Below are 142,865 nucleotides of genomic sequence, written 5' to 3' on the forward strand. Positions count from 1 at the left end.
TAAACACATTCAATTTAACTTCCAGTTATTAATTAGATTTTTCTAGATAATGAAGGTGTAAAGAACAGGCCCAGACAATGCAACACTTACTGAAGTCATGTTCTTTACTTTAAAAAGACATGTTTACTGAGAACACCACCAGTGTTCTGGAAGGAAGTATTTGTGCATTTTTGAACATTAGAAGACAGCCATGTCCAAAATCACTTTTTTTTTTTTTTTTGAGTGCAGATGGAAATAGGTCATCCAGGGGCAGACAACTTACTGTCTTAGAATAAATTACAATTATATCTCCAATGGTAAAGTACAACCTTTGGGTCTGGCCCGCAGGAAACAGAATTCCGTATCTGATACCAGCCCCCTACACAGCACAAGTGGGATATTACAGCTCCAGGACTTTAGATAAGATTTGAGGATGGTGAATCCTCTTTAAACAGAGAATATCTTCATGTTAACAAGTCAGGAGTTTTGCTTTTATTCCTATTATTTTATTAGCCAGATGTTTATCTTCCTGTTGTTATTGCAAACTGGTATATTTATATACTTCCAAATGTATAAATATACTCCCTTTAAACACACAGTGATTGCTTAACACCTTGGTGTTTCTTCAATAACTATTTTAGCTGCTTAAACTGAACACATTTCAGTAGCTCCTTCCTAGCAGTGCCCACAACAGACCCCAGCAGGATTTTAACACCCATCCCTCTAGAGCATTCTGCTGATATGCTCAAAATATAAGTGTAAACTAGCAAGCATCTGCTAAGCTACTAGGGAAGTATCCAGTAAGTAAATAAATGCATCTGGGTTGCAGCCACTGAGATTTATAGCACTTTTCCCCTATTTCCTTTTTCACACTACAGTAAATACAGTAATGGTGCTGGCTAATAAACAGCCATAAATCTGCCTTCCTGTGTTTATGATGTTTGCTGATTGAAAAGTAATGCTGTGAAACTGATGAAGTCAGGGACTGTGAATGCAGGAAGGCTTTGGGAGCTGGGGGGACACGTTTTTAGTACATTTGAAGCAGTCCATTTTGCAAGAGGTCTCCATTCCCACATCAGTAAGCTGGGGTTTTCTCATAACCTTCACCCCCTCTATTTTCCACATGTTGTAAACCAGATTTTTATTCCTAATAAATTCAACAGACCCAGTGCAGATGTAGAATAGAAGAGGAGGTCTGGAGCTTTGTGAACATGGCTTCTCACCAACAACCTAATTCAGTTCCCATTAAGTCCTTGGAAAAATTCCTGTAGACTTCCATGAGAGTTGAATTGGGCTTCTGTTACTTCCTTCCTTCCACACTGTTTCTTTTATCCCCCTCTTCCACCCTCGAGGGCAGTGGTATAGAACACACAGCTGTTCTTACAGCTCAGTTAATAGAGCCCTGCACCAATCTTCTCCAAGTGCAGCAAATGTTGGCTGCAGGATCTCTGCAGGCAGACAGCATCCTCCCAGGAATATCCACACTGATTCTGTCAGCATCTCAGATTCTGCTGACCCTGATGGGGCTGTCCATGAAAGTCAGAAATTTCTTTCCAAGTCATGGCACTGATGAGAAAATGACAGTGGGGGGTTTTTCTCAGATATTTGTAGGTGTTAGTTTGAGAACTAAATCAGAAGCAAACAGAAAAGGTGACTTAATTAGATGATTTTATCTTTAGAAACTCTGGAAACATTTTATCAACTAAAGGTTTGACACTTCTGTATGTTGGAAGTGCTATACACTTGTGAAAGGTACCCCAAATATTAATTAAATCAGTTTGCAGATGTCAAATCTGTGAGATATCAAGTGATAGCTACAGGGAATTAGCTGTGTTTATATTTAAAAAGACAGGAAATATCTTCCTTTCTACCAATGAGAAGACAATGAGATAGACACTCTGTAGGCATCAGGCAACAGAAGTGGTAACTTCTTTGCAATCCGTCTCCTCTTGCTCATGCATCCCCTTCCCTCCTGGCAGATGTGCTAATTTCAGCGAAGTTTAAAGTGAATTTCTTCAAAGAAAACAGTTAAGACAGACCTAGCTATGCTGACCTGTAAAAGGTCTCTCAAGAGGAAGCATAATTTCATTTTGACAACCTTTATCCCCTCAAGCAGTTACAGTTACCAACGCTGCAGACTGATATAAAATCCCCAGGGCTACAGGAACCTCAATACAAAGGAAGAGGTGAGACTTTATGACTGACTGAACAAGAAATCCCATTATTTTCCTTCCACAAGAGCCCATGCAAGAGTCTTCCTCATCCCCTCACAGTGAAACATGCATTAATGCTAAAAGGGGGGAAATCTCAAATCCAGCAGGTTGCTACACAGGAAGAATTCCCTCAGGAATTGTGATGGACACTCTCCTTCCCAGCTATTATTGACTCCTCAGAGCTGCACAACCAGGACAGATGAACTGTCAGGAACCCATCAAAGTTCACAAGATGGGGGCAACATCTATTTTTGTTCCTTTTTTTGATACACACACAGAATGTGCAGAGCAAGCAGTTTTAGGACAGATGCAGGCGGGAAAACCCTTTCTGAAGAGGAGAATATTTAAATTTCTGTAACCAAACTATATTTTGCTCAATAATATTTGAAATGGGATTTAAACTGTACACCAGGACTAGCATTGTTTTAATAGATATTTTGCAGTAGGAAAAGCTGAAATTCGAAATTTCAAGTGCAAAAGAAAAACCATCCCCATGCAGCTCTAACACTGAAAGGTCACTGCTGATTTTACTTTATCCCTGCTATGCCCAGTTTATAATTTTTCTGCCATATATGAATCTCCAGACCCAATTTTATTAGTGCTAAAATAGACTGTTCTCCCACTGTCACACCATCTGTCTTTTCCTCCTGCCTGCCAGTATACAGAACATCTAGGAGTTGTTCTGAAAGGAGAAAAATGAGAAAGAAAGAAAACTGTATTGTTTTGGTCACACACTCTGCTGGTGACAGCCTGTTTCCAGCAGAGACTGTCTCCACAGAGGGACACATTCAGCCTTCGCCAGCCCGTGACACACGAGTTAAAAAAACCCATCAAAACCACGAAACAAACCCCTCAGTGGTCTGAAATGAGGAGAAATGAGATTTGCTTTCTGCTCTCTCACTGTGTGATCCCAGACAAGGGCGACTCCTTCCAATATCAGCCCTGCCTTGTTGACATTTCAGGTTCTGTCTCAGAAATTTCTCCTGACGAATTTCAGATGCAGACTGAGCCTGAATCAGCAGCAACAAGACCTGTTCACAGCACACACCAGGAATGGGTTTTTCAGGAAGTGACAGCAAACACAATATGGGCTGTTGCTGCCTTTTTAGAATTTACTTTGACTTGAAATGTAAAAACTTTTTTGGGGAACTTTTTAACACAGGTATCAAATTCCATTTTTGCCACATAACAGCTCTCTGTATGAGTGGCAATCCAGGAGACTGCAAGCTCCACTTAAGACAAGCCAGAAATGAAAAAGAAGTGAGAGGCACAAGTGGGGCAACAGGCTGTTGGAGTGTCCTCATGGATAGTTTTATACCTGCCTGACACAGCAGTCACGTCTCATGCAATGAGCTGGATCAGTCACGTTGTGCTATGTGTTAGAAATAGCTGCAGATATTTTTTCTAAGAGGAGCACAAGGAATCAATGGTCTGTCAGCAGAAAAAGGTAGAGTGAGAATGCATCATTCAGAACAGATTACCAGGCTGACCATCACCCAAGTCCTGTGAGGTTGTACCAGGAGAGTGAGAAGGACTGAGCAGCACAAGATTCCAGTGTTCAGTGTCTGTCTACTGCATTTAATATTTAAAACTTGCACCACAATAGAACAGTCAGACTTGTTTAGTTCCTGGGTTGGGGAATGAACACTCCCCTCCCCTGTTTTGACCACAGGATATTTCAAAAGCAATAAAAGAGTTGGTCATGACAAAGAATGAGGGATAAAATAGATTCAGAAACACAAAAACCCAGAAAGTCCTGGCAGCCATGTTTTCCACTTGTTTGCATGCATGAGCACTTAGTAACAAAACTCAGTTCCACAGAAATAAATCCCAGCACTGTATGAACCTATTCCAGTATGGGACAGCACTTCAGAGCTCAGATTGAGAGGCTGGTTGGACGAAATAGAGAGGGGCAGCTTTGGAACTGGGGAGCTTCCATTTGCTTTCCATCCACTACCAGAGCAGCACAGCTTCATAGTCTAACAGTCCTTGCAACATCCTGGCTTTTTTCCTTTGGGCTAAAAAGGAATTGGCATTGAAGCCATTTGATTTTTCAAACTTTTAAGATTTTTCATGGGAAAATAGCACCATCTGTAGGAAAAAAATGGACCAAATTTGATTAAAATATGTGTCTATTTTAAAATCATTAAGCAAAAGTTAGGACTTTCTAAGAATAAATATACTCTTTTACAAAATGGGACCACATTTTGTCCTCAGAGGAAGCCAAATGGACTTTTGCTGGTCTTGTGAAGGAAGGACAATGCCATTCCCATCCTATGATAAGAAAAAAGATGCTATGACAAAAGCTTTTCTACTTTAATCTCCTCTAACACTTTTAAGAAGGACGGTCATCAACAGCCTACAAACCCCAAGTTCTTCCTCAAATACCACTATGACAGCAAAGTTATACCAGGCTATTGTTAGAACTGGGTTTTAGTTATTGATAGGGAAAAAGAATCAGCCTCTTCAGGAAAGTTCCCTGACTCTTAGCCAAATCTCTCTCTAACATATGCACCTTTTATCCTAAAGCACACATGTACTAGAGAATTTGGCTGCCTGCTGTGAATGAGTAAAACATTCAACAAGAGAAGGAGCTCCATAAAGATATAATAGACCTCTAGTTGCATGTTCTTATTTAATGAGATGAACATTACATTATTATGTCAATTGACAAGACACTAATAGTGGAAGTTACTATTCCGTGAGCCATTTGCCCTCTAGAGAGAATCAAAGAACTCCCATTGCAAAACATTCCCTAGGAAAAAAAAAAATCATTTATCTGAGACTGAGTCCTACTTCTGCCCTCACCTTGCTGGGAAACACAGTAAAATTATTTTAAAACAATTTAAAATACAAGGAAAGTGTATTGGCTTTGGAAACATTTATAGTTTATCTCACAGTGCTTGAAATGTTTATACAGACTTATTTCCTAGCATGAATGTCATTTGATTCTTTGGAAGCCTTTAAGATGTATCATGACATTTGTTGCTTTTAAAGGTAGCGTTTCAATTAGCCTGATGATGGTTTCCTAGGAGAACTGAAGATCCACTTAAAAACACTGCACAGATCAGAAAAGCAAATGTGTGCATGTAGACATGCTTATGTCTGTCTTCATCAGATGGCCAGAACTGTGTTGTTACTTGCCTGTGGACCTTTCTCTTCTTAATTTAACCTTCACATTTCACTCCAGTTTCTGCACTGACCTTTATTTCTTAGTGGCAGTTGGACTATGCCTGAATGCAGAATTTAAGAGCTATCCTCGTCCACATTGCCTACAGAAAATCCTTAGGGACCTTTCATAATAACTGCACCACAGCTGCACAAACTGATAACCCAAGAGATATTTCATTTGGCATGGAGCTGTTAGTTTCATCAGATAACATTACTAATGCCATTTTATTTGCCCAGTCTTGAGGTGAGATGTGGAAGAGCACAGTGTTAACAAAACCCCAGCAGCAGCTCATTCCAGCAGCACAGCTGTTCCACAGGATAACAGGAAAACGTGGCCCTGCTGAACCCGGCAGCCCAGCCCAGCTCAGGAAGCAGCCACACGGGAAAAGGGTTCACAGGAGCAAAGCACAGCCCTCTCCAGAACTACATCAACTCCTCCCTGGGAAGTCTGAGGGGCATTTAAAATCTGTCTCTCACCACTGCTGGTTTTGAAACTACAGAATAAGATATGAAGAGTCAAAGAGAAATCTCGAAGGTCAGCTCCTTCCAAGAGCCAACTGAGGGCTCATCACACATGAAATGCCATCCTATTCCTTTTGGGAGCATTGCTTTCTGCAGTTCATAAGAAAAGTTTATACAATCAGTTGAGGAGGGGGCACTCAAAAAGCATCAGCAGCTGCAAAATCAAGTCTTGAATGAACAGAAGAAAAGCTTGAAGACAGCACTGATGCCAGGTGGCATTAGCTTGCAGTGAGATCTGGGCATAAAAATAAGATACATGCTGTTCTCATCAATGAAGCACACCGAGCTTGTATTTAGCAAAAATTGCAAATTTGTTTGAACAGCCCAGGAGAGATTAATCAAAGACTGATTTGTTGCAATCTGCCATTCCCTCACTTGTCTTACTTTGAAGTTGGAGAGTGACTTTGAGTCTCTGAAGTTATTTTCCATTTTCTGACATAACACCACCAGCTGCTGCTGCCTTCTGGGATGAGACAGCCCAGGTAAAATTCACCCATGTGGAGAGAGCTGGCTAAAGGGAGCCTCCACTGCAGTTACACAATCATTCAAGGGCACACAGACACATTCTGCCGGGTATTCTACTCCAGGCTAAATTTCATTTAAGCTCTTTCTGAGTCTGAAAACCTTAAACAAAACTGTGAGATTTTCTTATGGTCTTCCATGTAAGCAGAAGTCATGATGCTTAGGATGCTCAGGTTTTATTAAAGTGTTTCAATAAAGCGACATCTGTTTATTTTACTCAGTATGGTTTTAGGACCTGATTTGAATTTTCTTCACTCCATCACCACAGATTTCATAAAAGTGAGAAGTTTGTTCTTACTGTTTTCCATTCTTCTCATGCTTACTATTTGCAGCACCCTGAGATTTGAACAAACTGTGCTTCATCAGAAAATTTCCACTTTACAGAGCTGCTTTTCTGCCCCCCTCAGTGAAAATTAATAATCCAACTTTTTCCTGTGCAGAAAAGTTAGATGTGAGCCTCCACACCAAAATGTGATGAGTAGGAATGGAATAAATGGGTCAGGTTTCAAGAGATGTCTAGCTTGCAGTGATATTTGAAGCTCAGGAATGTAACCTGGCAGACAAGCTGTCATGGGAAAAACACAGAAGATCTCAGCATATTAAGTAAAAGTCTTACCACAACTCTTTCTGCTGCCTTTCCTTGCCTCACCTGCAGCTAAGGAAACACGGTGAATTATAATAACCTCAGCAATTTCATGAGTGTAATTAAACCTCTAAATTACATGACAAACTCTGAGTAAAAAGACTTCACTAAATTCTGCAGAGCTTTGTGCAGGTATGTGACTTAAGCAAATTTCAAGGCCTTATGGTTTTGTGCTGAGTCTAAAATTCATGCACGCAAGCCTTTTGTGCAGAATCAGATGAAAACTTCCCTTCTCCACTTGCAATTTACTCTGAGCCTGGGTCCACTAGAAGCTACAAATAATAGCAAAATTTGGGGATGGGGGGAAATGATACAAAAGGAATGGATTTACATAAAACAGAAACCGGAGGCAACATTTGCAGGAGCCCCTGCAAAGCCCAAATCCCAACCATCACAGAGAAACAGTCAGCGTGTGCTGAGAAACACAAAATATTAATGACACTATGACAAAGCTCGTACATTACAGCTCAGGAACAGGAGTCCTACTGCTCATGTTTACATTTGGTTTTTAAAAAGTAAGGGCATGCACGAAAGCTGTTGGGATTTCTGCAGCTCTGATCTGACTTGGAAAGCCATGATACAAACTGATAAGTGAATTCCCCAAGAGTGACTGTCCCGCAGAGACTGTTTCGTCTTTCAGGACCTATTACACTTCATGGGATTCCACTGTGTAATGCAACAACCTGATGTGCCTGAATACAAATCACTGTCTTCCTGCTGAACATGTAAAGAAATATAAAACAGACTTTGCCTTCCTTTTTCTTTGGTACATATTCTGAGAGAAAATTATAAGACCGTGTCTGAAGTCAAAGGACTCACAAACAAAACTTCTCTGCCAGCATCCAAATCACCAAGGATACAAATGTTTCAGTTGTCTCCGTTCAAACAAGGGGGGCTGCTTTCATTTATTAATGCCAGCACAGACCTCTTTCCCTGCTACACTCTCACATGCATTCTCAGCTTCAAAAACTCTCTTCTGATGTTTAATATTGATGTCTCTGCAGGCAGCTCTCATTGTACCAATTAGGAAGGGAACAACAAAGCATCACTCAAATGACAGTATAAGAAGTTTCAATGTATGTTAAAGGTAGTCTTGTGTAATGAGCCAGAGTAAATGTAAACTGAGTCCCTGGAATAGCAGAAAAGAGCAGACCAAAAGGAGAGGTCATAGAACTGGAGACAATTACAGGAATTACCAGCATGGTCCCATGCCAGTGTGCCCATGGGAAGCAGAGTTGCAGGGCTGTGCAACCAACGTGCTCTCAGCACTACAACCTCTAGGACTGCCAGTTGCACAAAAAAAGAGTTCAGCCATCTCTGAAAACTGAACGTCATCTTGCCTCAGATCTGCTACTCCTGAATACTTAACTTGTGATTTATATCTTGCTCTTGATTATCATCCTCTTGACAGCAGTGGACAACTCCCTGTTCTTCTATAAAAAAAAAAAAAAAACAGAACTGAAAAACAACCATGTTTCAGCTGAATAAACTTTCTTCCAACTTCTATAGTTGCAGATGAGAGGACAAGCTTCTTTGAGTCCAGATAATCTTCCAAACTAAAAATATTAACAAAATTTCAATATATCATATTCTTCCTTCAGTCCACAATACACTTGTAAGCAATCACTTACCCCCTATAGGATTACTCCAAGCAAGTCTACATGGATATGAAGCCAAACCTCTAATCTCTGCTCTCCTTTCAAGCCTTCTTTGAAAGGTCATCAGCCTAAACTTTATTATATGGCTTCATCCCAGCCTCTTATGAGAGCTTAATTTCTTAACTGAGCTTCTTGGCTTTTCTCCCCCTACTCACAGTTTTTCCTGTTTCAAACAAGGACAAGAAAATCACACGATTCATGCCCACAAAAAGTCACCCAAGAGGCCTCATATTGTCATTATAGGTATGAGAAACCAGCATGTAGGGTTTAGATGTAACTGGACTGCAGTTCCTGACTATTTCACAGGAAAATACAACAAAGACTACATTTTCAAAAATCAGTGTACAGTCAAACTGACTTTATTTTCTCTGGCCCAGTTTCTAAAGGCCACAAGCAGCCTTTAGGAACACCAGTAATTATGCCAGTGATTTATTTTACACAGTGGGAACAGGATTAAAGGCATTCAAACAGAATTACAAAAACAACTGACACAGAGAAAGTCTTTAAATTCTGATTTTTTACACCAACCACTGCTTAAAAAAACCACCACTCTTCACCATCTGATACCATATAGAACATTAAGATTCTGTTACTATTACTGTGCTGAAGTATTTTCTTCCAAGGAAAAAGATACTGTCTTCAGATATAATTTTTGGAAAAAAACCCAAATCAGGAGGAGCAGAACATGCCACTTCCACGATTATCTATGATATTTTTCCAGTCCCATGACCTTCATTAAAAAATTTCCTACCCAGTCAAGTAATTAAATTGATGAAAGGTCCTTTAGCACTTTCTAGTCGTTAAAGGCATTCAGACACACTTTGTGCTGCAGAGAGTGTTTGTCTTCTCTCAGTGTTTACCACCACAGAGATGGCAACCAGCAGTGTCATGAGAAAGAGCATGATGGAAGATTCATTTCTCTTACATCAGTCACACTTTAGTACTAAAAGCTCCTAATGGTTGACTCTCTTCTTTTGCTACGTGATCACAGTGAAAGACAAATCTTAATCAAATTACTCAGGAAAGACTTCATGGATTGGGTCAGTCTGACACTCTTTTCTTCCACTTGGCACCTTGTCTAAGCTGCCTTCGGGCACTTCCAGTCACAGTACCTGTGTTCTGATATATTTTTTTACAAATATTGATGCAAAACTAAGTTTATTTTGCATTGGTGTTAATTGCCACAGTTATTCCCACCAATAGTTTTCTACTATAACTACCATGCTGTTTAAAAGAAAACCTCATTTCTTATCACAGAAAAATCACAAGTGTTTTCCAAATCACTTGGTTCACTCTGCCAGGTCAGACAACAAAAGTAATACTAATCCTTGAATCAGAGCAAGCTGCTGAGCTTACCGGGCTACTGGAATAGGGAACTCCCAACATCACGAGGACTGGGGAATTGAATGCCTGGTTTATTTGTTATTGATTATTACCATTCTACAGTAACACCCAAATATCCCCTCTGAAACCAGACTCCTCATGTCTTCGATTTTATAAAACAGAGATCAACCTGGAGTTCCTGTCCTGAATACCTAAGAAGGCAATACCTAACTGGTTTGTGAAAAAAAAAATCAGGTTTATAAGATCATGGAAGCTGGTAGTTACATTTGCATACTGACTAACCTTTTCTTTTTCCACACAAATTGTTCTATTCCTTGGAAAAAATTAATCAACAGATTACTGGAGGGAAAAAAAAAATCTAAATCCATGCTTGAGTACAAACAGTTTCCTAACAACAACCGCTACCGACATATGTGCACATACACTGATACAAAATTGTGAGCTCCCAAAAGTTTCTTAAAATTGGCAACACAGCCTCTCCTTATCCAGGACACACTTATAAATTCCAAGCCAGACAACTCAGGGTTAGGGGCAGCACCTGTGTTCTAAGCAGTTTTTAGTTTCATCTTTCTTAGACCAGACACTAAATTTGCATGATCTATACTCAGCTTGCATGATGTGTTTAATACTTTTACATAAGAACATCCCTCAAAAATGGAGAAATTCTTTTCTCTGAAAGATGGAATTCATCTCAGTTACACAGTAGAAAGCTACCACTGAATGAATAAAGTACCCTACCTATCAGTGTCCAAAAGAAAATCATTAGGAATTAAAAGTTAATAAAAATTCCTGAACTGCCAACAGTCTCGCAATTTGGAATTTGTTGGAGAGGCAAAATGAACATGACATTCCAAAGATTCCTAAAATAATCACCCATAATTAACAGTGCTGTGACGAGCACACAAGGAAGAAACAGTCAGTAGGATACAAACAGCACCATGTTCATTCATTACAGGGTTCAGTGTGTTGACAGAAGGTTTGGGGTTGAAATGTAGGCTCATAGTGGATGTATTCTCATATATAGCAAAGCATGTAGAAAAACTCTGGAATCATCCAGTTTCTTAACTGGCTTGAATCCTGGAGAATACAAGTCATTTCCATTGCTGCATTTCAAGGCAATTTCCCTTAACACAGACTTCACCTATAGTGTTTTATAAGATTATCTTAAAATAAAAGGCAGATTTTTTAAAAGAAAAATAACTAGCAGAAAATTTGAAAGGAAGGAAAGAACTCACACAGAGTAGGGCCTTTTCATGTTTTCAGATATTTCCATCCATTTCTCTTTGTTGGCTGATTTGAGCTGCAACATTAAACACGTTGGCAGAAGAGAACAGAGAAAACACCACCTCCCTCATTATTGCTGCCACCCTATGGACCTCACCTCACAGGCATGAAGAATCTCACCCAGATGAAGTTCTGTCACCACAGCCAATGACAAAGATGCCACATCACTCTCACAAATTAAATTTGGCTGGAAGAGAAGCAAAGAAGGACAGAGTGCCAGGCATATTTTTGTTTTGCTAAATGAAAGGACGTTCTATCATTTCAGCTAGAACCCATATGTCACTCATACCAAGGGATATCAGTAACACATTTCCTTCTGAAGAAAGAACACAATGAACCAATTAATCAAACCTTAAAACAAGGATGAAAATTATTACAGCCATTTGTTAAAATATGAAAGGGCATTAAGAAAACAAACAGCAATACCTGCTATGGTTAATGCAGTGATGTTTTCAGTATCCTAGGCTTGCAGAAAATTGACACCTTCCTTCTGGGACTGAATGCAGGAGTTTCTTAGCACTCTTCTCTGATTCACTAAAAATGAAGAGATTTTTTCTGTCTCTACCAAACGTGAATCAGGGATGAGACAATTGAAATAAATGTGTCTGATTCTGCACTGGCTCAAAGTCTTTTTCTAGAACTTTGTGAGGGCATTTTGAAACCCTCCTATTTATGTACTTAGATGACAGACAGCAAAAGTAGTGTTGAGCCCACCTAACTACAACCTGAAGCTATGAATTTATTTGAAGCAGGCAGCCTAAACTGTCATCAAATGAAAGAGGCACCTCCAAAGGGTTCTGAATCCTACGATGGTTGATAGCTCAGAGCAAGTGTCTCATTATTAGACACAAAAAAGGCAACGTAAGCCATACAAAATGCCAGGAAATGGAGAGGCAGCCTCAATTAATGTTTACCTAGTGTGTTTCAATATTTTAAGAGTCTCAAAGAGGTCCATGACATCAAGACTGAAGTTCTACAGAGATGGAGGGAGATGAAAAAAAGAAGAGAACACAGCGGTAGAACCACAAGCTCCACCTCCTTTCCAGGAAATTTTTACCAGGAAATGCAGGTGGGGCATCTGCGTGGACCTTGAACAGATTTTTCAGAAAACTCATAACCTGATAACATTGGCCAGGCAAATTTCATAGACAGAGGTACCATCCCTCATTAGAGCAGCGAGTAAATCCTAGCGTGTCACGTGTGGAATCAAAGACAGATACAGAGATAAATGAAGCACATCACTGCAGTCATTTCTGATGTACAGCTCTATCACTAGACCTTTTCCTACAGCAAAAAATAAAACCAAAACTCTGAAACATTTGCAATAGTTTTTCTGTCCTTTTCACTGTCATTTTAAATTTTTTCAATGTCAGACAGAAAAGCTGTTCTAATTTCATTAACAATGAAATATGTTCCTCCTGAAATCTTTTTTCTCAGAGTAGTAAAGTAAACCTGAAGTGAACCACAAAGCACGGTGCTGCTCAAGCAAGTCCTGGACAGTTCACAGGCCAGAGCAGATAATTTCGTTTTATCACAACACTTTTGTTGACAAACAGAATGAGGGATCCTTCCACAAGCAAAAACACTTATCCCTAGTGCTAGTGCCAGCAGCTGGGCAGCTCACATGAGTACTGGCCTGGCCCTTGGACAATATTTTCCTCAGAAGCGGGACTTTCTTACAGAGACACCTGCAGAAGTACAAAGAACCTGGAATTCAGCTCACTCCTGTGAACCGCTGAGGCTTTTCAGACTCCCAGAATGGGTCAGGCTGGAAAGGACCACACTGGTCATCTGCTCCTGCTTCTGCACTGTCATCCCAGAGCCCAGTGCAAATAAACAAGACACTTCAGGATTTTAGCACCGAAAGGTTTCAGGAGAAAATCCAGTTGAGTACTAAGAATTTCAGTCCAAAAGAAATTCAAATTAAACCCCTCACTCCAGACAGTTAAGCATCTGCATTGCCTGCTTGAATGAACAGTAAAAGTGACTAAATGAGATTGCTAAATATAAAGTTATTCATGAGCAGAACTTTTGCAATAACTAACCCCCAAAAAACTAAAATTATCAAATTGGAACAGCAACACTCAATTTCAATTACAAAGGACAAAGCATTGGTGGCTATTGGTCTCCTTATTTAAATGGTGTTTATTTAAAACCATTAATTAACAGAACCCTGAGATCACACATATTGTTGCCTGGGTAGAATTTCTGTTTCCACACCACATACACATGAAATTCAAAGTGAAAGGCTTAAAAGCTTAATGCAGCGAAGACAGAAAATATTAAACTTTCCAAATCCTCATTTCTCTGGCCTTTTGCTCACCCCAGTCTCCTATCACTTTTTTTTTTTTTTTTTTCTTAAAAGACATTATGTGTTAGGAGAGCAAAGCAGCCCGGGGAGGTGATATTTTACCATTGTCTGTGCCATTAATGCAGTTAAAAAATCTTCAGACTGGAAAAATCAGACAGATGCATCTTCCAGGTTCACATGTGCCAACTCCATCTGTTAAATCATTAAAACACAGGCTTGGCAGATTCTGGAGAAAAACACATTTGTTTTCACTATAAAGAGGAAGAGTAAACTTTCTTTCTGTTCTTACAACTTCCCCCTCCCCCATAATTACTTTAATGTGAAAGTCTGCATGAGTGGGTACTATTTAGGATGCTACTGAAAGAGGTTTTGATTGAATTGGGATGTGTATGTGACAAATTACATGTCATAATCCAGGTTAGTCAAAGCACTATTAAACCAAGGTCTATAGATACATTAAGGTGCTTAATCCTTTACCTTTTTATTGCATATATCATGTTACATCTATTTAAACACTGATTTTCCTTACAGCAATGAACCTGTTCAGGTTAATTTTAAAGACACAGTTTACATAAGGAGCAGCAAATCTGATCAAAGAAAAGCTACCAAACCTTGAATGAAGAAATTAATAATAAACTTTTTTTCCCAAATCTGTAATAAAAAAAATATTTTCTACCATCAGGATAAAGAAAAGGAACAAGATCCTAACCTAAATTTAATACTAACACCCTATATTTTCCCAATATCAATACTTCTGATATTGAGAAAATAGATTTATGCTTTTTCCTACTACAGCACTGTACAACCATTTTCACTATGGCAACATTACCTATAGTGCATACATCTAAAAACTGAGCATTTTGAGTGCAACTAAGTATAAAATAGGATGAACCTAGACACGAGTATGACAGTGTGAATAATTTAAATCCCAAGACCTCCCATAGCTGCTATTAAAACAACAGATTGTTGCTGAATGCATTTCTCTCTCTTTGTATTCTACAACAGAATGGAATTTCATTCTCCAGGCTTGTTACTTCAAGTAAAATGTATCCTATTTAAAGCAAATGTTTGGAAATTTTGTCCTTTTTGTGTTTGCTTACAGTTTTGCAGCTATTTTCTATCATCATCTAAACAGATTTTCTCTGTACTGTTCCTAATGGCGGAGTAGAGAAATTAAAAGCTACTGGAGATCAAGATATCTACCTTTGCAAAATAAATACATTTTCATAAAAGACGTTCCATTGCAGTATCCTGAAGTTTCACCAAGTCATCATCCCTGCCATTCTGTGCATCAGGGCTCATAAAATAGACTTGAAAGCGAGATCCCACTTTGTGTGTTACACAACTGCAACTTTCCTTCTGGAGGAAATACCCACTAAGTGGCTGCAGGAGCTGCTTCTTTCCCAAGAAGAGGTTGAAACATTTCTTTGACTGGAACTGGCAATTCTCCTGCTTTTGGTCATGGGTGAACTGCACCCTCATGTTTCACCCTCCTCCTCTTCCAAACAACTTCTGAAAAACCTGATGGGACTTATTCCCACCAGCTCTCTCGGCACAGAACTGAGGGTGCACTCTGTACTCCACTCCCAACTAGGATTCTTTTACTTATGCAGTCCTAGAAGTGTTCTTAGAACCTGGGAAAACTGCAGAACCATTGCTTTGAGTCATCCAACACTTCCCCAAATGTCCTCTTTCACATTACCTACGCACCACTCCCATATGGCTGAGGTCTATCCAGGGAACTGGCTCCAGCTTCTCCACTGGAGATCGACCTCAGTTAAGATTAAGTGGAACAAAAATTTTTCCCTCCAATATTGAGCAACGTAATATTTATAATCTTTTCATTTTTATAGCACCAACATAATTTCAGAGCTGTTCTCAGGCAAGACCAAGCAATCAGAGTACAATATGAGTGCACCAAAGAGAAAAAAGAAAACACAGGCATATCACAGAACACAAAACAGAAAGGGCACTTAAAGCATTTCCCAGCAAAAACTGTTATTCCAAGTATGTACTTTCTCTCTAACATGTATTTTAATTTATATGCTCAGGGAATGCAGAGGAAAATGTCTCCAAAAGAGACAGTAACTTCATCATGTGATGGCTACAAATAGAGAAATTTGAACTTATATCAAATACTCTCTTAAACTAGAATACAATTAGATGCTGATATCCCATCACTGCCTACAATCACCCTCAAGGGAAGCAAAATTGCATGAGACTAACAGAACATTCACTTGATTTAAAATTTACGGGAGGCTCAAGAAAGTTTCACATGCATTTTACCTCAGAAACAATGTGCTACTTATTCTTCCTAGCAATGATTTTTTTACATAGCATTCTGGGAGCAAAATGTAATTTTCAACAATAACATATTTTCTGACATTCTCTAAGGAAAAATTACTGGTTTCTTCCCTCTAAAAGGATTTCTACGGAATAACATCTGTGTTGAGATTATTGTGAATATGTTAAACTGACAGCAAGTCTCTAAGGGGCACTGCTCATTAATGTTCTGTGCATAAAATTAAAACTTGAAATATATTTTTCAACCCTTTTTGAATCATTTAAGCAATTCTCATGCAAAGAAACTATTGTGCAGCAATAATATATTTGCAGAGCAGGCTATGAAAGCTATTAAAATGTCCCAGACCCCCTGCCTTTCAGGCAAAAGGAAAAAAAAGGAGACGCTGTCTGATTTGAAACATGAGCTGTATTGAAACAAAAAAAAAATACTTTCAAAGACCATGAAGAGTTTGATTTCAGTTTATACAATGCAACAAAATTTAAAATTGTGTCTTTCTCCTTCATCTTTAATTCATGTGGTGCCTAGGTAGTTCTCATACCAGCAGGAGAGTTCTGTTAATTGTTGCACATTGGCATTTACAAGAAATTTTTCCAGTGGCTACAAGTGGTGGCCGTATTCTTTGAAACCGCATCAGGGCAGCATTCTGCAAGCTCTCTGCAGCCAGAACTGGGGAGCTCTGCTCTGAGACAATGCCTGGGACTCAGGGGTTTTATTGCAAACACCTTTTCCAGTTTGAAAATGACAAAGGTCTCCATGTCCATAGAACAAATAATTTTGTTTGGAGAGCATGTATATTTCTTCCACCAAGTATAACAGAAATAGAAGTGTATCCATCAGGTTTACTGTAAAGCAGTCTCATGTAAATCTTTAGTTTGAATAAAAAGGAATGAATCTGCTCAAAATCAAATAAAATCTCAGGAATTATTGAATTTTTCAAGCACAGAAATCTGCATAAAGCTGTAGCTGTAAGTGCCATTTTATGGACAAAAAAGGAACATATTATCATTGGGAAAACAAACATGCCCTCACTGTTTCAAAAGCCACTGGATAATTACAGCCACAATAAGATGAGAGTTCTAAATTTTGCCACAACATATAATGATTCTAACCAGGCTGTTGGATTACATTCATAAATGGAAATTCAGGAACTCCAATTAACATGTTCTTGATGTGATAGACTTTAGCAGGGTTTTTTTAAATGAAACCAGTCTGTGTCAATGGGACTTCATTACTAAAATCACACTAATCACAACAAGGCAGTCTCAGACTGTCTACATCTGAAATATTATGTAAAAACATTACAAAAAGACACCGACGTTATGCTCAAATACTCCTCTTTTAGACTTCCACACCTCACATGGCAAACTGTGGAGCAGCAAACACAAAACTGCCAGTACTAACTAATAGTTTTTGGCAAATATTTTTAATGCAAAAGCCTAAGCAGAGATACACAAATGGGTATATGAACACCTCAGCAGAGAGCTTCACTTTCAGAGGTTCTGACATTGCTGATGTGGAGGGGAAGGCACGAGATTAGTGCAGCTGAAAGAAAAAAATGAAGCTGCTCTTCAACATTTTAGGTGTGAAGATGGCACTTTTGAGTGTGAGGTGCAGGCCTCGAGAAACAGAGAACACAGACTGGTGCACCGCACTGCAAGTTTCCTTAGGGACATCTTCATTCCCCCTCCCTCACTGCTGTTATCTGCCATCAGAGGAGGGCATTTGTTCCTCTTTTCCAGCCAGACAGCCCAGTCAGAGCACTGCCAGTTGCCTCTACAGAGCTGCCAGACATCCAGCAAAAGCCATAGCACCACAGGAATGTTTGGGATTTACTGGTCACATACTGGTTTGGCAACAGAGCTCTGGGGTAACTGCCCAAATTGAGAGCATGTGCTGCTCACAGCACACGTGTGACACTGCCCTGAATTTCCACTCAGAAAGCAGCAGGTACAAACATCTCTCCAGCAGGACCCTGTGCTACAGAAGCTGCACAGCCCCCTATGCTGGAGCTGCTCCCACAAAGAAAGGATTCCTCTGTGTAACCACCATCTCCACAAGAAAACCAGTTTCTGTTATACCAGACTGTTGCTAGTTTGCTTCACAAGCGTTCAGAAAACAGCTACACAATACAAAGGTTGATTTAGCTACAATCTTCAGCACTTGAATCCGAGCATCACGTAGATGCAAATCTCAGCACATTCCATGGGAGTGGAGATGCTCATAATCAACAATCACAAATCCTTACGGAGAACTCAAAAGAGAACAGGTTTGTTTCCTTAGTAATTTCAAACTATGACACAGAAAGCTTTTGTGTACTCATCTAGATACTTTTCTCCATAAACAAGCAATATACAAAGCCTTAACATTCTTGTATCAGGGTAGACGTGAGATCTCCAGAAAACCAAAATTTAAGTCAGATTTTCAAGAATGCAAACACTAACAAAGCCAAAATTGCATTATACAGCGTCTTCTGCAGCAGTAGAGGTTTAAGATATCCACCTACCCTGGGTTGCTCATTTCAGCTCACATCACCTTTTCCTGTCTCCATTCTGTCTGCTGCCTCCATGCAGAACCACAACTGTTTGTGGAACTGTTCTGTGAAAGCAATTAAAACAGTGAGCTGACTCTCTGCAAAGCTATTTGGTTCCCTGAATTATTTCACAGAGCCATACCACTTGTGTTTGTGCCAACACAACATCCTAAAACAATGGAAAAACTTGGAAAAACCACCAAGCCCTCGTGCATTGCCCCCATCATGTGCTGGTGGAAGCATTTGTACACCTACACAGAAAACTGTATTTGGGTTAAAGCACCTCCTTTTCCCCTTGGTTAGTTTTAATCTCTACCAGTCAGCGCTCAGACTGCATCAGAACACAGCACCTCAAGCACTTCTTTTGACTGAGAAAAGGGAATATAGGGGCTGTGAAAAACCCAAACTGCTTCCCCAGAGGTGGAGCAATGCCTGTTACAGGTGAAAGGTTTCTCAGACTCCAGGTACTAATGTGCAACTCTCAAGTTATGGACAAGTTGTAAATTCTTGAAGAACACTTGTGAGTTCCTGTTCAGCACTACTGAACAGCTGAATACTTGGATATTCCTAATCAGAAGACGACCGGAAGAACTGGAATTTCAGCATTTATGGCCACATCCAGAGAGAATTTACCCATCTTAAAAGCACCAAGTATTGAGACTTGATTCTATTTAAAGGTGATGCTTTGAGTGATGTAGGATCTACTTCAGCATTTGTCACATGATGACAACTGTTAGATGCAGCTACAAGATCCAGACTTTCCGCAGAAGACTCTGGAATCTCAACAGACCTGTGTTCCTGTCATTCTGTATCATTATTAGCTCATTAAAATCCTATTTCACTTTTTTTGTCTCATAGTGCAATTCTAATATTGCCCTGTGCTCATAAGAGCCTAATAAGACCTATGACTGACTACTCATTTACTACATTCCCTCATCTGAGAAATAAGTACAAAAGACTTGAACGTGATAAAGTTCTATTTCCACAGTGTTGGTATAAGAAGTTCCATCTCTCTTGACAAATGCTGGTGCAGTTTAAGTCCTGACACAGTAAACTAAAGATTTGATTGTTTCATTAACAAATTATCTTCTTCACAGAAAGCATCAAAGCAATAAGAAGACTCCTGAGATAAATGTGACAAAGCAGCAGGAGTTAATTAAGTAGGACAATGAGTAAACATTTATGGGTGTGATAGGAGACCCAACTGATTTAATTGCGAGCCTAATTATCAATTAGAGAATCAAGAAATGGCATGGAAGTGAAATATTCCATTTGTTGATACTTTAATGATTTTCAGAGACCCTGAAGAGCAGTATTAATTGCTATTTTAGAACTACAGAAGGCTTTTTTTATTCTCCTCTTACTCAGAGGTTCTTAGTACCTCTAAAATTACTAATAAATGTATATAGTCTTCTCATACTCAAATATTTAAGGGCTTTAGGTCCTTTGGATTTTTTTTTAAAAGTCTAATAATTAAACATTCAAACACACTGCCTATAAACCACTCAGCTGAAGTCAAAACCTTCCTTCATTTATTTTCTAATAAGGATAATAAGTGTCCAGTGGCGTGAGAGTCCCATTAACTATTTCCAGGGTGTTTACACAAGACAATTTCCAGACAACACGGAAGAGGTCGGGGAACCATTTAAACCCACGAGGGCAAAGAGCCAGCTGGCTCTGCTCGTTGTTGAAAAGCTTTATCCAGCAACTGCAAGGAAATAAAATTGCCAAAAAAATTCACGTAGAGCCAAAAATATTAACACAGTGGAACACAATGAACTCTTTACAGGCTGTAAATATATTCTGGGTTCTCACATAGAAGCCATAAATTATGTTGAAGTCTTTCTCAGAACTTCTGTCATAGGCATGTAGCATGTAAGGGACACTCATCAGAAGAGATCAAACCGACACTGTATCACAGGACTGGTGTGGTTTCCCAATGAAATTATCAATAAACAATTTTGGTGTGTAGCAAGAGGGACCAGGACTAGGGCGGCAGGCTAAAAAGCAGCTTCCCACCACCTTAACCCAAACGTGTTTTCCTTCATTTGAAGACACACCAAAAAAAAAAAAAAAAATCCCCTGGACACCTGAGGGGCCTCAATAAAGCAGGGAGTGGGGAATTTTTTTGCTATTTTTTTTCCCTGAGACATGGCAGCAGTGCCACCAGAGAGCTTCCAAAGGACAAGAAGAGAAGATCCTTCCCTCAGAGTGTGTGGGCATTTGCCAACATTTTATTACGAGTTATTACACATTCCTCCCATTACCTGGGGCCCGCCCTTCCCGCCATCTTGTGCATCCCCTGCCTGAGGAGCCACAAGAAAGCAGGGAGTGGGAATTTTTTTAAACTTTTTTTCCTTGAGACACGGCTGCGGTGCTGCCGGAGAACTTCCGAGAAGGACGAGAGGACGCCATCCTTCCCCTCAGAGACCGTGCGGGCACTTGCCAACGTTTTATTAAAACACCTTCCCGCCCCTCGCTCCATCTTGGGCCCGCCCACAAAACGAGTTCGCGCCCCTCCCGCCGCCGTTGCCCCGCAACGCCCGAGCGGCCGCCGCGATCCCGGGGCCGGCGGGGCTGAGGAGAATCCCCGGGGCCGGCGGGGCTGAGGAGAATCCCCGGGGCCGGCGGGGCTGAGGAGAATCCCCGGGGCCGGAGGGGCTGAGGAGAATCCCCGGGGCCGACGGGGCTGAGGAGAATCCCCGGGGCCGGAGGGGCTGAGGAGAATCCCCGGGGCCGACGGGGCTGAGGAGAATCCCCGGGGCCGGAGGGGCTGAGGAGAATCCCCGGGGCCGGAGGGGCTGAGGCGACTCCCCGATCGGGGCTGAGGCGAATCCCCAGTCGGGGCTGAGGCGAATTCCCGGTGCCGGCGGGGCTGAGGAGAATCCCCAGTCGGGGCTGAGGCGACTCCCCGATCGGGGCTGAGGAGAATCCCCGGGGCCGGAGGGGCTGAGGAGAATCCCCGATCGGGGCTGAGGCGAATCCCCAGTCGGGGCTGAGGCGAATCCCCGATCGGGGCTGAGGAGAATCCCCAGTCGGGGCTGAGGCGAATCCCCGATCGGGGCTGAGGCGAATCCCCGATCGGGGCTGAGGAGAATCCCCAGTCGGGGCTGAGGAGAATCCCCGGTGCCGGCGGGGCTGAGGAGAATCCCCGGCCCCATGGAGCCCACCAACTACATAGCGCAGGACAACTACTGGTAACAGCCCCGCCCGGCCCCGGCAAACAGCGCTGCTGCTCCCGTCCACCTTCCCCTCCCGCCCCTTAGCTCCGCGCTGAAAGAGTTCTCACGTGTGTTTTAAAAGCGTTTGCGCTGGGTAAAGCGTGCCGTGGTAAAAAAGTCAGGGCTTTTAGAGCTAGATGCAGTGCACCCCTCATTCCCCGCCGGGTGCGGGGTGGGGGCACCTCGTCAGTCAACGCAGTAAACGAAAGTATATTTACTTACTTTTCAACCTCCTCCGCTTCTTAACAAAACATAATTTAAAGGCAGTGTGCGTTTACACGCAGTGTTTCAAACCTCTGGAAATTATTTTCCCATCAGCTCTGAGTCAGACAATGATAATTTGTACATTAACTTGCTGTTTTGAGATGGAAGCTTCAAGATTCCTGCTAAAGCGCTGCGCTTTGTGACATCAGTAGTTGGGTTGGCTTGGTTGGTTTTTGGTTTGTTTTTTTTTAATGGAAGTTTTGAAAGTAATCTTAAATATTTGTCTGTTGGTTTCAGGAAAGATCAAGTTGAAAAGGAAGCAGATGCTGCAAAAAGATGGGCTGAAAAATGGGGATTTTTGAAAACACCTCTTGAGGAGGTAAAATTGAATGGCATATAATATGGCTTATAATATAAGCAACACATGAAATACTTGTGCACAAATTTATCTGGACACAAAATCATGAAAGCACAGAAGAGTAGAAATGTATCGAGTATGCTTTACTACACTGGCATCCAAGGTAGCAACTGCACTACTTTTGAAATGGTTCAAATATTCCGTTTTCTTCTGAGTAAAATACATCAAGTGGTAATTTATATGCCGTGCATATTCTGATATATTTCTCTTGAGAAGCATGACTCCTAATAGTGCTAACAAGTACTAGATGCACACTGACAGGAAAATATTTCCCCTTTGTCTCTCTATATGGTATTTTAAAAATCTAGGGGAAAAGGTTCCAGCTAATTAAATTGTCAGTGGGGGAATCTACAACAAATGAAAATATTTAGAGTGATGTCTCTTCTCAGTGATGTTTAGATATTAGAATACAGTAGTACATGATGTTACATTTGGAATCAGAGTATTTCATTACTAAAGAGCAGGATTGATGCAACCCCTGCATAGATATAAATGTCGTTTGCATGTCTTCTGAAACAAAAATCCCAGTAATTTCCAAAGCACTGAAATAAGTAATCCTGCTTGAGGTGGAAAGAACAGGAAGTCCATATACAACAAGGGGAATGGTGTAGATATCATTTATTATAGTATATTTCAAAAGATAAATAGTCGAGTTTTTAAATATGTTTTGGTTTTAGTTGATTGGAGATGAAAAGAAAAAAGATGCAAAGCCCAAGCTACAGCTTCCAGATCACCTGCAGATTCGACCTGTGACACCTGTGGAAAAATACATTAAGGTTAGAAAATTAGATTTCAAAATTGCAATACAGCAACATCTGTCTTAAGAAACCACACAACCTCTGAAGACCAGTTGTCTTATAGAGGGGGGTCTTCAAATAAAGGTCAAAGTTAAGTGCATTTGCAAGCCAAACTATGCTTTAGAAGCATTTGTTTAAGACAAGGAATTGCCCTTTGGATATGGCTGTAATTTTTCTACCTTTATTTAAGAGTCTGCTTTTTGCAGAGTCAATACCACTGTCCTCTTCAGCACCACAAATTGATAAGAAGCCAGTTCTAAGAAGCCAAGTCATAATTATTTTGTTTTATGTGATTTGCATGTACATTCAGAGTCTTAAAGCTGTCAAACAGCTGGAGAGTAGAATGTGACTGATGGTTTAATTTATAAATACAGTGTGTCAGGATCACCAGTGAATAGGGTGACTCCACAGTGATATTGGGAGAGGAACGTACTCACAAAAGGGGAAGCAGAATATGCTAATGAAAAGGAAGGTTAGTCCACTTAGAGAAAATTAGGGAAGTAAAGGAGATTGGAAATTCTTACTTGCTGAACTAGCTTTCTTTCAAAGGATTCCAAGGTTGGGGAGATAAGGTAAGGAGGTAGTAAAAGCTTTTACTGAGATTAAATTAAAATAAAAATTAAGAGCTAGGGCTGAGTGTGGTAAAGAAATGAAATGGCACAATTTCTGCCATTACTGCTACTTGTTCTTCACTTTTGTCCCAGACCTCCAATGTCAGTCTAGTTGCAGTTTCAGTCGAGTCTCAGCCCCATGAGGGTGTTGGTGCATTAACAAATCCTGCAGTTATCAGCTGCTCCACGAGCGTGCAGAGCCTGGTGCTCATTGGAACAGAGTTTCCATTTCACCTCGGAACTGGGAGGAAGAGATGGGTTAGCTGTGATTTAGGTCACCCTTTACATATTCAGAGTGAAGTTTCATACATCCTTTCCAGAACTGTCTTTCTGCACATTTACCTTGTGGTAACAGTCAAATCTGTTCTCTCTAGGTTAGACTAATAAAAGCTTCTGCAGAGTCCCCTCCCCCAGGCCGAAAGTGGGACATGATTTCCTTCATTATCCTGCTCAGTGGGTGGCACTTTTGGCCATAAAAATTATCTTTTCTGAGGAGCTGCTCCACCTAAATATCATAAACATTTTCCAATCTTGGCCAAAGAACAAAGTGAAGCAACTCTGGCAAGAGAACTGAAACATTGTTCTCTTGCTGTGTATTTCTCTGCTAAGTCCCCAGATGCTGAAATGATAGAACGTGCCCAATTGAGATGATTCAGCCAAAGTAAGCACAGCAGTCACTGAACAGAGTCTGTTGGCTTTTGTTTTGTTTCCTTTTTAGCTAGATTAGTTGCAGATTAACTTGCTGCTCACCCATCTTTTAAAGTAGAAAGAAGGTAGAATGAATAAGGAGTTCTTGATGTAAAAGCCAGCTTGGTCAGTAATATCTTTGGCATTTGGATTTAAAATTATTATTCCATAGCTGCACTGCTACCAAATGTATTAAAGCAAGGAGAAAACACTATTTCTCCTGTTTACAGAAGTGAATTAGTTTTAAAGATGACGATGATGATCTTCAGCTTGAGCTTTTTCCATATATAATAATAATAATAAAATTAATTCTAATAATGTTAAGCAATTAAAGCCTTTAGTATTGAGCCAAACTTTGGAAAAAAGAATTCCAACATACACTACTAAACAATGACTTGATTGTTTGTTTTAGAACACTACAGCACAAGAGACAGTGTTGCATGACAGAAACTTTAGCCAAAAACCTTTTCACCATTCAGTTTTACATGTTACTTTGACTTTAGGTGCTTCCATCTCCTCCAGTACCTAAAACTACCCAGGGATTTATTGGCTGGAGATCCAGTATTCCAGCACTGGCACTTGAACAGGATTATCAAATCCAAAGCTGCAAAGGAGCCGTTGGTAATATGAAGTGACCATGTGAGCCCTCTGAGAGACATTATGAAATAAAGAGGCACAAAGATCCAGCTGCACTCCTAAGCAAATATCCTGTAGTGGACTGTTGATCATTTCTGCTCTTTATGTGAAAATCCACAATCATTTTGGTAAAGTGTGGACATTTTCATTTTACTTAATTGAATCAATGGCATCCAAGCTGTTAACTCTGCTTTAGAGCTTCCGCTTGTAACTTAGAAAAAATAAACTCAGGTAAAAATCACAGAGCGTGTACTATTTTTATTAGCATTAATAAGCCTATAATTTTAAAATATTCATTGGAAGTTGGAGTGACAGTGCAAACTTTTATAATTGTTTCTCCATGAGAACCTCTACCTATAAAATACTCATAAAATACACTGGGTTTTGTGTTGGGTGTGCTTTGCAGGTATTTTATGCAGTTACACACATAAGTGAGTAGTTCCCAGTAAAGAAATAAAGTACACAAAGGCCGCAGTGACACAAAATCACTTTGAAAAATCAGTTTTAGTATCAGAACAGGGTTTTCCCATTAATTGATCAGTATGCAAATGGGTTACAAAGGATTTCTGTCGCTTCAGTTTTGTGTATGCCAATATTTGCACCAGCCAGGGAGAGGTGCTCAGAGCCAGCAGGTGATTGCACTGGGAGTTCCTGGGGTAGCTCCCTCAGTGCCCTAGAGTTCAGTCTTGCACTTCATTATGCACCTGAAGATTTGCCAGGATTTCTGGAAACTCAGGAGACTCACTGAGCTGCAGCAACTGTTTGCACGATGTAATTCTAACTGGCCAAGGTGTTCAAACCAGAGGGTTGTTTAAACACAAAAGAGCCTCCAAGAAATCAACACAGGCAGCTCCCTGTAACTCCTTATCACTTAAAGGGGAAAGGTTTTCCTCTTTAACCCTGCTGTAAGATCTCCTTTGTGTTCTGCAGCCATCAATATCTACTGCTTGAGTCAGCACTGCATCCTTGGCTTTCACAGCAGTAAGGCAGCAGCCAGTGTTTGTTCTTCCCTTCTTCCCAAGAAATGACTCACCATGATCAACATCCCACCTTTTTTTTTTTACCATCCATTTCCAAATGCCCACAAAATAATAATATTTTACTTTTTTCCATATTCTTTACAAATAATGGAGAAGTGAGTCATATCCTTTGGAAAGATTACCCCAGAAGGAGAACACATAGCAGAAGTAACTTCAGACACTTTACTTAAAAACCAGAACAAAGAATGACTTGGAATCAGACTCTGGAAATTGAAGTTAAATTGTAATTTAGCTACTAACCATGACCTGTGTACACTGTTCTTTGGACAACCAAGATAACTGTAAGAACAATATTTAATTTCAGTGTGCTTTTTGTCATTGCCAGGCTTGTATCTCTTGCTTATTTTAATCATGTGGTATGTGGTTCTTCAGTTTATTTTAAGTTCATAAGATCTTATTCTTGTCTGATTTATGTAAACAGGTATAATAATGATTAATATGCCATTTAGTAGCAATCAAATTACATTAATTTAGGCCAAATAAAAGGGGAACTCCACTTGCTTTTAGAGACTTATATTAAAGAATCAAAGTTGGCACCAAATACCCAGTGGATGTTTGTATGAAGTGAAATCCAAATCCAGATGAGCCATGGTTTGATTTTGGAAACAAAAATAAATTCTTTGTCCAGCATCTGCAGTTGGACATTCCTGACTCTTATTCCAGTGTCCAAATATTAACTCTGTCCTGACAGCAAGGGTTTTGTATAGTTCATCCTGTCATTTAAGGTGCCTTTTCTTCAGGGGATACCTTGATAGAGACTTATTTGGGATGTGCAAGGAATATAATCTAAAAATTTAAGTCATTTTCATCATAAATCTGTCAGTTGTTATTTGTCCCCTGTATTTGGGGTTTTGGTATTATATGAAACTATAAACCTGACTATTTTTTTCCCAACACTTCTAACATTTTACATGAAAAAAATTGTGTAGAAGTTGTGGATTTGCAGCTGACAAAGGACTGCCCAGTCACATGCCCCAGTTGTGAATCTTAAAGGTCCTCACAGAATTATTGTATCACCTTGTTATGTTTGAAACCTGGCCTTTAATTTGTGGAAATTAACCTATTTATTGGAGCCAGGTTGGGTACATAAATGCCACTGCACACTGTAAAATGTCACACGTCTCCAAGGTCAGGACAGTGTTGGTAAACTCTGCACACGCCAGAAGATGCTTCAAAACAAAATTAAATCGCTTCAAAAGTGCAACAAAAGTCTAAACAATTTTAATTCTGTATAAAAGTGTCAGACCCGTGTTTCTGTGCAAGTCAGAGCAGAATCAAAATATGAGAACAAGATGTAAGTGTATTTAGATGTCTTTGATGCTCCAACCAAAATTTCATTTGGTCTTTTGCGACGCTTCTGGTGAGCACAGGGAGCTGCAGAGCAACTCCTTGGTTGACAAATTTTCAGAAAGCTGAAACCATCTGGCCTTTAGTGTTGTTTTCAGGTAAACTTTGCTAACAGACTCATTTTAGAGAAGAGCTGCGGATGGTCTTTCAGAGCTGCACACAGAGAAATGTTACTGGATCTGATACCCAGTCACCGGAGCCAGAGGTGGAAACAGGTCAGCCCCACATCTGCCACCAAGGATGTGTCCCTGCAGGTGCTCTCCTGGGTGTGTGATGAAAAAACAGAAAAGGCTTAAATGGCAGCTGCATTTGAGTGGAAGAACAATGAAATCAAAATTCTCTTTTTCACAAGCACTCACTTAACAAACAACAAAATTGGGGGACAAAAACCTGGTGTTTTGCTTCACAATGTGTTCTTTTCTGTGCTGTTAGAACTGGCACAGAACTGGAAATTGCTATTCATAATTTCATTAATATAAGTTACTTTACCAGGAGCTCAGAGTCAAAAGATTGCTATTTATTTAAAATGCATTTTACAGAGAATAAAGATTTTTGATTAGATCATAGTTACTGGTGATTCTGAGTAAGTAGCACTACTGAGGTTGCAATCACCATGTAAGAGTTACATTTGGAAAAAACCAAAAAGCAGCCACAGCCTGTGCATAGACAAGTGATGCAGTCCCTAAAAGGGTGCTTGGAGAATAAACCTCAGTGCTCTGCGTGAGACACCTCTGCAGTGACGTGCTGTGACATCCCAATGACCCTCACTGCAGTCCTAAGCCTGAGCAACAAACTCCTGTTCCCAGTTCATCCTCTTGGCTGCTCTGTCAGCCTGAGGTGACTTTAGCTCTGAGATTGTTTCCTTACAAAAGAGAGGATATCCATTTTATTATTATCGTTTTCAGAGCCGTAAGGTTCCCCATTCGCACACATCATTTCCTCCTTTAGTGAAGGATTCTTTTTGGTTCCTTCCACACTGTACCAAGTAGCAAAGTGACAAACATTGATCTAACAGAGTCACTGGCAACCAGACCAGGAAGCTCTGCTCCCCTGTGGAGCCCAGCCCAGGCTCTCCTCGCTTTAGGTTCCTCAATGTGTTGTGTTTTGTTCCCCTTGCAGCCGTGCCCTTGTAGCAAAACCGATAAGGCCTGCTCACAGACTATTACCTTCTTCCTGACTCCTGTGGTTTTCACATCCCGTCAAATTGTCATTTAGCTGAAAGCATGTCAGACCATTTCACAGGACCATACTGGAATAAATTTAACTGTACTGGAAATTGATATTGCTATGCTGCGAAACTGATTGGGTTGGAAGTGAACAAAACATGGTTCCTCAGTCATACACAGAAAAGACTAATGGCACTGAGAAATAATTTTAAAACATAACAATTTGGTTAACCTCATGTGTCCTGTTTTAGATGAGCTGCACTCTGCAGTAACATATGAGATCTGGCTGAAATTCGGAAGTGATGGGTCAATACAATGTGCTTTTATTAATGGAAATTACATCTTTACACCTTGTGGTCCCAGTTTGTGTGTGTGGCCCAAGTGACCCTGAATTTAGCCCCTACCCTCATATTTTTTCCCCTCACTGCTTTATCTGCTTCACTAAAGAAGTGAAATAAACTAAAAAAACCACTAAATATTGAAATAACCCTGCAGACTTCAAAGCACAAAAACAGATACAACCATGAAGAAATAAACAGAACAAAGAATCTTCACTCAGCACCACGCTTCCAGTTTGGTGGCTCCACCGACAGCAGCTTCCCTGGGCACAAGATCAGATTTGCAGGTACCAGACTGCGATTAAATGTGGACACAACTCTTGTTAATCAAAGTTTTTAACAGCTCTGATAACCCCATAATTAAGAGTTCCAATACAGGGCTGTAGAAGTGGCCATTTTCTCCGCTTCCTTGATAAAGGGCTCTTTACTCAGCCCACTTTCCTGACTGCTTTCCCGAAATATCAAAAATGCGGAGAGCAGCCGTGCACCCAAACGAGCCATGGCAGCCCTCGGCCCCCACCCCCTGCACGCACATTTCTGTCTCCGGCTTTCCCAGCGATGCCTGCAGGCTGCCGAGTGACACCCGGCTAATCCGTGATGCTCCAGCCTGACCCGAACCTGACAATGCCTTCTCACTTCCCGCAGCCCCTCCTTCTCCTCCCGAAGTGAGAGACGGGCAATGCTTTTATTCCTCACCGGGGAGCAAGACGAGCTCAGCTCTGCTCGTGAATCTCCTCTGTTCGCTGACACGCGTCAGACACAACATTCTCATCCTTAAAAGCTGGAGCAAAACAAAAACAAAGCAAGAGCCCAAAAAACCCCAGTGAGCTCCCAGTCCCTGTCTGGAAAAAAATAAACAGCCATTATGCTCCTATTTCCAGAGCCCAGCGATGTCCTTTGTTTCAGTGGAAGCGGTGCGATTTCTGTGCTCCCATCACCGGCACTACAGTTTCCATCTTGGCACTGCGCTGGTAAATGAACAAACCCCACATATTTGCAGTCTCTCGGGAGGAGCCGAGATCCAACTGGCCGGCGCGTGGGGAAGCGTGGAGGGACAAGGTTTGTGGCTCCACTTGGACATGGAGATCGCCTCCCCCACCTCATTTCCTCCCTGGCTGCAGTCACAGGCAAAGTTGGAGTTCTCTGTGGCAACAAAACAGCCTTTGCTGCTGAAGGCCCAAGGCCTGAGAAGTGAGGCTGGCTGTGCTGCCTCTGCACAGGGCAACAGCGTGCAGGGGCAGGGGTGCTGCCGGGTCAGAGAGCTCTGCTCCAGGAGATGGGCCCTGAATGTCTGAAGTAGGAAAATTCACTTTAACCTACTATTTTTGGGAGTCTTGAGCCGGGTGCCAGGTAAAGGGAACACAGTGCAGTGCAAACTGGGCAATAACCTGGTTCCAAAGGAGCACTGCTGATGCTTTTGTTCTCCCAGGCGCTGTGTCCACAACAGCTCCAGTTACTAATGTGCAAATGAGAAAAGCTCTTGCCATAGATTTGAGCAAACCAGGCTTTTCACCATGTTTGTTTGTCCTTCTGTTTGTTTGAAGTAGGAGCGCTGAGCAAATCAGTAATTTACTGGGATACCACAAGCAATGGACAGCTGGAGCCCTACCCCTTCACCTTGGGCCAGAGCTGCTTTACTGGAGAGGGAACCACCTTCTTCATACTCAACAAATCTCAGTTAAAATGTCCTGCGTGCATAGATGCAGAATTCTACATATAAAGGACTCACAAAGGAGAAAGAATTGCCTAAATCTGCTTTTCATTTTCTTTTCATTTGCACTGTTGGGGTCACTGCTAATCCATCCTTACCTGTCAGCAGTGACAGGCAGGACCCAGCTGGTTCTGGGCAGCCGGACCCTGGTACTCCCTGTGCCCCTCTCAGCTCATTGCTCCTGCTGGGGTTAACCAGCTGTTGAGGGTTTTTGGAACACAGAAGACACTAAATTACAAAGATACTGCAATTATCTGGAATATATTTTACATTCATTTCATGTGTGCTTTTGGAAGTGTTGCTGGAACTGTTTTGAAGCTGAATAAAGCACATCCCAGAGTGGTCATGGATGTGTAAAAGCATCCAGATATGAGAATGGCTCTTCAAACCTTGTGAGCCAAATCTTTCTCTTTTTAAGAAGGGCTCTATAATGCTGATTTATACATTTTTACTGTGAAAAAGTAGATAAATACCCAGCATTGTTTTGTAAGCCTCCTGAACCCTCCCCATAAGGGCAGATTGCAGAGTTTATCCCATGCCTCAGGTTCCAAAATGTTGGTTTGTTCACCTGGTCTTGCCCAAACCCTGTGGGATAATACAATGAGACATAAAAACACAAAGTCTTACAAGTCCCAGCTCACGTCTCTCACAAAACTAACAAAACAAGCAAGCTTCACTTTCTTTCCTGATGACTACAGCCTTCCTTGAAAAATTACAGCTTTATTATGCATAATTCAATTTCATCAACTGCTTTTCTTTATTGTCCCTTCTAATTATGCACACATATACTTGTTATTTATTACAATACATAAATTATGCCCCAAGCATGGCACAGAAGTACACACACACTTCTTACGTAAGAAGAATGGAAAAATCAGTCAGGCCAATCAGGGATTTATTTACTCCCCTGTCCCATTCTGGATTTGTAGGTGTTTGTACAGATTCAGAAACCACATCTGAATTCTGTCTGAATTCTCCCTTTGGTCATTACAAAGGCATTAATTTACCTGCATTCTGTAATGCATCACACCAATTTAAACACTTTTTATTTCTGAAAAACAAGGCCAGATGCACAGAAGTTTTTATGCTTCTGACAGCCTAAGGATGACAACACAGTAACTCAATTTGTAGCCTGATTTTGGCTGAGAGAGGCTCAGGTCAGCAGTGTTTGATGTGCCACACGCATTACTTTTAAACTCTGGTCATGATTCAGGACTGCAGTTCCAAATTCAGACTTTAAATGATACACCACAGGATCCTTGTTCCCCACAAAGCTACAGAGGGAGCTTGGGCAGTGAGATCTTATCTTTAGACTTCAAAGGTATTGTCTGAAATGAGTCCCTGTGGATAAACCCCTTCAGGGCAGGACACCAGGGCCTTCCTGAGCCCACTCTGACTGTGCTGACCACTCACCCTTCCCTGCAAGAACATCTGCATACAACAAAACTGAGCCAAAAATGTCAGGTTTTTTCCAGCACATATGGAACCACCCATGGAATATAATTAATCTCAAGTGTACGTTCCCTCTGCAAGGTGTCAGGATAGCCCAGAGTCCAGAGGCATTTGTGTCCAGTGAGGATGTAATGCCTGCAGGTCTCCCTTCTCCCCAGAGGAGAGAGAATTGAGAGATCCCTGTCATGGATGTTTCTTTGTCTGTGTGGTATCAATTTATTAATTTGTTACACACTAATCATTAATCAGCATCTGGTGCTCAGACAGTACAAGGGGCCACACAATCAGCCATGCAGCATCACCCATTGCCCTGCCAGGCCTCTCCAGAACCCACAGCTGCTAAAACACCAAACAGGCAGTGGAAGGGCTAATTTCATAAAGTGAATGCCAACACTGCTTTGCAGCCCCTGGATGGGCCCAGCCGTGGAAGCTCTCCTGACCAGAGCAGGGAGTGCTCCCCTCGTGTTCCTGAGGTCACAGTTTGGCTAAACATATGCAGAACATGCTTGGCTCATCACACATGTGCATATCAAATCCCCATTCAGCAGCAAGGGAACAGAAGACAATATATGGTACAATACTGGAACTGCACTTCAAAGATCAGGATGCAATTCCACGGACTCCCAGGGTGACTTTGGCCACAACAGTCACCTCCCCTGCTTCAGCTCCCATCTGTAAAAAGCAAAATAACCATCCCTCGTTTTTACTTCATCCATCTTTGCAACTTGAACTCGGAGTTCTTTGTAGTGGTGTCTCTTTCTCAGAATACATCCAGCTCCCAGTACACAATCTCCTCCTCAGAACAGCCTTATGGAAATGCATCCAAAAAATAAAATAAAAAGAACCATATAAAACATCCACTGATGAGATAAGACCACCAGCACAACAATGCAGTGAGCAGCTGTAATCTGTGGGAGGATTATTTCTCTTTGCCATAAATGCCATCTATTTTTCCAGACAAGCTCTTCCCTTTCAAAGAACAGGGAACTCGATATCTGCAGACAACTTCCCTTCCCACCAGTAGGGTTTTTAAAGGCTCACAGTAGTTTGTGACATTCGTTAGAAGATGTCACATCTTAATGACAAATATTAGTACTAGTGTGCTCGATTAACATAATTTATTACTTCACTGGACATTTTATTCCAGATGAGCTGCTTTTCATCCATCCACATTTGCTGGGGGAAGAAATGCATCCTGACATGCAATGTTAATGTGCCCTCTGTGCTGACCTCTTCTCTCTCAACTTTTCATTCTCACCCCCCCACACTGTGCCCGAAATGAGCTTTAGCAGCAGCTCTTGGTCAAGACTCTCATACATTGGAGCCCTGCCAAGGCTTTTGGGGTGTTGAGCACTGACTAAAGGTCTGTTCCTATGACACACACACATTTAAATTTAGCACTAAACTGGTGGGGGGAAAAAAAGAGAAAAATATGTAAAATGCCACTTTCTGACAAGCAGAAAATTAGAATTCGTTCCCCTGAGAATTAAATGGACTTTTCTGCTTCCAGTCACTAACTATGACAAGGTTAACATTTTTCAGTCTAATGACTAAGGACATTAAGTGTGCATGTGAATAAGAAATAAAATTACTGGAGGGTATTAGTGAAGTGTGTGACAACAGCCCAAGCTGACAACAGAACTCTGAGGCTGCAGATTGCAGCCAACACCGATCCTTTGCCGTGGAGAACCAATGGATACCAGAACATGGAGGGCATCCTTCTGTCCTTATTACTGTGACAACGTCAAAATCACAGCAAGATCCAGTCTGGGTGGGGGGAGAGCTCATCTCAAGGGCATCCAGCACCTTCCCAGTATCCCAGGCAGGGACACCACGTCAATCTGAGGCCACAAACCCCTGAAAATACTCCAAAAAGAAAAAATCCCAAGTGCATCTCTTACTTCCCCAAGGATTCTCTCACCACACCTGATTTAATTCTGATATGACACAAGGATTAGGGGAGGAGATTAAGTTATTATTTGTGACTTGCCTTAGCTTCTGTCTTTCCCAGTTCAGCTTTCCCTGTAGCTCCTCACTGTCTTAATCAGCTGTGGCAAACTGAAGCTGTGGCTTCCAAAAATAAAGGATTTCATGGGATGCAGCACAGAGGGCTCAAAGGGAAAGAGAAGTCTCTGCGTTATTGATATGCCCCTAATGAGAGGCATTAAGATACCAGAAATTTTTAATTATTTGGGGCTCTTTCAGGATATATGTAAAACTGGGGCACTAAAAGGTAAGACAGGAAAACTTCATTTTCCGATATCTAATCTCTTTGGTGAAAAATAAATGTAAAAATGACACTTAGAGATATAGGTCAAGTTAGAGAAAGCCCTTTTAAACAGGGAGAATTAATATGGATTCTATCAGAACAATAAAAGCTGCAAGGACATCGACAGAATTCAACACAGAGCTTTCCTTTTATTGTTTCTGCCTTTGATTTGGTTTCAAAAGCTGCTTGGCCACAACTGAGAAAAACCCAAAGCTTACAATTTAGGGGATAAATGAAACATTTAAAAAAATTAAAATAGACATTAGGACCAAAAAGAAGGAAAGAAAACCAGAAGAAAACAAGTGCTTTCAAAACCACAGAATCTACCTCTAGATTAGCCAACTGGAAGGATTCACTAATTTCTCTTTGCTTTCCTGTGGCTGTCAGGGCACTCAACAGTCCAAAACAATGCAATTTTTAATTTTTCCAGTCTGAAATCAGGGTGATGAACTATCGAGCAGCTCAGTAACGGATCATGTTTGCTGTTAACACCAAAAGCTGGATTCTCCTCTCTTCGTGTACAAACCACCAGACACATCTCAGCCTCTGAAAGGTGTGTGCTTTGCCAAAGCCGAGCGAGAGGATTCCTGCATGTTTGACACCAATGACAAGTGCTGCGCCTGCCCTCCCACAAGCTCTGATCCACATTCCACACCGCTCTCACCCTGACTGCACTCTGATTACTTTTGGTCCCTGGCCTCATTACCTCACACTTCCCTGCAATAAACTGCATAAGCCACTTACCTGCCTGTAATCCTGATAAATCCAAATCATTTTGAATGAGTTTGTTTTGTTCCTCTGCCCCTCCAACTTCCTCAGCCTTATTTTATGCCATCAGCATATTTCAGGCACTTTTGAAATTACATTCTGCTCGAGGTCACTGCACTCATTTTAATTCCAACCCCCCCCCACCCCCCAGCACATCAGTGCTTTAGCTCCCTTCTGATTTATTTATACTGTTTATTATCAGAGCCCAATTCAATCAATAAAAGCTAGAATTCAAACACATGCACACATTTGAATTATGCATACAAACACTCATCAGGGGACGGAAGACAACGGCTATGGTCTAGATCATTCCTCCAACACACAGCAGCTCATAGGTAAGGGGGCTCATAGCCATGAATTTTTATACTTTGACTTCTGCTTGACCCCAGAGGTTGCTTGGCTACTGGAAACCCAACGAATTGAAATAGCATCAGAAATTCCATGGAAGAGGCTTGGCCAAGGGACCTCTGCATTTCTTATCCCAAGCCACTAGAACCTTATTTATGGGCTTTCTGAGCTGACAGTTCCTTTATTAGCTCCTGTACACACAGGAACGCCAGAAAAACACCAGCAACCCACACTAGACAGTCATGTCAAGCAAATGCTGCAAACAGAACAGCATACAGGGAACTGGAACTCAAAGGGAAACCAGAGCACAAACCTCAATTGCAGCCTGGCTCAGGCATCAAACCAACCTAAACAGGCTACTGGAAGCAGAGTAGGAAATTAATAACTTTTGGCTCCCCTCTGCAAACCACCACCCTCCCTAAACCTTACTGGTCAGCAGATCCTCAGGCACAGCTCACTGCTGGCTTCTGCTCGCCTTTGAACACAGTTGGTGGTTACAACCCAACAACACTGCAAATTCAGAAAATGAAGGCAGAGAAAGTGTGTGGACGAGGGTTCTGCTACAGACAGATTAGCTTTGGAATTGTGTGCCCCAGCTCATCTGCAGCTCCATTTCTCTCAGCCCTTTGCCACCTCCTCACTGCTCTTCCCTCTCCCTCCTCTCCCTACCACGGGTCCTTAGCAGCCATCTCTCAGAAGCAATCACCCTCCCTGCTAATCACTCTTCTGAAAAAGCTGTTTCTATTTCTCCTTACTGCTCCAAGCTCTTGTGCCACAGCAGAGCTGTGCAGGTTTGCAGCACTTGGAGGCATGGCCCGAGTGCTGGGGACTAAATCACAGCCCCTCTGCCTCTCCTCATGGATTTGACAGCAATTAAATTCCCTCCTGAATCTTCTCTGGCCAAGAGTTATGTGAATTCCAGGAGTCTCTTTGAAATCTTGTTTTAATATTTCACAATTTATGCATAGAGAGTATTTTGGCTTTTCTATCAATACATTTCTGCTTGGTAACTCCCAGTTTGAATGCTGATTGTGTTTTGCATAAATTAACTAAATTGCAGCCCTTCTGTTTCATCGGTACTTTTTGTCTGCTTCCATCAGGAACAATGTCAGGGAGATTGCAAGCTGACTACAATTCTCTTTCCTAAGCAAGAGGAAAACATGTAAGAGCCCAATCAGCACCAGTTTCCTGATGTCTGCTGGGCTTTATAAGCTGTATTGTACTCTGGCATTTAACAATTTCTGTTCATTTGGTTCACTTTAAGAAGGGAACGTAACAATTGCCACAGTGTTCTGAGCCTCTGGTGTCTATTGATAAATATGGAACAGGTGTAACAACAGCTTCTCTCTTTTTCTCCTTAAAAATTCCCTGAGCTAAAAAGTTGTTTGTGCAATGCCAAAGCAAGGACAGGGCTCTGCTCCCGAGTTCCAACACTCAGCTTCCACAGGGAGATGTGCAGCACACTGGATTTCACAGGTAAGACAAAACTAATCGTGGTGTGAAGCTGCCAAGAACACAAAACTCTGCTCAGGTGCTGCCTGAGCCTGGAAGGAGACTTCCCTTTAAGTTCCATGTCCCCACAGGCAGGGGAAGGTCCAGCAATTGATGGCACATTTTAAAGATTCTTTTACTACACAGCATGAAGAATTCCACATCCAGCCCTGGTCTGACAGCCAACAGTGTTTACACCTGGGACAGGTTTCATTAACCAAGAAACGCGCTCACATCTCACCCAGGACAAAAATCAGTTAACACAAGTTGGTTTATAAAACAGTCACAGGATTTATTGAGATAAATACAAATAGAAAGTTACATAGATTCTTTATTCTGACAAAGGAATGACACTTCCAGAGTGTCCTCACTTAACTGGGCTCTAAACACCACCGTGAACTGGCACAGCTGCCACGTGCTCACCCCACCAGGGCCACCAGCGAGGCTCAAACCTAAGCAACATGACCAACATGCTTTGGATTACAAGTGCTGGATCATTCCCTGCAGCATCCCAGCGATATTGCACCAACTACTGCCATTGTCATGTTCCTTAGCTAGAAATGCTGAGAAGTGATATTCCTGCTGCTGCTGTGAAAGTGGATGGGCTACCTAACTCTGCTCCACCTGGCTTTTTAAATACGTGTTTTTGCATAATTTAAACAACCCAGAGAACTGCACGTGAACACACTCATTGCATACATTTGTCTAGGACAAGACGTAAAGTGCGGCCTTTAGTCATGCTGAAATCATTTCTAGTTTAAAACTAAACCAAAAAGACAAACTTGCAGAGGGTAAATCTGGGTAACAGACCTGCACATTGTCTACAAAAAACTCACCCCAGAGCTCTGCTGGCCCCCATTAGGACATGCAACTGTGGAGCTGTAACAGGAAGTTTTCAACGCTCGACTGAAATCGCCTCGTTCAAAACCGACCTGGATTTGGGAGCCAGAGAGGTACCAAAATATTGTTTAAAAACAAAGAACTTTGTTCAGCCTTTTAGTGAACATTTATAGCTGGTGGTTTACCCTTTACACATATCCTAGTTAAAAACTCCTACGGAACACTAACCAAACATGCTAAAACCTATGGAAGCTTGTGTTCTCCAGTGGATTATTGCAAGTCAAGGTAACTATTCAAGGTGATCTGACAAACAGCAACCTGGGCTGGGTTAATGTTCAAGGTATTTAATTTATATACACTATATTTCAAACATACTTACATATACACACACTTAAAAAAAAAATCTGTTCAGTGCTGAGAAATTTAATGAACTGATAATAAAAAACAGAAGTGAAACCTTGTCAGAAAGGCCTTAGAAAATCTGAACTGTTAGAAAATATCAGTATAATGCCAGCATTAGAAAAAGATACTAGAACTAGAAAAAATTAACTTGAGGGGTTTTTTTGTTAAGAAATTGCAATCATAAAAAGTCTGTACTGAAGAAGCATTTGTTTTAAATTATAAAAAAAACTGTAAAAAATTAAATGTAGAATGTTGCAGAGTTTACACTGCTGCAATAGCAGTGGTGCATTTCTGCCTGCAGCTCCCAAAGAGCATTTTGTGATCCTGCAAGAAAACAATTTATTACAAATACTGTACATATTATAATACATGACTGGTTAACTCATACAAAAGTGAGCCCTCCCTAAACATGGAACCCAGCTGAGGAACCTACTCACTGTATTGCAGACAAGCCACATTCAAACAAAACCAGAGCTGGTATTTCTGTGAAAACCTTCCCCCTTGTGAACTACTCACTGTGCAACATGAAATAAGGGCAGGTATTTACTGCTGAGGAGAAAGGACTCTGCTCCCAGAAAGAAACTGTTATCGCACGAAACCATTTCTTTAGTGTTTAAGCATTAGTGTTTGAGCAGGACAAAGATTCAATCCACAATAAAAAAAGGGGTGTTTTTTCCCCCAGGACCCACATTATTGCAGATTTGGGATCCAAGAGAAGACAGGGTCCGGCAGAAGTATAAGCTTTTTATTTTTTCTGAGGCTACTCAATTTGACTAACACAATTCTGCTCTTTCTTCCAAGCCCCTGTTCCAACAGACAGGAGACGTCCCACTTCACCTTCCACGTCTCACTTGGTGTCTGCCCCAGACCTTGCCCTACAACCCACACAGGCTGCAGAGCAAACTGTGGCACCACCTTTCCCCAGAACCTTCCTGCACTGGGGTTTTGCAGAATTGAGAGCTCCTTTGTTTCTCAGGAAAAGCTGCTTGTGGTTTAACCACTGGCCAGGTTAAAAGGTGTTTGTTAAATGAGGTGTGCATGTAAAACAAAGACTCAAGCCTGTAACTCGCTGTAATACCCTTGTGCAGCTCCTGTCACAGAACTGAATCTCTCAACTCAAGTGACCTTTGCTGGGGCAGAAGGAGGAATTTTCCACTTAGGAAATCTCCAGTCAACCTGCTCCTGGGAGAGGCAGCAGCAACAAAAACTGACCTGTGAACACCTGTAAGGGCAGTCAGAAAGGTTGCTATTATCACCTGTTAACACTGTAAGGGTGTAGCTCAGAAGGAACAAATTAATAGAAACCTCACAATATACAAAGGATCTTGAGCTCTCTGTGCTTTGAAAAATATCATACATAAAAATGACCCATGCTTAATTCTAGTAGTGTAACTACTTTAAAAAATGAAATGATTTTTGAGTTTTTTCCCACTGATATGGAATTAAGTTCTTCATAATTTTTTGTTACAGTTCAAAACTATTAACATATATACACTTCTTTTTCAAATAAATGCAATAGGTGAAACAGTACAAAGATTATAATAAAAGTGAAGAAAGAATAGCTTCAGAAAGGTTTGCTATAATCAGGCTTTAAGATTTAGAAACCTTTTTAAGCTTATAGCAAGCTTGTATTAACGGAAATATTCTGTTAAGAAAATGAAATGTAAATTCCAATTATGCTGAAACACTGAGTGTAGTGTAAGACTTTACAGACAACACTGAAGTGCAGGTGAGGTCAGAGTTATCACCTCCATTTACAAAGGGAAAACCAAAAGGAAGGAATTACTCACAGGAATCAAACACACCGCTGTAGATGAAACAAGGTCATGAAATGAAGACTGTAACATTTCTCAACAGCCCCTTTCCTGCTCAAATAGGTGACAAAACCCACCTTATCTGTCCTCATTACTCACACTAACAGAAATGAGGTGAAAAACCATCCTGCTGTTCAGCCTTCACTGCACAACAACCCCTTAGTTTTGTTTTTCAATGGTGATATTGTCCATGTTATCCTGTTTCAGTTTTATGGTGGCAAAGAAAGACACGTCTTGATCTCTGTCAGACTGCAGGGCTAGAATGGTCTCCTCTGCAGCTTCCAGATGAGGATTGCCAACACTTTTAAAATAAGCTGGAATGAGAGGAGAAAAAAGACAATTTCAATCAAATGCAATGGAGTAAACCCTGGAGTATAAGTAGTGCAGAAATACAGAGAATGCCAAAACCATCTGGGGCAGCTCATCCAGTTTAGTCTCCTTACAGAAACTACAGGAAACCAAGGAAGCTGACAGAGAAAGACAAATATGCTGCTTCTGATTCATCTTATTTGGTACTTAAATACTTCAAGATAAACTCTTTTTGCTAAGCCCTAAATAGAAATGTATCAATGAGCAGTAGGAAGCTGCTACCATCCAATGCATTCCCAAACCTTCTCCGTACTTTATTCTGAAAAAACGTCAGGCGATTTCTGTGTTTCCTGCTCTGAATAATCCGAGGGCAGCAGACAAATTACGTCTGAGCCCCGGCAGAATAACACAGCTCGCTGTTTCAGGGGAAGGCGGATGCCGAACCAGAGCGGCCTCGGGCGCGGTCCGCGGGGCCGCACTGCCCCCGTGTGGCGCCGCTCCGCACCTGCAGCACCGCCCCGGGCAGCTCCAGCCCTTGGGGGACGAGCACCGCGCCCCTTCCAAGGCTGCAAAGCCACTCGAGTACTACCGAATCTGAATTTAAATCCTAGATTACAGAGCGTGGTTTTGTTTCACAGCCTTGCACCGACTGAGCTGCAAGAGCTGCGCTGGCAGAGGAGGGTCAGCTTCCCGAGGAGTTGGATCTTTCCAAGGAAATAAGGACCACACCTTTCTCCAGCAAGGTCTGCCTGAGAGCCTTGGCCAGCAGGACCCTGACGTTTGGCACAGGATCCGATGCAAGGCTTAGCAGGCTGGGGAGCAAGTGTTCAACAAACTGGTCCACAGGCATGCACTCCTCTTCTACTACAGCCTGTGAGACAAACACACAACAGAAAAAGCAAGATTTATGTTAAAAATACACTCTTTGCCATTCCTTTCATTTCTTTCCATCTTGTCCTTAATTTGGCCTGTAAAAAAAAAGCTCTCAACGAGAACACTCTACCCTGTGTCTCACCATTTTGAATTTCAGCCAAAGATGGGCCAGGAAGAGCAGATGAATTTCTTTCAAGAATGTTTCAGGAAATGCTGCTCTCTTGCCTGTCATTTTCCTTTCAAGGTTCAACCCTTGCTCCTCACTGCGACGCAAGTAAGCATATTTGGTTTGGAGGGGGTGAGTGGTGACGATAAAGAGGGAAATAGTTCCTGGCATCCAGCACCTGTTGGTAGTGTGAAGTGCTCTTGTGATCCTTTAGCCTAGCATGGCCAAGGGTTAAACAAATGTATCTCTATTTGGGATTTAATTTTTGGCTTTGCCACTGGGATACCGGTCCAAGGATCAGCTGTGGCAGCTGGAAGCACAGACCCAGACAGGGATACGGCCTGGGGTGGGACTGCCAGATGCCAGCATTGACACCACACTGACTCTGACCAAACCAAAAACGACCAAAAAAATTGTGAGTCCAGATTTCAATTTTGCCCACGTTGCTGCAAAGCCCCAAATTTCATGTACACGTAGAAACAGAGAGAACATTCCAACCTGACAAATGAAGGCAAAGGCTTGTCTCCCAACCCACTTGGAGCAGTGGCGAAACCGCACTACGAGCTCATTGATGAAATTTAATCCCAGGGTGTTGGCACTGTTTGCATAGAACTTCTGTAGTATTGCTACAACCTGTGAGACAAAGGAATGGAAAAAGGAGGGGAACAAAAAGAAGAAATGAAACTTCAGGTGCAGCCCTTAGACTTAAAAAGGCATAATTTCATTTGAATTCTTTAAGGGACACTGTAGTCAATGTAGTCAGCTGTGCCTGCAGGCTTCCTAACAAATCAACTCTGAGGGAAGATCAGTAGTTGGTTGTTCTGTGTTTTGTTGTGGGGTTTTTCCCCCAGAACTAAGGGAAGGTTTTCCAAATCACATATACTGTCTTTCAGTCACTTCGAAGGATTTTTCATTCATGTAGAACCACACAGAAAAATGTCAGTATCTGTGGCAGTCTGACAACTCAAAATGTTTTATAAACTTTCAATTTCACTTTTTTTCCATATTGATTCCTGTGTTTATCAAAACATCCCTATTCACCCTATTTGTCTGAAAAACCAGTGATTTCAGGTCCCCTCTCCAGGACCATTTTCCTGCTCTCCTGCCAGGAAGTGAACTAAATCCCCTACCAGTTTGAAGGAGATCCACCGAACTTCTGACACTTTATCGGAGCACAGAGTAAGTGCAATGTGCCTTAAGTAGTCATAGACATCATTGGGATTGTAGAGCTCCAGGATCAGGATCAGCTGCCTGGAACACAAAGGAAATCATTAACTGTACCAAGGGCAGCACTCGCCTGCTGACATTCACCAGCTCTTACAGGTGGGAAAGGAACACCAAAGCACCAGGGTTACTACAGAGCCCTTGAGCAGTTTGTTCTTCACTTGTCAGAGGCTTTAATCCATCAGGTGGGCCAAGAGGAACCGTGATCCAAACTACATGTATCAGTGTATCAACATTATCCAAAAGAATAACAAAAGCTATCAACAGAAGCATGAGAAGCTTTTTTCAGCTTCAAAGCAATACCCTGTACATTCTTGCAAAGCAAAAGCAAAGCAAAGCAAAACCTGAATATTTAACTCAGTGTAAAAAATCTACATTTCAGAAAATAATTCCTATGTCAGAACCACACAGAACTCACTCCAGCCACAGAACCAGCAGACACACAGAACCAAGGCAGTGGCAGCTCCCCACCAGGGCCCAGGGACCTGCTGTGTAACTTCTGTACCACTGTGAGTGTGTTGTGCCAAACTACAAAAGGGAGAGTGAGGCCTCAAGAGCCCAAAGACAGCAACACGATGAACACAAAGGTCAGACTTTATCTTCAGACTGTGGCTACAAAGGTGCTTCAGATATCAACAGGGCTTGTAGAAAAAGAACTGTGGGATGTTCATCTACCTTCTTTATATACCCGGCCTTACAGAAGTATCAAAAGAATAAACTTATGTTTAAGAACTGGTCTTTCTTTCCTACTCATTAAAAAAAATTACTTTTTACATGCATTTCATTAATTTTTGCAAGGGAGTCTTGAACTAATAAACTCTCACTGAATAGTACCTATCAGATTGTCATGTTTCATCAGCTGCAAGTGAATCAGATCTCCATTTCAGTAAAATCACGTACATTTAACTTTCAGTCACACATTACAACACAACTTGTGAAAAATAAAAAACCCAAAAACCCCAAATGTCTTCGACTCCCCCCAAACAACCCTCAACAGCCAGTGGCTTTTTCCTTCCTAAAGAACAGTTGTAAACTTTTAGCTCCTAATTGAGATGTGCTAACTTCTGAATGTCCTTATTTCCAAGTTAGTAATACAGGTTAAAAATCAGAAGTTAACAAAATTACATACTCTGCCAGCTCGTAACGAAACCTCCAGTTCCTGCTGTTATCAGTCACCACAAATTCTTGCAGCTGGTAAAGATACTCTCGCCTTTTGTCTGCATGAAGTAGCTAAAGGAAAAACATTACTGGCATAAAACTGATAAAACTTCAAACTTGCAGTTCTCTGGTGTGTCACTATTCACAGCTATGTGCCTTTTCCTACTTGAAAGCATGTGATCAATGACAAGGTGCTCCCTAAAAACTGTGCACAGTCAGCCGAGTGCTGGACACACAAGTGACATCCAAAGTACCAGAAGTCATCCCTTTAGCAACACCCAAAGCCCCACCTCTGGGCAGAAGAGTGAGAAAAAAAAAAAAGCTGAGGATCTGTGTGTATTCCACAGCAGCCCATCGGGATCTGCTCTCTTCTCTCCCAGCCCCAAACACAAATTGCTACTGGGCCAATGTTCCTAGTTTACAACAGCCAGCAGCATTTGCAAGCACATTTACAAAGGGTTTTCAGCTTGGTACGTTGTTGGGATGTGAGAGAAAAGAGAGGTGAGGCACATTAAAAGAAGGAATAGAGGCACGTACACAAAACGGCAGCATTGCAGAAAACGAAACATTAATTGGATATTGAGACATGCACAGCTCGTTCAGAAACTCTTCATCTAACAGAGTCAGAAAAAAAAATTATGTTGAGAAATGTATTCCATTTTCCTACCTTCAGAAAGTCATAGAGATGTTTGAGGACACCAATACGCACTTCATCCAGGTCTTTCAAGAACCCATTGAAAATTGGCACCAGATCAGCAGCTGTTAACTGATCCCCCAGGATCACAGCCAGCTCGTGGATGGAGAAGGCCAGAGTGCGCCGCACCTTCCACTGCAAACAGCCCAGCAAGGGAACTACATCAGGCACCAGGACTAAAATAAACAGGTTTTTGAACTACCCCTGTGTGAGGATTGAGACAGCAGGACAAACAGGGCTGGTAGAAAGTGTCAATCATATTTATGAAGTCTGATTTAAATCTGGAATTTTGTATTTTTAGTACACATTTATTCCTCTATATGAATTTATCTAGTGATTTTATAACAACGGTACAAACTGAAGAAAAAACTTCTCCTCAAAATTCTGATTTTTTGTAACAAACCTTTCTTTTCTTACCTGTACATCTGAAGCCAGTGTCTCATAGGTGTCCTTGAGGCAGTGCCAGTTCTGCCTGCCCAGAGTCAGGGCCACCCCGGGCAGGCTGTAGGCACAGTGCTTGGCAATCTCAGTGTCAACAGTCTGGGCCCGAGCAGGGTCAGTCATGGACAGGTACTGGTCCAGTAAAGGCTGAGGGATGATGTCCTACAGACAGACACACTTCAATTTAAGAGCAGAAAGAAAATACAGCTGCTGTGCTACAGCTCTACCAACCAACCAGCACCAAAACACAAGAGACAAGACACCCCTTGTGTGTGCTACCCTCACCAAGGGTACATGGCTCCAAGGGTTATTTGTCCTCATTAGGACAGAGCAGTCAGCAAGGAACAGTCATTATGGCTTTATCAACACCTTGCATCAAACAAGCTGAAAATTCCTTCTTTGCTGATGCCAAACAGTAAATCAGAGACAGAACAGGACAGTCAGTGCCTGCCTTGGTTGCTCAGGTTGCCTCTAAGGCACCAAAAAGGCAACAGAGTAGAATGTTTCTACTTTTCTCATTTAAAACAGGGTTCTCCTTGAATTCTGGAGCACTCCCTTCACATTCTGCAACTGATCCATTGCAGAAGGTATCACTGCATTAAGGGTAAGATGAACTATATCCAGTACTCCACTCAATCCATTAGATGCCATTTTAATCACCTGTAATTTTGACTTGTCATCTTCAAATGGTGGATTATTTTCTTGCTCTTTCCTCAAAAATACACTGCTTTCTCTGTGGTGCTCCTCTGAGTCCTGTAAAAGGAGGTACCAGCTAGTGAAATGAAGGACACTTAGTGCTGTTTGGGCTATTTCAAAGCATCACAGGGCAGAACAATGGAGCTCAGATTCAAAACAGCCCTGCACAGGCAGAGCCTTGTTCACTGTGTTTCTACAAGTACAAAAAGACAACAGTTGCACACTGAAGCAAACAGACTGTAGCAGCAACAAGGGCAGCAATAATTAAGATTTACTTCTAAAGAAGGCAATCTAACATCACAAACCCAACATTCATACACATTTTGCATGGTTACTTTTAAATAGTTTTTATTCTTGAAACTAACTTAATCAGAAAAAAAAAATGTACCCTTAATGGTTCTTCTTTTTTTTTTTTTTTATTAGAGTAAGTAGAATAGGATAGCTGTGGTCTAGTAATGTCCAAAGGCTTTGGATCAAAAGTGGGTCAGTGATGCCAGGGATGCACAACCCCACACAGCTCAGACATGGAGCACAAAGTGTACTTACTGTGCTTTTCAGCACACTGGTGCTTGACTGGTCACTGATGTCATCCTGGGAGGCAGGGGATGAAAGAGTGTCCCCCTGCACCCGGCTGCAGGCAGCTTCTGAAACAGCTGTTTCATCCAAAATCATTTTGTTCTGAGGATTGTCACTACTTTCTTCCAGTTTTTTGGTCTCACAGTCGCCAGCTGAATCAAACTGAGCAGCTCTGAGAGCAGCAGACAACACTTGGACCTGAGCTGCATAAAGCAAAAGATGGTTATTTAGTTTCTTTTCTGCATTTAAAGGCATTAAACTTGTCATTAACTCATCTGAAAAGATAAAAGGTAGCCCAGTATGAGCAGCACAGAAATGCTGTATTAGCAAACATTTGCCCTTGGAAAGAAAAGGTCTTTTACTGCAGAGCACTCAAGAGACTTGGTGAAAACAAGAAACTGAGCTGACTATGGATGACAAGAGGGATTTGGTCCATAAAACACAGATCCCACTATCAGGCCAAGATCCTTCCAATGCTTTCAACAAAGGGCCTGGTTCAGGTGGTCAAGGAGAGAGAACCTGAAATTAGGGCCACTCTCAGTCAGCCAACATTAGATGAATTCAGCTTGTGAGAGGTAGCACTGTCACTAAATCCACAGTACCTACAATACTCAAAACCTGTTAAAACTGTCTTGAACAAGCTGTTTTCCCTTTTGTGTTTAGACCAATTTATTCTTCATGCAAACAGAAGCCAGGAACATTTTCCCAGCTGCTCTAGAAATAACTCAGATCTTATTAAAAAAGCTATTGCATAACCTTCTACTATAATTTACTACTCAAGGTAGGTTCCTCACCCTGTGAACACCAAGCTAATTAAAATGCAGTCAAGTAAAGGCCAGAAAACCTGCTCAGAGAAAACACAATTTTACTGTCACAGAGTCTCACCCTGAACATCTGGATCATCTATGTGCTCCTGTAAGCTTTCCAGAACCTTTTTTATTTCACTGCTAGCAACACAGTTATTACACGGCACAGAGCAGGCATCGCTGTGCTTCTCAGCCTTGAACTGCAGCAGCTCCAGGTCCTGACTGATGTCGGGCAGAGGAGGGCGCCAGTACAGGAACGTGTTAAACACGTCCTCGGCAGGCGGCAGCCCCGAGCTCAGCCCCGGAAAACTGCTCTCCTTCCTGCCTTCAGCGGCACCAGCAGCAGCTTTGGCACCCTGACACAAGCGAGACACTATTTCTCCAGGGCTGGCACAACAATCTGAGCTTTCTTCCCGTGGATTTTTATTTAAGTCCTCAGAGAGCTTTGTGTGAATTTCTGCTGGAGTCTCCTCAGCCGATGATTCTGGTTTGATTTCCATTGGTTGTTCTGAGCTGGAAACAAAGTTATAGAAAGTAAACTTCGGGTACCCTGTAACAAGAGGTTTTCAGTGAAATGCTTCATAAAAAAACAGCAGCAACAACAGAAGCTTTTTTCTAAAGACAGAATTTGTGTTACCACTATGCTTTACTTCACCATTTCTCCCTTTGCCCTCCTGTGAAGCCAAAGTGAATTTTTCAATAATGTGGTAACACTGAAATGTGTGACCTCACTCTTCAGACCTTTTCTGGAGCTGTATTCTCAAATGGAGATTTTCAGCCTTGACAAGCAACAAAAACAATTACCTTCCTTTTAACCCTTTCCACTACAGCACACCTTAGCCAGGATTTACCTGGACAATGCAGCATTTGCACTGGAAGACAGCACAGTGATATTGTTGCTTGGCTGGCAGGAATTGGCATTCACATCTTGTGCTGATGGTCGGATACTCAGTGTCCCATCTTCTCGAATGTACAGACCAGCACTCGAAGGGTTTGCAAAGGTAGAAATAAATGGGCCAAGAGACTGAAAAGCAGCCTGACGAACCTGTGGTGGAGTAAGAGCAACAGTCAGGCTTCATGCAACTCTCATAGAGTTGAAAAATCTAAATTTGGTGCAATTTTCAGAAAGAACCAATTGGTTCTTAATATAACAGCTTCATTTAATGCCAAATACAACCAATTACCAAATAAGTGACACTTAAGCAAAGGGTGATTCACCTAAGCATGAATCTACTTGTATCACTGTACAGAAATCTTTTGGAAGTTATAAATTTGAAGGACATCTGTTTACTTCAACTCATCCATTTAACACAAGCAACCTTTTCTAAGGAGAGTATTTACACTTATCAACTGTTGAGAGAGAGGAAAAATAAGACACTATCTCATTAGAGGAGATTAGTTTTTAGCACATTAAGCTCTAATCTCAGCAAATGCACTTCAGAGCACCACTAAACTCACCCAATATTTGTTTAGGATCTGCCTGGGAGGGTGCATCAGTTCCAGAGGGATTTACTCACCCATCTGCAGGTGTCACTGATCAGGCTGATGAACACTGGGGACAGTTTGCTCCTGCGAACTTCTGGGGATGTGGTGTAAGACACTGCCATAAAGCATTCAGCACAAGCCTTCCTCATTCCCCACACACTGTCAGAACACAGCTCAAAGAACTTGGGAATCTGCCAAAAACAAGCCAATCCAAAAGACTAAAGACTAAACAAAGCAATATCAAAGTATTTGTTTGAAAACTGGAGACAACGACAACTCGAGAGATTAAAATAAGGAACAGAAGAAACAGGGACAGATTAAATGTATACACTAATTAAAGGAATTGGGAAAAAAATTCCATCTGTCTCTCACTTACTCCATTAGGAATGTGTGAATGTGTGTACAACTATCTGCAATAAGAAAGAATAGGAAGAATTATTAATGGCCTACAAAACCATAACTGAATTGATGATCATTGAATGATCATCTAGTTCAGGGAAAAATAAAAGTGACAATTCTAAAGTGTGTGTACATGTATAAAAATATATATCTGTATATATATATCTGCTATCACTTACATTTTTTAAAATGTTTTGCAAAATAAGAACTTTGTCCTTCTCTTAACTCCCAGTTTTGCTGTGTAATTTGCAATCAAGGCCTTAGCCAAGTCAATTAAAAAATGCATGCACACTGATTAATTTATAGAGAAGACAATAAAGAAACTCATTATTAAACTTTCTGAACTGAGAAATACAGGTCTTGCAAATTGATTTGGTTTTTACATACCAGCAGTCTTTCTGTGGCTTCTTGCCCAACTGCATTGCAAATGTCACCAAAATTAGCTGCACAAATCTAAGAAATAAAAAGTCATTAATACCACTGTGTCTCTTTCAAGGGCATTAGTTTGATTATCAACTCCACCATGCATTATTTATCCCATCAAACAACTGCACATGTTTTGACTCTTCCAATTTCAGCCCTGTAACTGCATCGTGTAATATTAACTCATCCAAACAAAGGCTCACTGGAGCAAGTGTCCATACACCACATGCCTCTGGGATCGATAGCAATGGAGGTTTCTGCATGAGGAGCATCATCTGCTCCAGTAACCCCCAGAAGGGACAATAAGCCCACATGAAAGTTTAAATCACTTTCAGCAGCAGCTGTCAAGCCCAAAGCAGCCCAGAACATGATACCAGGGTCAGGACTTAGGTGTACTGACAGCACCACCCTGGCTCAAGGTGGCTTAAGTGCTTTGCTGAAGCAAAGTTTAATCAAGGGCTCAAGTTCGTGCCATTTACAGGCCATTACAGAAGCTCTAATTAAGGCAAAAGGGACATCCCCTCATGCTGGAAAAATATAAAATTGTTTAAGGTAGAGCTATGTTTATGCATGTTTTAGTCACTCTCTGTGCTTATTTAGAAGGCAATAAAAGCAGCTCCAATTCCAGAAAGTGCAACTTATCTTGCAGACTAAGCTGAACCTTGGCAAGATCCTTAAGTTTACTCAAATATTTTAATACTTCTTATGCTACAAGTTTCCTTTTGTACTCAAACATGAATTAAAGTAAGTCTTACATTTTGGGGATTTCTCCTTTCAAAAGTAAGATTTTTTTTTTTTTTAAAGAAAGGATGTCTCAAATGTCTATTGCTCTTGAATTTTGAAATAAGATGCTAGAAATTATAAAAGTTGTTTCCAGCCTATAACCAGGCACAGCAGCTTAAAAAAGAGGTGGTGCAAAACTATTAAATGAGCAAAACCAGTTTAACTACTGGACCCAACCTGGCCAAAGTCTATTATCTGCTTCTTTGCCGAACCACAGAAACGACAACCATGTCAATAAATCAAAACTTCTCTTCCAGATGCTTTGAAAGTTCATCAGCTAAAGCTGTGACTGAATTATGCAGGAAGGCATTTGAACAGCAAGGGACAAATTCATTTTTAGGAGGTTTAGGGCTGGACACACACCAACCTTTCGGACTTGGAACAATTTCCCATCACTGCACAGTTCACAGAAACGAGGGAGCAGCATGTGCTCAACTGTTGTTCTGCTCAGCATAGAAGCCATTTTACAGATTATCTGAAAATCAGGAAAGGAATATGTGTAAGGAGAGGAAAATGATAAAGCTTGTAAGCACAGCCAAATATTCCTCCTAAAAATTACCTCAAAGAACAAGCCAGTGATTACAATCAAATAGATGAAACTGCTACACATGATTTGTATTTCCATACACTTGTTTTATATAAAGCACAAACACAGCTTTGCTTGAAATCATTCTATGCCAGAACATAACATTTCTGCATTTAATTCCTTGACTTTTATTAAGAGATTTGTTTTCAAGGTGTTTACAAACACCTTGTGTTGTAAACACCTTGTGCCACCTTTGTGGCAAACACTGGTATTTTGTATGGAGAGGACAAAAGTTCCATTGCACTCTAGACCTTATAAAAACCACACCCTTTGAGCATATTAGAAATATCCCAAATTTCAGCATGGAAGTAAGACATTGGGCTTTAACAGTTCAAATACTTAAAGATATGCACAGTCCCCCTGAGCTCTGATACCACAATAAAATAGAAGTTTGCCATACAACGGGAAATAATAAAAGGGAGTGCAAGAAAAAAGAGTTATTTGAGCCAGTGCACACTTGACAGGAATGATGCCCAGGAATTTTAGGAGTTAACAGCAAATAATTAAAGGAAGTTAGTAATGTGCTCATTAATTCAGCTTTCTCTGAAGGACCATCAATTTCTACTACCAACACAAACCATGTTTCTGCTGTGAAAATCATGTGCTTTGGGTTGTGTGTTTCCTTTCAGCTCCCACTTTCTGGGAGAAGTTGCTGTAATTCTTGTATTTGCAAGAGGAGAAAGCAAGAGGCTCTCATGCACCAGGGGTTTAACGCTTACACAAACATCATCAGATTACAGTCCTCATCTTTCTGGTTTTGTTTTTCAAAAACTATTGCAGCTTTCTACCTTCACAAAAAATAATATTCCTTTCTAGGAATAAATGCTTGCCTTTGTAATAGAATGCTAAATGAGAACTAAGGAAGAGACCATTCAAGGACTTTCCTACAAATTTTCAAACTCCTCAAAGGCATCTGGTGCTCAGATGTCATCCTGGAAAATTGCCTAAGCAATTCCCAACTCCCAAACAAGGAAGAGGAAAATCTAGCTGGTAAAATATTTTACAGGTCAAGTGTCAGATATCCATGCTGAAATGTAATTACACACCAGCACTTTTCTGTGGAGTCAACTGATTTCTTGAAAGTCACCAGGCAATGTTTTTTTCAAAACACTTCAGAACTGAGATCAGGTCATATTTCTACAACGTTACTGTGAAACCTGGTAAAGCAAATGTAAAGAACACTCTGGGGAATGCAACAATCCTAACAAGAATTTTTAAAAAGGCTGCCAAGGACCAATTGTATTTTAAAGCTATTCAGCTAATATTTTGATATCATATAGCATCCTGAAGTATAAAGATGGTCTCTTTTTCAATCTGATATTTTCAAAAATTCAGAATAAAAAATTAAAGACTTGTTTTGTTAAACTGAAAATCCAAATATCTTAATGAATAAACACAAAAAAGTTTGATTGCTGACTTTATTTAATGTCAGCACTATTCCTGGATCTCATCTTAATCACCACTACAAATTAATGTCATCAACTTACATTGACAGCTTCCACCTTGTACTCATCATCGCTGTCAGGAGCGGAGAGGTCCAGCAGAATTGGACACACCTTATTTTCAATGTCACTCTGAGCCACAAGGTCTTGTTCCAGCAGGATCAGCAGTGCCTCCTGGCCTGCCTTTCTCACCTGTAAACAAACACACAAAACCAGTTTGTCACTATAAAAACAACACTTACAGACACAAGAACCACAAAACCCTCTATCCTTTGAATGGACACACAGGTACAAGCTAAAAAAAAAACAAACTCAGAAAAAAAAGTCTTAGTTTTATTATGATAAGAATTAGTAATAAATACTAAAGTTTAATATAATCATTAGATGACATTTCATCACATTCTGAAAATAAGACAAAAGATGAAGCAGAAGGCAGGATTTGCAAGTCATGACTCCTGTGTCAGATTCTGTCCATGTGCTGTCAGGCAAATCCTGAAGTGTCCCATTATCTGCTAAGAGAAGTATTAAAAACCAAAACTTAAAAAAAACCCCAAAAAACAGACCTCTCTAGAGGAATGTACTGAAACCAATAAACATGGAGCACTACAAAAAAAACAGATATCAGGGAATTTCCTCTTATCTCTTCTTCATGCCTTAAATTCACTGAACCACACAGAATTTTCCAAGGATTCAACTCTTGTTGTCTGTTTTTCCTACCTGATTGTTAACATCTGTGAGGTACCTCACTACTATGGGCATAAGGTATTCAAAAAATGCTGTTGGGAATTTTGGTCGACTTTCTTGTAGAAAAATGGCAATGGGAGGTATCTGTTCCATCAGCTCTGTGCGAACAGTTGGCTCTGGAAAAAAAATCAAATTACACTGGTAAATAGGAAATGAAGATCAGTTACCTTAAGAAAAAAAAAAAGTGGCATTTTTCTTTATGTTTTCACAACAGAGGAAAATTTAAATAACCAAAGCACAGAAATAGCATCACTGAGATTGCATGTTCTTAAAGGAAAGCTGAATAAAACAGAGTAGCCTGACATACATCATCACAGTTCAGAGACTTGGGATCAGTTCCCAAATCAATCCTATAAAATGAGATCACAAGCTGGAAAATCCAGTCACCATGAATGAATGCACAAGAACTATTAAAACACACAACTGCTCTGTGCCACTTACACCAGATATAACAAATCAAATTTAACAACTTTCTTGAAAAATGTTGCTTCAGGCCCTGTACTAAGAATAGACCTTTCATTTAATATTTATCATACAAAATATTTCAAAAACTGAGATAAAACAAATCTGTTTTCACTGATAGATCTTCCTGCTAGATGATTCAACTTCCTTAGTTCATTCATTTCCTTCTCAGAATGGGAAGTCAGTACTTCCTATGCTGCAATTTACGTAAAATAACTCACCCAAATTAAAAAACAAACAAAAGCAAACTTTCAAACCTGCATCTTCAGAGAGCCTGACCACTATTTCCATTACAGTCAGAAAGTCTTCTTCATTGTGACTGAAATCTCGGAAGACGTCCAGAAGACCCCTGGCAATAATTTGCCTGTGGAGTGAACACAATAACTGCCTTAATATCCAGCCAGTGACACTTAGATGGGATGCAAAGGGAACTTATCAAATGTAAATGGCTCCACAAAACAGATCAAGCTCTTCCCTGAACATTCTACGTACCAACAAAACAAAGATGGAATCGAGACATCTTATTTAGACTACTGACTTGTTTAGACAATTATCCATGAAAATCTCTTTTCATGGAAGTGTTTTATAAGTTATTCAAACAGAAATAACATCAGGCATGTATTTGGGAGAATAATGAGAGGCACAGTGACATCTTGCCACCCACACAGGTACCACCAAGTGTGCCTGCTGTGCCCTTACCTGTTAAATACATTATCACTGAAGGCGTATTTCTCTAGACGAGCCAGTGGAGTCAAGTTGTCCTGTCCAGGAATATCCAGGAATGCTGTTATCCTCATGCTATCACAGTCTGGTCCATAATCTTCAAAGCCAACTTGAAAGACGTGAAAAGTAGCCAGAAAAAAAAAAAAAAAAAAAATCCAAGAGTCAGCAAGAGATGTTACAACGTAAAATACAAGAAACCAGTAACTATTTCTTTAAAAGAAAAGTAATTGCACAAAACTGGAAACAGCTTATAAAATCATCTTAAATTGTATCTAATCAAGTTGAGTACAACACTGGCATACAGAGTTGTAAATTCAAGCTTTAAAGTTTAACTTGACTGTCTAAATCCCTGGCTTTAAACACTCTACTCTGCCCTTTCAGTGGAGGATCCACATGCCCTGAGTTAAGAGAACTCAGCTGACAGAACTGCACATCACAAACCAACCCGCACATTCAAAAGGAAAGTAAATCCCATTAGAAGAAACTGGAATTTTAACAATAGTGGCAAATTGCAAACTGTGTTGCTTTACAACAGCAAATTCTTATGTCTGTTTCAAAGTTCCTGAGGTACCTTTTTCTCCCTGTGGTTACTGGGTCCCACGGACCTAAATCAAACAGGTAACTTTGGGAAAAGCTTCCCAAAACTTCAGGGTACTTGTGAACATGCTGGGAGCTCCCTACTGCCCCTGGCAGCTGTGGCTTTCTCAGTGTGAACCCACTCTTCTCTGAATCTTTATTGTACTCCCAGCTTCAGATCTTTACCCAAACATTACCACATCAGATGTTACAATTTGTTAGATTTATCAAGTCTAACAGTCACATTACAGACCACAGGCAGGAGGTATGACTGTCAGAAGGAAAGGGAAGGGAATGGGAGAACTTTGTTGCCAAAGTTATTTTAATCCTTCACCCCTACAACCAGGTGAAATAATGTGCCTGCAACACAAATCTTTCACATAACTGCTCTTATTTTAGCACTGGATATAGGAATTCCACAGAAAGAGTTGCAGTGGAGTAGCTAATATTGCTGCTCTGGGTTTAACACTGTCCCAAGCACTCCTAGAGCCAGGCACACTCCTTTCACACAAATAGAGCAACTGGGGTCACACTTATGTAAATGCAAATTCTACCAACACAGCTTCTCATAAGCATGAATATCTCACAAACCAGCACATTGCTGACAGTGGCAACCACTGAAGACAACAAGCCACTTCTTTGATCTAAACTCCATTAATACCCACTATAAATCAATTTATATGTTAAAAAACCCTTTTTTAAAACAAGCCTCAGGTTTTTTCCAACACTTCTTAGGTAAAACTCTGCTTTCTAATTATTCAGCACAAGTCAAAACACTCAGAAATACAGCTCAGTAAAAGGGGAACTCATCTGAACATACTTGGAGAAAAATGCTATACCTGGATCTTCAGGGGAAAAAAGCAGATTGGTTTAAGGTCTCCGAGGAACCCAGGTGAGTTAAAATACTACAGAAGTTCCAAATTCTGCTGTTCTTGCATACAATGCCCTCAACAAGTTCAACAGATTTCAAACAAAATAGAACTGTGGGATTAGATTAAATGTTGACGTTTCCAATGTGCACACAGATACTACAAGTGAACCCACAGCTACACAATAGGAAACAGATGCTAATTATTCCCAGCTTGTTAGAATGATGACAAAATGCACTGCCACCCTTACTTCCCCTCACTGGCCATTATTATTTCTCATGGCTGCTCCTTACAGAATGGTCTGTCAGGTTCAAAGCATTTATCAGCACAAGTGTAAACAATTCACAGAGCCCAGGTCTGTCTGGGATCAATCTGCTCCAGGATTTCCCCCAGTCAAAGCATCTGAAGAGGGAATATCCAGATTTGCTGCTTCAGAAGAAGCTTGCTGTAATCCTGACAGCTCAGGGGAAGTTATACAGCGTCTGTAGGATTGCACATTTCCCTTCTGAGGTTGCAACAAACTCTGGCCATCCTTATGTCTATGCAATTATTGTATATATATATATATATATGAAATTCCACACAGCCCAGACACTCAGTAGCTGATTTTTGAGGTTAGTCACCTGTTACACAAAGAAAGACTGATTAGAATCAATATATTTGTCATTAGCTTTACCAAGTTCCCACCTGTCCCTAATTAGAAACACTTTAACAATTAAAGCTGTTAGTTTACTTCATATAGTTCAGAATTCCTACCAATTCAAATAACAATGAAATAAATCCAGTTCTAACTTTGACTACAATGCCACACCTGGGACTAATTTTGTAAACATGATGTACATGTTTAATTTTACTGCTTGGAGTAGCTCCATTATTCATTTAAAGTACTTAGGCACACACCAAGAGCAGAGGGAAAACAGAGCACCACTACTTATGCTCAGGATTGAGAGTTAAATACCAGAAATTTTTTCCACACACTCTCACTACACATAAGTAAGGAATAATCGTGGCAGAATCCATTTTATCTCCTCTCAAGAATCTCAGGGTTTGGGGTTTTCTTCCATAAAATAGGACACCACAAGTTTCAGAATATACCAAGTAGTATAAAGGAAATCCCAAATACTGAACTAGTAATACTTAGCTAATGTTCTTTCACAGGTACATCTAGTATTCAGTGGTTTTCCCTTTAACTAGATCAAACAAGCGAGCTTAAAATCTGTTCACCTGTAAACAGAAATCAATGTGACAGTATTCAGAGCTGAACCTGAGTTCACTGTGCTGAAAAGCTGCTCAGAGATGTGAGAAACTCAGGGTCTCAGGGCCCAGTGGAGCAATTCAATGTCATCACCCAGTGTCATCATTCACATTTCACAGCACAGACCAGTAAACACCAGCACAACGATTTAATCAGCTCAAGAAGGTCATTTTCCCTCCTGGTGTTTGGAAGGAAAAACAAATTCTTTAAATACTTTCTTATTAATTGCAGAAAGGGCATAAACAAGGAAATTATTTCTTCCAGATGACCCATTATCTTATGAGAAACAAGTTTTAAACTGCACTTGAATTTAGCTAGATTTTAATGCAGCTTTTTCCCACATTCAAAATAAGCCCCAGACTCTGTTTCAACACATTTGATCTTCAGTGTGCACGACACTATTTCACCAATTTACTAAAGCAAATAAGAATCCACTTCCAGTAATTTATTTCACTGATTTTATTTCCTAAAACACATCCTGAACTCTTTGCTAGCCCAGTCTCTGGATTAGCACAACAGTATCTCAGTCATGGGGCACCCGAACTCTGCTACAACAGAGAGCTTTTAATTCCATAATTCTAAAGGTATTGCCAAATTAATTAACATAATCAAAGAATATTTTTAAATCGCAAAATTAGATTTTAATAACGCTCTAAAAGGTATATTTATACATGCTCATCCTGAAACCGGTAACTTCTTTTATGAATTACCACTTATGGCAAAACTGTCTTTATCTGGACATTTTTATTTACTCGAGTTTTGCCTTACAAGCATCAAGCTTCTTAATCAGCTTAGCAGACAAATCTGTTACAGTCTAACAGAACAGGAAAGGAGTGAACACTCATGGAAAACAAACCCTTCCAGGGATGGTCCAAGGCCAAAACCCATAAGAAAACTACTGTGAAGTTTGCATTTATTTCTGTTTACGCGCTTTTATCTCCTAGGGAAAAGCAGAAACCTCAAGGACTGAGAACAACTAACAGAATTCCACAGAACCAGCTCCTCCCACAGAGGCAACGTCCCTGCACATCTTCCAAACAAAAGACTTTAGGTTGTATTCCAACATTTCCCCTGGTGCTCCTGAAGACCACCTTTCTCCCAAATCAGCTTTCTCATGCTCGGCTGGGATGCGTCCACCTGTTTCACAGTTCCAAGCAGTATCAAACAATAAAGGTCTTGTGAGAAACAAAAGTTTCTCACAAGCAACGAATACGTGTATCATTTTCCTTTTTTTTGACTGAAAAATCAATCCAGCATCCAACGCGTCAGTGAAGCCACCCCACAGAGAGAGCTGCTCTCTAAGGCAACACAAGTTCGCATCACCGTCAAAGCTTTATCTCCTGAAGTCACAGCGCTTACCAGGCTGGTTCAGGTCTGACAGGGGTGCAGCTCTTCTGGAACACAGCCCTGGACTACACGGGCGTGTGATGGAGCTGCTCCCTGCCCCGGGACCGGGGCACGGCACTCAGCCCGAGCCCACCGCAGCACACACGGCGATCTCCCCTGCATCCCGAGGAGCACCGGCAGCACATCCCCGGGATGCGGGAGCAGCGCGTCCTCACAGCCTCTCCAGCTTGGGGAAGTCTCACTGCAGCTGAGCAATCCCTGGGCTAATTATCCTTAATTCCCACCGACAACAGGAGCGGGGCTGATGCCCCAGTCCCCCCGGGCGCCTTTCCCAGGCTCGGGCGCTGCTGGAGCTGCTGTTTACACCGAGCCCAGCGGCCGCTGGAACAAGCGGGGATGGTCCCAACGCCCTGGGACCTTCACCTGCCAGAACCGCCTCCAAATCCTCCCCTCGCCCTCACCGGGGTGAAAATGCGGAGAGGGAAAGAGGGCGACAGGAGGACCCCAGGGGTGGGAGCGCGGGCCTGAACAGGGAGCGGAAAAATAAAAAACAGTTACTCACAATCATCTAAGTCATCCTGCAAATCCACAAAATACAAAGGGATCCCTACAAACGAAAAACAGAAGAGAGATACCAGGGGGTTGGTTTCGGAGGGACGGCGGCAGCCCCGGCTGAGCCGCCCGCCCGCCGGCCCCACTTACCGGCCATCTTGGAATGGACATGGGCGAGGAGGAGGAGCGGGAGGGCACAGGGAGGAGCCGCGGGCGCTTCCTGCCGCCGGGTCAGCCCCGAAACGCCACCGGGTGAAGGAGCAGCGGCTGCCGCGGGTCGAGCGGCCCCTCAGCGCCCCGAGGGGGACGAGAGCGAGCGGGGGGCACGGGCGGGGACTCCGGCGGCCGCCCAAGATGGCGGCGCGGCCGCGCAGCCTGAGGAGGAGCGCGGTGTGCGGGTAACCGGGGCGGGCGGGGGGCGGCCGCCGCGGGGACGGCGATGATCCTGCTGGGCCGCGTCTCAGGCGCTCGCTGAAGGCGCTGCCCGCCCGGCCATGGCTCTGAGGGAGCTGAAAGTTTGCCTTCTGGGGGTGAGTGCTGGGCGGCGGGAGGGGAGGGTGGGAGCGGGATAGAGGGGCTGCCTAGAGAGGCTCTGTGGTGGCGCGGAGCCTCTTGTCAAGAGCTCCGGGAAAACCTCTGGTGATGGCGGAGAGCTTCTGTCAGAGGCTGGAGAGGCTCTGTGGCGATGGCGGAAAGCTTTTCTCGGTGCCTGGAGAGCCTGTGTCGGAGCCCGGAGAGGCGCCGAGCGTGGGGAGCTCCCCCGGGTGCGGTGGCCCTCGCTCCATCCCTCTGAGGGGACCGCGGGGGGAGGCGTCTGCCCGGGGTCAAATCGCTCCTTTTCTGCCCTGTTCTCCTTTTAAAAAATTTGAGAGAGGAAGCACGGATGTCCAATGCGTGCTTCCCTCTTTCTCCTAGGCTGTTTCGGGCTTGGAGTTCACAAAATAAATAGAAGCACCTGAAATCAAACTGGTGGGAGAGAGGGAGTGGCCTGAGCTTATATTCTAAGAACATATGTAGGCTTGAAAGCCTTGTGGGTGATGGAAGGAGGAGACGTGGAGCGAAGTGAAGCAGAAGTTTGAGAATGGAAGGGTATGAAGCTGCCTGTTGGCTTGGTTTGGTGTGAGAGCCCCGCGCCGAGCAGGTGGAGGTGTCACCACCCGCATCGAAAGCCTCTGTCGTTCACGATTGTTTTCTGCTTCTAAATGGCCACATTGCCCTTCAGAGGGGAAGATTACGTGTTTGAGTGCCCTTGGTGTTATGAAGGTATTTGGGGTAACTACTGTTTGTGTTCACCTGGCCTGAGAAACATTTTGTCACGCAGGAAAAGGAGGAAAAGCACCCAGGAAAATTTGTCCTTGAACTCCCTGAGCCAGGAACCACATCTGTGTTTCTCTTTTTAAGATTTGCTCTGATTAATGAGACTGCAAGCAGTATGAAATACAGAGCTATGATAACGTGCTTTTTCTCAAGAGGAAAACAGCTTGGCAGGACGTCCACGATCATACAGAGTGTACCCAAATGACTGCAATATTCAGGAGTTTGGGAAAAAAAAGCATGAATGACGTAAAACTTCAGTTTCGGTGTAGCAATTCCTGAGGGGTTTATACCTTAAAGTTTTAATGACTTAGGAAAGGTAAAGCAAAAAGTTTGTCTTCCCACATCTTAATTAAGATACAATTTCAGACGTCTAGCTTCTACTGAGAAGTGTTTTACCACTAAGAGTTTATTTCACTTCTAAATATGACTTCTATATATCTTTTGCTTTTTAACCATGGAGCTGGTGATGCAAAAATATACACAATCCAGTGTTTTCATGGTTTGTTTCCTCTTTCACCATTTTTAGCACTGTAGAGTTGCATTAGTAATGTGTTTCAGGTGTGTCACAGAAGAAATTTCAAGTCTTTCATTAAGCAGGGTGGGACAGCATTAGTCAGAGGTTGAATGCATGTGTCACACTTGTGTAATTTCATGTGCTCCCCTGGTCCTCCATCCTGGCAATCCATACTTAATTGCTGTATATTTTACCAAAAGTGGTCTTTTCCCACTGCTCTTCCATTGCAAGGTGTGCCTAGCTTTGTAAAAAAACCCCAAAGTTTGAGTAATAGTAAGTGTGAATGCAGATTTTTGTGGTCCTTTAAAAAAAACCTTAACAATTTTGTTCAGAAAACCGTAACTTATCACTGTCCTTTCATTTTCTACTAAATAATTATAATACCTGAAGTATTTCACAACTTCTCTGAGATTCTCTGCAGGAATGTGTTATTCACTGCAGTGTACTGCAGGATTTGAGGACAAAAAGAATCATCAGTTTATCGTCATTAATACCACTTCCAACTGTTTCTGTTCTTTTTTTTAGGACACTGGTGTGGGCAAATCAAGTATTGTGTGGAGATTTGTGGAAGACAGCTTTGATCCCAACATCAACCCGACAATAGGGTAAGAAAGTAAATGAAGTAAATGTGATTTATGCAAGAATAAAATGAAATTAGCTGAGTAGATCACTTGGGAGTTCTTCGTGTGTGGCAGCCGAATGTGGCAAGAAACATGCCTGCAGTCTTAATTAAGCCTGTGAGCTACCTCAGGACACGTAGGAGTGTTCTCAGCCCTCCTGCAGCTTCCATTTTCATGGGTAAGGTCTGGACCCATTTTTGTGTTGTTAATCTAAGCTAACAGTGAATAAAATACACTACAGATGCTTCTGCTGAAGGGACAGCATGCTTTTCTCATGCACAGCCCTTAAGTTTCAACGTCTAATTATTATGCAACTCCATGGTTTCTAATACAAATTTTTAGGACTCAAGTACTATAAGTCTCCTAGGTTCCTGAGGGTGGTTAACATACTAATTCAGGTAGGTCTTACCATTAATTAGTTAAAATGCTACACATCTGTATGCAATGCACACACAAAGCTACCTGATGAAACTGTTTTTGCAGTTGGTCTCATAGGTAAGGGGGATATTTGGAATTTGAGCCTCAGAGTATCAACATTATCGATCTCAAATTTTGAATGGATAGAAGGAAGGGCAAGCATCAGGAATTCTTGGAGTTTAATTGGATCTTTTTATTTCTTTTGCTGTCTTTTTTTTTTTTTTTTTTGCTTAGCAAGTGTCTTTTGGGCTGCTTTGATCAGAAGCAATTTTTGGCTTATGGGAGGACAGCCTTTGCTTGATGCCAAGAGGTGTGTGGGGGTGTCAGTACAGCTTCCTGTCTCAGGTGTCACACAGGCTCTGCTACAGCTTGGACCAAAAAAGATCCTGCTGATAAGGATCAGCTGTGTCTCATCCTGTCCTGCTGAAAAACTGGGGTCCCTGTGATTTCTCTCTTTTCTGTTACATCCCCCTCTTTTTCTGAATATAAATATCTGCAAGATGTTCTGTAGAAATGTGCTTTTGTTTCAATTTCCCTGTTAACAGAGGTTTATTGACAGTACTGAAATCATTATAGTTGCTTGAAGTGTCAGACTGAAAATCTATCTCTTACCAGCCTTAACAAAATCATTCATTGGTCTGAGGACTGGTTATTTTGGTAATTAGCTATGTAAATGAATCAAAACTTGCCCAAATGCAGGGATTGTGTAAAGCTCCAGCAAAACACACAGTGAATACTTAAAGTAAATTAATTTTTACTTTTTTAATATACCTGGCTTTTAGTTCCTGATTGAGACTATTAGGTGGAAAGGACAAAGTAAGGATTAGAAGAGCTTTGAGCATCTTGCAAAACTAATGCTGAGAATGTTTCAACTTTATTCCTGGGTCTTTGAGTTCATGAGATATGATCTTGTTTCCTGTCCTGTTTTCATTCCTCTTAGAATCAGCTGAGCAATCACACTTTGTTGTTGTCAGTGTTCGTTGCTCAATTTCTGATCTGGGCAGCTGCAGAAGCCCTGGAAGAATCCTGCAGCTTTTTCCCCTCAGGATGCTGAGGGCACATTTAACCAGCATATACTTCTAGGTACTGCAGAATATCTTGTCTTTCCTTATAGCATCAAAAAGGAATATCAAACAAGTTACAGTGCCTGCTTGGCTGGGAGAAGCAGCTGGGAAATTTAGTAACAAAACAGACATTATTCCTACTAAAAGTCATCAAGGATAACTCCAGTTTGGAGGGTTTTGGTGACCCAACTGTCAAAGGATTTTGAGAAGCATTTAAGCTCTTGTCAGGGGATGGTTTACTTGTGGTGTGAATTACAGAAACACAACTTTTCAGTTCAAGTTGACTTTACAGGGATGTTTTGATTTATAGAACCAAGTAAGATAAATTCAGTGAGAATCTATGATTTAGGAAACTGTTTCCATATTGAGCAGAGAATTCAGATTTGATGCATAATTTGCAGCAGTCTTAAAGGAAGTGAAAGTCTCTGCTGTGCCTTACAACAGATACTCCTATCACTTTTTCTTTACTCATTGCACAAATACATCAGCTAGTTCATGGTGTTGAAATGCAGTGCAATTAGGATCTTCCTTTTTTGGGGAGTTGCAACTTTTTATTTGGCTTCTTAAAAGACAAATCAACTTTGGAGATTGACACGCTGCTTGACAAATGTTCTGGGCTTGAGGAATGGGGAGAAGTGTACCTCCTAACAGCTGAAACATTGTGTAACTGCTTCCTTTTCTTTAATGTAGCTAGTTAATTGTCCTCTTATAGCCCTGAAACAAGTCCAAAGCTTGCAGTCACATTCGCTACAAAAGTGTCAAGGACATCATTAAGTGGTTCTTAAGCCCCGAGATAAACTGGAGTTCAGAGTCCTGGGCTCAGGTGTTCAATGCTGATCCTGCTGACAGACTCCTGCTCTCTCAGTCTGACTGTACAGCAAGTTTGGGGTACTGTAAGAAGCCCCAGTGTCTTCACAATCCTGTCAAAACTGACAGAAGAACAAGAAGTTTGGAAGTTTGCAATATTTTCAAGTGGCAGGAATTCATCACGCAAGAAGTATTCATGTTCACAGTGTAGGAGCTCATGTGCTTAAAGCAGTTGTGTCACCTGTAGTTCCAGCTGTGCAGGGATTTGAATTCAGTGTGTGGTTTTCCCAGTGAGAAATGAGCCTAGAGGTGAGAGAGACAGCAAAAGACTCCCTCTTGTAAAAGAGTAAGGTCACTCAATTTGTGTTCTTGTGGGAAATGCACTCATTCAACTAAATCAGATCAAATAATCCACAGAAATACTTTGCAATATTTAACTGTAAAACATCTAGCATTTGGGCCAGGGGAGAAGCACCTGGAGCATAGGAGAGTTTTTTTTTTTCTTCTGGAAGTCCAAGAGCCTCTGCAAACTAAAATATGTAATGCTAGACAGGATTTGGGAGCTGTAGAGGGTGCAGACAACAAGCAATTTACTCTATTGATTTCTTTGTCCTGTTAACACCTACCAATACTGATACCCATCTCCTATTTTATTCCCAAGTATGGATTTACTAGCAGTTATCTGAATGTTAGTGCAGAGACAGAAAAAGCTGATGCAAAGGAAAGAATTTGACCTCTTTCCTCCTAGGAGTTTCCAGTGTGCTGGAAACTGGCATCACTGAGGTGATTGCTGTGATGCTCTGAGGAAGGATGTGGTTAAAAGGCTGATCTTTCTGGGGGTTTTGTCATACATCCTATTTTTTAATATATATTTTATATATTATTTTTTTATCCAAAGCTTATGAACAATTAAAACCTATAATTTGCATTCATGTTGTGTTTTGGTAGTTGAATGTCAGTCTCTGAAAGGAAATTTCATCCTCTTAATTTCAGCCTTTTTATCTGAAATGCTTCATCAATTTGTGTGTTTATGTGTGGGGAAAGCCCTTTTATTGGAATGTGAACCTTTTTGGAAGCTCATGGCAGTAATGAATGTTCCAAGGATATATTTATATCCTCAAAAAGCATGAACTCTGTATTTTTTTTTCAGAGCCTCCTTTATGACCAAGACTGTACAGTATCAGAATGAGCTGCATAAATTCCTGATTTGGGATACAGCTGGACAGGAGCGGGTGAGTCAAGTCAATATCTGTGGAGAAAGTTTGGGCCAGAGCTTAGGTTGCTTTTCATCTCTGCCCCTGAAAGTCACAAAGTGATCTGCTTTTACAAACATGTATTAGAACACTTTTGTGCAGGTTCCTATTAGATGTGGGTGCTGCAGATATGTTTTTATTTTTCATTGTTGTCATGATTAAAGTGTAAAGGTAAGGAAGATTACCAGGAGTTAATGAAACAATAGTCTGGGTTTAGATTCACTGAAAGGGAATGGTTTTTCCACAGAAAACAAGGCTGGTGTGGGGGAAGCCAGCAGCAATCTCTAGTACCATTTCTAGTTGAATTTTAAACATTCAACTGCAATATTTACAGCCAGTAGAGCAACACAAGAATCAAAGTGAAATGAATTACCATGTTTCATAGTAAAAGGCTTTGATTCTGGAAAAATATACAAGTGCGAACACATTTTGTTAGCTTCATGTGAGTAGGATGTAAATTTAGGCTTTCCAAAGCAGAGTTTCAAGCAATGTTACAGGTGATAACTGCTCTTTTATTCTTTTGTAAAGTTTTACTAATGAAATCTGATGTTAGAAGCTATGTCAAGAAATCTCTTTTGAAATCTAAATTTTAATTTGGTAGTTTGGGGTTTTGATCTCTGCAGCATGCAGAGTTCTGAGGGGAGGCAACAAAAGCTTTGAAGAAAATGACTAATCAGATGAAATCCCAGCTAATTATTTTGCATGATTTTCACTTGGAATTTAAAAGGAAGATTTTGCTAGGGAACTTGCTTGCTTATGGATTACTAGTAAGAGTGGTAGAAATTACAGCAGCTGCATTAACAGTCAAGAAACAGCAAGAATAAGCACTGTTCACTGAACTACTGGCAGCTGCCACGTCCTCACAGTGAGTTTATTTAGAATGTGAGGTAACTGTGATAAAGGTTGGGTTATTCCTTCAGGGTAACAACAGGCAAATACAGCTGTACTGCTTTTCAGGATTGGCTTGAGAAACAGCCCAAACAAAAAAACAAACAAACCAACAGAACAACTCCCCCAATAACAACAAACACCTTGTAAAGCCTCAGTCCCTATCCACAGGCACTTTAGGATTCCTGGTGGAGCTGAGTTGCCAGCTCTTTGGCTTGAGAACAGCCTTGATGGCTAGGAAGTGACTCAAGTGTGTTTGTATTGTGATTTAGTGCTGTCGATTCTGAATGACAATTTATTTCCTTCTAACAGCACCACATAAAGGAAACTTAATTTGTCAGGGATGTTTCCCAGGAATATGTCCAATAGTATCTGTGTTATCAAAAATATCCTGAGTCCTTCCATTCCCAGCAGTCAGTCAGCATTTGCTGTAAATAGTTTGTCTTAAGTGAACATCATAGCCCATTCTGGGATGTTACTGCTGCAAAGTGATATTCTGAGAGGTAGAGGTATGAATTTTTAGAGGTTGGTACTCTTAAATGGAAATCTTTATAAACGTGCCTGCCGCTATTTGGCAGGAAACATCCATTACATTTTAGCATTCCATCCTGTTTGCTTCAACTGTGCAAGCAATGGGAGGACCCTGTGATTTGGATTCAGCACATCTAATCTGAGGAAGCATCTCTGTACATGACCAGCATGTTCCTGGTCTATTTTTGGACTCTCAGTGATACCTCTTTAATTTTCTTCCATACAAGTTGCTTGATATCTTTATTGAAATCAAAAAAGGAAAGGTGTTTTACCAGGACTCTGAGCCAGGAGCTGTGATACCTGTGGAGTTTATGTTCCATATCTGAGAGAAGTCACTTGAGACCCCAGTATAACCCGAGGAAATCAGTGAAATGTGAGCAAGGACGTTTACTTTGAAATGATTCAGTATCTTCACTGAGGTTTCCTTCTCCAGAATAGGACAGCACTATCACTGCTGTCACAAATGGGCTGCATACCTGCCTGGCCCTGAAATCTGTAGCAGTTTTCTGGTCATGCAGCATATCTGACAATCCATTATGGAAGGGATTCCCTCTGTGGAATAGATCTGGAATACTAAAAATGTCCACACCATTCTTGGAACTGAAACATCTCTGCTGAGCTGTGATGTGGAATGCATGGAATTCACCGTCCTGCCTTCTTGACGAGTGCTTGCTGTTTCCCATTTCAAAAGCCCAGCTGCAAATAGTGCTGCAGTGCCCTGGGCACCCCCTTGCTCTCAGTGGCTTTGGGGTGGCTGGATAGCTTTGTTCCAGAGATGGAAATGTGCACCAAGTCATTCAAACACACCTCATTTACACACACACACACCTTATTTCTTCTCTCCTTTCTTCTACACTGAATTCAATTGATAGGAGGTCACTTACAGTAATTAGGATTTTTGCCTTCTCACCTAACAGTTTTGAGTTTCCCTGCATAATTACGTTATGCATAATTACATTAATAATTCTGTCAAAACACAAATTGGAGGCTGGGGGGCAAGCTGAAGTCTTTGGAAAAATTGCAAAAGGAAAATCCAGTGTTTCTGGTAACATCTGTTTAGTTAATATATTTTATCTGCCGACTGCTCTTAGGTGGAAAAAAGTATCTAAGTGTTAGCAGACAGGAAATGAGAGTAATACAAAATCAGCAAGGGAAAGTTGGTTTATTCCCAATGTAAATAGTGAGATAATCAAAAAGCCAGGTTGCAAGCAGTCCAAGTGGTGGTTTACCCTTTATATTTTAGTACTTAGAAGGAAGAGAGGGATTATGTCCCAATGTGAACTGAATGCCTGCCCATGTTTCCCTTTCCCACTATTAAATATTTTTATATTCTGAACTTTGCATTCAAAATCCTATTTTCAAAACAGAATTGGAGAGCCAAATGTAAATGGTCTGGAATTCTGCTTTATAGCAAGATTTTTATGATTTATTATATTGCTCTCAGTTGAACTGTACTAAGCAAAAGGAAATTGGTATTTTATTAGAAATGAATAAGCCTTTATGAAAAACTGTATCCAATTCATTATTTTTACCCGGAGTAATAAGATGCACAAAAGCTCTAAATCACACATGCTTACATGGAACCAATACATGCAGTTCACTCTGCACTTTGATGGAGAATTCTGGTTGCTGGATAAGTTGTCTTGGCTTTTTTAAAGTTGGCAGAATATCCCACTGTTCTTCAGAATGCTTCGCTGATATTTTTGATGCAGCTTGATTGTGTACTTAATCACTTTTTTTTTAGCAGTGGATTCATAAGGTTCTGTGCACACAAAGGTAAACAGGCCCTACAAAGCAAACAGACCTGCTGTAATTTAATTCTGAAAATCACTAAAAAATTACTGCAGCCTTTTATCTAGCATGTTCCTTAAAGCTCTGCTTGCAACAGGGCACAAAATTGTGGGTTTTCACAGTTTTTTGGTTTAAACATGCTTCTAAATTTGAGGGGAAAAACTGAAGCAAAATCCCTAAAGCCGTAAGTTAGACTGTGAAGAAATCAAAGTTTCTAGCATTTTAGACTGAAGACTGATCCACAGGGCTAGAAGCGGACAGCAGCTTCTGAACATTTCAGATCAAAATTAATATCTGCTGGTTTTCTTAACATTTTCATCTTAGCCAAAGTTGACCTTGCTTCTCCCTGCGTTCTTGCCCTTGTTTGGTGTTTAAAGTCAAGCACGTGCATGTTTGTGTGGACAGTCTGTTAAGGGAGAGGTTCTAATCTAGGCAAAAGAAGATCAAGTTTGCCTTCCTGCTGTTTGCAGTGGGTGCTGCTGAGCCCAACAGGATTTATTGCCTGGCCTTAGGAGAACAATGCCTTCCTGGGAGGTTATGTGCTCTGCTGCACAGACTAGTTGTGACTGTAAAGGAAAGTTTTTCCCTGCTGTGATCTTGGTTTTCACTTCTTTTCAATAGTAATAGTGATGATAGTGAGGTTCTGGTGCCAGTGGCAGATCAGGTTTATGTTGTCTGCTGTCTGTCTTCCAGTTCCGTGCTTTAGCCCCGATGTATTACCGAGGGTCAGCAGCAGCCATTATCGTGTATGACATCACAAAAGAGGTAAGAAACTTGCTCTTCACCCAGCATTACTCTTTCTGGGGTTTTTTATTTGTGTCATGGGCCAGTTCTGACTCTTAATTTCTTAATTCCTTCCATCTTCTTTCTTTTTTTTTTTTTTCCCACATTAGGAAACTTTCTCAACGTTAAAGAACTGGGTTAAAGAGCTTCGCCAGCATGGACCTCCCAACATTGTTGTAGCTATTGCAGGAAATAAGTGTGATCTTAATGATGTCAGGTAAATAACTCCTGTCAGTTTGGAGGGTTTTCCTTAAGCCCTAGCATTAAATATTTTAAGATTTTAGAGCAGCTGAAAGGCATAGAAGAATTTAAGCCCTTCTGCTCTAGAGTTGTGGTTTCACAAGGGGTTTGAGCCGTTTCTGCTGTCAGAGGACATGGGGTTTGAGCTGTTTCTGCTGTCAGAAGATGTGGTTAGTCTGCCCTTGGATGGTCTCACCCACTTCCTCCCCTGATGCTGATGTGAGTTCACGTGTGACTGGGCAGTGAATAGGTCTGTAAAATACATCCAGATTAAAACTAACCCTTTAAAAAAAAAAAAAGAAAACTGGTCCAAGTATATTTATCTTTCTCACACCATGAACACTTGCTGGCATAACAGTGTGAGGATGGCAGGGTTAGGAACGAGCAGTTTACAGGGAGACAGGATTACCTTTTCTGGTGGCAGTGCCAAGTTACACAAACCTAAACTGCCTGTGAAACTATAGTGTAATAGAAGCTGTTTACCTCACTTTACAAGAAGTGCCCCTGTCAGTCTGTAGCACCTCATTTTGTTAGGAAAAACACCAAGCCTGTTGGAAAGCATTGTGTAGGTTTTTCTGTCTTGCTTGTTCAGGTGCCTTCCTTCCCTGCTTAAATATTGGGGTGGAATTGGCTGTGGCCAAAATAGTTGCAGGGAGCGGGAAAAGCTCTTGAGAAACTTTATGAAGAGCCAAACTTTCAGGAAGGCATGTACTAAAAACAAAAGAAGGCCTTTTTTATTGATGTCCTGGTTAAATAAGCCAAAATTCAGAAAGGAGGTGTGTGTAAACTTCTTGGGTTTAGGTTTCACTGGAAAAGGCACCACAGCTGGTGTCTTAAAGGAGACAGCTGGTAATATGTTTAAAGAACCTCTGCAAAGGTGGCTCTGAGTATGGTTTTACAAATTGTTAATACCTGGAAGTTACCTAGTGAGCTCTAATAACTTTCATTAGAAGTAGCATATCTTTTGAAGGAAATACAGTGTAAAAGTATTTAGGACAGAATTCAGAACTCACATGCTCAGCTGGCATCAGAAGTGTAAACATTGCCACTCAAGCTAATGAGGAAGATTCCTTGTACTTCAGTCAGAGGCAATATTTGAGTCACTGCTCAAAGTCCATGCTCTTGATATCCTAAAGTCCCTCATTACTAAAAGTAGCCACTGTGTTGTAGTAATTGTTTGTGAAGTGATACGACATAAAGTCCAGACCTCCCTACAGCTATTGGGGTTGTATTTTTAATTTTTTTAAAGGAACGATATAAAATCATCAACTTGCCTACTTTGGGGTGCAGAATAACCTGTACACTTCTGCGTGCTCAGTATAAAAATATTCCTTTTATATAGCTGCATCTTCATGTAAAGTAGATGTTGTGCTGATGATGTGTGCAGTGTTGGGGGATACTTTGGTTTTGTAAACAGTCACAAGAAATGCACAGGATCATTGGAAATAATGCTTTAGGATCTTCTGAGGACATATAAAGCTGGTCGGGTAAATAACACACCTCAGAAGGATTGATTGCAGACCCAAGCTTAGAGCACTTCAGACAAAACCTCTGCACTGTTGTCAGATGGATTAAGGCCTTGGGTAGTTCATGACTGTGCTCATCCCTCAAGGCAGGGAGACAGCACAGAGTAAAGAATGAGCATCAGCTTCAGCATGAGGGAGCACTGGGATGCCAAACAGGTAAAATATTCATTATAGGAGACACTTAAAAACTTAATCTGTCCCTTAAGGCTTTGAGTAATGGGGTTCTTTTGCATTTATGAATTTTTCTTTGCTCTTTTTTTTCCCAGAGAAGTCATGGAAAAAGATGCTAAAGACTATGCAGATTCCATTCATGCAATATTTGTAGAGACAAGTGCGAAAAATGCAATAAACATTAATGAACTCTTTATAGAAATTAGTAAGTATTTAAATAGTTCATGTGCTTTCTTCTGCAAAAAACTTGAGTAGAAATTTGATTTCTCTATTGCTTTTTGTGCTATTTGGGTGAAAATTTACAGACTTTATACTAAATTCATGACAAGCTGACATGACTACAAACTGCAAAATGAGCTGCATGAATTTCCTGTCACCTAATGACCTCTAAATATTCCTTCTTGAGGTTTTCAGCCTACTGTGATGCTGCTAGATTAATAGCAGGCAGGGTACTCATGTCAGAAATCAGTGTCATCTTACCCATGTTTGTTATTGAATGTTCCAATTAGTACTTCCAAGGTTATGAAAGAGGAAGGAAATGGCATGAGGAAGATCCAGACTTTATATATCTGAGAAAAGGAATTAAGTTCTCACTCTTAGTGTTTGTACTTAGGCTAAAAAAAGTGTAGTTTAAAAAATACAAGAATTCATAAATGCCAGATTACTGCATGGGGAATAGCAACTACTGCATGTAGATTTTCCTCAAGTATGTTTGTAGTACCTTGGGGGTTTTTTATATTAAATTGCAAATCTTTTCTGTCCCATTTGTGGTGAGGACAACAATGATACTTTTTATATGTGTGAATAAAAAGCAGTATTCCAAAGTGAATTCTAGGCAATATTATTTGGAGAATGTGTGTCAAGTAGCAGCACCAATGTGCAGGTGTGTCAGCTTGTTTGTGAAAAGAGAAACATCAGACTTAAGAAAAAAAAATAGGGTCTGTAGAAGCATATATTGAATATATTGAAGCTGATGGAAAAAGTATGTGCTGTAGATTAGCTTCCTGATTTATTGACTTAATAGTTGCTCTCTAAAATTGATCTTGAATAAATTATGGGAGGGGAAAAGAAATCATAAATCCTCCTCAGAAGAGAATGCCCAACCAGGAGCAGTCCATTCTAAAGACTGATGAGAGGAGTAAAGCAGCTCTCTCTACAAGCACTCCTTTGTTAAGCCGGATGCAGGTGATCTGTGGAAATACAGGTCAAGATGGTTGTTCTCAAGCTCTTCCAGATGGTATTGCATCCTGCAAAGTATTCTCCAAGTGCTTTTACAGCTCAGCTGTCCAGGTCTAGATGAGCCTGAGGTGTAACTGCTGCTAAATTGACTTCATACTTCCTCTGCTGTCCATTTGTGCAGCCGTCCCTCTTACAGACATAACACAGACTGTTGCTGCCATCCTGCTGGGCAGCAATGTCATCCCTAGTGACCTACAAAATAATGGAAGGCACATTTTTGTGTACAGAGCGTACACTGGATGCTTAGAACTGTTTTCAAGTACAACACTTCCTATAAATTTCTTTTTCCTGCCTCCTTGTAGGTCGCAGGATTCCATCCACTGACACCAACCCCGCATCCAGTGGGAAGGGCTTCAAACTTCGACGACAGCCATCGGTGACAAAGCGCAGCTGCTGTTGACTGACCCCTTACAAAACCAAACTTGTTTATACAGTAGGTGGTCTTGGAAGTTCATAGTTCACGTTGGGTTTGTATTCTCAGTCTTAGATCTTTATCTGCTGGGTGTTCATACACCCGAGGTCCCCACAAAAAGGGACCGGCTCTTGTGACACGCGTACGCGCGCAGAAAAGACTGCAGTGGTCAGGGCAGCCTGCTGGCTTCCACAGCGTGCAGTGTCTCTTGCATTCAAAGGGAATCCATCATCACTCTTTTGGCCTTGCTTGATTGGAAGGTGACTACGTGGATGGTAGAACTGAAATGTTTTCATAGTTTTGTAACCAAGGTTTTGGGAGGTTTTTTTGTAAAAAAGGGAAATGAGCACTTTTGGGGGTGATTGGATTAGGAGGAGTCTGGAAGTTAGATGTCATTTCTTCCTTTTCTTCAGTGAGCCTTATTTTAAAGTTTGGTGTAGCTAACCCAAAGTGTGATGGGACAGCTGATGTGAGATGGCTACAGAGTAAGCAACTGAAGACAAATAGTAGGCAAATCAGTCCATCCAGTCCCCAGATCCCATTTGCACTTTTTATTTAAGGATGATCTGCGCTGGGGGTGGGGACACAAGCAACAGATCTTAAACCACAGACAATCTTCTTTTTCATGCTGACTGTAATCACTTTAAGGCAAGCTGGTATGCTTATAGGCATCTTTTGGTTGTTGCAGGGTTTTTTTAATATTAAGATGTTGGTTGAAGAAAATTACTCGTAGATCTGACTAAATTAAGTGGTTGCTGACTAAAAAGAGATACTGTAAACAGATGCTGCCAGTAGTTCTGATAAGACCTACAAGCTTTTGGGGAAAGTTTTTAATTCCTTGGCATGTGTAAAGTGTTCATATTATATTTATGAGACCAGTGTTTAAAGTGTTATAAATTATGTAAAAACGGTAAAAAATAATAGTCTTCTACACTCCTTCCATTCCACACCTAGGGATAAGCTCTTGGGGAGTCTCCATCAGGAGTTTTTTCCTGTATTTTAGGTATTGTCACTGTGAGTTCATCCAGAGGCAGATGAAATTCTTTCTCTTTCAATGACATTTGAAAGGGCCAATAGAAAATCCTGTTGGGGCAGCACGAGGCCTGTCTGTTGAACAAGCTTTCATCTGGGGAGCACCCAGTCTTTCCTATTTTGGGCACAAAAATACACATAGGAAGTAACCTTAAGACATGTGGTAATGTAGAGCATTACCTCTCTGATCCTGGGGTTTTTCATCTGTGAGGATTTTTAGCAAATCAGTGTTTAGCTTATTCTGTATGGGTTTTAGTAGGCTTTCATTTAAACTATAGGTTGACCATACCTGTTTGTGCTATTTTATTTATTTTTACTTTTTGTTTCTTACCAGCACTAGTGAAAAACTTTAATACCTTTGAAAAAAAGAGCTTAATAGACTTGAGTATATACTAAAATATGCTGGTTAGCTTTAGTATCAAACTGAGATCGTGATGATGTTTATTCTTATTTTAAATCTGGTTTTCTATCATCTCAAGTATTTCTCTGAAGGAAACGGAGGAAAATTTGTAAGAAATGAAAGGACTTGTACTTCAGATTCGTTTGTGTTAGTGAAAATTCTTGCAGAGCTGGAGCAAAACAGGCAAACTGGTACAGTGAGGTTTTTGGATGGGTCAATGAGTTTAATGATATCTGGTGACCGCATTTTTGTCATGCCTTTTCTTTACCCTGCCTGCATTGCCAATTCTGCCTTCTTTGCCATAGTCCTGCAGGCTCCATGCTTCTGGAGAGCCCAAGAAATCCAACTTCATGGCTATACAGCCTACTCTTTTGGCAGTTCTGATCTTGAATTACTGCAGGTAGTGTGTAATAGCCAGTGGTCCAGACTGTCCAAACTACCAACTCTGGAGCGAGGCTGCTTCTTAATACTCACTTATTTAAAAAGACAGATAGTTGATGTAAGTTCTTCTGAGTCCACATAAGTGTTTATTGATCACTGGCCCTGCTGAAAGCTGGAATGCAATCTTCCCTGCATGAGATGCACATGCTCATTGTTTCATTTTTGGTGGAGAAAAATGGTTTCTTTTGTATTAATAATTTGTTAGCTCAGCTGCTTTGATCTTGCACTAGGCTTGCTGGAATTGATTATATTTTGTCCTAACATAGCTTCTCTATTTGGAGATACATTGGTATTGGAGTGTTTGGAGTGCTGATTATCAACCATTCCAGCTAAATTTTTAATAACTTTTTTCCTGGTAAGAAGTTGTTAAAAAAGCTCAGGATTAAAGTTTTATTCCACCTCGTCTTTCTGAGCTCATCAGAGAGACTCGATTTTCAGATCCTGTCTAAGGGAATGACACAATCTCAGAATGGTTCAGGTTGGAAGGGACCACAGTGGATCATCTGGTTCAACCTCCCTGCTCAAGCAGGGTCATCCCAGAGCACATTGCACAGATTAATTTCTGCAGAACAAGTTTGAAAGGGCAAAGCATCATGTACGTAAAAATGTACCAAGGTATATGTTATATCATTGATCCAGAGCATTTTCAGCTGAAAAAATATGGCCATTGCAACTTCTAAACATGACCAGTTCTTTCTCATGAAATTTAAAAAATTGAACAAAAATATAATTTGATAAATATTTCATTCTTAAGCTTTGGAGCAACTTGAATGTGCTCTCCAGGTTTTGGAAGGTGTCTTCATCTGACCCTCTGTTAAAGCAGTCACTTAGTTGACTTGCCAGGCTCTCAATCTGTGTTGTAGGTAGTTTTGTAGGATATTTTGCATACGTGCTGAAAACTGGCATATCAAGTACCCAAGCAGGTGAAATTTGGAAGCTGACATTTAGTAGCATCTAATAATCATACTGCTGAAAATTGTTGTAGGTGCTTTGAAAAGTTCTAAGACAATTCTAACAACTTCTGCTGTTGCTGTGAACAAATCCCTGCACTCCAGATCCCTGCTGGCATCAGTGAGACCCTTCCTTTAAGTGCTGCAGGATCAGACAGTTAATGGTTTAGAGGGATGTTTTATGCAGACTGGAGTCTTTGATGTGTTGCTTTACATTTAATGCTACCAGCCTGCTCAAGAGGGATTATTTACTTGCTTGGGAAGAGGGTGAGAGGAGAAGAGACAGGACCTACTTACTGATTTGGAAGTCTAATCCTTCAACCTGGTTGAGGGAGAACTACATTCTTGGTTAAAGCTTCATTTTAATTATCAAAAAATAATTCACAGTGAGAGTCTTGAATGGTTTACAAGTTGGCCTCAGCAAGATTTTTTTGTTACACTGTTAAGTTTAAATTATTCCTTCACATTAGTGTTTAGTTCCAGTATAACACATGATTAGTTGGAAAAGGAAGCTTTAGCAGTGATGTTTGAATTACTTGCTTGTGAAACGGTCTTTAGTGTGTGTTAAGGATGGTGTAGGCTATTTGTGGTGTGCTGTGTCAGCAATCTGCACAGGAATGGATGATTTACAGGACTGAAGCTGTCAGAACAGTGGAGCTGCTCACCCTGGAGTGAACCTCACTCAGCAGCAATAGCTACAGACAAGCAGGGCAAAATCATCTCCAACGTGAGGAGAACCTGCAGAATTCACTGGCTTCAACTTCTACACTGCCTGCTCATTTTGTGAAAAGGCTTTGTGAATCTCTCCTGAATACCTGCAGCCTCTAAAAATGGCTTTTTGGTTCACAGTTGAGAGAAAAGGACACACTTTCTTAACTTTTCTAGCAGGAAGTCATTGTACAGCCCCCTGAGATGGTTTGTAAATCACAAGTCAGTTACGCAAAGCAGGAGAATTGTGTACTTGGAATTAAGTCTCTAAAAATCTGCAAAAAATTCCCCACAGAAAACTGTTGATGTTTCATGTTCAGATCCCATCTCTGGTAGTAGATCACAGCCTAGTGATGGTAAGGTGACAGAAGATTTACAGAAATATGATGTTGGTGTGAATTACCGATGTAAGATGGAAATACAGGTTCTACTATTAAAATAGTCATGTTAGCTTTCCTTTGAGTCACATGGCTCCAGCTTGTCAAAAGGAATATGCTTGAAAATACATATTTGTATGTCGTGCAAAAATTCAGGTGCCAAAATGTCATTCCTTAAAATTATTTAGGCCTTCTGACACTAATGTTTGTTTCTGAAAAATCCCTTCTGATGTTCTGGAGGTCTCAAAAGTCTGAATGCAAACCACTTCTTGCTCAGCCACAGTCAAAAATGCAGGACTTGGAAAAAACTGAACAAGCATTGCCAGACTTCATCCCTGAAGTGTCACAGATAACAAATCTGTCAAGGGATATAAGACCATCCTGAAACCCAAGAATACTGATGAGCTTAGCCTCTGACATGTCAAAATGTTCCTGGGTTCAGCTTTTTCCTCTTTCCACCCCTTCATTTCCTCCCACCCAACCCTGAATTTTTAACGTAGTGTTGTCAGAGTGTACATGCTATAAAGAGCTGTTCAGAAGTACTTAGAAAGGTTCTAATGACTGAGAGTTCTTTGGTGCTCCCTATTTTACATGAAGAATCGAGGCAGTAGGATGACTTTTCTCAGTCTAGAATAAAGATGACTTCAAAAAACAATTTTGCTCTTCCCATTAACATCAACCTGAAAATTGATGTTCCTAAATTTCTGCTTAAACACTAACTAGAAATTTTATTTAAGGAGCTAATTACCTTTGTAAAATTTTTCTTTTGGGGTTCACTTTGCTTGGTTTCTGTTGATGTTTCCACATACGTACTATTGAACAAACCAACTTTTTCAAATGTTGAAGGACATAGACCAATCTTCTGTCATGCTCTTCATCACTGTGGGTGTGATACTCCATCCAGTTGTTGCACTTGAATATTCTGTAACTCTGACACCTTGATAAATTCACTGCTACTGTCTTGCCTCACTTTTACTGCTGTTACAGTATGTATTTCCTATTAAATCCATTATGTTTTCTTGGCCATTTGTTCTTTGTTTCCTTATGGGATTTAGACAACAAAGGCGGTGAGTGTCTTTTTTGTCACAGCAGCAAATATTTGTAAGCAAAAGGATAATTCATTAGCATAGCCTTATGAAACTGTTAGAGCAGCTGAGACCTGTGCCATGACTGTATTTTACTACATAAAGAAGGCTAAAAGCACATTCACCTGGAGGAGCAAGCTGTTGTAAGCCTCTAGTCCACTCTTCTGTGTTTGAACTTTCTTCCTCTTTCTGAAATTGTGCATCCAACACTGACACTGTGATGGTGAATTAATTGATTGAAGGCACAGAAATGGATTGCATTTCTGTAGCTAAGATGCTTAAGACTTCCTGGCAATCTCCCCACTTGTACCCCCCACACTGAGGACAGTGAAGAAAAAAAAAAAAAAAAAAGGTTTTTTCTGAACGAGAAACTGCATTTGTGTGTTCAGGACACAAAAATAACCTGATATGCATAGAGCTCTTGCAGTGTAGTAAATGTTTGCCTGTAAAATGTGTGAAGGTTAACCTTTGTGTCAGCAATTCTTGTCACTCATAACAACATTCTGCCTTTTCATTCTAGGATGGGGTTAACCTGTTACAAGGGTTGAAAGGTCTGTGCCTTCTTACTATATTATCTCTTACAGAAACAAACTTCAGCCGCTCAAAGTTACAGAGCATTTGCAGCACTGTAAACTGCACAAATTCCCAACCATTGCTTCACTGCATGAAGTGTAGTCAGATTGCTAGTGATGAAATATTGTAGTGATGAATTCCCAAGCTTATGAATGTTTTGAGACTTTTTTTTTTTTAAGTCTTCTCTTGGGCTGGTCCTGAGAGCGTGTACAGGTTTGTCTGTATTGTTGGTTTGTAGATGCTAATGAGGAAAACCAGGCTTTTGTTCTCTCCTTTTTGTTTGACTTGTTACACTCCCATATAGTGCATAGAATGCAAATAAAGACATGTTGATTTGACATAATGTAAACAGCCTTTTCAGCCTAAGCATTCATAATAAACTTTTATAGTGTAATAACATGCTAAATCACTACCGGTCTGATGTATTGTGCAACAAAAACAAAAAGGTGTAAACATTTTATTAATAAAAAGCTTTGTTTATAAATATGCTGGCTTGTTTATAAATGCTTCCAAAATTCTCCACATCTTAAAAAACAGTCTCTATAGCAATGTAATTATAGGAGAGGAATGTAAGCAATAGCTTATGTGTACAAATGATTGGAATAGCTGTTTTCCAGAAGTCCTGACTACTGGCGTTCAGAAACTGGAGATTTTCCCTGGTTTATGTACACACAGACAAAGGCAGAAGATCTTGTGCAAAGAGGAGATGGGGGGCAACAGCAGAGAGAATGCAGCTTTTGTGTAACACTTCCTTTCTTTGCAGCACCATGTCTGAGAAACTGCAGGCCACACACAGTCTTGTCGAGCAGGGCAAGGCCTTACAAATTCTGTCAGGGCCCAGTTATTTAATACATTGCTTTTACCTCAGACTGCATGAAATGCACAGTTCTCATCTGCTTTGGCCATGTTTCTGTCAATCAAAATCACAGAGTGCTTTTAATATCTGCATAGTGTCGTGGGGCCTGTTGTGCTGGGAAGGGATCTTCTCTTGTTTGTTAATACAGCCAGCTGGTTGGTAGCTTGCTTTTTTTTAAACCAATGCTCTGTTGTTTATGTAGTCCCCGAAAATATGGATTTGGCTGCAGTTAACTCACTTGTCTTACGTGATGCTTAAAAGATGTGGTTTGGTTGCTTCAATCTGGGATGCACATCTAACATGTTGAGTTAATTGCAGCCTTCAAAAGCTAAATAAACAAAAAAGTCCTGCTTCTGAACTGCTGTTTCACATGAAAAGGTTGGATCCAAGTTTTTATTAAGCAAGTGGCTGGCTGCAGTTCCTGTGCGGGAAACCCATACTGTGTCATCTTTTGTTTAACAGAGACCTGGAATAATTTAAATTCCTTGTTACCTGCAATTTTGAAGTTGTGCTCTTAGATGTGAGCAAACTGCTTTTGAACAGTGTCAGATGTGTTTGTCTAAGATGGCATGAACGTGCATCAGGGAGGGCATAAGAAGGGTAGACACAAGGAATATGCTGGAATAGAGAGAAAAAGACATTTGCATATGTTTGCATAGGGAATCTGCAAACTAAATGCAAACCACCTGGTTTGCATACACACAATGAGAATGTTTCACTTGGATCAAGTCTTTCATGGCTTCCAAGGTAGAAGGCTTGTGACAGGTGAACTTGTTCCTTGAAACTGTTTCAGTGCAAAGCTTTCAGGTGCTGTCCAGCATTTCCCTGTAGTGTTCATCCTAATTTTCTCCTGTTAATCAGAAATCCACGTGGGCAACAAGTTGCCTTTTAGTCTTGTGGCTGAATTGTTCCCAGTGAGGGCTGTCTGTGGAACGGGTATTGCAGGTGGCCTCCGTTTCAGCGAATCTGACCTGCACAACATTAAATCTACACACATTGTTTACGTGCAACAAAAACCTGACAACCTGCATTCATGAGACTTCATAAATTTTCAGTTTGAACAATGCTGTGCTTTATAAAACCTTCAGCCTGGCTGAAAACGTGGGCGAGTCCTTCAAACACAAACAGGTAAGTTCAGAGCTGCCAATTAGGGCAAGGCAATACATCTTGGCAAATCCTCTAAGAGGTGGATCATCAAACGCTTCAGGGGTTTCTTTGTACTTCTTTCAGGAAAAGTAGAACTCAGAAAGGCCTGGGCAGCAACACTTAATGGTTGTTTACTTTAGAGTTTTTATTACGTATGACTATATGCTGTGTAAAGCTTTCTCTCTTACCCCTGGCCGTTAGGTTGCAATTAACTTACCAATACATATAAAACTTGTCTTTTCTACTAATTACTGGCCCAAGAATGCCTGGCTTACAGAGAGAATCTGTTTATAAAATAAAACTTAAGAGATTAGGTAAAAGATGGCAACCTTCCCACAGTACTAGGCATGAAAGCTACAAAGTATGAGTGAGCTCAATTCTCTCCTGACTTGAGATCTAAAATGTTATGATATAACCTGTAGTTTAGGCTAAAAATTACACCCTGCATCCCCAGGAGCAGAAATAGTAAGACCATCCAAATCTAGTTTCCGGGAAAAGAAAATGCACTCCCTTTATGATGTTATGTGACCATTCTTTCCCCAAAAGAAATTAAAGGAACAAGAGCAGTATTTGAATGTATTGCCCTGCAATGCTGAAGTTTTTAAAAAAGTATAAAGCCCAGTGAATACTTTTTAGTGTACATAAATTACCAGTTTTTAAGACTAGCATGTTTCTGCTGGTAACGGGCATCCCAAACTCCTGCCTCTGACAGGTTACAGCAATGCTTTATAAATTCTTAGGAACTTTTCAGATGTTTAAAACAACCTGAGGAGAGAGGGGAGTGGGGAGCAGAAAACCGTAGTGTTGCTGTAATTACGCTGGCCTAGGGCTATCAACAAAGCAGCTATTTATATTAAACCATGCTGTAAAATTAAAAAAAAAAAAATAAACCATTGGAGTAAAAGCCGACCAACCAAAACTAAACACAAACAATCCACAAAACACAACCACCACAAACCACCCCAAAACAAACACAAAAACCCCAACGCGCAACCCAAAACTTTGGTTACTGCTAAGAAAGGGAAGGGGGAGGATGCCTGAAAATCTGAGGCGACCTGAAGTTCTGGTTTTATTCATTAAAAAGCGAGTATTTCCTGCAGCTCGATGCCGGCTCCCAGGGTTGCCCTGGCGCTGTAACGCTGCGCCCCGAGCACTCCTCCTTTTCCCGGGAGCGCTTCCCTGCCCTTCCCCGAGCACTCCTCCTTTTCCCGGGAGCGCTTCCCTGCCCTTCCCCGAGCACTCCTCCTTTTCCCGGGAGCGCTTCCCTGCCCTTCCCCGAGCCTGGCCGGGGATCCCGGCGGCGCTGGGAGCCGGGCAGGGGCGGCGAGGGGCCCGAGGGCTTCCCCTGCAACCCCGAGGCCACGCGGAGCAGAGGCCTAAAATAACACTCCGCTTCCGGATAGCAAGGCGTTTATTACAAACCACGCTTTCCAGTGACGATTAAACGTTATTTATTAGCCCTTTTTTCCCCCCGTAACGCGGCGGGGAGGCACCTCCGGCCGCCCCCCTCCGCGGCCCCTGCCGGCGGGGCCGGGCTCACGTCAGGCGCCGCCGCAGCCTCTCCGCGGGCCCCGCCGTGCTGCATCATCCCGCCTCCCGCCCGCCCTGCCCGGCAGCGTGCGCTCCGCCAGCCGCCGCCCGACCGCCGGCCGTGCCTGTCCCCGCTCCGGGGCCGCCGGACGGCGTGAACGACCACCCGGGCGAGGGTGAAACGGCACCCGAGCGACGAGCGAAGGAGCGGCCCGGCGAGCGCTGAACCCGCTACCGGGCGCGCCCCCCGCCCGCCTTCCCTCCTCCCTCCCTTCCTCCCTCCCTCCCCTCTTCCTTCCCCTCCCTCCCCGTCCCTTCCTCTCTCCGCCTGGTGCCGCCACCGCCGAGGAGGAGGAACATGGCGAAAGCGGAGCAGGTCCTCAGCCTCGAACCGCAGCACGAGCTCAAATTCAAAGGTACGAGGCGGCCGCCGCCATCCCCGGCCGCCGCTCCCCGCGCCGGGCGGGCGGCGCGGCCGCGCTCGGGCCCCTCTCCCCGGCAGCCATTTTCCGGGGGCCGGGCACCGCCGGCAGATAAAATGTCCTTCAGCGCCGCGCCCGCCGCACCGCCGGGTTCCCCCCGCCCTCCGCGGAGCCGGCCCCGGCCCGCCGGGGTCCCCCCGGGCCGCCCTCGGCGCTGCCGCAGCCGCGGCGCCGGGCGGGGGCGGCCCGCGGGGGAGGGGGGGGGGTCCCGGCCGCCGCCTTCCTTCCCCGGCCGGCAGCGGGAACACCGGGACCGCTGTGCCCGCCTGACCTTCCCGGGGGCGGCGGCCGGGACCCCGCGGGGCAGCGGCCGGAGCGTTCCCCGGGCGCCGCCGGGGGCGTGTGCGCGGCCCCGGCCCCAAGAGCCGGTGCTGTAATGTAGGACGGCGGCGTCCGTGAGGGGCGACCGGCAGCCCGGCTGTCACAGACCCTAGGAACGGGTGAGGGGGCTAAATCAAGAGACAAAAACCAGGGAATTGCGAGCTGTGGAGCTGTTGAAGTGCTCTGCGTGGCTCTTCGGTATGAAATCTAGACGGGGGAAGGATGTTGGGAATAAGATAACGAATAAGGGTTTCTTCTCTAATGTGTCCCAGGCGCTGTGGGGTTGCAATCATGTCACTGGCAAAAAAAAACCACGAGGCCTCTGGCCAGGTGCTGGGCAGCACTTCCTGGCTTTTCCTGCTTATTATTATAATTTAGCAAGCTGTTTGGCTAAATAAGTCACGAGTAGTCTGCCTGTGCAAAAATTCCGTCCTTTAAATAAAAGTCTTGAATGGGTCTGGGCTTCCCCTGGCACTGAAATTCCTGTCTTGCAGCCTGACAGCACAGCTGTAATACAATATTCTGGGATTACAAATAAGCAATCAGCAAGTTTATTTATGCGACCAGAGTCAGAGGTGTTTTATGGCTTTGCTTGATTATCTGGCAAATAAGCTTTTCTTAAAAAAAAAAATAGGGATTCATTTATTGCCCTCTGGCTAAAATAATACTCTTTTTTAAAAAGGTTTTGTGTACGTTTTTAAATATAGAGATGGTCTTTACCAGTTTTTATTAGTAAATATATTTGAACTCATAATATGAAGTGGGTTTTGTGGAACAGCCTGTTAATAAACACTGGGGGGAATGAATATATCTTTGTTGTAAGCTGAAGTTGTTATGGCAGCAGTATCAAACGTGCTTAAGAAGGAAACTATTGTTGTTTTCACGTTCCTTGTGTTAAATATGATTAGATGAAAATCATCTCTTGTTCTGGATGAAATTGCTTTCAGCAAACAAACAAATCCAAGCTCAGGTGGGCAAAAAGTGGCTCCTTAATTGGTGCTGACTTGCTAATGAGACATAATTGTGGTTCAGGGTTTGTTTTTCTTTCTTTTCTTCATCACAGGTAGATATAAGCCTCGCCAGGCTCTGTTTTTTTTTCCCGAAGTGATGATAATTTGTCAGACCGTCTTTCTTTCAGATGAGCTCCTGGGCTAAATAACCAGTGGCCATTGAAGTTAAATCGACTAACCATAGCACTTTTGGTTGCCAGATCTTTAGCCAGCAACGCGTACCCCTGATAACGTGAAATGCTACTTGACTAACTGCAGCTATGAAATGGCTTAGTTTCAAAGTACACTTAAATATTAATGTTCAAACAGACTTAATGCTGCGGGCAGCATTCATATGCTTTGGCAGGACCTCTGCCTTACAGTCCTTTCTAGCAAGCAGTGCTGACCGATGTCCTTCATTCAGGAAACACCAGGTTGAAGTATTCACAAAGTAAATTCTGCTCTAAGCATTTCTTGCCCTGCTGATCTGGCGATGGCACGCTACCTGGTGATAGGGCTGAAATGATATTGTCACCTTTGGAAAGAGTTTCATTAATTTCCAGAGCGTTCCTTGGCCCCGTGCAAGTAGATCCAGGCTGACAGAGGTCATGGAGCTGCTGACTGGCACAGGCGTCCCCATGGTGTGTGCTGGAAGGCATGGTGCTTGATGTAGGAGGCTGAGATTGGACTGTAAACCAAGCACTGGAAGTGGTGAAGGGCTTAATCCAAATGCAGACAGGTAGAAAAAGCAGAAAATAGTTCGCTCTGTGTACCTCTTCAGTATAAAATTTAGAGGCGGGTAGGATGTTGGGAATAACACAGTGAAGGAGGATGTCTTCTATGATGCATCCCAGTCACTTTGGGGTTGCAGCCATGGCCTGCACTTTCGCTTCTTCAGGGTTGAAGACTATTTTAAAGAAGCTTTTGTAGCCCCTTGGTTTTGCAGTGAATCTCATAAATTCATTTGGTGCTCTGTTTCAAAATACCGTGCTTGTGTCTCGTTTGAAAAAAAAAAAAAAAAATCAAAGGAGTTTTTCATGCTGGAATTTTTTTTTTTCGCAGCATGTGAACATGAGCAGGGGTTGTCTTTCCTCCCGCCTCGCATCTCCTACAGCAGAGCACACATGCTCCAAAATAGCAGCAGCGTGTGCTGTGCTGAAATGCAGCTGTGAGTCGTGGGAGGCTGGACACCATTAGGTGGCTGAAGGTGCCTGTTTCCTTGCCCTGATCTTTGATACCAGGTGAAATAGGAGCTTCAGTGTCTTGCTGGTGACTTCCTCCACTTCTTGGTCGTTGTAGGCTTGCAAAAAAAAACCCAAAAAACAATTATCCAGCTGAAGGTTTATAGCTCAGTGTTTACTGGTAACAAATGGTGAAAGAGAACGTTGTTGTTGGTATACGTGACATTTACATTTATGTTTCCCTTTCTTCTTTTTTTCAATCTTAAGAGATGACATCAATCTGCCAAGAATTTATTACAGCATTCAAGGCTCTGACTTTGAGAATTGCTAGGTTTAAACCTGAGCAAGGATGTGGAATTGTGCTGCAGGATGCCTCCTGCACCTCCCAGGATCACTGCCCACCGAGGCCGGTCTGTCTTTTCACCATATGTGCCCACCAGGAGTAGAGATCAGCTGTTTAATGTCAGCAAGTAAAATTCTGTTAAAATACAGCATATTTTAGACCTCCCCTGGGTTTGAGATGCTGCTGCACGTTTGCGGACGTGGGGTGCTGGGGCAGTGTTGCTCGGGAGGGGTGGCACAGATGGGAGGTGGCGGAGCCTGAGGGACATTTTGGTGGCGTTTCTGGAGGTTTGCTCCAGGTTAGGCTGGACTTATGACTCAGCACTCTGTCCGTGCTCCCCAAGTGGCTCCCGGCAGTACTGCCAAGCAGGGATTAGTGCCTTGCTAAACTCTGCAAGTCGTGCCAGTTGGAAATGCAGGTTCCTGTCCCCAGCATGTCGTTCTGTACCTGTGCAATATGTCACTGTGTGGCTTGGCTTTCTGCTCGGGGCACAACGATGAGCCAGAACTCCCCGTTGCTAACAGAGCAGATTCATCCCTGACCTGGGGCTGTCACCTGTCCCTGGCTCAGGTGCAAGCCCTGGGTACCTCAGAGCTGCAGCCCAAAGGTGTGGCCTGGGCCTTTATCAGTCCAACAGTGCATCTGCAGCATTGAAATGTTCAGTATTTAGTATTTAACCCCTATTGCTGTGCAGTTTGTGTGACCTGCCTTTCCATGGCTGGGTGGCTGCCACTCCCTGCTGAGACACTTTGAGCTCCTCCAGGTCAGCCTGAGTGAACTGCAGCCAGATCTGTTCATTGCAGTGGGGGTGTGCAAAGCCTCCTGTGTCTGACAGGAATATCCCGTTCCTACCAGATAGCAGGCTGAAGCTCTTCAGTCCAACAGGCCTGAACATTTGGGATGGGAGATTAGTGTTAGCTGGAGCTGCAGTTGCCAAGTCTCAGAAGAGAGGTTAAGGGCATGTGGTCTGTTCACTTATGTCTCTGTCCCTGTCCTCATCCGTCGGGAATGGTTGAATCACTCCTGCGCTGAAGGTATTGGGAGGAATTTTCTCTTCTATACTGGATAAATAGGGATTTCTGGACACAAGCCATGTTTAAGAATGTAAAATAGTGACAGTATTGTGAGGAGTTGCCTGTTTAGGATAATTAATATGCATCTTTTAAGCTGAACCTTTATACGCTCTTTCCTTTAAACTCTTAGAGCCCTCCTGGTATTCACAGCAGAATGGCAGCCAGTACTAGGATTTCTTTAGTCTTTGAAGGCTGCTGTGCCAATGGCTGTCTGCTTTCCTGCTGAAAGATGTACCAGCCCTTGCTTCCCTTTGTCTGGCCTGATTCCAAGTCAAGTCATTGTTACCGCATTAAATACAAGTAAACCTTTACATCTCTCTACATATTTGAATTTAATTATCAAATTATAATCTTTAAAAGAGGACATAGTATTTAAATAACAGGCAGGCTTCCTAAATCTACACAAATTTATCCTAAAATGTATCCCAGTTATCAAACAAAATCAATGTTTTTCTGGTGCAGTTCTTGTTACATTCACTTTCCTTGCAGCTTAGCTAAAATCAATAACTTATTCTATCAAACATTGTTTAGTTGTACAGACCTGCTGCATCTCACTGAGTTATTCTGATTTCACGTGCTCCATTGGTTTTATAATTAATTCATCACTTTGCATAGTCTCTTCACTTTCAAAGAGAGATGTTAGGAGGGGATAAACTGGAGGTAAGAGAGGGTAGTGATGCATCGTGAATTTCTAACAACACATTTCGTTTTTGAAAGGTGGAATAAGTTGAAGATTGTGCTTCTCTTGAGCTTCCTTAATCTGCTGGTGTCCTGAGCACTAGAGACACAACACTCACAGCTCCACTGGGAAAGGAGAGAGCAATTGTACATGTGGGACTAACAGAAATTTGAAACTCTGAATAGGATGGTTGGAGCAGCAAAGAACAGTTGAGATGTGTGAAGCAGTCAAGGAGGTTTAACTGCATCTTCTGGTAAATTTAATTAATGTATTTAGGTCTCCCAAGACTATTTCCAAAAATACCACAATCTCCTTGAAGGCTTTGGTCAATGTGATTTATGGGTTAAGGACTTTTGAATAATTTTGTACTGTACACATGTTAAGAATTCCAGTTGAAGTTATGAGCATTAATAGGATCAAAGTATTACTGTTTCAGGGAAAGACCTAATGCAGTGATAAAATTTGTTACTTGGCCATTGCTTCTCCTAGTTTTGTGGGATTTTGTGTTTTAAATGTGAGGAACTCCTTGCCTTTACTGCACAGAATGGGCCACATACATTCACAGCTTCCTGTTCCTTGGGAATCCCATGTTTGTCCATGGATTTTCAGCTCACTTTGAGCTATGGAGCTATTGCAATGATATGTGAAAAAGTTTTTCAAGTTTGTTATTTAAAGCTCATGAGGATGGCAGCCTGCCAGTCTGATTTGGTTGCTGCGATGTGACCTCTATTCATCACTTCAGAAGATGTATCTGATAACAGATTATATTGAAAATACAGATGGAAGGGGTGGCTCTCTCAAGTCCTGGGAGCGTGGCTATCATGGCAAAATGAAGACACAGTTAATGTGTCAGAGTGGATGCAGGTTCACACTGGTACTTAGCAGTAAATTGTATTTACCAGCTGCTGCCCTGCGTGCCTTGTGCAGTGTCCTGTCACCCGTGAAAGGAATATGGAGTAGAAATTTATTTATACAGCAGTTCCTAATAGTGCCTTCTCACTGGAAAATAAATTATCGCCTGTTTTTCCTCACTGCACAAGTTTTATAAATGAAAAACTTACCAGTAATCGTGTAATGCTTTATTTCTTTTAAAATAGGTTAGCTGCCATTAAATACAAGAGTGAATGCTGTTAATTGCTCTCTGATTCAGAATTAGGATTGTAAAAATTCAAGTACAAACCTTTAAATAGATTGTCAGCTCTGTTTTGAAACTCAACTGGAAAAAAGGCATCATCACCATAGCAAATGATCCAACTTCATGAGCTCAGGTCAGCTTACATCTATGAACAAATACCCAGTTTTAAAAGCGGCTTAATTTGTTCTCTGCAGCCAGCTCTGGAAGGTATTGGTTGCATCAAATGAGTTTGGGATCAAATGAGCAACTTCTACATATGTTATAATGCAATTTTTGCAGGAGACTGGGCGAGGGAGGGTTTGTCTTGTTTCTGAGTGCCTCTGAGCACAGCTTTCTGCCCAGCTGAGGCCGTGCAGGAATCAAATGACCCTTGCTAATTCTGCCCACATCTTGCAGTCACACTCATTTTCTACTATCTTGTTACCATATTGGTCTTATGTTTGCAGCCTGCTGGGAACAGCTAATAACTACTGAATGCATTTCATAGTTGGTACAATAACAGCCTCTTTACTTTCCCTGTCAGTGTGGCTGCTTGGCTTTGAAAGCCTTATTGATGGTGTTTGCAACAGTTCTGTTTGTGATGACAGCTGTTGTTTCAGATTTAAATTTCATCTTTGTGTTTGTAAGAAACGTGATCTTGAACATCATCTTCTTGCTGCTGCAATTGTTTTGTTGGGGTTTTTTTTCTGCAAGTAAATCCTCACTGATTAGGTCAGGAACTCTTCCCTGTCCCCTGTGGATGAGGGACTGGCGCTGGTGTGACAGTTCCTACCACAACACTGAAGGGCCTTTGTCTTCCTGTGTGATGACCAGAGGCAGAAAGGAAGCTTATTTTACATACATATATGAATATTTAGCTCCCACTTTGTCCAGGCTAGGGGTTAGGTTCGTGCTAAGTCTCTTCCTCTGGCGTTTGACCCAGTATTTTTTCATTATATAAACCCTTTCAGTGCTTTGCAGACCAAGATGTCTGTGGAGCCATATAGGATATTTCCTGAGATGCCTGGGATGTTGTTGAGTTTAAAATTTGGCCTGCTAGGCAACCTTTTGTAAAGAGGGATTTGTGCCGTGGGTCTGGAGCAGCTGTCACCGTGTTGTTGTCACTGGAAATGTATGCAGAGCAAATGACCATTGCCCTGTTTAATTCAGGGCAGGGCAGAGGTGCACACAGATAAAAATGGTTGTGTGTTCCCACCAGCAGCACACCCCAGTCTGGGGCCTGTGTCTGTTCTTTCTCTGTTCTGAAAATTGCTCAATTCCACTCTAATTCTGCTGGCCTCAAACACATTTGTACAGATTGGGTACTGCTGCTGCCTGCAGTACTTACCCCACGTTATTATAAATACTTCATGAAAATAATCTCTTCACTAAACTACTTTAGTGTCTAGTTCTCTGAGCTGTAAACGAAGTCCCTCATACCATGGTGCATGGATTAAAGATTTTATCATTCTAAATTTAATCCTGTTTTCTTGGTTGGTTTCCATGAGGGGTGGAAAAATAGAGAAGGGGGAGGTTTGCCTGGTGATCCAGTTATTTAGGATGCAGATTATAAAATCATGTAGGTGTGGGGATCAGTGTGGAGCCAAATCTTGTGTTTTTACAAGCAATTTAAAAGACAAATTAGTTGTGCTTGTAGAAGGCATGTCAAATGACTTTGTAATTCTTTTAAGAGAAAAAAAAAAGCACTTTCTTGTTTTTCCCAAGACTGCTACTTTTTTCATCACACCAGTTACTTCATCCTTGCTGGTGGTTCTGATGTTTCTCCCAGCAGTTCACCCTCTCCCTTGTGCAGTTTCATGTTTGTTGTCTGTTGATATTTGCAATTAGAACTTCTTGTGATATGTGAATTAACAATATGTTTTTTGTTTTCTCAAAACATTTGCATTTCCTCTGGATTGTGATTTCTCTTCTTCTGGCCCTTCTATATTTTTACCAGACTAGGAGCAAAGATCTAAGGGCAGTAACTTTTTTTCTTCCCTTAATTTTTATATAGCTGATTTTACACTGTGCTTCGTGATGTCATACAGTGATGCAGATGGTCACAGAATCATGGAATTGTTTAGGTTGAAAAAGACAAGTTGAGGCTTAAAGAACCCAACTTGACATTTGTTTCTTGTTCTGTGCCATACATATGAATGGTCAGGCTTAGGGGGGGGGTTTTGAGTTTTTTTTTTCTGATTAAGTTTTCTTACTGCTGCTGGCTAAATTTCTGATTTTGTTTTGGTTTTTCTTTTTTTTTCCTCTTTGGTCCTAAAAGTAGTTAATAGGCTGGTTTTCAAGTGGTTCCCCTGAAATATTTCTTTATAAACTCAGGATTCCTTCCTTATTTGTAGCCATAAATAGTATTCCACTGCCTATTTTGTGTGGCTTGGGGTTTCTTTTTTAAACTTATTAGAAAAGCAGCTATTCTTTGTGCATTCCCAGAATGTCTAGTTTTGTTTGTTTCTTCTGGTATTTTCGACTTATGCTCAGTTTTGCACTTAAAATATTTGCTCATTTGCTATTTAAGTTGCACATCAAATTCCTCTATTTGAGGAGTATATGTGAGCGTAAAATTAGAGTAGTTAAGTTTCTCCTTCCCTAACATTTTAATGTGCATTTGAAATGGAAATTAGTGATGAAATTAGACCAGGAAAAAATCACTTTAGAAGAAAAAGTGTAGCTTGGATTGGTGATTAAAATCAGGATGGTTCTTCCAGGGAAACATTTTACACTGACTTCGGTCTTTAGCAGTGTTTTTGTCGGGGAGGTTTTCACATCAAGGCTTCATTGCTCTGTTGCTGCATCCCCACTCCTCCTGGGATCCTGGGCTTTATGTCCTTTCCATACCCCATGGGCGGAGCTCCAGGCTGCGTCCAAAAAGATGTCTTACTCTTAGTGGATCTGGATACATCATGGTTATTGAAAGAGATGCAGCTGCTGTCCCACTGTTTCCTGAGCTGTTTTCATACCTGGACAGAATTGGTTCATGTGATATTTGTGTGCAGAATGAGCCAAGTAATACAATCTGTTTGGCACTTGTTTCTGAAAGGATCTGAAAGCACAGCTGAAACAGAGATGCACCTCTGGAAGATCACCAGGGCTGCTCTCAGTCTCTTGCTTATGCAAGTGTGTGCAGAAATCCGGTTTAACTTTATGAGGCAGAGAAAATATTTCCTGTTGTGTGATTTTGTCGCTGAAGTTTGCTGTAGGTAATGTTTGGGTGTAAAAAAAAAACAATGAAGTGATCAGTTGGGAAAAAACAAGTGGCACTGGTACCAAAATTATACGAAGGACATAGTCTTCTATTTCTCTTGGCAAGTTTATGTGTGGGCTCTCAGTTCTTACAACTGTGAAGTCAGACTTCTAATGATCCACTGAGGGATAAAAGGTGACAAATATTACATACTAACAGATCCCCTGAAAATAGTCTTCTGTCTCATGTTTGTTTGAGGTTTGGGTTTTTTTCCCAATTAAGCATGAAGCATGCTCTGAGAAAAATAGTTGATGCTAGAATAGGCCAGGGAAGGACACTGATTAATCCATCTAAATGGAATAACTTACTGCCAGCCTTGCTCCAACTTTGGCACCTGGATCACATAATTTTGTTGGGTTTCTTCACCTTCTCTTTTTTTTCTCTTAGATCACTTTATTGATTACATACTTCTCTAAAAAATTGCTCCACTGCATCAGCTATTGCATAGGGAGTGATGTGGATATTGCTTCTATTTTTGTGATATTTTTTCATCCAGGCATCCCCTGTTTGACACAGCAGAAGTGGAAGGGACCAGTCCCCTCCTGTCACTTTGCTTCAAGGGCTCTTTTGGGTGAGGAGGTGGGTGCTGGGAGTAAAAATATTGATTCCACGGGGCTGGGGGTTTGTAGCTAATTCCTTTTCAAGTCTGAGCTGAGGTCAAAAGGTTGGCATGTGGTTTACACAGGGATTTTTCTTTAAAATAATTACCAAATCTGGGGGGTTTGGGTTCTCTCACCAAGTTACTTGTGAAATCAGATATTTATGCAACACAGGCGCTTCTTGCTTCTGATTTTTTAACTTCTTTGATTTCAAAAGTTGCGGATGCTCACTTAATTATGAATGTCTCCAGAGCCAGATGATGATGATGATTAAACCTTGGCACACGGTACTTTTTAAAACACTAATCTTCACAAGATTCTGTGTAATTAGGTAAGTATTCTCCTCACTTGACAGAGAGGGAAACTATAAGGGTCCAAACCTGCTTCTGTTTTGGAGTTGCTGTCAACTCTTAAGGCTCTTAATAGGAGAAGATCAAGCCCTTAAGTGATTTGTCTAAAGACAAGTAAGGTGGTGGGAGAGTTTGATTGGATCTTGGGTATTCTTGATTCTCAGGCACCTGGCTGATAGCTCAAGATGTCTTGCTTGACATTTCAGCTCTTTTCATTTCAGTGTTTATCTTCAAAGGTCATCAGCTTTATATATGACTTTAAAAGAACCGTGCAGTAAGTCAAGTTCTTACCTGTTATTGAGCCCTCTTGCACATCACTGCTGGTTTTATTTTGCCTGTCTCTCTAATGCTGATAGACATCCACAAAAATAAAATGGGAGAGCCCGTGGAAATAAAATGAAATCGCTTGGTGCTGTCAGAGGCAGTAAAGAAACTGAGAAACCACTGGGATGTGAAGATGAGAAAAGTTACAGGTGGAAAGGCTGAACAGAGCAGATGGAGGGATGGGTATGGTGGCTGGCTGATGGTGCTGACACTTCTCTAGAGCAGGGCAAGGAGCATCCCCAGTTTGAGGGGCTGGCAGAGCTGGGGGAGACACTTAATGCCATGGGAGAGGGACCAGTGTAGGCTGTGGGGTGGGGAAGGGATGAGTATCACATTCAGCCCCCATCCTTTCCCCTCACACAGTCAGTGTGGCTCTTTCACTGGATTGATGACTGCGCCATGTGGACTTTACCGGTCACATGCAGGATTTGGGCTCTGGAGAATAGTCACAAAACAATTTAGGTTTCCCCTCTACTGCTTTCCACCATCTCCCTTATTAAAGATTCCTCAGTTACCTTTCTATGGCTGATTAATGTGTCAGGTGATTAATGACTTTCATCTGACACATCAGTGGGATTAAACCACGGTGAAATACATCCTTCCCCTCCTATTATTGCATTCCACTGCTTTCCACAAAGGAAGTACAAGGGAGGTTATCTCACGAGAAGCTCTGCCTGCATTTCTGGCTCTTTCCAATTACCTTGCCGTTGGATACATGTCTGTGGTGAGCTGGAGTTGTAAAAGTTGTTTAGGGGAAGATGCTGAAAGTGCATCTAAAACACTCTGGGAATAACACGGGCAACTTGATAAGAATTTATTCTTAGTCTAGTGGATCAGTGGTTGCCAGTTGTATCCAGTATTCCTGCAGTGCTTTTCTTTGGAAAGTTCACTGCATTTTTTAGGGATGCCTAGCTTTTAGCAGATGAGAATTTGCATTAAATCTAAGTACAGAAAAAATGATGCATGTGCCTTAATTACTTTCATCAGCTATGCCAACACTACCAGTGTGACTGCAGCACGTATGCCCAGATGTGCTTGCAAGCTTTAACCTGCCACTGTGAGACCTTAAACTGGCAGAATGCTGTGCAGGAAGATGCAGCTTCTCTGGTGCCAGGTCTGAGTACCGCTCGTTCTGGCTGAAAACTGAATCTCCTTTTGCTCTTCCCCACTGCCCCCTCCCTCTCTCCCTGCCTAGTAAGTGGATTAATTTCCAGCCCCAGCAGCTCCCTGGCTCTGCTCTTGGCCCATGCAGAGGAACAGAGGGCAGTTTGCACAGGCAGCTGGTGGAGATGAGAGCCCAGACCGCCTCCCCTTTCAGCAGCGAGATGGACTCATGCAGGAATTGAGCAACCCTGCGGCCCACCTGATGTGTGTAGTTAATTAGAAAGATGCAGTGATAATTGCAGGTACAGATCTGCAGAGGACTGTCCCTGCTGGGTTTGAACATTCCTGCCCAAGCCATCAAAGCTTTCCCTCTGCTGGTACTTATGCAAAATTCCTCCATGTGCCAAACAGCATGAGGACTGATTATTTGCCATGCCAGAGCTTGGAATTTTGGTTAAGGTGAAGATGGTTGTATTAAGGTGTAGTACAAATGGTGTGGCTGTGTAACGTAGTTTCTTGGAGGAGTGAGTGGCAAGAAACTCACAGTGAGTACTGTGCTCATCAAAAAGTTATCAGCCTGGATTTGCTGAAACAATTATGGGCAATTTCTATTGCAGTGAGAGTTATTTAAAATTTAAATAGAGTTGACATCATGTTCTTTTGACCTAATTCCCAGACTTTTTCATCATTACTAAAATGGTGTGGGATATTATAATGCCATACTGTAATATGGCATTGTAATATCCCACACCATTTTAGCAATGATAGAAGAAAGCTGGGAATGGCTCTCTGAGGAAAGATTGATACAGCACTGGTGTTTAAATAGGAAATGGACTGTGGAAAATTCTGAGATAACATTGTGATCTTCAAATGTGAAGGGTTGGATATGCGGGTGAAAAGCCACAGTTCAGAAATAACCCTGCTGAAAAGTAGTCCTGTGAAAAGCCAGGATACCTCTTACTATTTGTTGTTTTATGAGTATAGAAGGTGATCTTTCCTTTCCTTTCCTAGTAATGCTGCTAGCTTGTGTATCACTAGATGCCCACTTTGCATTAACATGAGTTGACTTTGTTTTGGCAGGAGAAAGTCACCAAGCCCTTGTGGAGTATTTGAGACTTTCAGCACCAAATTCAATTTACTGCATTCTTCTTTCTAGACAGCTTGCTCCCATGACAACCCCATGTCAGATGATGCATGTACAGACCCTGTTTCCCGTAACTTTGTCCTTGGGATGACACCAGCGGCATTTTTCTCATGATCTTAAAAAAAAAAAAGCGTGAGGAAAAACAGCTGGGATAATTTTAAAGAGCAAATTGTCATTTGGAAAGCACCGTGCCTTAGTATGAGCTCCACTTATCTAGAAATATTATGAGCCATTGAAAAAACATTCAAAACAAAATAATGTGATTAAGTAAGGGTTGTGGGTTTTAAGAGTCAGTCTTCACTTGTTGCTTTGACCCAAGGACCATCCAGATCCACCAATCTGGCTTAACTGTGCTCTCAGCACACCTTGGGAGTACAAGCATTGTCCAGGTGTTGCATAAACTTGTATAAATAGTCCATCCACTGGTAATGAGGACAAAGTTATCAGAAAGAAGTGTAGAGTGTTTTCTCTTGTTGTGTTTGGGTACGATTCCCAAAGTCCCAATGCCTTGCATTGGAAAATGAAGCTGCAGAGTTTCAGTGCATCTCTTATGACTGTTAATACCCACACCAGCTTTATCCGCAGTGCTCAAATCCAGATGTTGGAAAGCAAAGGTTTATCTACCCTGCAGAATTAGCTTGTGTCTATCCTAAGTTCTCCCACACACCCCAACCTCCCCAAAAAACCTGTACCTTGGCTGTAGTAATCCAACAACATGCCACCAAGGTTGCATTTCAGCCCAAGTTGGCAGTCCATGGGCCTGGCCCTTAAAAGGCAGGCCAGCCAAGTGATAATATTTCACTGCCATGCCCCAATTACCCCGAGTAATACCCTGTGGTGTGGGGTTTTTTTACACACTTCAGGACGCCTTAATGGCACGTTAATCCTGCATTTGTCTGCGATGTGCTTTGCTGCAGAGTTTGAACAGCAGTGCCGTAAGGACAGTGCCTGCTCACGGGTTTGCTGGAAGCAGATGTCAACCTTCTAGTACAGCTGTGGTGGCTGTAAAACCTGTAATTTGGGGGAAATGTTGCTAAAGAAACTGTTCAGGGTTTAGTGGACAAAACAGAAGAGGAAACACCAAGCAGACAAGAAATGAGTTCCGTCTGCCGAAAGGTTTTGCTGCCAAATCTTCTGGTATGATCTATGTTAGCAATAAGTAACTCCATTTGGAGATTGTTTTCCACACAGAATTGTTGTCGTATTACTGTTTGAAGCAGCAGCTCTGCGCTGGGGCGCACAAATCCCGCACACATTCATGGGTCAGCCAAGTCAAAACATGGTATTTCCCCCAGGAAATCTATCCCAGCGTGCAGACCAGTCAAGCACTACTGAGGATGCGGCTGCAGATGAAGGGCTTTGTGCAGCCAACCCTCCCTCTGTGCTGGAACAGCTCAAGCTGTAATTTTTTAGTAAAGACACATCCTTACTGCATAGGCATCCTATAATTTCTTCTGAAAGGTTAGATTTCTCCCAGTTAGGGCTGTTTTGAAGATCTGCTGCTGTCCTTAAACACCTGAATGTTTGCTGGACTCTTCCGATGGTTTGGCTTCTTTAACTTCTTTAACAACTTGTGGCTGCTTCTAGCCAGTTTTTTTCCATTAGCTTTAAGTCTCTCCCTGCATGCAGAACACTGAGAAGACTTTACAGCTGTGTTTCATTCCCTTTCACATCTCAGTGTTTGACCAGGTCTAGTGAAACCTTTGCCGTGGGATCTGAAATTCTTATTGCTTCAGTTGTTTTTTAGCTCCTGTGTTGCATTGCAAAGCTGATTTGCTCAGGGTGCAGTCAGAAGTGGTGCTGCCTTCTTGTCTGCTTGGGGTTATTATGTGTGTGATTGTTTTGAGGCTTTTCCCCTTCTAATTACTTTAAACAAATTGGATCGAGGATAGAGGTTGCAGGACTGCGGTATTGTTACAGCTGGATTAAATATTGTCGTAGGAGACAAATTTGCATAGAATAAGAAGCAAACTTAAATTACATCAAGGCATCCGTGCTGGGAGAAGAGGGTGGTGGAATGCTGCCTGCCAGTATTTTTATTATCAACATCATTCACCCTTTTTCAATTCTAGGGCTGCCATTTCTGCAAGGAAAAGTTTGATGCTTTTTCTGACCAATTTGCTTTTACTCCTGAGGACAGATGAAGGTGTTTTATTCAGGCATCAAATTAATCACTTCTATGGAGAAGACAGTTGATCAAAGTGTGGTTATATTTCTTTTAATTTTACTTCTTTACCATCTGTAAAGCACTGTAGTTGTGTGCTACCTGTCTGATTTATCAGTGTCTTGTAGGAAGTCAGCCTTTCTTCTGCCTGAGGGATTTGGGAATTTCAATTAGGTAGTGAGCCTGAGAGAAATGGATTTGCTTGCACTTGGTTTTGCAGAACTTGACAGTGGTTTGATTTTGGCTTGGCTAATACGGAAATCTTTGCCAGTGCCCTCGGTGTCTAAAAATTTTCCTATTTCCACATGGTTATTTCCTGTCCTGGGCGAGGTAGACTACTTTGTTTCTTCTGGTTTATAATTTCTAGTTGCCGAGACAGTTTATAAAAAAAAACAACAACAATTAAAAACCTTGGCAGGCAAAAGGGGATGTACCCTGCATGCTTGTCTTGATGGCTTTGGCATGGCATTCCTGAGTACCTGGTGGAATCCTGGTTCTGTGGAGGTCCAGCTTCATGGATCTGTGGCAGTCCTTGTTTCCCACTCCTTGCCTGGTTAACAAACTGGGCTGTACTCACTATTATCATCTACAGCAGGGGTATATGTGCTATCTCTGCTAGCCTGGGTTTCGGTGACTAGAATGGAGCAACTGTGACACAGCAGGGAATTTGGCATCCTCTGAATGCCATTTTGTGGTGTTGGCACAACGTGTGGATGATTTCCCCCTTTTGTTTTGCTGTTAATGATGAGCTCTTGGGCTGGGGCCTGGCTGCAGCCTCAGCTTTGCGTGCGCCGTTATCTGTACGTGCTGCAGATGGAAATTGAACATCTAATTACTTTATAAGATTTGTGAACAGAGATTTAGCTCCTGCTTAGCCTCTGCTTGAAAAGTGCTTTCTGTGTGATTTCAAGTCTTGCTTTTGTCTCTCCTCCTCAGGTCCTTTCACAGATGTGGTCACTACAAACCTGAAGCTCGGCAACCCCACGGACAGAAATGTGTGCTTCAAAGTTAAGACCACAGCACCACGTAGATACTGTGTAAGGCCCAACAGTGGAATTATCGATGCAGGGACATCAATTAATGTTTCTGGTAAGCCATTCAAGCAGTTCTTTGGGGTTTGAAAATAGCTTCTGATAATCAGCTATTTCTTGGAATGCCTTGCAGCCTACAAAGTATTTTGGTGAATCCAAGAGGTTGTGTTTTCATGGAGAAGCAGCCATTTTCTGTGTCCTTACTTCCCTTACTCCTGGTCTGGCAGTCATGGGTTTGGTCTTACATCCTGTTTTGGAGAGGAAAAAGGCGGAAATGCAGAAATGATGGATGTGGTTCATTAGCAGCCTCAGCCAGCGGATCCAGACCAGCCCTGCTGCAGCCCTGCCCTCCCTGTGGGATTATTTTTGTACAGTTAGTTTTTTGCCAGCTTAACTTCCTGAACCAGCTCACCACGGGGTCAAACAAGTGCTTGGATGAGCACATGGAGGGAAGAATAAAACTGGGTGGACTGTAGCCACTGGTTTAGCCTGGTGTGGGCTGATGCCAAACTGCCTTTGATTTAAGCAACAATGAAAACATTTACTTTCAAACCATGCTTGGTTTGTGTGCCTTGAACAGTGTGTTTTGGTGTTAAAAATGTCAAATGACTAAATCTTTGCTGTTGCATAGGAAGAGTTAATGATTTTCTTTAATGAGTCAGTAGCTCTTGACTTGCCTAAGTTTGGTAATGGAAAAGCAAAGGAGTGGCTTACTTTGAGAGCATAAAGAGCTGAGTATTCTCACAAACAGAATATCTGTATATTATTAACTTGCTGATAATATATTCTCTCAATGACTCCTCTGATCCATGTTCTTAATAAAGAATTCTATCAAAGCATGTAGTTGTGGCAGATTGAATGAATGAAGTCAGACTTCTGTTCAGAAAATTATTTCTCTAAACATGCAGATATGCTTTGCTATTCCTAAAAAAATTAATATTGGCATGATAAGAAATATTATTGATAGAGTATACAGTTTGCTCCTACCAACCTTTTTTAGCCCTGGATAAAAAATTTGGGAAGCTAAAACCACTGCTTTTCACTTAAAAAAAAAATCAACATGTAAAAATCAAGAGTTCAGTTTCTTACTTAATAAAATGTAAAATATTTAAACACCTCACCCTTGGAGAGAGCTTGCTTCAACAAAATAAAAATTGATCCCAAAACCACTTTGCACTGTAAAATTAAGCAACTCTAATCCTGTAAGTCTTCTTATACATGCCCATATTTGCACACTGATTGATCTGTTGTCTTTGGGATTTCTGTGGTGTCAAACTGAGTGTGCAAAGGGCTGCAGGATTGTGCCTCCCTTGCAGTTAATCCCAGGGGAATGTCGCAGTGAGGAGGAAACCAGGGAGGTGTGGGAGCTCCAGGTGGGGCAAGCAAAGCACTTCTGCTTTAGGAGAGGGCCAGCACGTATCCAGTGAGCTCTGAAATGACTAATATGTAAATGAAAAAGCTCTCTGGAGAGAGATGGAGATTTTTAAAAGTCGGGACAATTCCCAAGTAAAGCTGTCTGTCATCTATACTAGCTGCAGGCAAGCATATCAAATGCATTGAAATCAATGAAATGATAATGAAAATTAGCATGGTTTCTAGCTACAAATTATCTTCTTGCCATAAAGATGTGGATGCTTTTCATCTTGCAGATGAACTTTGAAAATTAAAAGCCTGCTTCCTTTGCAGGCTCTTACCAGGCTTTTTGAAACGTTGTCTTGATCTCAGTGTTGAGTGTCTTCTTAAAGCTCTGCTCACAAGTGCCCCTTAGCTCCACCTTGAGCAAATACAGCGCAGGCAAGTGTTGGAGGGAGCAGCTCTTGTTCTGCTGCCAGCAGCTTGCTTTTCCAGCCTGGCCCTTCCCAGTGGCACCCCAGGTAGAGTGTGGATCTACTCCAGGGCTGAGGTATCCCCTTATGAGACTGCTGTGCTTTGCTGTTGCTTGCACAGCTTTCAGAATTTCCCTTTTCTGATAACCTTATTGGTAGTGATTTATGATTTGGTTAGTGTGGAAAATGTTATTTAATTACTACTGTTATTATCAGCATGGAAATATTAGAACACACACGTGAGCTTGTGATTAAATATACCACAGCCAATCTTAAATTGCTGGTCCTTACATTAACGTTATATTTGAAAATGCAAATAGCACTCTTGCATTGTTCCTTAGGTAATATATTAAGTTCCTGCAAACCATGGATGGGACCTAATTCTGGACTTGAGGATGGCAGTGTCTTGGGTTTTGATCAGCAGATGGGATCCTTTGGATGGGGGGGATCAAAGAGGGGACTGCCATTAACTTGCAAAACAGAAGTGTTTTCACATTCCCTGAAAGGAGGGATGTGTTTAACCTTTGGTTTGAAGTAATATTGCTTGAGAACCAGACTGATTTTGGAGCTAATGAAGTAAAAAGTAAATAGAATTTGTTTCTTTGCCTCTAATTCAGCTACCTTTTCAGTCATTTAATTCAAGTCTTGCACAGGGCATAAAAACAGGACTTGAATTCCTCCAAACCTAGTGAAAATACTGAGGAGAAATTATTAAAATACAGTTAATACAGTAACTTCTGGACACTTAAGCTCGTTGGGTTGTGTTTACTATTTGCAATCCAGCCCCTTCACAATTGCTGAGGCTTTATGACAGCCACTGCTAGCACTGCATGGGTGCTGCACCTTGTCTCCAAAAAATCAGCGCCCGTGCATTTGTTAGTCTCAGAGAATATTATTGCCTGAAGCTGAATTTGGGACAGCCTCTTCCTTCTTGCTCTGTAGTAACCAGATGCCTTTGTTACACTCCTGTGAAACGGTGCCTGTACTATTTTGCTGTAAGTATAAGAGAAGATATTTTGCTCCAAGAGGCAGCAGTTCCACTTTATTTCACACTAATACGATGGCTCATTTAAGAACGTGCAAAACGCCAGGAAAATAAAGCTCACTTTAATCTTAGTGGAGTCTCAAATGCTGCCTTCTTATGCCATATCACAGCTTTTGCTAAATACCAGCAATTGAGGCCCTGTCAGCATGTGCTGCCTGCTGGGATGTCAGGTTTGGAGCCCGTGTTTTCACCTGTTATATAATGGCATGTAATTTTAACAGCTGAGTTTATGTAACTGTCGGGAAGCGTGTGTGTGCACTGTCATCTGATTCCATTGCATTGGGGCTGCAATACTTGGGAAAAGGAGTATTTGCACACACGCCGCTGCTGCTGAGCACGTCTGATTTCAGCAGAGAGAGCTGCTTTTGTGGCTTTGAAACCCTAAATAAATGCCGTGGATGGTTTACAAAGGGAAAGTGAAGGAATACCAGCAGATGCTGGTGAGTCTGCAGTAGATGTATAAGGAGGAGAGAGGAATTGCAGATGGTGCCATCTGTGCACAGTGGCCCACTGAAGAGAGCAGTCGGAACATGCTTCCTGAAAGCGAGGAGGAGCTGACGTTTGCCTTGGGTTGCTGTCGAATATCCAGGGGGGGATTTTTATTCCTTTCTGAGCTTGCCTGACTTTGAAAAGGCAGGAATGGAGCTGCAGCCCTGTGCTCTGCAGTCACAGCGGGTCTGCCCCGTTCCCTCAGGCGCTGGTTGTGTCCCATCCACTGCTGCACTCCCAAACTTCCCTTGGCAGTGTCACTCCTGTTCCCACAGGCCTCCCAGGACTCTGCAGAAACTCCCAAGTTTTGGGTTGTTCTTGCCTGCCTGCTTTAAAATTCTATCTTGATCTTCACAAATTCAACACTCACTAGTATTATTTAAATATTTGCAGGAATTTGATGTTTATTTATGTAAACATGAAACAAAGGTGGGATGGTGCAATGGATTCTGCTCTGTTTCTGTAGACATGAGTGTCCTTTGCTCGCCTCTGCCAGAGCTGATGGAATTCCAAAAGGATCTTGAGGCTTGCCCCTGTTTCTGGTTGGGGTATTTTATGTGACAAAGGTTTGGTAGATTTGATCCATCCAGACCATGAGGAATTCCATGCAGTGCCATTTGGGAGTATGACTGATAAAGCCAGAAAAGAAAAAATGGATTGACTGTCTGTTGAATGAGCTGCTTAAGAATGAGCAGTGACGTGGATGGAAATGTGATAGCAGGGAACTACTAGTCGTGTTTCTTGAGAGCGATTCTTGGTCCTAATCTTGTCCAATGCTTTTACAAGCAATTCTGGAACAAAGAGTACAATAAAAACTCTGATGATTTTGTAAAATTGGGAGATTAGAGATACGCAGCAGAATTAGGTGTCCTTGAATGCTACAGTAGGAGAAATGGGATGTGTTTCGTTAGAAAAACTGCAAAATTACATAATTGGAGGATAAAATACTCTGGCTACAATTGCAGGCTTGTTAAATGAGGGGGCCTGATTGGGGTGAGCAAGATGCTGACATACTGTAGCTGTGAGTAAGGCAGGTGTAGCATCCTACATCTGGGTAAGGGAAGAGGTCAGAGGGCATGAATGCTGTGGGTCAAGGCACTAGTAAAGTTTCCTGCCTGTGTAATTAGAGGAGCTCAAACCAAAACAGGTGCAGAGGATGAATGGGGAGCCAGGCCTAGAGAGAACCCACCAAGTCTGGCTTAAGTTTACCAGGAGGCCAAGAGTTGCTGTGATTTATGTCTTGGAGGGCACCAAAAGTAAATGACTCTTCCCCCTGTCTGGTATTTCAGCATAAGGGCAGTGTTGATCCAGGACCAAGTAAACAGGCCGTTAATAAATTTAGATGGAAACTAGAGGAAGGTTGCTGACTATCTGACCTGGGAGACTTTTCTGTTCCTTCAGCTCTTGGAAAGGACAGCTAGATCCTAGCAGGTGTTAAAGGTGTTCCCTGCTTCAGATTTCCTCAGTTCCTTGAGAAAGCTGGTTTATTCTAGGAAAAACCAGAGGAGTTTAATGCTTCTGTCATTGTAACTAACTCTGCCAGTAAACTGTTCCCTGGAAAAGAAGGAGCATGTTGGGTGGTCAGTGCCTCTCCTCAGCTCTCTACTGAGCGTAAAGTGCTGGGGGTTTTGCAGGAATGTGTGAGAAAAGCGATGTCCATCGATCTCTCAGTGACTCTGCAGTTTTTGCTTGCCATAAAACAGTGCTGGTTGCTTGAGCTGTGGGGTGAGCAGCTTGGGAAGTGGTTGAGATACATCTCTGCCTGATGGTTGCTGCTGACTGTAAGCTTGAAGATCATATTAATAATTTTGTTTCTTAAAACTCTGATTACTGATGAAAGCTGAAACTTCTGACCAGATGGGACAACTGATGTGATAAGGCATTTTGTAGGAACATGCTTCTCACATAATTTTTGCATATGGTTTGTGATTTCCATTCAGAACAAAGGAGTCACACTCCCAGTAGCAATTTCTCCAGCAATTAGGGCAGCTTTAGGGAACTAATCTTCCACAGAAACCCCACTAGTATGTGGATAAATATTAAAAGGTTTGGTTTCCTCTTGAAAAAAGTACATATTTTTGAGCTTCCCATCTGGCTTACAAGACATTTGCTGAATAATTTGTGTCAATGTGGCTTTCATGTATTGATCTAAAAATACAAGTGCTAACAACGTCTGTGCTGTCAAGCCCTCTCTGGCTCTTGTGGTTCAGTGAATGGAGCTCAGAGCAGTGATCATTTGGCATTCCAGGATGGATTCAGCACTGTCCCTTGGGAAATGAGGATTTTCAAATGAGCTGATAGTTGCACTCAGCAAAGCGAGCTGAAAAAACCACAATCTGTAGAAGTTCCATAAATGCTGAATAAATTCTGACTATCCAGTTGGATCATTGAAATTATTTAAGTGTCTACTCCAGAGGAGGAAAAAACGATGCTGCTGCTGTTCAGTGATGTGTCAGGCAGTGTTCAGATAGTTGTGCTTTTCACAGTGCAGTCACTCCTGTTTGGAAAATAGTTTTAAAGATAGCCAGTTAACTTTGCAAACATTCGTTTTGAAATAATATCCAAGTACTGCAAGGTAAGTTAAAAATGTATAATAATTCTTAAAGCGCCCCTCATCTGAGAGAATTTATTGCCTGCCTTCCCTTTGGGCCTTAAAAGACATCTGGTTGTCGATTGCCAGATTGTGTGCACAGTAAAGAGGGCACAGCCATAACCTGCCCTGCTCATTAAGGGAGGCAAATTGGTTTGACTTGCCTTCATTTGCAACAAATGGGATCTTTGGATATTGCTTGTATTTGACAAACCCCTGCAATTAGTGCATACAAATTTGGGCACATAATGTTGATAGCACCAGTACTTGAAAATGGTCCTAATTCTTGAATTGCTTCTCTTCTTTGTGATGGAATTGACAGGAAGACAGGTCGTAAAACGTGAATTTTTAAAACCTTACACCATTTTTTTTTCTGTTAGCAGTAATGGCAGTATTTTGCAAGCTTCATTTTCAGTTTGAGGGGGTGTTGGCTTTTTGCAGGGTCTGATAACATGTTCGTGTGACCTGCGTTGCTTATTTCCGCGTGTTCTGTCCCATGGTGAAGCCAAGCTCGTGTTTGATAATGTCCCTGTAACTGAATATCCAGGTGTCACTTGAAAATGTGAGGGTTCCAAGTGATTAAAGAATATTTCATGTAAATGGAATCCCCAACTGTCCCTCTTCAGGTTGCTTTAACCCAAAAGCAGAGGCATGGAAATTCCCCATGTTGCTTAAAAAATTAAATTAAAACACACACCCCCTAAACCTGCTGTTCTTTTTCTCTGCCCCCTAAACAGTCATTTTCTGCACAAGTAAATTTTGGAATGCTTCTGATTTTTTGAATGGAGAGAAATACATTCCTTGCATACCTTTCATGGGCAAAGTTTGCATCACGTTTAACTGTAAACATCCAGCTATAAATTGGTAACAAACTTTCACTTATTTGTGGAAGCAAAATACTTGTACTTGATAAATCAAATACCATGAGACTCTTAAACTTTGTAGAGGAAATTTCCATCCCAGGGTTTAACCTCAAGGTTTACAACGTTTGACTTTGCCTCTCTAGCTTTTCTCGGGCACCATCAGCAATATTGTGTGTACAGCTCATCAAAATGCTTCTTACTTCTGCCCCAAGGATGGAGCAAGACAAAAAGCTGCTGTCTTGGAAAATTTTTCCCTCTGTCCCAGAAGATATGTAAATTTTTCCTATTCCCTATAAATTACTATTGTTATCTTGCCATGGCTGTGTGGAGAATATTGTAGAGTGATCAGCATTTCCAGAATTCTCAGACCAAAGTCTAGACAGACTGAGAAAATCTGTTTCTCTTGCCTCCTTTCAAAATTCTGGTTTCAAGCGAGGTTCCTGATCTCAGCTGCTGCTTTGGTCATACCAACAGACAATTTGAAACCATTTTAATGTTTGTTTTTCTGAAATCTGGTGACTGTGTCATCAGTGCATGACTCTGCACCAGAGCAATGTTAATGCAATGTGTTCTGGGTTTCTTTTTTTTTCTTCCAGTGATGCTACAGCCTTTTGACTATGACCCTAATGAGAAAAGTAAACACAAGTTTATGGTTCAGTCTATGTTTGCTCCAAATGATACTTCAGATATGGAAGCAGTAGTAAGTATTGAAATTAATTAAAATGGATTCCTTTCTGATGGTAGAATTTTGTAAGTCCTTTGACTGCTCTGTTTTAAGGGTGATTGTCAAACCAATCTGGAATGGTCCTTGAAAGCTTTTCCAGATTTCCATCTCGTCATGGTGAGGAGTTTTCTGTTATTTTGAGTCCCAGGAATCTCGCACTGAAAGTTGTTGTCTGTGGTTGCTTCTTTAGGAAGCTGCTGTCAGTAATGAGATGCCAAGCCATGAAACAAGTAGTTGTAGGGTTTTTTTTGCAATATATCCTTTTTTAGAAAGGCCAACTTGAGCCATATATTCTAAGGATATACAGACTATATTCTAAATCTGTGGCATCTTTTATATTTTATGCATCTACTCTCAGTCTTGAGCCTTCTCTTGAGCAGCTCCTTTTGCAAGATGCAAGAGGATTATTTACAAGTATTGTATTTTTCTTTATGCCTACCTGTGTCTGCTGTGGCTTTGTAAATGAAAGGCCCTCATAGATTCTGTCCTGTAATTACAACTGAGAGCAGTAGAAATATGTAGGTGCCAGAGCAGAGAAGGACAAAAGACATAAAAACAGGATGTCAGCCACAGTAAGGCAACCTGCAAAGGAGTAAACCATTATGTCAACTGCTGGCTTTCCTTTAACAGCAAGATTTGCCCCCAGAAGAGAGCACAGGGAAAAGCTCTCTGTAGCCTGGTTTTTGTTAGCTTGAGAGAACACTCAGTTGCTATTGAGGACACAGTGTAAAAAGGAAAAAGACCATTGCTCTAAAAGTGTGTGGCTCGTGTGTGCTACTTAAAAACAAAAAAGCCAACCCAAAAATACTCCACAGTAGTCTTTACAATGTGTGTCTTCTTCTGAATAGCTTCTTAAAGCTGGGGCACTCTGCAGGTTAATAATTTCCCTTGTCAAACTGATTTATGGAACTATATTTGTTTAATGGGCTCAAAATAAGATCCAGTGGGAGAAACAGCAATAATAATAAAATGTCTGCATCACTAGGAAGATAAGCCAGTCTGCCTTTCTTTCGAGCTCTTTAATTTTTATGAGTTACTTTATACCATGACAAATGTTATTCTGCTGGCAAAGAATGTTTTTTAGTACCTAGATGGGCCTTTCAGTTTTCCAGAGCTCTCCAGCCCAATACCATTCCTTTTCCTGTAACACTTTGATCAGTTCTCAGTTTTGTTACCACTCTCCAGATCTCTTCCTAGGCTGGATGAACAGGTGAGACCAGTTATGGGAGTACTATAAAGCTTTCAACACTTCCCAGGCAGCCAAGGAGCTCGAAATAGAACTGACTTCAGCCCCAGAAGAGCTGAACTACGATTCAGCTATTTAGGATGAGTTAAATACTACTCCAGGTTGCACGGGCTTAGCCATAATTTGTCACCTACTTGAGATATGCTGAGGAATACCAAGCTACCAGGAGGATGGTCAGAGTGAAGAGCAGCACGTGAGAACTCCAGGATATGAGTGTGGACACTTCTTTGCTGTTTATTATCACTGAGAAGAAATATTTTCACCCCAGGGTTACAGCTGATACAGAGCAAAGATTTATTGCTGCTGATCCCTATTAAAGAGGTTGCAAGGAATCTTGTTTATGGCAGAGTCCCCAGCTGAAGGGGAGAGGAGGTGTGAGGGGAAGTTGTCCCTCTGTATGTAGCACATCTGGTGCTGTTCAGATGTTGATGCTGAAAAATAAGGATGTGCAAAACAAGGAAGGGGAAGAACAGTCCTGTAGTTCATTCCAGTCAGGAGGAAGAGCTCATGTGAAGTTTGAAAATTTGAGTAGGAACTCCACTGGGCAGAGAGTTGAGAAATCACTCTGTGATTTATTTGGGGGCTTGTTATCTTTCCCTTCCCTTGAATTCACCCCTCCTTTTACTTTTTGTTTCTTCTTTTTTTTAAGCAGGCTCATAACTTCCCCTGTCTCTGCTAATTACTCTGACACAGCTCCCAGTTCTCTCCTAAATTACCTGTGGAAGTTTCAGACTATTTAGAATGATTTGCTTCATAGTATCTGCCTTTATGATACCACTCAGTCATGTTTTCGATCTCATTTTTCATCCTGTATGTGGTTAATGGTGGTGTGATAAACACCTGTGGGTTCTTTCTGAGTGAAATGATGTGATTTGTTTACATAATGCACTGCATTTCCAGTCTGCCTGATGGTACTAATGTGTTTAATATGAAATTAATATTAACTTATTCCAGTGGAAAGAAGCAAAACCGGAAGAACTCATGGATTCGAAACTTAGGTGTGTGTTTGAGCTACCAGCAGAAAATGATAAGCCTGTGAGTATTTTCAGATGCATATTGAGTGGTTTAACTTAATACCACAGTAAATCCTGTGAAATGGCATGTTTGTACAGACATTGCTATGTAAGCACAAGACAGAAGCCTCTGTTTCACTGCCTGGATGGCATCACCCTTTAAAAACACAATGTAAACTATTTAAGGTCTTGGTAATCCTTGGTGGAACTAGCAGCCAGTTTGAACTTGATACGTGCAACAGTAGCACAAAGCAGTTTCTGAGTTGATGTGTTTTCATTTAGTGAAAGGTCGCAGGATAAAGAATACTTAAAAAAAATAAAAGATGCTGATTCTGAAGCTCAGAGTTTATACTGAAGCAGTTATGATCATTAGCAATATCAATCTGCCTTTCCAACACTTCCTTAGTACAACTCTGATTTTGTCGGGCAAATTGATGGAGAACTGGTGAGGAAGACACAAATGCAGTTAGGAATTCTATTAAAATTATCAGCTATAATATTGTAGGATTCTTTCTTGTTAGGGTAATGGACATATTAATTTGTAATGCAAATATGTTTTGTCCAGTACAAAGAATGCTCCCTGGTGTGCAGGTGCTAAAGGCTCAGCTGTTCTACCTTGCACTGAACAGTCTGTAATTAGGATTGTGTAATTGTTTGGCTGGGGAGAGGTTTGTTTCCGTGAGAGACCCTTTCTGAAGTGCAGAGCATGGAGAAGATCCAAGGGCAGGAGAGGGAACAGGGTTGGGAGGTCTGAACCTTGTTTCCTAACTTGGATTGCGAACTCTCCGTGCCCACAGAAACTCAGAAATAGGGAGAGGGGACGGCCAGGTGTGGGCAGTGAAGGGGGAGGAGCTGCAGCCCTGTGCTGGCTCCTGCTCATGCTGTGCCTGGGGAGGGGAGGGTGAGGAGACCCGTGGTTGTGGGACCCGGTTTAGGGACATTTCTGTATAGGCAGGGTCTGAAAAGTCGAGGTCATTCTCTCTTATTGCTGCTGATCTGGTGTTTTCTGGGAGAGCAGGAAGGTTGCAGAAAGCAAAACGTTGTTCATTTCTTTTGATACAGGCACGTGTCAGGTGTGCACAGCCCATTTTACCTGATTCTCCTCCTGTTTATCAGGTGTGTGGTGTGGTGTTAATAACTAACCAAAAATCACTTTGTCCTTTTTTAACAGCATGACATAGAAATAAATAAAATTGTATCCACATCTGCAACAAAGACAGATTCCTCTGTAATGTCTAAATCAATAAGTTCTTCTTTGGATGACACTGAAGTTAAGAAAGTAATGGAAGACTATAAGAGGCTTCAAGTAGAAGTTCAGAGGTTACGGGAGGAGAATAAACAGTTTAAGGTAAAGATTGCTGTTGTTTTCTTTCCAGATTTACCCCTTTCCTGAAAAAGAAGCTTCCATCGTAAAGGTTTGGTTACCTGACCTTAGCACAATATTTTAATACTGTCTGTAAAGTAAAAGATAATTCAGGTTTCTCTGTAAACTCTGCGAAGGTGCTGAAATCAATGGTTCCTTTGAAAGGAGGCACAAGTCCTGCAGTCACAGGAGGGGATTGGGTAGCAACCCAGAGGAGTGAATTCTCCCTCTTTTTTTTTTTTTCCCACCTAATTTCTCAGTCTGAATTAAGCATTCAGTGTTGGAGTTGGCCCGGTTCTCCCAAACCATGGGAGCTTGAGGGCAGTGTTGTGCAAATACTGAGTGTTTCAGTAATTGCACCTGTAATGTGCTGCTGAAATGGCCAAATTGAGACAGATGAATGGGAAATGTGCTTCCTGTCGTATCCAGCACACGGCTGGGAAATCCAGTCATTGAGAAGCCTTTATCACTGCTGAAAAATTCTTCTTACAGCAGTTTGATTTGCTGTGAGTGTCTGCTTCCATAGATATCAGCACCAAGGAAAGTGTGGATGTTGTGACTCTTGCAGCCCAGTGAAAGGAGCTCTGTTCTCTCAGCTCTGATGCTGCTTGGCTGCCTGATGCATGAAGGAATTCTTGAAAACAGTTTTGTTTTGCACAGAAATAATACATGTGAACGTAACAGACATGACCCTAACTTCTCCTTGTGTTCTTGTTTTGCCAGCGAGTACTCTTAAGTTCAAAACTATTTTATTTAATTTTTTTTGCAAATCAGTCTTGAATAAACACTCTACAGGAGCTATCTAGAATTGAGCTGATGTCTTACAGTAACGTCCTCGATGGGTGAGCTCTTTGTTCCCTTTGTGGAGTGTTAAGAACATCTGTAAAACATCAGAAACCAATGCTAAATCACTGCCTGCTACCAGGTGCTGTCAGTGGCAGGCCGGGGTCACTGTCAGAAGGAAATTGAAATATTTAAAATGAAAATTTGTTGTTTCTGTACAAAGCACGTTGTGTGTAAACAACATTTTGTTGTTTACAAAAGTCAGTTGTCCCCGTTCAGAATTAGAGCAGCAGTTGAAGTATTGGGTAGCCTGTAGCTTTCAATGAGTAAGTTAATTAATTAATTAATTTTTAAAAAAGGTTGACCTTCATATCATGTAGGTGCCCCTTTAAATTCAAAAGTGAGAAACGCTGACAAACCCTGAGCCCTTTGAACTTCACTCATCTGACAATTTTTAAGGCTGCAGTAACTTCCATTACAATTCTGTTTCTTGAGGATTTTTTTAAGTATAGACTGGAGACTTTTCCTTTGGTATTTTATACTTTTACACTATAGCACTGTGTCACATTAAAAAATCTAACACTGTTGCTTCAGCTGGACACAAATTAAGTCACAAAAGACTCATTTGCCCCTCTCCTGAAGCGCTCTGAGTGTGTGTGTGTGTGACTGGAGTGTGCTAACACACAGCTGTGCTGCTCAACAGCTCAGGGAGAGCTGAGGGGAGCATCATCCCCACTTGAAATGAGAATATCTGCTGCTGTTACATTGTTTTATCTGTTGTCTCATCTTTAAATCAGGTGAGCTGCCAAAGCCCTATCAAGAAAATACCCTAATTCTTGCCATTAGGTTCATGTCAAAATGTCAGCATTAATATGATGGGGGAAACAGATTTCCCTTCAAGGGCTGGGAAGATTTGCTTGTGACATCTGACGTGGGGAGTGAGGAGAGTAATTGCCTTGGCTTGTGAAAAACTTCATCTTAGTTAATTTGAGAAACATTTTCCCCAACTGCACCTCCCTTGCTTACAGAGCAAGAAAAGGACCTTCGTGGCTTTTCCTCCATCATTTTTCTGAGGTTCTGGAGCTGTCTCTAGGCTTTGGACAGGAGTTCTTGCAGGGTTCCTCAGTGATCCCCCATCCCTTAGCAGGACAAACCTCCGAGAGCATGTGGCTTTCCCCTCCTGCCTCACCACCCTTCCTTCTCAGGATTATTCAGGAAACAAAGCTCTAACTTAGCTGTACATTGGCTTTCACCCATTCTATAACACCCACCTAAATAAATATGAGAAGGGTGAATATTTAAAGCTTTTTTTTTGTAGAAATAATGGATATCTCTTCCTTTAGGAAGAAGATGGACTGCGGATGAGGAAGGTACCCCAGACAAACAGCCCAATATCTCCTTCTGCAGCTGCTGTCAAGGACGAAGGGCTCAGCTCCAGACTACTTGCTTTGGTGGTTTTGTTCTTTGTCTTTGGTGTAATTATAGGAAAAATAGCCTTGTAGAGGCAGCATGCTGGAAATTGTAAATTGGTTTGATGGTTCTGCCATATCATTGGATTAAATTTATTCATAACAATGTTTAAAAAAAAAAAATTAATGTATGACATCTCACAGGTCTTGCCTTTAAATTACCCCTGCACAAATACTATGTAACATAATCTAGAAAGTTCAAAATGTACAGTGAGGGAATGAATGAAAGAGAATATGCTTCAGTGATGAAGGGGGGAGAAAATCCTGATTTAACACTACAATGGAATATTGTATATGTCATTTTAAACATTCTTAGACCCTGGTACATGTTGCTGGATTACCTCTTTTTAAAAAAAAAAAAGAAAAAAAAAAGGAAAACTAGAAAAAAACCTCTTCCTCCACTGCTGGAGCTGGCCCAAGGGATGTTTGGAGCTGGGTTAGGCAGGAGGTGTTGATAACTTCTGTAAAATACGTTAATCCACCATTCTGCTCATGAATTTAACAGTTTCTGTCAGTGTCTTCAACTCTGTGCAAGTTACCAATTTCTTGGCACTTAAACGAGTAGTGAGAAGCTGCAAAGACTTGTCTGTGGCAACACTGAGGGAGCTGGGCAGCACCGAGGGGCTCGTTCAGAATAAAGGTCGATGCCTTGTTCTCACCAAGGGACCAAGCTACATTGCTGTTGGTTCATTTAGTTGAATTAAAATGTTATGATTCAGAGATGTTTAATGCATATTTGACTTATTTAATGTATTTCATCTCATGTTTCCTTATTGTCACGAAAATTGACTTAACACTTTGTGGTATGAAAAGGCACCCGTTCAAAGCCAGTGACGAGAACTAAAAATTTGCTGCTGTAGTGGTGCAAGATTCTTCTGCCTCCTGATGGTTTTGGGCACTACACAATTGTTGGGAGTTTTGATCATCTTGAGCATTGGGGAAACAGTGGGCAGGAAACTGTTTTTGTATGTAAATAAGTCTATCTAGGGGAGAAACAAAAACATTAGTAGTAAATTAGTCCTATGCCGTAAAAAGACCAACCTTGTTTGACTATGTAGCATCTTAAAAGAAAAAAAAAAAAAAGGAAAAAAGAAAAATTAAATAAAGCCCCCAAATTAATGTTTCCTTTGTTACTTTTGTCCTGTTCTCACAGTTTTAGAGGTGGGGAGGAAACAATGTCAGCTTTGTTCACGGCATAAGGAAACTTATTTCAGGGTGAATTTCTTTTTTCCTGGACTACTTTTAAAATCAAACCAAACCACCCCATCGTGAGCCTGCCACACAAAAGCTGTTCAGAGTAACCATGCTGAGGCGCAAGGTAACATCCCACTTCCCAGGTTAGTTGGGTTCAGGAGTTCAGACACTTGACAGCACCTTTAGGATAAGGTGCTTTTGTTTCTAAGCTTCCTTTTCCCACAAGGTGCATTAACAAACTCAGTGCGTTTTAACGTGATGAATTCAGTAGATGAAACAGTTTTTGAGCAGGTAAATTCACATCTGTCCTTAAATGGTAAACCCAAAAACGTTCAGGGACAGAATTTTTTCGAAGCATATTACAAGATGAAGCTGAGTCTTCTAAACATGTCTTCTGTCATTCCTTCCCTGTTCCTGGGATTCTGTGAGGAAGCTGTTGGGGCTGCAGCCTGTCTGCTGCACTCCTGGACCTTTGTGTTTGTCCCACTTGTGTCTCAAGGGCTTCCTTCTCTGCAGGTGCAAGTAAGTGAAATTTTATGTGAGGCTTAATAAGAAAATAGGTGGAAAACCCCCCCTTTAACTGGTGTGTTCAGCTTATAGACACGAGTCTGGAAGTATTTCTAGGAGATTCAAGAGAAAGGAGAAATGTATTTTTAGCATTTTAAAGTGCTGGTGCCTTGTCTGCTCAGAGGGAAGGGACAGAGCCACTGCAGCCTGGCTGCAAAGGGCAGGGCAGGTGGGAGATGAGCTGGAAAGGACAAAGCAGGGAGTTTGTGGGATAAACTGGGCAGAATTGATCTAGGAGAAGATACTGCCCAGGCAGTAGAAGCTGAAGAAAACTTTCTAATGAAGCATTCTTTTCAGAAAGACAAGGTTGGGAGCGATACTGCAAAATTAATTTTCATGGCTTTGAAGACTGTATTTGAGAAAACCTTTGCTGAAGGGAGACTGAGATATGAAGTAGGGTTTTTTTAAGTGGCTGTAAATATCTTGTTCTCTTATCAGGATTTCTGATTCACTTTGAAAAAAAAACAGGTTTTTTTAAGAGTCCTTTGTTCTGCTTAAAAACAGCCTAAAAGAGGTTGGTTAAAAAAAAAAAAAACCTGTCTTTGCAGGATAAAGGGGGAGGATTGAAGGTTTAAGCTGGTCTCCTGTGAGGATATCTGGAGTAATGTTCCGGGCAGGTTTTACACCCAGTGTAAGCTACCACAGCTGCCTTTGCTGGCCCAGGGCAAAGCCAGCAGCAGCTCTGTCCTCCCCCAGTGCACAGCAGTCACTCCTTGGTGATCTGTGCCAGCCTGGAGCTGTAGATCGTTCATGAGCAAAATCGTTCCTGGTGTTTGCACTCCAGGATCATAAAGAGGTCCCAGGAAACCCTCTGATGCTTTTCCAGATTCCCTTCAAGCACTGATCAAGGAGACCAGGAGAGGATTGCAGTGTTGGTAACATCTGTAGCCTGCAGCTGGGCTGACGCACACCATCAGTCCTTAACAAGACTCTTAAATTAACTGCTCCTGTTTGGGAATTGAACAAAATCCTGAGGTTGTCCCTCACCATTTTTGACAAGAGCCTGAACACAGTAGCCCTGAATTGTCTGGGTAATGCTTTGCCTTGCTGAGCTTAAAGTGAAGTGACTGATCAGGGGAATTCTCACTCCCTGTTTGACCAAACCCTTCTTTCATAGGCAGTAGAGAGAAATCTTAAGGGATTTTTTTTTCTTCTACGGTTTCTAAAAGGCCAGTTTGTAGATAGAGTGCCAATATAGATTGGATGGATATTCTTAAGCCGCCTGGCTCTTTTTGTAAGTTGTTCCTTTCGTGGCAACACAAGAGCGAATGTTCTCATGAAGTATTCACAGAAAGTGAATTGTTCTGAAGGACATTGTACATCTTAGGAAGTTGTGCACAAAATGTAGAGTTTCTAAATAAGATTATTGTCTGGGGTCCTCACGCAACATCAGATATTAGAAACCTGTGATTGATTCATGGTAGTAGAAATGAAGTTATTACTAATCTAATTATTGTCCTTGCTGTTACTTTAAGATGACCACTTGCACATTTATTGTTGATTTTTGTAACACCCAGTAGAGGATGCTTGGTGCACTCTTCGGGCGAATTTGGGATAACCAGAGACCTGAAATGTCTTGAAGCCTAGTGCTGGGAAACGAATGGAAAATGGTTTCTTCTATTTTTATGTAGTTCTCCACATCTTAAAGCAAATACTCCGTGCATGAATGATCATAACTATTGCTGGGCATCGGCAGTTGTCAGCTGGGAATGCACAGCTGGAACAGCTGCACGTGCAAGCCAGGACCAGCTCAGGTTCCTGGGGAGTAGCCTGGGGGCTGAACAGCAAGATCATGTCATGTTGTTACGTTGAGGGGGATTGATGTACCATAATGTCATTTTCTAAAAATACAGGATTGTAAAGCTCGATTGGTGGTGTTACTTTTTCCTCCTGAAATGCTGTTAGTGGGATAAAGTTGGAACTTCACTTTGCAATTCACTGAAATTTCTTTTCATCAATAAACTATGAAGGGTTTGTATCTGCTGCACATGTGAACTTGCAATTCTTGTCAGCAATCTGACATCGTGGTGTGCACAAGGAGTGGATCTTTGATGTCTTGACATACTTGATGTTGCATTGCCCAGTGGAAGAAAATTCATCCCTTTTCTTCAGAAAATGGCGCTTCTGTCTCTTGTGTGGAATGTCCTTAATTTTCAGGCACACTAGTGGCTTCACTGTACTGCTCTTAAGTTTGAAACTTTATTTCTCTTGCCCTGTGTGATGTCCTGAAATTCCACATCCTGAGTTCTGTTTCCTATATAAAAGTAAATGAGGGGAAAAAAGCACCGCCAGAAATCCCTGTGTTTGAAATTAAAGCTCCTGTTTGTTGTGGTTGGGTCACAGCTGCACTGGTGCTGCACTGGTGCTGCACTGGTGCTGCACAGGGCCTGGAGAGCCGCTGTGTCGTGGTTTGGGAATGGGGGAGCATCCCTGGCCCAAGGCCTCGGGTGAGCAAGTTGAGAAGTGACAGGTGGTGAGTGAAATCCAGTTTTATGTTTTCGGGATTTTGAGCAGATCCGCTTCACAGAACAAAGTAATTGTGTTTCCACTGCTCAAATCTGCTTAGCTATAAAAGTTGATTGATTAATGGGTTGGGGTTTTTTTACTGGAGAAATGAAGATTATTTTTCAAATAACACAAATGAGAGCCAGCCGGGAATCTTGCACGTGATACTCCAGTGAGCACCCACGTACACACTTGCTGAGTGACCGTGTTCCTGTCATTCACTCTGCCATTTCCTGTGGCTTCAGTTCCCCTTCAAGGACTAATTTCACATTTGTGCTTGAAGAGCGAAACTTTGAAACCTTTACTAAACTTCCACGTAGATCTCTTTGCCTCCCAGTCCAGGCCTGAGTTTGTCCTGATGCCTCGGTAAGAATGAAAAGTACAAAAGGGATCTGTGAGCACAGAAATGAGGCTGCTTTTCCCTGGAGTCAACTTGAACTTTGGATCTTTCCTCCTGTGATCTGTCATTAGAAAATGGCCTTTCCCAGAGAGCAAAACAAAAGAAGTTAAGAAAACAAATGAATTAAGAAGAATTAATTGAAGCTGTGTATTACAAGTTGACATTATACATCTGGCATTTCTGTTTATGTTTCTGCATTGGTACATTTCATTCTGATTTAATAAGTTCCTAATTTTGTGGGGGGGTTTTTTCAAGAGTCTGAAGTGCCTGTGAAGAACAGCCTGTAGTAAAGTATTGTTCCCAGTTTAGCTGTACTTCATTCTTTTAATCAAATCTTTTTCTTTAGTGGATAAACTCACAAGATTAGAAAAGCCTCTTGAACTCCCTCATGTTTAGTTTGGCAAACGTCCCACACACAATTACCCACAGAGAGCTACTTTTAAAAGACCTTTATTGAGGCTGTACAAAGTCAAGCACTCAGGAAATGGCAGAACCAGGTTTGTGCGCTGTGAGTTTGGGGAGTACATTGCAGTGTCTGATCATTTCAGTGATCAAAAAGGGAGCTGACACTGCTCAGAAATCGCCCAAAACTGCCCAGCTTTGTGTGCCTGGACTTGGAGAACCCTAATTTCTCTTCAGTTACGTATAAATAGGTTTTTAAAAGTTGAACTTGCAGTGTGGCACTGTGGTGTCGGGTGTAACCCTTGTGTGTGTCAGGGGGGAATTCTTTGTGTCCCAATTCTCGACCTGAGCTCGTGGCGTGGTGGGGAGGAACTCGGAGCTGAAGCAGCAATTTCTGTTTCCACATTTCACCGGGAGGCCACACACGAGTGTGACTGGAGCCAGGAGTCTCTGCCTCAGCGCTGAGCCCAAAGGAGCATTTCTGTGGGGGCCGGAGCCTCTGCTGCCCAGTCTCCCTCCTGCTCTGTTCTGCCTGAGCTGTCAAATCTCACTCCATTCCTCCCTCGTGGTCCAGGCCAAGTCATCCCTGTTCCTCCACTGCTCCTTGGCAAAGAAACCCCTGTTCAGCTGAGCATCTTTAAATGCCTTTTCTTCCCTGCTGCCTGTTTTCCATCTGGGTCTCTTTCTTCCCATCACCCTTCCAGGCTTGCTCTTCCCTGCCTGCCTGTCCCATTCGCTGTCCCTTGGCACGGAGCTCTGACTGCTCCTGGCTGCCTTTTCCCCATCCCACACAGACACTCACCTCCTGCTTCCTCTTTGTTTTTCCTTCCTCTTCACTCTTTGTGGTGTTTGGAGCAACAAGTCTTGTCACCCATCTCCTCTCTGCCTCCAGCTTCCTCCTGCTGTTCCAGTGCAGCGGATTGATTTATTTATAGTGTGGGACAGGCTTTTACATTTATTCCATGTTTCTCAAACAAAGCAGTGGCACAATGCTGCTAATGTATCCGAGAGTGCTTCAGAATTTGTTTCATTTTATCTGGGAAATCTGGAATGCATAAATGCGTTCTAAGGTATTTTAAACAGGGAGGCATGAAGGTGGTTAATTGGAAAAATAAGTTACTGTTAATTGAGCTGTGTGTCGGAGCCAGGACTGTTTGTCTGGCAGACTTGGCTCACGCTTTAAACTTCTGCACCTGCTAAAGGAGCAGAAAATTGGAAAGGCAGCTTGTCTGAGGAGATCGTGGTATTAAAGAAGGTACTGAAGGCTCAGTCTCAGTGCAGGAAGCCAGAAAATTGTCGGAGACTTTGGAAAGTAATTTATTTTTTGGTTTTCTGGAGTGGTTCAAAAAAGATTGATCTTTTTTAAAAGTATTCTAAGAGAAGTGAATGTGGAAGAGTTTACAAAGACCCATGTGCCTGTTACCATCAACTTCCAGCACACACTGGCTTGGGTTTTCTTCACAGGGACAGTAAAAAGATATTTATTTGTTTTGTAGTAGAAAGCAACCCTGTAGTCAGGATTAAACTCCTGGTCTGTGTCCTAGACCTGTTTTTCTGATGCAGTGTTAGACATGAAAGATGAAATTATTTGGGTTTGTCTTGTTTATGCCAGATAAAGATAAATGAATGTCAGAACTGAGGTTGGGATCCTGATTGCAGTGGAGCTCAGCAAACAGCCATGTGAGCTGCTAATAAATGTAATTGGTGCTTCAAGAGGGCATAGCTGAGCAAATTTCATATCAGATCTGGGAGTAGGGAGGAAATGAGATGAAAAACTGAAGTAGAATTGACAGTTTTCTAAATGAAAGGTATTAAATGGCCAAAAAAACAATAATTTTGCAATCGAGAAGAGGGACAATTTTGGCTAACTGCCCGTCCTACTTCAGTGATGAAATGAGGGGAAAAATTAGATGGAAAGTAACATAAAACAAATAAGAAAATGGGAAGCAGACAGCAATCCATTCAAAATGGGAGCTAGGAAATGTAGAAAATAAGGAAAGCACAGCCCAAAGGAGAAGAAAAATGTGGGTTGGAGTGCTTGGAGAGGGGGATGAGGAGCTGTAGTTCAGAGGAAATTTGCAATAGGATCAGAACTGTTAATAAATATATGTAGGAGATAAAACCTGGGGATGATGTAAAACAACTGGAAAGGTGATTTCATTCCTTAGCTATGCTCAGGATTAAAAATTAACAGTTTTTAATTCAGTAGGCCCAGAAACCTTGATCAGTGTTTGCAAGGGAGGAGCCTGGGGCAGTGCCTGAGCTGCTGCTGGGGGTGCTCAGAGGGTCAGGACAGTGGGACACCCTGGAAAGGGATGGAAAAGGAGATGGATGTTCCTGCTGGAGCATGGTGTAAGTCCTTTCAGTCTGTCTTTGGGGTTTCAGTTCTTCGGGGTGAGAGGGAGCTGAGTCTGTTGTGTTCCCTGACAATCACACACTGCTGCAGCTCAGAGAGAGCCACAGTGAAATGGGGATGCCCAGGGAAGGGTTCTGCAGGGACCTGGCAGATTCAGTGGTTCCAGATCACTGAGGAACACAGATCCAAAATCTCTACTGATAAAAACATAACAAAATCCATAGCCAGGACCAGAATGAATAACAGCTCCATGTACAATCCCAGTGCCGTCCCAGGGTAAAAGCCTAATGAATACGAATGTGTTCTTGTTTTTAATTACTGTTAGCTGTAAGTGATTATCCTTCTGTATGTCTCAGCTGGGAGAGTTGGGAATTTTGGATGCAATTTGAATATTTACATTCTACAAGAGGAGCTGAGTAATTGGAATGGATGCAAAAAAAAAAAAAAAAAAAAAGATTCAGAAATTACTGGTGGAGTGTGAAAATGCCTTAGAGAGGGTGAGAGAAAACTCAAGTTGGCTGAGTTCTTCTACCAGAACTGAGGCTGTCTTGATTACAGTGCACTAGTACCTTCACAGGCAGAAAATACTGCACACTGCAGCTCTCTGATCTTAAAAAGCAGCACAAGAATCACCGACTGGCAGTCGAAGCCAGGCAAACTCAAATTGGGAAAAGGCACAAATTCTTAAGAGAGAATAACTGTGTAATTTAGCAATGCGTCTTCAAAAACTGTGAACAGAACAATAAAAGTTACGATATTTATGCAAATAGCTCTTCATGGGTTTTTTTCCTCTCAGAGGCGTACTTAGAGGGGGGAAGAGGACAAGGAGTCTCCTGATGAGGTTTCACAGGGAAGTTCAGCCAGCCGAGCAGTGGGGAGCTGGTGCTGCTGGAGCCAGTGGTGCCTGAGCTGCTGCAGGGCAGAGCCTTCCCAAGGGCTTGTTGCAAACAGTGCATCAGTGTGTGATGGTGTTTCACATCGCGTTAATCCCATCCCCACCTGGAAAGGATCTGTGGCCTTGTAAGAGCTTTTACACCATGCAGGACCCGGACACTTGTTAAATTTAATCCATATCCGTGCCGTGTAAATGAAAACAAAGGATCTGCACACAAAGCTGATTCATGGGGGTAAATGTAGGGCAGGAATTGCCTTGTCTCTCCTCCACCCACGCTCCAAAGGCAGCACAAGGCTGTTCCCTATTCCTGCCATGGGCATCTGTGTCCTGCAGAGCAGGTACCTGGAGTGGTGGGAGCCGTAGGAGCCTTTCCCTGGGCTGTGGTGAGCTCAGTGATGGGAAACTCCTGAAGGAAAACTTCTGCCAGTGCATGGCTTACAGGAGGTGCAGCTGAGCTGCCCAGGACTTGGCCCAATTCACAGCATCCTAATGGGAACATCCCCAAGGAGACGTCACCTTCTCTGAGATCACTTCCAAGTTGCCCATGGATCTCCATGTAGCAGCAGGGAACAAAGCACAACCAGCAAGACTGGAAATAAGATTTGCCTGCTGAAGTCTCCAGGGATTCGGGAGGGAACCCAAGGCAAGGCAGCCAGGCCTGGCCCTTTTGTGATCACCTTCGAGCAGAACTGTTTATGTGCATGACTAATATTGGGTCATGCCTGGAACATGTGAACATGCTGACAACATTTATGTCACAAGTGTAATGCATTTAATAAGCATCTCATTTGAATTATTAATGTACAGATCCCCCCAAAGTATTTTTGTGTTATAAACCCCATAATTTATCTAAGTACAAGCTGCAAGTTCGTAAATACAGCATTAAGAAGGTGGCTATTGCATAGCTGCTTTAACAAAAATATTTTTTGTGGGTAAGATATATAGGCTTATTTGGAGAGGATTTAGCTGCTGGAGAAGGGCTTCTCGAGGAAGTTATATGATGCTTAGCTGCAGCAGACAGGGAATATAATTTCATAGTTTGTCCTGCTTGTCAGTAGGAATCAGTTTGACCTGACTGTGCTGTCTGATCTGAGCAATCTCTTCAGCTCATTGTTCACCAGAGGCAGATTTATAAAACATCTGTACAGGAACGAGGCTGGAAGTGACACTTTGAGAGGAGAGCTGGATTAACAACTGCTGTGCCAGTAACTAATGAGGAGGCAGTGAAAATACATGGCCTGAGAAGGCTGCTGAGGGATCTTCCCCTTCCCACAGCTCGTGGTGATGGTGCCTGTGCCGGGCACGGCAGCAGTGGCACGGGGACACTGCTGGTGTCTCACAGCCAGGCCAGCACTGCACTGGAGAGCTGGGGTAACACAGCAGGGACAACAGCGCTGCTGCAGCCGGGGAATGCTGAGGCGTGGAGCTGTTGTGCACAGAAGTGTTCTCCATCTACTGTAATCTATGCCCAGGGTCAGGTGGAAAAGCCAAGCCCTCTGTGAGGGCTGTTCTGGGCACCTCCAAGTGCAAAGACTGACTGTGGGGCCCTGCGTGTGACACACACAGGCAAAGTGCAGAAAATATCTGTGAACTGCAAGAGGCATGTGAACCGTGCCCTTCTCAAGAACACTTGCTGACTGTTTATTGCTGACTGACTCTGCGGATTAAATTTGCATGAACAGCAAAAAGGAGTGTGATGGGAGGGAACTTAACCTCAAAGAAACTCAGCAGCAAACACTTCGGATGTTTGAATTACATCTGAATCAAGCTCTTGATTAAATCTTAGCAATGTCAAAAGCTCAAAGCAGCAATTTTAATTGATGTCACTCTTTCCCCCCCTCGTGTTGCTAAATTATCTGTTGCAATGTGCAGTGCATCCGTGTCACTACATTAAATTTGCACGCAAAGAGGGGAGATTAGGCAATAAAGCCACAGGACAAACAGTGTGGAGTCAGGCATATCTCCTTGGCTTCGTTCACTATTGGGTGTTTTTAAAAAGTGTTTCCAAATCTGAGTAAAACTGATTCCAGATGTGCTCATTTGAAGGAAATAAAAATCACGCTAGCACCAAGATTTATCTGAATTCTGCGCTGCACCTGAAGAGATAACTAGTCCCATCTTAAAAACAGAAGTGCTATAAACAATAAAAAGGCCACAGGCAAAGGTTTTAGTGCTTCGATCCCATTGGCATCCTTTCTTCCCACGTATTTCAGACTAATGTAGCTGGAGAACTCCTCCGAGGCTGCAGCACACTGGATCAGAGGGGCCTGGTAGGACGTGGGCCGCTTGTCGGGGCTGTCGGGGCTGGAGCCGTCCGTGGGCCGCTCCCCGATGTAGAGGAGGCTGCGCTCCTGCGTGTCCCGCTCCGTTTTGAACAGTTCGTACTCGGTGTGGGGCAGCTTGATACCCAGAGCCAAACATCCGTTCGTGGGTGTTATATCCTGCTCCACCCCGACGCTCCAGGAGCCCGTCAAGCCACAGCTTCCCGCTTCCGAGGAGTTGAGCATCACCACCGTCACCTGGTCCATGGGCGTCACCCGAGCCTGGGTGACTTTAAAAGCCAGCTCGGTGCCGCCGCGCACCTTGGAGGAGGGGATGCCCTGGCTGTAGTGCCCGGAGGCGTAGATGGTGAACGTGGGCTGCCTGCAGAGCGGGTCGGAGTAGTGATAGTAATGCCCTTCCCAGGTGTGGTTGTTGCCGTGGAATGTGAAGTACCTGGTGAGGAAGAGCACGGCCGGGCGGACCTCGCAGTGGGTGCTGACCCAGCTGCCGCTGAGCTGCATGGGCAGCGCGGCTCGGGCGGGCAGGATCGGCGGGTGGTGCTCATCGGCCCTGGAGATAATCGCACACGCCGGGCAAGGGTGCGCGTGGTGCTGCAGGGGGACAGAAAAATAACAGTTCTGCAACTGGGAAGCGAAAAAAAAAAACCCAAAGAAACAAACCAAAACAACCCTTCCGGAATATTTCAAAAGCTGCGACTCCCCTCGTCCGCAGCAGGGTGCGGAACTGCGGGGAGCTTGGCACAGGCTGCCGAGCAGATTAAGGGAGATAAAGCGCTGCCCTGCTCTTTGCTATTCTGGTAGCTGAAGGACACCGGGCTGTGCTGGGGCTGCTGAGGACAGCCCGAGAGCGAGCCCAGGGCAAGAGCAGAGCCGCTCCAGGACGGGGAACGTTCCCTCGGGACATCCAGGGTGTTCCCCGTCAGTTTTCCACGGCGAGCTGTGAGTGAGGATGAGGGCGGTGCCAGAACAGAACGACGCCGCAGCTTTTGGGAACGAAAGGAGCTGTGACACCCGGCCGCGGGGAGCTGCTGGAGCTGCAGCTTTTCCAGGACAGCCCGAGGGGTCCTGCCTGCCCCGCGCCCCGTTCCTGCCCGTGCTCCCACATCCAGGGATGCGGGGGAGGACCGGGATGAGCCGGGAGGGGGACGTGGGGTTTTCCCAGCAGCCAGAACGGGAGAAGAGAAGAGCCCTCTGCAGAAGGAGGCCCTGACCTTCGCTTCCCCGCCGGTGCAGAGCTCTGAGTCAAACCAGCCCTGCCCCCGAGCCGCTGCCAGCAGGGGTTTTGTGTAGCTTGGAAATTTTTTTCTTGTACTTCATATATCACAACTGATTTATTTTTAAATAAGCAGGGTTGGAACATTATATAATTTTCTAGAACACGAGCTAATCTTTACTGAACTGTCATAGGCAAGAAGGTTAAATAACTCAGTAGTTAACTGTAGGGTGGGTAATTTACATGCAAGTTGATTGGAGTCTACTGTAATTTAGTCATTTTCAGCTTGCTTTACTGCTACTGTCACAGTAATGAGTGCTGACAGTACACAGTACATTATGGCTAAATAATCCCAGAAGTTGGCAAATATATATGCTCTCCTTTGGCAGGAAATTCTTTGATAATGAAAGGTAATTTGGGGAGAATGGGTTTCTTTAAAACAGATATAAATTTAAGGGAAAAAGAGTGATATTTTCATAAAGAAAGTAAAAAATAATTCCTGACGTAGCTGTGTAACTCACCAGCACAGGCAAATGGATGTCAGTTCACAGAAAATAAAATTCTTTCAAAAAAAAGAAAAAAAAAAAAAAGAAAAAAAAATCCTGTGCCCAATAAAATTATTACTACAGACACGGAGCAAAACCCTTACTTGCTTAAACCAGTCGTGTGAAGTTATTTCTAATGTATGGCAGCTTCTAATTATCGCCAAGTGGTGACATCATGTGCAGGTCCATTGGAGAGCTGTTGGCTGATTAATTACAGGGCTGCATTCAGAGAGTGAATTTCAGTATCTTTAGGTTTGGTTTTAAATTAACTTTTAAGAGTGTTTATGTTTACCATCTGGTTTTGCTCATATATATGGTTTTGGCCCAAGATAACACAAGTTTAACCAATTGGAGAATGTTACTTTTGAGAGGGAGAGGAGTGTTGCTCTGTTTTTCAAAGTTCAGTTGGTGTAGTTCGGGGTGTGGGGAAACGTTGTCCCAAATACTTTTTTTACTATTTATTTCCCTTCTATCTGGGATAATTCAGAGAGGTTTTTTTCATCCCATCTCACTGCTCTACCATTTCTGATTTGATCAGCTTCGATTCAGATGGAAAGCTGCTTTCCTGGGAATAAACTAAGTCGCTATAAAACAGAAAATAAAATAGAATAAAAGGCAACCAACTCTGCTGCTCAGTTTTATGTACTTCAAAATGGCAGTCTGATTTAACATTACTGTATTGGGGGCAGCTTCCTGTGCTACTGGCATTACACCACGGACTGAAGAGTTAATGGCAGATCCCTTGTTCCCCGGAGCCTGGAGCACACCCCAAGGAGCAAGGAGAGGGCAGGCAGATGAAGGGCAGAGCAGACAGGCTCTAACAACGTGCAGCCCGAAGCCTTCACTGACTTTGGTGCGGGAAACAAGGAAACTGCATTTCCTAGGAAAACGTGGCCCTAACAAAAGCTGCCCAGGCCCTTGTCAGTGCAGGCTTGTTTCCCATGCTGGTTTTGCTGAGCTTTCACCCGCCCTGGTCCTGTTCTCTCCAGAAGGCAGAGGGTGAAGCCCACATGCCCCGGAGCACCCGGGATGGCACCGCTGCACCGCCTCACCTGCGTGTCCCTGGGACTGAGGGGCCAGGTGCTGCCAGGTGCTACAGGAACAGTCAGGGAACTGCTGCCAAAGCCCTGCTGCAGTGAGGGGAGCGTGCAAAGGCCTCATCCTTACCAGGGCGCTCTGCATGGGGCGCTGGTAGCCGGTGGGGCGGTAGTGCAGCCTCTCCCCCCAGTCCGTGTGGATGTCCCCCAGGTACAGCTCCTCCACCAGCCGGCTCCCGCTCTGCTGGGGCTGCAGCAGGGGCTGGAAGTGCCTCTCCACACGCACCAGGCTCAGCTCGTGCATGGCGAAGCCCAGGGCGGCGGTGCAGTCGCGCTCCGTCTTGGCGCTCAGCACCTCGTACAGGGCTCCGGGCGCCCAGGAGCGGCCCGGGGGCAGGAAGCCGCGGCAGCCCTCGCCGGAGGTCTGGTTGATCCAGGAGGCCACCTCCCGCATGGCCCTCGGACTGTGGAACACGATGCCCACTTTGTGGAGGTGGTAGTCGGCCTCGGTGGCCCCGCGGGTGATCCAGGAGGCCTGGCGCAGCCGGAGCTTGCCCTTGATGACCAGCGAGTAGGAGGGGTCGCGGCAGGAAGGGTCCCAGTAGTAGAACTGGAGAGCCTTGAAGAGCCGGTTGGAGTAGAAGAGGTAGGATCGGGTCAGGAACTCTGGTCCCGGCCGCACCTCACACCTGCGGGGAAGGCAGCGCTGAGCCACGGTGGAACGGGGAGAAATCCCTCCCAGGGCAGCCGGGGTGCGGGAGGACAGGGGAGAGCAGAGGTGGGAGCAGCATCGGGGATGAGAGCCTCCCACACATGTGGCCACCCTTGGGTGGTTTTACAGTCTGGGTGTCTGCTACCAACTGAGAGTGATGGGCAGAGGATGTTACACTGGACGCACATCCACAGGGAAGCATGCAGAGGGCAGCGGGAATCAGGGCTGCTCTGCACCCCGATGGGGAAGTAGCAGGAGGCTCCAGGAGCACCCAGGGGTCCCTGCCCTCCTCCAGATGTCAATGAGGGCTTGGGGAAGGGGAGAAGGGAACTTCTTGTTGCCTGGCAGTTTGCTGTACAGGGCGCGGGCAGGAGCTGCGCTGAGGGGCTGGGGCCTCTGCGGATCCATTCTGAGGTCCTCCAGAGGTCTGGGGATTCATTCCCAGTGGATGGGGGTGCCCTCCCAGGAGAACAAGGTGGATTACCCGGGGTGTTAAATGCATGTTCCTGGGAATCTGGGGCAAGCTGAGATGGATGTTCCTTCCCATGGTATGGGGTGTCTTTCCCGTGGTTTTAGGGGCACATTGTCAGGGGAGAGGGGTCATGTTCCCAAGGTCTGGAGGTGCCTTACCCGGGGGGTCTGGGGGGGGCCTTATCCGGGATTTGGGGGTGCCGTATCCGGGATTTGGGGGTGCCTTGCCCGGGATCTGGGGATACCTTACCCGGTTCTGGGGGTTCCTTACCCGGGGTCTGAGGATGCCTTGCCCGGGTTCTGGGGGTCCCTTGCCCAGCATTTGGGGATACCTTACCCGGGTTTTGGGGGTCCCTTGCCCGGGATTTGGGGATACCTTACCCGGTTCTGGGTGTCCCTTGCCCGGGTTCTGGGGGTCCCTTGCCCGGGATTTGGGGATACCTTACCCGGGTTCTGGGGGTCCCTTGCCCGGGATTTGGGGATACCTTACCCGGGATTTGAGGGTCCCTTACCCGGGATTTGGGGATACCTTACCCGGGTTCTGGGGGTCCCTTACCGGGATTTGGGGATGCCTTACCCGGGATTTGGGGATGCCTTACCCGGGATTTGGGGATGCCTTACCCGGGTTCTGGGGGTCCCTTGCCCGGGATTTGGGGATGCCTTACCCGGGATTTGGGGATGCCTTACCCGGGATTTGGGGATACCTTACCCGGGTTCTGGGGGTCCCTTGCCCGGGATTTGGGGATGCCTTACCCGGGTTCTGGGGGTCCCTTGCCCGGGATTTGAGGATACCTTACCCGGGTTCTGGGGGTCCCTTACCCGGTTCTGGGGGTCCCTTGCCGGGATTTGGGGATGCCTTACCCGGTTCTGGGGGTTCCTTACCCGGTGGAGACCCAGCGCCCCTCCAGGCGGGGCGGCAGCGGCGCGGCGGTCCCGGCGCTGTCCTGCAGGTGGCGCAGCTGCTGGCGGCAGCGCGGCTCGGCGGCCGCGCAGGCTGCGGGACACGGGGGCGCGGGGTCAGCCCCGGGGGCAGCGCCGGCCGAGCCCCCCGACCGCCGAGCCCCCCGCGGGATGAACGCGCCCCGGGCCGGATCGCTCCGCGGAAAACTCTTAGCTGAGGACGCGGGGTTTGTTTTTTTGGCTCGAGTTTGCCGACTTGAGTTTCATCTGAAGCCGACTGGTTTTTAGATGAAACCTTCAAATAAAACCGAGCGCTCTTTGTTCGTGTTGTCCCCCTCTCATGCTATTGTTGAGGCAGTGGCTGGAACGGGGAATTACAGCATGGGAACGCCGGCCTCGCCTGTCGCCCGCCATAAGGACAGTAATTCTGTCACTTACCTCATTTCCCATAACAACGGATGTTATTGGCTTAGGGAATGTGTGAACACTCAGCTAAATCCTGAAGACCTTTGCATGCACACACACATATGTACGTATATTCCTACATTATTCACTCTTTACTTAAGCACTCTGCGGAACTCATTGCGGGCTTGCTTCTCTGAGAAACTTGGGATTTCCCTCTTCACGGCACCATGGAATGAGCTCTCGGTGAAGCACCTCCTGAAACCCCACTGATCCTCTGCGGTACGACTGACCCTGGTCCCACTGGAGCTCAGCCCAGCCAGGGCTTTATGAAGCCCAGATGGGGTTCGTTTGTTCCAGCTGTACTTTGCATTTTACCCAGGAGTGTGCTGGACATTTTGAAGCCAACTTTTATTCACTTCATACCAATGTTAGGACTCAGGTTGCTTTCCAGACTGCCTATCAGCTGGGACAAAAGATCCGACATCTATGTGTCGCCTTCCCACAGAATGAGGACGTGAAAGGTTTGCACACCCTGAGCCTCAGACAAGGAGATGAAGACACAGAGTCACAATATACAAGCTCTGGACCAAGTCAAGTGGGAATTTGGTAATTAAATGTCTGCTGTGCGAGTCAGAGGCTCCCGGAAAGGGAGCCCCACTAAATCCCCTCTAAAAGGAGAGGGATTCCCACTCAATAACTTCAGACTTTTATCTGATGGATGAATTCGGTCACTTCACTACGGTGCTGCCATTTGTGAAGGTTTTACAGGTCACTTGAAATGTATTTGTATAGACTTAAGCACACAAAGCCTGAACTATCACAAAAGGAATAAACACATGGAAAGGGAAGCCCCCAGTGAAGCAGGAGAGCAGCACCCAAAGGCCAGGAAAACCAACCTTGCATTTTCTGGTACCTCACCCTGCACTGGAGAGCATTAAACAGCTGGAAAGACAAATTATTAGAGTTCAGGGCACTTTTGGGAGCAGACTCACAACTGCTGTAAGTCTGCTCCCAAACTGTTCTTACATCTTAACTGTTCTTATCATCCTTAAGGGCTGGACGAGGTGAGCAGGCACAGCCAACTCCTACACAATTGCTTGCACTCGTGCTTCCTAAAATGCAGTTCCTGTGATTCTTCATGTGAAAATGGGGAAATACGGGATTACAAAACCCACTGCTATTAGTTAAACCTCTAATTTGGCAGCTGCAGCATGTGTGAGGTTGCCCCATGGGTGCCTATTTAGGAGAGCCATTAGGAGCTGGGGATCTGTATCCTCATCCCAGCTCTGCCATGACTTTACTCTCTGGTCCTGTGTGCTCCTCCCTACTCCCTGGGCTTTTTTTTTTTTTTTTTTTTAACTCAGTGCAGAATATGCCAAGATTCATTTGACTGCCCTAAGAGGCCTAAATACTGGAAAGTCATCAGAACAAGGGCAGTCCAAAGTGAACCACACTTCAAACACACACAAAATTATTATCCTAGAGAATACAGTAAATTAAGAAATAATTGTATTTGTATTAGAGGTAATAATGGACATAAGGGTCAGATAAACTCTTGCCCATAACCACAGAAAGACTCCAGAGGTATCAGTGCAGTCTATAGATATATAGAATGCAGCTATAAAATATACACAATATTACCCAGTCAACTCACAAACTGAGCTCTGCATGTGTTTATTGCAGCAGAAGCTTCAATATCTCACTGACCCCTTCGTGCTACTCTTGGCAGAAACACTAATAGTCTACATTGTTTGGGAGCAAAGACACTTTGGCAACGCAATCACTGCATTTTGACACATTCAATACAAAAGGGAATTTTTATAATCGGGATCAAACTTCATGGGGAAAGGAAAGAAAAGAAAAAAAGTCTCCAGAATGTAAATATTTGATATTATGGGAATTCCTAAGGATTTTGTCTTACTTAATTGAGCACAAGGCTCCAAGCTGGATGCATCCTCAAACCAAAAGCTATTGGCTTGTGTCCAAATTTTGTGGCTGCTTTTTTTTTCTCTCAAATACTCCAGCCCCACCAGATCCAAACATCCTTTCAAGCTGGAAAAGTTCAGTCCCGCACCTAAAATCTGTAGTTAGAGCACTTCTCTATTCCAAGAGCAGCATAAAGCTGCTGTCACTCATATGTCACTCTGTTACTCAGCCCCTGGTAAAGTGCATCAGAGCAGCTCCTCTGTCTTAGGAGACACACGAATTAACTGCTCTGTAGAGTTCTTGGGCAGGAGGAAGGAATTATTCATAATTCATACTCAAGACAAAAATCCTCATTCATAGGAAAATCTAAAAAAATGCCGAACTGATCTCTTCCCCCCGCTCGCTGTGCCGTCCATCTGTATCGATTACCCACAAGCGTTTCCAGAGAGCTCCCCAGCACAGTACTTGGACAAAACAGGGGCTTTTCCCAGTTTTCGGCTGTGTGCTGCATCCCAAAGACTGCCCCAAAGCCTCGGAGCAAGGGGGCTGCACAAGCACTCAGGCAGTCAGGGGTGGCAGAGCTGAAAACATCACTGCAATCAGCACAAACCGGATCAAGCCTTGAGCAAACAGCACCAGCAGCACCTGCAGACCGGCTATTCTGACCCTCATCTGTATAAACCACTTTAAGGAAAATCAGATCCACGGCATCAAACGATAAGAAGGGCAGAACTGGAAATTCTCAAGTTCTCCCCACAGTAAATTGTTGGTAAAATTAAGGTGAAAGATTCCGAGGCAACGGCCAAGCCTGGAAATGAGAGCCTTGTGCTACACAAGTGCTGTGTGCTCCAGATGCAGAGCCACTTCTCACTTCTAAAGGAAAAAACTATCAACCAAGAGAGAAGTGCTGTCATATTCCTCCCTGGAAACAAATCCTGTTTGTGCTCCCCCAAGCAGATTGACTCTGGAAAAAAGCAAACTTGAGTCACACATCTGTTTCTTCATAAACGGAGAAGAAAATGCATATATTACAGTTTGAAACAAATTAGTTACTGTGGATCAGCTCTTCTCCAGAGCTAGATTGTTTAATCTGTTACATGTTATTGCCTCCTATGGCCAGAATTTATCATTCCCATTTATAATTCTAATGTTTCAGTTAGTCACCCATTCACAGGGATAAGATCGGGGCCTGAAGTCATGGAGCATTACACATTTCTTCGTTTAGAGATGACATAAAACCTTTGATATTTTCTGAGGAATGTTCAGACTGGAAAGAAATAGACGATAAGAAATGTATCAATATATTTTGCATAAGTGAATTATACTTTTCCACACAGACTTCATTAACAGAGCAAAACAGTGTTTCTTTAGCATTTTTCTCTCCTGAGAGCGCACAGAATGGATTTTGGGTTGGCCACTAAAGGAATAAGCATTCTTTTAAAAGCAAACAAAACGGTTGTATTTAGCAAATCAATTTTTCTTGCATTTGTGTGGAGATTAAGTTAGTGGTGCTTTTAATTCACTCAGAAAAAGGCATTCCCAAGAGAACAGCTCTGTGGGAAGAGATAAATTTTATATTATAATATTATAAAGTTATAAAATTTAAATATAACCCACTGGGGATGGAAAACTGTATCACAGCAGAACATTGCATTCTGCCTATATGCAAACTGAACACAGTTCAGGACAGGACTTAAGCACATGCTTAAGTCTAATTGGTTTCAGTGAAACTTAAGCATGTGCTTGAAATTAAGCCAGTGCATGAGCATTTTTCCTGATTAGTAATGCCTCCCTGAACTGAAGCCAGAATGTGGTCAAGTGGTTGAGGGAGGATGCCAGTGCTTTCACTGGAGCACTGCTTGGTTTCTGGAAAAGTATTTCTATTATTCATTCCTTCTCCTATTTGTCTGTAAAATGGGTATATTCACATTTAGCTGTTTCACCAGTCTGGGGCTCAGTTCATGATATTCATAAAATGCTTTGAATTCACTAAATGTTTCTCAGTTATGCCTTCAGGGCTAGCACAGTAACTGTATTACCCACGAACGATCATCGCAGAGCATCACCTTGAGTTTCCTCTGCACAGCTGAGCATAATCATACATGAAATCCTGCAGATCCTAAGAGGAAACTCAAAAGTCCCTAGTAGCTTAGGATTTTAGAGAAGTTTTCAAAACATACTTTCACCACATACTTTTAGCACAATGGCAAACGAGTTCAGACATCCCATTCTATGGTTTTAGCCTGGCTTTGTTCTAAGGCTGTGAACACTCTCTGATCTGTCTCATATCCACAATTAAAATAGTGAAGGGCTTGTGGTGAGTTGCCTGGAGGTTTTTAAGGCACTAGAGAAGTAAATATTTTGCTCTTGGAATCCTGGAATCACGTATTTTTCTTGTTAAGTGTCATGTCCAGCGACAGATGACAAGACAGATGGGATTTGTGGTAGGGAAGGGGAGGAAGGAGAAGTAACTCAAAGATCTTCTTCAGTATAAACGACATTTAAATAAAATGGCTTCTTAAAACTGCCTCTCTGGCTGTTTACCCCAAAGACAACCAAGCCTAACACTGTAAATGGGATTCAAGGGCTTGATCCCAGTTTTACTGGAGTCTGTAAATAAGAAAGGTCCCATCAGCACCTTATTCAGAAGATGCTGATCCCCATAAACTGACAGTAAACACTCTGTTTGAGGAAAGGAGAAATGGGATAGGGGGGATCACACAGTGGTTTGGGTTGGAAGGGACCTTACAGATCATGATATTCTCAAATGAGGTGAATCAAGCAGGACATGCAAGAACTGGCACAGAGGACTTGTGGTGACAAACCAAAGAGAGCCAGATGTGAGTCCACCCTCCCAAGAGCTCTCCTGCAGCTGATGCTCACCAAAACACCACTCTTAGGTTACACAACAGAGCTCTACGCACAACATTCTTGCTGTCCTGACAGAGACAGGAGCCATTTCACTTCATGTTCCTCCCTCTCACCCCAGATGCTGCACAGATTCAGACCAGTCTATGCTTTTTCTACAGATAAACTGGTCCATGGACAAATTTACTGATTTACTGGAGAATTTACTGGAGAACAGAGCAGCAATTCCGAGCAGCCCAGTGGCCCCAGCTGGCCCAGCCACTGTGGTCAGCTCAGGGGTAACTGGCCCTTAGCTCAGAGCCCGTGCTGCTGCCAGCCCTGCACTGGGCAGCCCAGTCAGGGACAGGACACAGGGCAAGAGGCTTGAGAATAGGGTCCAGCTGTGAGCCAAAATCTGAGAATCTACAGAGTTGGAATATCCTGACTCGAGTTTAACTCTGGTCAGTATTGCCATGTAAGTTTGACACAGGTAAGTACATACCCAAAAGAAAACAAAGGAAAGAAAAGTGATATTAGAGATCTTTATCTTGAGAACTGCTGAAAGTTTGAATTTCAGTTTGGTGAGACAGGTGAGACCACAGTGAGATCTCTAACTCCCTGGGTGCCTAAACAGTGAGAGGCTTGGGACAGCCCATGGGGGGAAGCATTTGTTTTCCAAAACAAATGCAAGACAGATCAGTTCAAGGCTGAACAACACCCCGGGGCTACTATCATGACTCAGTTAAATTCTAACCAGAATTCACATTCTTACCAAATGGCAAATACTACATCTACATTCCTTAATTCAGCTGAATTGGAAACCCAACAGAAAAAATCAGCACATGGATGTGAAATTAATGCCACATTGTTGTTTTGAATGTATCGAGCACCCATGCCAGTTTTGGCAGTGCCCCTGACCCCCTGCACAGACACTTTATTAGTGGCTATCATGGCCATTTTTAGTAGTGATGGCTAAGCATATTTTTTCCTGGAGTGCTTTGAAGAGCAGAACCAGTAATCAGCCATGGCTTGGCTATAAAATGTCAACCTCATTTCAAACGTCTAAATCACTCACATGGACCAAGACTGCAGAGAGGACCACCCACCACATAATATTAACATAAATACAGCGTTTACCCAAAGCAAAATGAGCAACTGGAACTGGCGGGAGTTGAGAGTAGAACAACAAAAAATGATGAGGGGGTGGGAGGGATTGGGTTACAAAGGAAGATTAAAAGAGCGGAGTACATATAGCCTGGCTGAGCAAGATGGATATGATAACAGCCTATAAATATTCACAAAGCACAAACACCAAGGAAGGGCAGGAATTCCTCGCAGTGAATAAAAAGATTCTGTTGGGAATGAATGAAGAGAGGAAAAACATGTGGCTTGTATGGCAGAGGGAACTTCTCGAGGCACAATGTAGTAGGCAACCTAAGTCCACTTGCTTGGCAGGATTTTGAGGGATTGAGCAAAGCATTAGTTCAGCAGGGAACAACCCGCTCTTGGCAGGGAGTTGGCGGGATAATCTGAGAGGCCTTTCAGTCTCCCACTGCCATGGAGCCGCCCCAGTTCCCTGCTCCCACGGGGGACAGCTGCTCTCCTGTGTAAGCACATTGTTCACTGTCCTGCTCCTCAGAATCCCTGCCTGGCCTCCACGGGACTAGAAAGGAGGGCTGGATGCACAAAGGCATTTAGGGATGTAGAGACCTAAGCAACTGCAATAGGGACTAAACTGCTGGACACAGATGGGAATCCCAGCAGGTCCCTGCCATGTCAAGTACTCACTGTTGAAAATCTAAGTCCAGGAAATTAGGTTATAAACCCACTAAAGCAAGAACAATCCTTTTGTTCTCTCTTTATTTAGCACCTAACACAACAGGACTCTTGGCGCTGCTGCAAGGATACTGTTTATAGTAATAAAAATAGGATCTAATAGGATCTAATATTCTGAGGCTACTTGGCTCCTGCAAAGCCAAGGATGAGAAGGGCATTCAAAAGCAGTCATAGCAGAAGGTATCCTCAAGAAAAAAGCTCTGCAGGAAGGAGGGAAACTGATCCAGAGCCCACACCAGCAATACACACACGTTTGACTTAGAGTCACAAGTGACCACAGAAAAGGGTTACTTGTTCAGCTGGAGCACAGAATTAAAGTTACTTCTAACATGTGTTTTGGGGTCTGGGTGTGGTTTCTAGATAGCCTGAAATTTCAGTCTACTGTTTAGCCTGTCCACATTAGCCAAGTTTTGATGTGTTCCAGTTCTCCTAAACTCTGCCGACAGATGCTAAAATCAAAGCTGACATTCAACCTACGTGCTGCATAATCTAATAACAGGACTTGTGCTACTCAAAACTAACAAACTCTGGGAGCTTTTCTGCAGTAAACTTTTGCTGCCATTTATATTTTCATCTGTCTTTTCCAGGCAGCCTAACTTGGAAAAATGATTTTTTTTTCTCTGAAAAGCTTTAAAAATAACATGTCATTGTGTTTTTGTATCAACAGGGGAGAGCCAAGCCATAACCTGCCCTGTCCAGCACTTGTGGATTTAGTGAGAGTGTGAACAAGGTGAATCCAATTGTCTCAGTGGGGAGCTTGGTGTATACATTGATCCCAGAGTGCCAGGAGAAAGCTGTTTCCAAAGACCACAGTCTTGGAGTTAGACAAGGCCAAAATGTCACACATTTGTCAGTGTTTCTTATTAACCCAGGAGAAACCTTGGGGAACTTTTTCAGTGCCTGACATGCACTCAAGTTTAAAGTCTTCTTTTCAAATCTAAACTCAAGCAAACCTCTTCAAGCACTCTGTGGTGAGACTTCTCCTGTTGATTTATGTCCCCTCACACCAGCTCTAAGTAGAGGTTGCACCAATCCAAATGTCTAACAGTGCCACACAAGCTGAGCTTTGCAGCGTTCAGTTTCAGCTGAATCCAAACCGTGATGATTCAATAAAACGCCACTATGAAAGCCACAATTATCACACCACCACCCTGCTAAAACTCAAAATTAGTGATAGATTTCAATCCTCTTATCACTTAACACCCTGAAGCTCTGGCATTTCAAATAGTTATCAGAGCTTCTTTTCTAAGACACAGAAACAGAACTTTCCTAACTATGCATTTTAAACCACGAGACCTTTTAACTCCTTAAAGAAAAAAAAAAAAAACAAAAAACCCACAGATTGCATCTTACTAACCCCTGAGATCTTACACAATTTAAAATGGCAAGAGAAGGAGCTGTTCTATGAATCATATTTTCAGTTTCTGGCAGCACTCTTAGCCTACAGAAGAAGGGTTACACATCGAAATTCTCACGTTCTCACTGTCAGCTTCTTGGGATTATTATATCTGAGATACACCATCTTAAAATCAGGAAGTTTCTCTTCTTTCAAACCTTTATCTTCCTCAGCAAATGAGTAAGAAAACCAAAGCACTTGTGTAAGAGCATTGTATAGGTGCTTCCTAATTTTGAAGTTGGTTTTGTGATTTTATCTCACCCATGAAAGTGTTGTCTTTATAGATGACATATGCTCTGTTGTGGGGAAACACAGGATCCCACTGAAAGCAAAACCTCTTTCCAAACTTTGTTCTGCCAGATGCAGCCTCCCCTAGCACTGGATTCCAGCTTTGGTTTTCTTCACAGCAATTTCTGGCTTTTGAAAATCTCCTTACTCAACAATTTGTGCTTGTGGGGAAAATATAGAAACCACACCACATTTTTTTCACTTGTGCTTTTTTTACATCTCAGCCCTGTTTTTATCTATATCCATATACTTTGAAACGTGGGTAACCCTGTAATTATTGAAAGAACAAATAGAGTCACATCACACGATCCAGCATAGCACATTAGTTGTTTGATTTTTTTTTTTTTTTGGCCAGCTTGAAAAATGAAGAATAAAAACCACCAACTTGGTAAAAAAAAAATTTGCTAAGTAAACATTACCCAAATAAATATTTGAACCAAAGACAATGATGTTGGTTTAATAGTAAGAACAGATATATTATTGTGTAAATAGACACACATCTCTATGCTGAATGTTTTTCTCACTTACGGGATTCTCTTGCTAATCCCTTAACTGAATGCAACTGGTGATCTTATCTTACCTCAACACTGTCACTTTCAAACTTAAAAATAAACATTGAAAGCAAGAATAGATCTTTTATGTTAAAACCATGTAGGAGAAGCTACACATGAAAAATATCAGTCCAGTGTTATTGGAATGCACAGACTTTAATGAAAGCTTAGGTAAAACTCAGCAAGTCTCTGGGGACATTTCCAGGAATGAGTGATTCTTTTCTGGAGGAGACTCCAAAGTCAGATCCAGTTACCTAACTAAAGTGGTTTTTCAACTAATTATGCACTGGTGTCATGCTCACGCTAATGTTCAGCCTTATGCAAAATGCAGAATGCCAGTCTTGCTCACAGTGAGCAATGCTTGCTTTGATTTTAATGAGTTCTGGGTCTGACTTAGGCATTTAAACTGTAATTTTGAGGTTCAGTTTCCGTTCTTACTGAAATTAATGGAAATTCTTTCACTGACATCAGATGCAAGAAGCAGAGAGTTTAGGTTAGACTGGACTAAGAGAAGCTGCATGAGGATTTAAGAAAGAATTATTCTAATTAGACTTCAGGGAGTTAAGTTACATAATGCAGTATAACAGATCCCTGAGCAGAGAAACTTGAGCTAATAAGATACTTAGAGAATTCATATTTCTCAGCTTTATTTTGCAAGAACACACAACAAAGATTCCATGTTAGGAGAACAGTAAAGTAACTCTACAGAAGTGCCCTGCTCAGAGGTTTCTTTCTATAGTCTGGTCCTTTACACTTAATGCAAGTAATATCCAATAGCTGTCACTACACAGTTGTTTTGCCTTGATCACTAAGCTCTGAGCTGGACAGGCGAGCCAGTGTGGTATTTGCTGCCCAAAACCTCAGATGAGTGAACTTAGCAGTGGAAAGAGCAGCAGGAACCAGGTGCCTGAACTTTCAGTGTCCAGACTGCACAGGGCCCTCAGGGACATCCTCCCAACCCTTCCTTTCACCTGTCCCTTCTGTTCAGGAGTCTCAACCAAGGATGTCCTCTGCATTTCCTAGGAAAATACTGTCTGAGGATAGAGAAGTCTCCCTCAGACACTGCTCCTTGTTGTAAACAGAAATCATCTTGTGTTTTTTTCACAGCACAGTTGCCTTTGTTCTCCCATATGGTCTCTTAAGCCAGAACCTTTTCTTCTGAAACTGCTCCAAGAGCCGTGGGGTTGAAAGATGCCTTTCTGAAAGAGAGCCGCAAAGATGCAGCTTGCACTGCTCCATGAGTCTGTCTGCACAGCTGGGGCTCAGTGTCACGTCCCTGGAGCAGGAGGCTACTTGTGAGGTAGTCCCTTGCCAGGGCTGGTGCTGGATCCTCCCAGGGAGAATTCCCAACTCCAGAGAAAATCACCTCTAAGTCCTTCCTGCAGCTAAACTGTGCTGGATGCTCTCCGTGCACCACACTCGGGACAGGAACCGAGTGTGCGGTGGCCAAGGGGATGCTCGACTGTCTCTGGGCGGGGGGCAGCGACCCCAACCACTCCGGGACCCTCGGGTGGGAGGCAGAGGCTGAGCCCCAGAGCAGCACCTCCCTGGGCAGCTCAGCACCGGACCGCCAGCCCCTCTGGCATCCCCGCACGGCGCTCACTCGGAAAAGGCTTCAGGGGTTCTATCCCCGCTCGCTGTCCCAACAGCTCGGGGGCAGCAACCCGGGGATCCGGGGTCCCTCCGAGGCGCTCCCCGCCCGTCCCTGCCGCGGCGAGCGGCGGTGGAGCTGCGGAGCTCCCGGCACGGCGGGGGAACCCTGCCCGGGCCGGGCGGGCACCGAGGCTGAGGGAAACCCTGCCCGGGCCGGGCGGGCACCGAGGCTGAGGGAAACCCTGCCCGGGCCGGGCGGGCACCGAGGGTGACACCCGGGCAGGGAGCGGCGATCGGGGAGCTCCGGGCGCCAGGTGCCTCCAGCCCGGGCGGGGGCACCCCGGGATCCCCGTCCCGGCGCCGGCCACAGCGAGAGCCGCCGTGCGACTTCCTCGTGCCCTCCTGGTCGTCTCGCTCCGTCTTCGCCCCCTTTTCGTACTCCCCTTGCGTTTTCCTGCATCCTCCTCCCCAGTCCGCCGCGCTCTCCTCGCACACTTCTTGCACACTCCTGGCTGTCCCTCTGCACTCCCCATGAAGTCAGTCCCGTAGCACTCCAACTCCCTGCGCCCTCCTGCCCGCTCCTGCCTCTCCACTGTGCCCGCCTGGGTGAGGGAGGTGACGGGGAGCCTCATGAGGGCACGACCCCGACTCCGCCACCAGCTCGCCCTCCCGTCCTCTCGCCGCGGGACGGCACCAGCCGCCGGTGGCACCTACCTACGAGCAGCCCTGCGAGCCACCAGCACCGGACCATGGTGCCCGCTGTGTGTCCCGGCCAGAGGCGCGATCGCCGCCGGTGCCCGCGGAGCTCAGCGGGGCGCGGCGCCCGGCGGTGCAGCCATGGGCCGCCTCCGGCGCTCCGGTGCCCGCGGCGGCGGCACCCCGGCTTCAGCCCGCAGGCGTCCTGCTCAACCCGAGCCTTGCGAAGGGATGAAGAGGGGGGGGGGGCGAAAACAGAAAAGTATATATTTTAAAATTAAGCACCGCAGCCCACCCCGCCTTCGCCGCGGAGCGCGTCCCCCCGGCTGCTGATGGCTTTAATGGAGCTTGGCAGCCACAGGTTCCCGCTGCCAGAAGAGGTGGAGACTCCGCCGCCTGCGCCCCACATGCGGCCGCGCACCGCACACGCGGGGGAGGAGGAGGAGGAGAAGGAGGAGGAGGAGGAGGAGGAGAAGGGCAGCCCCGGCCCGGCACCACGGACCGAGGTCCGTACCCGGCTCGGGCCTGGCGCTTCTCCCTCAGGGACCGGCCCCACCTCACCCCACCTGCGGCGGTGCCGCTGCCCTGGGCCCCGAGGTCGTGGAGGCCCCTGGGGAGCCCGGGCCGGCTCAGCGCTGTGGGACGCCATGAGGGGATGGTCCCTCTATCCCCACGCCGTGAGAGGATCGTCTCGTCATCGCCGTGCCAAGAGGGGATCGTCCCCCATCCCCACACCATGAGGGGATCGTCCCTCTATCCTCAGGCCATGAAGGGATTGTCCCCACATCCCCACAGCCTGGTCCTCCTGCCCACTGTGTCCATGGCGCCCTCAGACCCTCCATTATCACCAGGGCCATCAAAAGAATGGGGTAAATCCCTTAAAAACTCTCTCGACACTCTACACAGAAAAAATATGGGACTTTTTGAGGACAAGTCAGAATGCCCACCTCAGGTGGTGCTTGCCCATGCTAGTCATCCCCTCTCCGTTCCCCCAACCAGGCCTGTGGGACAGAGCTGCGATTGATAAAGGACTCAGAATCAGCTCTTGGCAGGAAGCAAAGCACGAATCTGAACTTAGACGTGTCCTGGACAGAACAACATTTCTCTTTGTATCGGTGAGTATCGATGAACCATCTTGTTCGCTCCCTTCGAGCACATAATGCAGCACGTGTGTCCCGCAGTGTGAGGGCTCAGCTGCCTTTGGAAGCAGTGAGGGAAGAGGCTGAGCTGCCACGGCTCTGCCAGGTCAACACTTACGGTGCTGGCACTAAAGGCTGAAGTTTAATGCATTTTTCCAGACTGAAAAACTAGTTTCAGTTTTTGCAAATGAGGCAAAGAAACCAAAACACATGTATGCCCCCGGCAGAACCCCAGGACCCTGCACACTCACTTTTCCTTGTGAAACCGGCTCTTTCACCAAATAAAAGGAAACTTTAGGGGGAAATAAGGAAGCTCGTCTTCAAGTTCACAGCAGTATTCCTGCTGATTGCAGTGGGGAGAAGTTGAGGCCTGATTCCACAGTCCCATATTTGCTAAGCAGGACCTTCAGCGTGCCGGGGTGAGGTCTCAATGGGTTTAATGACTTTGTCAAAAATAATGCATAACATCTTTAATGCGAAGTGGGACGAACTTATCTGTCACGAGTGCATAAAGAATTAAAGTTTAATGATACTTGCCAAGATAAAAAATAACAAAGTCCATTTGTAATGCAGGCACTCCTTTTTCTAGCTGATGTTTTTATCTCTTTTTGTTTCTCAAATTCCCCAAACCAGTCATTCTCGGTAAATGTCCAAACCACTGTGGTTTTATTATATTTACAAATACATAAATTCTCAAATGCATAGGCAAAAAAAAGTTGTCCTTTATAATGATAATAAAGAGAAAGAAGTAATTTTGCAAGAAACTTTCTTTACAAAGCAGCACTTACTCTTTTCAGGCATAGCCAACTTAAAAGAGAAAAATAATGGAACAGGTGATCTTCTGCCACTGACAAACTTTTATTTTGGATACACACCTCTCATATGACACTTCCAGCCTCTAACACTAATCTCCTTCATTTCTTTCGGAGCATTTTAAAAGCTTTTTTTGGGGGGGAAGGAATAAACCCGAAGCAGAGTAATGTTCACGCAGGTGTCTGAACATTTTAATAATCGCATGTCAACCTTCGCGAGCCTTGATCACATATCAGACCCACAGGGCAGAGCGATAGATTTCATTCATCTGGCCTCTTTCATCCCTGCGGCTCCCAAGGGACTTTATCAAAGTAACTGAGCCATGAGCACTTCTTTTTTTGTTGTTTTGGGGAAGAATTCCTCCCGCCACGCTGGTGCTGCGGAGCCGCCCGAGCGCGGCCACGCAGCTGTTCGGCCGCGCACTGCCCCGGGAGGATGAGAGGGGTGCCACAGCCTGTTAGAAATACCAGGAGGATTTAGACAGGCCGTGGAGTCTTCCAATCTGGAAGTCTGCCAGGACATCAGGCTTGCATTCTCAGCTCGTCTTAAAAAAAATTGCTGGGTAATCTTCGGCTCCTGCAGAGGACCAGCAATGTAAAAATGCCTATAATTTTTATTATCAAATAATTACAGGCTACCTGCTGGGCAAAGCACGTGGAGGGAGACAAATGAGTGCAAATAGCCTGTAATTCCAGCAGAACTATGCGGCCTGATTTATGCATTCAAAGAGAATAAAAGCTGCTCCTATTCTGATTCAGGGGCACTTTACTCGCAGTGCTGTAAATACTAACACAGCTGCAGGGTAACTGGGAAGCAGACCAAGGTGTTTTTACATTAGCTATGCTTCACTTGCCTGGCACCTTGTGTAATATTCATTCCTGTGCAAAACAGGTACAGAATATTTGAACTCAGGATCATGCACTCTTGTTAGCTGTACAGGGCATTGAGTTGTCCAGTTCCCAAAGGCCAAATATTTTCTCTTCCCCTTGCCAGAACAGCAAGGGTAGGCAACCACACGTGAAGGCAGCAGGCCAGGAAACCAAAGATTGATCAGCCAACAGCTCTGAAAATACTGTTGTGTGAAAAGAGGGATCCTCTGAGTAGAGACTCAGGTCCCCAAAAAGCCCTATCCATAAGCCATAACTTATGGACTTTCTGGAGTCCTGTCTCTAAGAGGGAATACCAAGGGATGTACTGGGTGACCTGGAAGTGCAGACAATGTGCATTCACAACTAATATATACCCTGTAGCACCCCTTGTATTCTATTTCAGTTTCAGGGTGTATATTGGGAGGGGGGGGGGGGGGTGGTGTAAATCAGCGTGCCCTAGCAGCTTTCTAGGATAGCCTTTAGATTTAGGCACAAGAATACTATAAAATATCAATGAAGGTACAATATTAAAGAAGATTTTTCTTGAAATTCAGACTCTGTTTTCATCCATGTGATTTTAGCTGCTGTGGATGGTCACCTATAAAATGTTGTTCTGCTTCAGAATAGACTTTAAAGGCACAGCCAACATCTTTCTTAATGCTTGTGAATGCTTCTTATGCCAGGTCTCAGCCAAGAATAGATGGAATTGAATAATAAATCCCTCTTTTGGGGCACTTGTGAGAGAAGAGCTAGGTGTCCCTCATGGAACTTCATTGAATCTCATTGGGAAACTCTGGAGGGAGCTATATACATTTTACACTCTTAGGCTCACCAACAGATGGACCATGATGCTCAGTTGGAAGAAGGGGACTGAAAAAAAAAAGTTATAAAAAAAGTATAAAAATAAACAAACCTGGAAAAGATTATTGAATTTCTCAGGGGGGGAAAATAAGGTGGGAATGTTATTCCTTTCACTCCCAAGTGAAAACAGTTAATGTGTACAGAGGATTCTTCATGAGAAATACAATGTGCAGAGTCTTTATTAATTAACTCAAAACATTTAGAGGAAGATAGCAGCATCTTCCCCACAGGGACACTGGAGCCCTGGAGGATGTGTCTTGCTCAAACAGATGAAAGGTGCCATCAGGGCCTGTCTCAGGGATGGAAAGAGTGGTCATGAGTAGAAATGAGTACCCTGTTTTTCTCAACTCAGCACAGAGCAATACTTCCATGCTGTATTCTTGCCACACTCCTCACCGTTAGTAAACAAAGCATAGCATTGTCCTCCTTGATCACCCATCACTTCTTACACCAGCCTCATCTTGAGCAGGTAATTCCCTCTCACTTTTCCATGACTGGCAGCATGTTTGGACTTGGCCATTTGAGGTTTGGTGGATAACGACAGTTTTGGTTGTCTTTACCAGCCACCTGAGATGAGCAGTGAAAGAAGTAGCACCTTCCCTTAGCCTGTTACTCTGCACTAGTCACTAAGAAATAGTATTTCAAAAAAATATTGCAGAGTCATGCGAGGCATACCCAATGCATTTTACAGAGCAACAATAGGAAAATGTGAATAAACCTTGCAGAGCACCTGGCTCAGTGTATGTATTTATATATATTAAAAAGCACTGGAGTATTATTTACATGCTTAGCTGGAGTTTGTCCTTTCTAGAGAAGTCTGGGCTGCTACCTGTTATACTTGGCTCACGATGATTTAAATAAGAATTTATAGACCCTAAACCATCTGCAAAATGTCCCAGCTCTTCAAGGCCAATGTAAATGCAGTGAGGGGGGAAAACCGCAGAAAGAAAAGGTTAACAAGGTTTCTCCTGGCCTCCCCCTTGGCACATTTTATAATTAACTTTATAATGTCTGAGAGCAAAAGGTTGAAACAGATAAAGTTCCCACATCCTTGGAGATAATTGCAACAGTTTGTGTAGCACATGCCAGCAGCAGCAGCTTTGTTTGGTGTCACTGCTCTACACGTTGCTGAGAGTGTGTGCACTGCAGGGCACTCTGGAGCCTGCCTTCACATCTCCACATGAAAGCAGCTTGCTGTGATTTAAATCATCATGCTAATCAGGAATACGCATTAATTCAAGGTCCCTTCTGGGGCCTTGGGAAGAAGGAAGAATCAAAAATGAGCCAGATTTCTGTTTT

General features: G+C 42.9%; 5 protein-coding genes across 6 annotated transcripts; 3 read left to right on the forward strand and 2 right to left on the reverse strand.

The window, feature by feature from the left end:
* The first annotated feature begins 21,628 nt into the window (after positions 1-21,628).
* On the forward strand, positions 21,629-25,281 carry CIMIP1 (ciliary microtubule inner protein 1). The gene is made up of 4 exons (XM_066199178.1): positions 21,629-21,679; positions 22,205-22,286; positions 23,003-23,101; positions 24,924-25,281. Exons 1-4 carry the CDS (start codon positions 21,642-21,644, stop codon positions 25,053-25,055), a joined length of 351 nt encoding a protein of 116 aa, XP_066055275.1. The 5' UTR covers positions 21,629-21,641; the 3' UTR covers positions 25,056-25,281.
* Positions 25,282-37,253: 11,972 nt separating this feature from the next.
* On the reverse strand, positions 37,254-58,918 carry LOC136298402 (serine/threonine-protein phosphatase 4 regulatory subunit 1-like). Of its 2 annotated transcripts, XM_066199106.1 has the most exons (20): positions 58,782-58,918; positions 58,642-58,686; positions 54,009-54,141; positions 53,567-53,673; positions 52,821-52,963; positions 52,149-52,295; positions 50,443-50,550; positions 49,257-49,322; positions 48,503-48,661; positions 47,837-48,030; positions 47,065-47,498; positions 46,150-46,382; positions 45,568-45,660; positions 44,884-45,069; positions 44,440-44,601; positions 43,744-43,844; positions 42,521-42,641; positions 41,889-42,023; positions 41,081-41,222; positions 37,254-40,356 (listed from the first exon to the last, which is right to left on the reverse strand). In XM_066199106.1, the coding sequence occupies exons 1-20, from the start codon at positions 58,786-58,788 to the stop codon at positions 40,202-40,204; spliced, it is 2,871 nt and encodes a 956-aa protein (XP_066055203.1). In that variant the 5' UTR covers positions 58,789-58,918; the 3' UTR covers positions 37,254-40,201. The 2 variants fall into 2 exon arrangements, with proteins under 2 accessions (XP_066055203.1, XP_066055204.1); XM_066199107.1 differs by lacking the exon at positions 58,642-58,686.
* Positions 58,919-59,011: 93 nt separating this feature from the next.
* On the forward strand, positions 59,012-78,254 carry RAB22A (RAB22A, member RAS oncogene family). Its single transcript, XM_066199108.1, has 7 exons — positions 59,012-59,161; positions 60,988-61,067; positions 64,521-64,602; positions 68,527-68,598; positions 68,727-68,833; positions 70,649-70,758; positions 72,095-78,254. The coding sequence occupies exons 1-7, from the start codon at positions 59,126-59,128 to the stop codon at positions 72,190-72,192; spliced, it is 585 nt and encodes a 194-aa protein (XP_066055205.1). The 5' UTR covers positions 59,012-59,125; the 3' UTR covers positions 72,193-78,254.
* Positions 78,255-81,402: 3,148 nt separating this feature from the next.
* Positions 81,403-114,615, forward strand: VAPB (VAMP associated protein B and C). The gene is made up of 6 exons (XM_066198857.1): positions 81,403-81,718; positions 97,362-97,514; positions 104,866-104,969; positions 107,194-107,274; positions 108,424-108,600; positions 110,742-114,615. Exons 1-6 carry the CDS (start codon positions 81,661-81,663, stop codon positions 110,898-110,900), a joined length of 732 nt encoding a protein of 243 aa, XP_066054954.1. The 5' UTR covers positions 81,403-81,660; the 3' UTR covers positions 110,901-114,615.
* A 4,108-nt stretch (positions 114,616-118,723) lies between these two features.
* On the reverse strand, positions 118,724-138,258 carry APCDD1L (APC down-regulated 1 like). Its single transcript, XM_066198856.1, has 4 exons — positions 137,903-138,258; positions 126,329-126,440; positions 124,394-124,952; positions 118,724-122,059 (listed from the first exon to the last, which is right to left on the reverse strand). Exons 1-4 carry the CDS (start codon positions 137,937-137,939, stop codon positions 121,295-121,297), a joined length of 1,473 nt encoding a protein of 490 aa, XP_066054953.1. The 5' UTR covers positions 137,940-138,258; the 3' UTR covers positions 118,724-121,294.
* Between the last annotated feature and the right edge of the window lie 4,607 nt (positions 138,259-142,865).

Source organism: Chamaea fasciata, unplaced genomic scaffold, assembly GCF_029207755.1.
Source record: "Chamaea fasciata isolate MVZ Bird 193981 ecotype frontalis unplaced genomic scaffold, bChaFas1.0.hap1 SCAF_17, whole genome shotgun sequence".
In the NCBI taxonomy this organism is placed as follows: domain Eukaryota; kingdom Metazoa; phylum Chordata; class Aves; order Passeriformes; family Sylviidae; genus Chamaea; species Chamaea fasciata.

Excerpts from the sequence above, each read along its gene's own strand:
- VAPB (XM_066198857.1), top strand. The coding sequence starts at position 81,661 with ATGGCGAAAGCGGAGCAGGTCCTCAGCCTCGAACCGCAGCACGAGCTC. Across the intron at positions 97,515-104,865 it reads GACATCAATTAATGTTTCTG|TGATGCTACAGCCTTTTGAC; the intron begins GTAAGCCATTCA and ends TTTTTCTTCCAG. Across the intron at positions 107,275-108,423 it reads CAGCAGAAAATGATAAGCCT|CATGACATAGAAATAAATAA; the intron begins GTGAGTATTTTC and ends CTTTTTTAACAG.
- APCDD1L (XM_066198856.1), bottom strand. The coding sequence starts at position 137,939 with ATGGTCCGGTGCTGGTGGCTCGCAGGGCTGCTCGTAG. Across the intron at positions 126,441-137,902 it reads GCTCGCAGGGCTGCTCGTAG|CCTGCGCGGCCGCCGAGCCG; the intron begins GTAGGTGCCACC and ends CGTGTCCCGCAG. Across the intron at positions 122,060-124,393 it reads GCCCCATGCAGAGCGCCCTG|CACCACGCGCACCCTTGCCC; the intron begins GTAAGGATGAGG and ends GTCCCCCTGCAG.
- CIMIP1 (XM_066199178.1), top strand. The coding sequence starts at position 21,642 with ATGGAGCCCACCAACTACATAGCGCAGGACAACTACTG. Across the intron at positions 21,680-22,204 it reads ATAGCGCAGGACAACTACTG|GAAAGATCAAGTTGAAAAGG; the intron begins GTAACAGCCCCG and ends TGTTGGTTTCAG. Across the intron at positions 22,287-23,002 it reads TGAAAACACCTCTTGAGGAG|TTGATTGGAGATGAAAAGAA; the intron begins GTAAAATTGAAT and ends TTTTGGTTTTAG.
- LOC136298402 (XM_066199106.1), bottom strand. Across the intron at positions 48,662-49,256 it reads AAGCCACAGAAAGACTGCTG|ATTCCCAAGTTCTTTGAGCT; the intron begins GTATGTAAAAAC and ends TGTTTTTGGCAG. Across the intron at positions 40,357-41,080 it reads GCAGACCTTGCTGGAGAAAG|CTTATTTTAAAAGTGTTGGC; the intron begins GTGTGGTCCTTA and ends CTCTCATTCCAG.
- RAB22A (XM_066199108.1), top strand. The coding sequence starts at position 59,126 with ATGGCTCTGAGGGAGCTGAAAGTTTGCCTTCTGGGG. Across the intron at positions 68,599-68,726 it reads TGTATGACATCACAAAAGAG|GAAACTTTCTCAACGTTAAA; the intron begins GTAAGAAACTTG and ends TTCCCACATTAG. Across the intron at positions 70,759-72,094 it reads TGAACTCTTTATAGAAATTA|GTCGCAGGATTCCATCCACT; the intron begins GTAAGTATTTAA and ends GCCTCCTTGTAG.